The sequence below is a fragment of the Heptranchias perlo genome, chromosome 25, assembly GCF_035084215.1.
Source record: "Heptranchias perlo isolate sHepPer1 chromosome 25, sHepPer1.hap1, whole genome shotgun sequence".
Lineage (NCBI taxonomy): Eukaryota > Metazoa > Chordata > Chondrichthyes > Hexanchiformes > Hexanchidae > Heptranchias > Heptranchias perlo.
Window position 1 is genome coordinate 25,318,553 of NC_090349.1, and position 107,676 is coordinate 25,426,228.

The window sequence follows — 107,676 nt, forward strand, 5'->3', positions numbered from 1 at the left end:
CCTGCAACTGCCCGTTGCCAAGGCAATCACCGTGTTCAGACAGAGAGGTGTTACCTGCAGAACCTCCGAATACACATTCAATAAAAAAACAAACAGGGAAAAAAAACAGAGAAAAAAAACACAGAGAGAGGCAGAAACATCCGGAAGGCAGAGAGAGCCAGCAAATGACCCATTATATTAAAAACAGATAACATTTGTTCGCTGGTGGGGTAACGTGTAGCGTGACATGAACCCAAGATCCCGGTTGAGGCCGTCCTCATGGGTGCGGAACTTGGCTATCAATTTCTGCTCGACGATTTTGCGTTGTCGTGTGTCTCGAAGGCCGCCTTGGAGTACGCTTACCCGAAGGTCGGTGGATGAATGTCCATGACTGCTGAAGTGTTCCCCGACTGGGAGGGAACCCTCCTGTTTGGCGATTGTTGCGCGGTGTCCGTTCATCCGTTGTCGCAGCGTCTGCATGGTCTCGCCAATGTACCATGCTCTGGGGCATCCTTTCCTGCAACGTATGAGGTAGACAACGTTGGCTGAGTCACAGGAGTATGAACCATGCACCTGGTGGGTGGTGTCATCTCGTGTGATGGTGGTAATTTAATATAATGGGTCATTTGCTGGCTCTCTCTGCCTTCCGGATGTTTCTGCCTCTCTCTGTGTTTTTTTTCTCTGTTTTTTTTCCCTGTTTGTTTTTTTATTGAATGTGTATTCGGAGGTTCTGCAGGTAACACCTCTCTGTCTGAACACGGTGATTGCCTTGGCAACGGGCAGTTGCAGGGGCAGTCTGTAAACACCATTTATTATTGTTCAATATGTATAAATGCGTAGGCTTCAAGGAGATCTTGAAACATTTGCCTGAGGAAGGAGAAAATCTCCGAAAGCTTGTGAATTTAAAATAAAATTGCTGGACTATAACTTGGTGTTGTAAAATTGTTTACAATTGTCAACCCCAGTCCATCACCGGCATCTCCACATCATGTCAAAACGTGCAAGTGATCACAGAAATTACTGGAACAATGCATCTAGACTATTTCTTAGCAAGATGGTAGGAAGATCCCCACTGCAGCAAGGTTTATAGAGCGTGGGTGTCAACACACAAGGAATCATTAGATTTTATCATCTTCTGTATGTGCAGAGAGAAAGCCCTAAAAGTGTTTGTGGGGAAACCCAATCTGATGCATGTTTTTCAGTTATTGCAAAAGTATAAAACCACACATCCATCCCATCTAAAAATAAGTATGTGTTACCTTGAAACTAAACTGGCAGTAAAGAAATCTCCATTTTATATTAAATGCATTAATATTAAAAACTGATAATTGAAGTCTCAACTAACCAATTACTCAAGTTTTTGCAGTTATTGACATATTAGATGCCTCCACATCATTCCTCATTCACAAATATACCATGAACTTGTCACCAGGGGGATTATTTAGTGGAGAAAATGACTATGTCCCAATATCATTAGCACTGATGTGCAGAAAGAACTCTGCATTGTTTCTGTAAACCTTTTAAGAAATTTAATACCCAAACAGGACAACTGTCAAAGCTCCAATACACAACCAAAACTCATTAAGAAGTGACAGCCGGCAAACAAAGCAGTATCCATTACCATCAGTGCCAATACCTACATAGTCCCCAGAGATGTCCTTAATCCAACCACTCAGTGAAACTCACCTATTATTTATCAGGCATTTCATACCAATACGGTCTAATCCAGGTCAATGTGCTGTAACCACAAACAACTGTAATAATGTTTTTAAAATATACTTTTCCTCCCTCAACTACTCAATAGAAGGACAAGAATGTTGTGGAGGGGAGAAGAAATAGGATGGAGAAATACTTTCAACCGAAAATCCCTCCCTGTGGGGTGGAGGGGGAGAAAATTAGGGGAAAGAGGGAAAGGTTGCATTTTTCTCTCGTAGTAAAATAGCAACTTACTGGAGGTATATTGACTCAGATTAAAAGATCTTTAGGTTTATGCATTTCAACCTTCGAACATCTCTACTTACCTAAATAGCCAGAAAACAAACATATTCTTTCTTTGAGCCTCATCCTCATGTCAGAGGTTTAGGCAGCCATATGTAGGATCCTGGATCATTGTTAACCAAAACTCTTCCTCTTGATCTTTTTTGGCCTTGCATTTCTTCCATCATGATTATCTTTCCAGGGTGGTTTCTTTCCCCTCTACCTGTATGTCCAAAATGTTATGATTCCTTTTCTTCATCTTGGTGAGCATTATTTTCACAATTCTCAGCCTTTCAAACGCCCATTCGCAATTTCATTTTGTCATCAGTTTCTTTTCCTCTGTAGGTCTACAAGGCTTGAAGTATTTTCTGTATTTATCACTGACATTAGCAAGCCTGTCTCGCAGCTTTGTTTTTAACAAATTCTCTCCTGACCTTTGCTCAAGATGCTAAGAGATGTTAGTGTACAGTTAGAGTGGTAGCAGCAAGAGCCCTCTAGTACCTCAATCAAGTGTCAGCTCTTCACACATGAGCATCATCACAATCCTGTACTCATCAGATGCCAATACATAATAGGTGGAACTTTCATCTTCGTTGGGAGCATCAGCTTCACTGGAGGGGAAAATCGTACAGGGTTTATAATGGATGGTCGATCTGCTACCCTCGGTTTTATGCCCCCCCGAATTTGAAAGTTCTGCCCTTACACTTATAGGGTTCACTGGATAACAATCAGAAAAACCCCTAGCTAATTTTTCCCCTCGCAGCTAAGGCTTTATTTCTGCACTAGATAAAACCAGTTAACTTAGGATCAAACCAGAAACCTTCCCAATCTGTATGGTCTGTGGTACATCAAAGTGTATGTATCCACTTAGTCATCAGGGCACACCCTGCCAATTTGTGCAATCTGACTTGCCTTAAGATTTGGTTTAGAATCAAGGCATACTCCAATCTGGTTCAAGTATTACTCAGTAGTGACCTGTATATTATGTTCATTTACTTTTGCATCAAGTCTATATAGAACTTCTCATTTTTGGAGTCATGTTACAACACAAAATCATTTTTGAAAATATTGAAATTATATAAAAGTCAAAACAAATATTTGATATGAATAAGTTAAGATGGTTTCAAATATTACTATCAAGAGCCTGGACATTTAAAGATCCAAAGCTGCATTTGAAACTGTTTAAAAAAGGACACTTTTCACAGATTGTGTACAATAAAAGTGGGGAAAGAGGCACACTAGATAGACAGCATTAGCATTAAAGTTCTAAGCACTTCAACTTTAGGCAAATAAAGTACAAATAAAATAGTTACAACAGGGAATGACATCTGAATTATAATTCACAAGACCAAAAGTCATAACTCAATAGTGAATTAAAATTATACCAGTATAAGATTTCTAACATCATGTGACTAATACAACAAATAAAAGTCACTGCCTTCAGAGTCTATTTGGGAGGGATGTCTGAAGGAACTCAACTTGGGCAGAAGCAGCTATGCAGATGGTATGTTCATAAATGATGTAAGTAACTCTTCCATTTACACTTTCACAACATTTATAATCTAAACTCAGCAAGCTACCCATTTGGGCACCTCACACACTAGTGGATACCACGATGCAAAGAAAGTTATTAAGTATCCTTTAAAATATTCATTTTTTAAAAATACATTCAATGACTGGTAATGATAAACTTGTTGCATAGTAGGTTGCAATTGAGAGCAGCAGTTTGAAGGATTCACCTTGCATTCCCTTCTGTCAGTCAAGTTCCTACTGCAAAGATTTGAGGGTGCCAATTATTGCTTAATTTAGTCATAACTGAGTGAACCGAAAACCACATATTCAAAAGTATTTAATTTGGTTCATTCAGTATGGTAAAAGATCATGGGATATTCAAATTGCCATCTACTTAAAAAAAAATGTACAATTATGGAGAAATAGCAGTCAAGATTTATATAAAACAAACACAAACATTCTACACATGGATTTTACACCATATCATTTCATTATCCCACCATGATGTGTCAGTTTCAGTTATTACGACGACTTTTCAACTACAGAATAATGGGTTTGATTCCGAGGACCAACGTTCACTATGATCTGCCTACTGCAAGTCGGACTAAATTCCTCTCCCCACCCAAGTTCTCTGTTGCGCCACCAGAAATGCCTTGCAGTTCCTGGAAAATAGAGAAACATTTGATTTAATTCAATCAGCAAGCACCGTGGCTGGCTAATCCCCAGAAGGCACTGGCAGTTGTCCTGGAAAAGTCCGCAGCATGGTTTGCAACTAGGGGGTACACAACCATGTTTGCTTTATTGTTTTTCCTTTTGGGGGGGGGGGGGGGGGGGGAAAGAGGCGGGGGGTGGAGAAATGAAAAATGGCGCACGAGCCATCAACCTATTACATTTCATGGAAATCCATCCAGGAAAACAAAAACTTCTAAATTTACAACTGAGGTAGTAAATTTCCGATTACTGTATTTAAAACTAACCACAACAACAGAAGAAACAATTTGAATATGAATGTGAAATTCACACCATGAATACTAACTTCAATTTTTAAAAGTATTGTACAGAAGCAGAACAGAAGACAAGTACTATAAAACCAAGAGGACACCGAATAAATCACCAATGAACAATAGGTATTCTTTCAACTGTCGATCGACAGTTCCGACGGGCCACAGAGAAAAATCGCATAGACCTCCTCAGAAGACAAACACGGGACACAACCAACAGAGTACCCTTCGTCGTCCAGTACTTCCCCGGAGCGGAGAAACTACGCCATGTTCTTCGCAGCCTTCAACATGTCATCGATGACGACGAACACCTCGCTAAGGCCATCCCCACGCCTCCACTACTCGCCTTCAAGCAGCCACCTAACCTCAAACAGACCATCGTTCGCATCAAATTACCCAGCTTTCAGGAGAACAGCGTCCACGACACCACACAACCCTGCCACGGCAACCTCTGCAAGACATGCCAGATCATCGACACAGATCACACGAGAGGACACCACCCACCAGGTACATGGCTCATACTCCTGTGACTCGGCCAACGTCGTCTACCTCATACGTTGCAGGAAAGGATGCCCCAGAGCATGGTACATCGGCGAGACCATGCAGACACTGCGACAACGGATGAACGGACACCGCACAACAATCGCCAGACAGGAGGGTTCCCTCCCAGTCGGGGAACACTTCAGCAGTCAAGGACATTCAGCCTCCGATCTTCGGGTAAGCGTTCTCCAAGGCGGCCTTCGAGACACACGACAACGCAAAATCGTCGAGCAGAAATTGATAGCCAAGTTCCGCACCCATGAGGACGGCCTCAACCGGGATCTTGGGTTCATGTCACGCTACATATAACCCCACCAGCGAAAAAAAGTTATCTGTTTTTAATACAACTGGTCATTCTCTCTCTCTCTCTCTCTCTCTCTCCCTCTGTCTTTGTTATCTGACGCCTTGTGTATTCAGTATTCTTGGAAGAAATGTGTCCCTGACTAACCTGTCTGAACACCATCCTCTGTGATTATCTCTCTGCCGAGGTGTGATAACGGGCAGTTGGAAAGATTATCCGTAATCACCAGGCATTGTTCTCGGACTATATATGCGGTGCCTTTATGGAACCCTTCACTCACCTGATGAAGGAGCAAAGCTCCGAAAGCTTGTGATTTCAAATAAAGCTGTTGGACTATAACCTGGTATGGTACGACTCCGTACATTTGTCCACCCCAGTCCATCATCAGCATCTCCACATCGTTGCATGTGAGATTTAGGACAGTTTTTCACATACATATGAGAATGGCTGGAATTCACCATAAACAGCAAGACATTCTATTTATCTCAAGGGCACTAACTGCCTCATGGAATTTTAATTAATATTAAAATTACTTTTATAAGTCACATTAGAAATTTCACTTGTGAACACTTTTTTTTAAAACTTGTTTCAACTAAACCTCTGGACAGAAACAAATGCTTGTGCCTTTGAAGGGTCAGTATCAATTTAAGGATTTAGCCACTGGCTGGTCAGCTGAATGTGCAGACCAGTGTGAATTTCCTAAATGCTGTCATTTCATGTATGCTTCTTCCACTGATCAAAGCTTTTAAAATTTTTATGCATCATTCCCCAGTTCATGAGCTAGCACGATACATCATTTCATGGCCAAATTTAATATTCCCCCATCTCCCCTGAAGGTACTAGGTTATGCTGGGGTACAATTCCATGGGTGCTGTTAATCCTTTGGCACCTCCAAATGGCAATTCATGTATGAGCCTAGGCACCGAGTACTGGCAGACTATTGCACCATTGTGCCATCAGAACCAAGCATGACCCTGATCCTCACTCAATATTCATACTTTACAGGAGTAGGCACTGGAAAGTGATCAGGGACAGGAACTTTGGGTCAATTTCCTGTCCCTAACCTATGAGCATTAAAGCCCACAGCAGCAATCGTACTAATGCCTTGGCTGAGATCAGCCAACTCAGCAACACCAAGGACCTTCTTAGTGCAATCTGATGGCTTGTGGGTAAACGCATCTTTTGTGGTACTGAGTCTACAGACTGAGAAACTTTTTAAAAGCATGAAGTTTGTATGAAAAACCCACTGTCCACTGTAAATTTATGTAGACTTGATCAGGTGACCACCAAAATGAAAAGGTCAAAAGTAATAGAGTTGGCTTCTATTTTATTTAATAAAATATAAATGAAGCTTTAATACATCATGGTTCTAAATAGAAAGAAGTGTAGATAGGACTGGAACCCTAAAACAATTATGTACACCAATCAGGTCTCAGATTTTGCACAAATTGCATACAGAATCTAGTTTGAACATGTGACCATCATTTGGTTTTCCATTGCCTAATACAACCACAACACAATTATGTTTTCTGCCACATCATTACAAAACATAATTTATTATTCTTCAAAAGGAAGATTTTTTTTTTAGGCAACATTTGAAATGATCTAATAAATGTACTTTGCTTTTCCCTTCCAATGAACACAAGGAAGGTAAATCCATGCATTGATCTGTGACAAATGAGCACCTTTTTTCTAGAAACACATTATCAGTTTAACATTATTCATACCTGTTCACTGGTGAAATAGAATAGAGGCAAGATGCAAAAACACCTGCCTTTGCATCAGTTAAGTATTTTCTTTGGTTCTTACACACAGTCTGCACTTTTTTCAGAAAGCTTACTAGGAGAAAAAAAAAATCAAATGGGTAGTATTGAGGCATTGGAGTTTCAAAAAAAAGGTGTTAAACAAATATTGTTGCAAGTATCCAAAAAAATATTTCCCTTGAGTTGACTTCCCTTAAATACATTTACACTTTGATTTTAATAGTAATTTTCAAAAACCTACACCAACCATTTGTATAACTGAGGCTTTCATAAGCCACAGACAACAAAGTTTTATTGCTGTCCATAGGACTTGCAGCTTATGTGTACCTGAGCTTAACTTTCTTCTTGATCATCAGAGCAATGCACTGAAAAGGGATGTTGAATTACTAAGGGATAAACCTTCTGATTTTTTTTTTGGAGAATGGGTCCCTATACACAAGTTATTAAAAAAAACAGGTGAAATCAACTGTGAGGAAATGTATTTTTTTGGGGTTGAAAATAAAACTAAATATTTGTAATCAAAACTTTGGATGCCATCAAAAATGTTGGAACCAATAAAATACCATGAGTAAATAATAAATGCTTATGCTTAAACAATCTTCACAAATAATAATGCTAAAAGGAGTTGGCATACATCATTAGCAACATCCTCAGCACTATCTCCCCTCTCTCTTCCCTTCCCCCTGGGCTACAGATGACAGACTGAAGTTGTGCACTACAGTGATGCTGCCTGTTAGAGCAGAAAAAAAAAAGACATATTGCTTGAGCCAAATGGCAAAAGGAGCTGCATGCGTCACATCAGAAATATAGCATGCAGACATTGACATTTCCAGGTACGATTGGGTTTCCCTCATTTTGGAATTTATCTTTTGGGGTTAATTTTTGGGTTTAACTTTAAAATCAGAAGGCTTATTGAAGAACATTTAAGACCCAGCAGTTCACTTTAGGTTGCCCAACTATGCAGGTCACAGCTTTCAAGATTGTTTAAAGTGCAAAAGTCACAGAGAGGAAGAGAGGGAAAAAAGCATACACATGCTTTTCCACCAAAAGGGCTATCTCCAACCATGAGACTCTCACATTTCACAGGAAATGCCGCTGCCACAGAAGTTGACGCTATGACTCCCCACGGCTCTTACTGATTCGGTTTACAGCTTGCGTGGCTTGTTCGGGCATCAGTGATGGATCAGACAAAATGGACGTGGTAGTACTAAGTTGACGAAGTGGGTTCAGTACCACTGAAACAAACAAAAGAAAATTTAAATAAGATTTTTGATTTATCAAGCCTGTAACAATCATTCAGATGGATATGAAAACATTGATTCAATTCAAGATTTCCTATGCAGTATGAAGAGAGATTATAGATTGCCCAAAAACAAAAAATTTAGACAGGGATGAAAAGTGGAGAAAGAGAAGACCGCTCATTTTCTGACAACATTCCCCATTAGATGAACTGCTGCATCACTTCAGAGGTGTACGACCTACGGGGGCAGCTGACAATAGTCATGTTTGTGCTAACACTAATGTGTGTTTTACCGGAAAAGCAAAACATGCTAAATTTAACACACAAGCTCCTATAGCAAAGCGTGCCATCTTGTTGGAAATTTAAGTTCTAAATTTGTCATTACGGTTTTGTGATTGATGTGGGTTGTGTGTCAGTGCTTCCCACAACTGCTCATATACCACCAATACTACAGAGGTGACTCAGATAAGATGGCAGCTCTCAGGTTATTTTTTCGCCTTTGAATCCTACTTATGTTTCAAAAGAAACAAACCAAAAAGTCTCAATTTCTCACCTGGCAAACTTGGATATACAACGCTCTATTCCTTCATCCAAGTCATTGATACACATGGTGAAAAGCTGAGGTCCCACTACAGATCCCTGAGGAAATCACTTGTCATATCCCGCCAATCAGAGTACATTCCCTTTTTCCCTACGCTCTATCTTCTACCTCCCAATCAATAATCCACGTCACAAGGTTACCTCCAATTCTGTGCGCTCACATTTGTGCTAACAATGGCCTGGAATTTCTTCCGTGGGTGCAACCTGGAAATTAGATCTGAACATGCACCCATTCTGCTGATGTCAAGTTATGCTCAAATTTCCTGCAAACCTCATTAGAATAAGTCCAAATGTAAAATGGACGTAAATCAGGATAAACAATCGCAGCCACAAGGAAAGTGCCAAACTCACCATATATTTCACTTCAAGTATGAAAATTAAAGTTTCAACTCATTCAACCATCATGCACAGCATCTTTAAGAGCCTGCAGTCAGGGCAGTGTTTCCATTTTTAATGTGACTTATACTTATGCTATAAAAATGCATTCAAACAACCAGAAAATATAGTGCAGGTCTCGGAAGATAAATTTTTATTAAAATTGCAATAAAATAGCAGAGATTGCAGGAAACTCGAATATGAAGCTCTGTAACTTGGGGACTGTTCCAGTTTTATGGATGGAAATGCGTTCGGGTGGAGGGATCGATAGACAGCCGTAAAAAATTGAGGATATTTGGGCACATTGTACTTACGCCGAAAATTCCATGCTCTTATGCTGAACCTTATCAAACGCCTTCGGGGAGTCCATATAGACAACATCCATCTCCACCATGTTAGTGACCTCCTCAAAAAGTTCAACTAGATTATCAGACATGATCTACCCTTCACAAATCCATAATGACATAAGAACATAAGAAATAGGAGCAGGAGTAGGCCAATCGGCCCCTCAAGCCTGCTCCGCCATTCAATAAGATCATGGCTGATCTGATCCTAACCTCAAATCTAAATTCATGTCCAATTTCCTGCCCGCTCCCCGTAACCCCGTAACCCCTAATTCCCTTTACTTCTAGAAAACTGTCTATTTCTGTTTTAAATTTATTTAATGATGTAGCTTCCACAGCTTCCTGGGGCAGCAAATTCCACAGACCTACTACCCTCTGAGTGAAGAAGTTTCTACTCATCTCAGTTTTGAAAGAGCAGCCCCTTATTCTAAGATTATGCCCCCTAGTTCTAGTTTCACCCATCCTTGGGAACATCCTCACCACATCCACCCGATCAAGCTCCTTAACAATCTTATATGTTTCAATAAGATCGCCTCTCATTCTTCTGAACTCCAATGAGTAGAGTCCCAATCAACTCAACCTCTCCTCATCCCCAACCAACCTGTCCACCCCCTCATCCCCGGGATTAACCGAGTGAACCTTCTTTGTACTGCCTCGAGAGCAAGTATGTCTTTTCTTAAGTATGGACACCAAAACTGTGTGCACTATTCCAGGTGCGGTCTCACCAATACCTTATATAACTGCAGCAATACCTCCCTGTTTTTATATTCTATCCCCCAAGTAATAAAAGCCAACATTCCATTGGCCTTCTTGATCACCTGCTGCACCTGCATACTAACTTTTTGATTTTCTTGCACTGTGACCCCCAGATCCCTTTGGACTGCAGTACTTTCCAGTTTCTCGCCATTAAGATAATAACTTGCTCTCTGATTTTTCCTGCCAAAGTGCATAAACTCACATTTTCCAATATTGTATTGCATCTGCCAAATCTCCGCCCACTCACCCAGCCTGTCTATATCCCCTTGTAGGTTTTTTATGTCCTCCTCACTCTCTACTTTCCCTCCCATCTTTGTATCATCTGCAAACTTTGATATGTTACACTCGGTCCCCTCCTCCAAATCTTTAATATAGATTGTAAAGAGTTGGGGACCAAGCACCGACCCCTGTGGAACACCACTGGCTACTGGTTGCCAGTCCGAGAATTAACCATTTATCCCAACTCTCTGCTTCCTGTTAGATAACCAATCCTCCACCCATGCCAGAATATTACCCCCAATCCAGTGATTCTTTATCTTGAGCAATAATCTTTTATGTGGCACCTTGTCGAATGCCTTCTGGAAGTCTAAATACACTACGTCCACTGGTTCCCCTTTATCCACCCTGTACGTTATGTCCTCAAAGAACTCAAGCAAATTTGTCAGACATGACTTCCCCTTCATAAAGCCATGCTGACTTTGTCCTATTAAATTATGTTTATCCAAATGTTCCGCTACTGTCTCCTTAATAATAGACTCCAAAATTTTACCCACCACAGATGTTAGGCTAACTGGTCTATAATTTCCAGCCTTCTGCCTACTACCCTTTTTAAATAGGGGTGTTACATTAGCAGTTTTCCAATCTGCCGGGACCTTTGCTGAGTCCAGAGAATTTTGGAAAATTATTACCGAAGCATCCACAATCCCTACTGCCACTTCCCTCAAGACCCTAGGATGTAAGCCATCAGGTCCAGGGGATTTATCTGCCTCGAGTCCCATTAATTTACTGAGTAGCAATTCCTCAGTGATTTTAATCGTATTTAGCTCCTCACCCCCACCCCCAGAGCCCCCTGTTTGTCCAGTGTTGGGATATTCTTAGTGTCCTCTACCGTAAAGACTGAAACAAAATATTTGTTCAGCATTTTTGCCATCTCCATGTTTCCCACCATTAATTTCCCGGTCTCATCTTCTAAGGGACCTATGTTTGCCTTAGCCACCCTTTTTCTTTTTATATAACTGTAGAAACTCTTGCTATCTGTTTTTATATTTTTTGCTAATTTATTTTCATAATCCATCTTCCCTTTCTTAATCAATCCTTTTGTTACTTTTTGCTGTCTTTTGAAGACGTCCCAATCCTCTATCCTCCCACTAAGTTTGGCTACTTTATATGTCCTTGTTTTTAGTCGGATCCTATCCTTAATTTCTTTACTTAGCCACGGATGGCTGTCATTTCTTTTACACCCTTTTTTCCTCAGTGGAATATATATTTTTTGAAAGTTGTAAAATAACTCCTTAAATGAACACCACTGCTCATGTACCGTCTTACCCTTTAATCTATTTTCCCAGTCCACTTTAATCAATTCCGCTCTCATACCATCATAGTCTCCTTTATTCAAGCTCAGTACGCTTGTTTGAGAACCAAACTTCTCACCCTCTAATTGGATATGGAATGTAACCATGTTATGGTCACTCATTCCAAGGGGATCCTTAACTAGGACATTATTAATTAATCCTGGCTCATTACACAGGACCAGGTCCAAGGTTGCTTGCCCCCTTGTTGGTTCAGTTACATACTGCTCAAGAAATCCATCCCTAATACACTCAATAAACTCTTCCTCAAGGCTGCCCTGCCCAATTTGATTTGTCCAGTTAATATGATAGTTAAAATCCCCCATAATTATAGCTGTTCCCTTATTACATGCCCCGACTATTTCCTGATTAGTACTTCCAGCAGAGTTGCAACTATTAGGAGGCCTATATACTACACCCACTAGTGTTTTTTTCCCCTTATTATTCCTTATCTCTACCCAAACTGTTTCATTATCCTGATCCTTTGTCCCAATATCATTTCTCTGTATTGGTGATTCCTTCCTTTATTAATATAGCCACGCCACCTCCCCTTCCTTCCTGCCTGTCCTTCCTGATTGTTAAATACCTTGGCATATTTAATTCCCAGTCGTTGTCACCCTGCAGCCGTGTTTCTGTAATGGCCACAAGATCATACCCATACGTAGTTGTTATTTGTGCCGTTAACTCGTCCATTTTGTTACGAATGCTACATGCATTCAAATAAAGAACTTTCAAATATGTTTTGTGACACTTAGTTCCTGCTTTTTCCTTTTTTAACACTTTACCTTTTACTCCATACCTTCTGTCCCTTCCTGACACGCTTTCCTCTGTCTCCCTGCTCAGGTTCCCAACCCCCTGCCACAGCTTTGATGCTGGGTTAATCGCCTTACGCCTTCTAGTTTTTAGTTTATCTGTTGTGCCTAAAGTACACTTTCTTTCCGCTGCTCTACGCTTTTCCCTTTCACTTGTTCTTGAACAACTGTTCGTACTATTTGTATTGTAGATTTCCCCTGGATCTTCCCCTCTCTTGCTGCTCTCAACTTTATTCCCTTCTGACTCCCCGCTCAGGTTCCCATCCCCCTGCCACTCTAGTTTAAACCTTCCCCAACAGCTCTAGCAAACACCCCCGCGAGGACATTGGTCCTGGTCCTGCTCGGGTGTAACCTGTCACGCTTGTACAGGTCCCACCTTCCCTAGAACCGGTCCCAATGTCCCAGGAATCTAAATCCCTCCCTCCTACACCATTCCCTGCAGCCACGCATTCATCCTGTCTATTCTCCTGTTCCTATACTCACTAGCACGTGGCACCGGTAGTAATCCTGAGATCACTACCTTTAAAGTCCTGCTTTTTAATTTATCTCCTAACTCCTTAAATTCACCTTGCAGGACCTCATCCCTTTTTTTAAACCTATGTCGTTGGTACCAATATGGACCACAACTACTGGCTGTTCACCCTCCCCCTCCAGAATGCCCTGCAGCTGCTCAGTGACATCCTTGACCCTAGCACCAGGGAGGCAACATACCATCCTGGAGTCACGTTTGCGGCCGCAGAAACGCCTATCTGTTCCCCTTACAATTGAATCCCCTATCACTATAGCCCTGCCACTCCTCTTCCTCCCCTCCTGTGCAGCAGAGCCACCCGTGGTGCCACGAACCTGGCTCTTGCTGCTTTCCCCTGATAAGCCATCTCCCCCAACAGTATCTAAAGCAGAATATCTGTTTGAGAGGGAGATGGCCCCAGGGGACTCCTGCTCCACCTGCCTAGTCCTTTTACTCTGCCTGGCGGTCACCCATTTCCTTTCTGCCTGCGTAATCTTTACCTGCGGTATGACCACCTCACTGAACGTGCTATCCAGGATAGTCTCAGCATCACGGATGCTCCACAGTGAATCCACCCGCAGCTCCAGCTCCGGAAGACGGTTAGCGAGTAGCTGCAGCTGGACACACTTCCTGCACACATGATCGCCAGGGACACTGGTAGTGTCCATGACTTCTCACATAGTGCAGGAGGAGCATATCAAGGGTGCGAGCTGTGCTGCCATGACTTGCCTTAGACTCTCAGACTCTCCTCCCGCTCTAGGTCTATCCTTATATACTGTCTTTGATCTCTCTTTGATCAGCTCATACTTGTTCAACTGCTCAGTCGCTCTGTCCCTGATGATAGATTCCAGTAACTTCTCCACAACAGACATTAAACTGACAGATCTGTAGTTACCTGATTTCTCCCTCCCTCCTATCTCAAATTATGGAGTGGCATTTGCAATATTCCAATTCAAAGGCACAATTCCCAAATCTAGGGAGCTTTTAAAAATTATGACTAACACATATGCAATTTCCCCACCTGTGGGTGGAAATACCCATGGGTAGAAACCATCAAGTCCTGGAGATTTGTCTATCTTAAGTCCCATTATTTTCTCAATTTTCTTCCCTTACTGTAAAGAAGGATTCAAAGTATTCATTTAATAAGTTTGCCATTTCTCAATGAAACATATAAAATTCTGACAGCGCTAGTCAGATTGGATGCAGGGAGGATGTTTCCCCTGGCTGTTTCGAGAACGAGGGGTCACAGTCTCAGGATACGGGGTAGGACATTTAGGACTGAGAGGAGGAGAAATTTCTTCACTCAGAGGGTGGTGAACCTGTGGAATTCTCTACCACAGAAGGCTGTGGAGGCCAAGTCACTGAATATATTTAAGAAGGAGATTTCTCGACACAATAGGCATCAAGGGGTATGGGAAGAGAGCGGGAATATGGTATTGAGATAGAGGATCAGCTATGATCATACTGAATGGCCTACTTCTGCTCCTATTTTCTATGTTTCTTTATTATCTATTATAGTATCACCTGCATCTGTATTTAATGGGCCCACATTCCCCTCACCACTCTTTCTCAATCTATTGATAAAAACTTTTACTGTTAGCTTTCATATCTCTTGCAAGTCTTTGCTCATACTCCCTTTTTGCACAGCTTATTACTTTCTTTGTATCCCTTTGTTGTTTTTTTTTTAAAATGGATCTCCCAGTCAGCTGGATTTCCACTTTTTCTCACATTTGTTCAAGCCTTTTCTGTTAGCTTAACACTGTCTTTTATAAGAACATAAAATAGGAACAATGGTAGGCCATACAACCCCCCGAACCTGCTCCGCCATTCAATAAGATCATGGCTGATGATCTACCTCAATTCTACTTTCCCGCCCTAACCCCTTTTACCTTGTCTGTTGACCATGGTTGCACAAGTGGAGAGTTTGCCTTTTGGGGGTATGTACTGCTTTTGTATTGTACCAAAAACTTCCTTGAAAACTTCCCACAGTTTGTTTGTAGATTTATCCATCAACAGCTCAGTCCAGTTTACTGTGGTCAATTTATTTCTCTTCCCTTCGACGTTTGCCTTACTTAAATTTAAATTCTGAGTTTGTGAATCTTGTTTCTCCTGCTCAAACCTGGTATCAAGTTCAATCATATTATGGTCACTATTCACAAGATGTTTCCTTGCAGTCAGATTGTTAACTAATTCTGGTTCGTTACTCATCACTAAATCTACTATGGCCTTTTCCCTTGTCAGTTCCGAAATATATTGTTCCAGGAAACTGTCTCGAATATATTCTAGAAATTCATTGCCTTTTCTACTATTCTACTTCTCCCAGTCTATGTGAAAATTAAAATCTCCCATAATAATCACGTGGTTTCTGCTACATGCTTCCTTAACTTCCTTATTTATACAACCCTCATCTAGATCACTACTGTCAGGAGGTTTGTCGACAACTCCAACTAGTCTTCCATCCTTTACTGTCCCTTGGTTCTACCCATACTGTTTCCACTGCCTGTTCGCCCTTACTGATGTCCTTTCTTTCCACTGCTGTGATTATGTCTTTTATCAATATCGATATGACTACTCCTCCTCCTTACCCAATTTCCTTGTCCTTTGAGATCCTTTAGCCTGGAATATTTAGCTCGCAATCATGCCCAGCTTGTAGCCAGGTCTCTGTGATGGCTACTACATCATATCCTTTAAGCTGAATTTGTGCTTCTAACTCATTTGTTTTGTTTCTTATGCTACGTGCTTTCGTGTACAAAATTCTTATTTGGGTAACTGTCCCCACCCTGCCTATATGCCCTGATGGTGTATTTCCTACTTTTTTTTTGACCTATCACACTTTTGGTTGTTGATGCTCTGTACATTGCTATACAGACAATATAAGTTTTTATTTTTCATCATTCCTGCTTTAATTTTAACAGGTATTTTATTGTTACTTCCAATAACCTTTTCTGTTCCCAAAGTACTAATATTACCTTTATCTTCTTTTGTACTCTGACCAGGAAGAATTAAAACTGTCTGAAATTAAGAGATGGTTTACTTCAACTCAATTCATCTCTCTCACTTTACTTACTTGGTCGAAGAACTGGTAGAGAACAATGTTGATCCAACCAGGACAGTGTTGACTTGCATAAATCATCTAGACTTGTGGTCGTAACCATGGCATTGAAAGATTCAAACAACGGTTTTATGATTACGCTAAACTGATGATCGAATCAAGGATCACAACATATTTAAACAAATTAAAGTATTTTGTTATAAAAACAGTGAAAACTTTAAGCTCATTCAAGAATAGAAAAGCAGTATATTATTTAAATGGAGAGAGATTGCACAACCCTGAGGTACAGAGGGATCCGGGTGTCCTATTACATGAATCACAAAAAGTTAGTATGCAGGTACAGCAAGTGATTAGGAAAGCAAATTGAATCTGGTCATTTATTGCAAGGGGAATGGAATATAAAAGTAGAGATGTTTTGCTACAGTTGTACAGGGCATTGGTGAGACCACATCTAGAATACTGTGTGCAGTTTTGGTCTCCTTATTTAAGAAAGGACATAATTGCTTTGGAGGCGTTTCAGAGAAGGTTCACTTGACTGATTCCTGGGATGAGGGGGTTATCTTATGAGAAAAGGTTGGACAAGTTGGGCCTGTATACACTGGAGTTCAGAAAAATGAGAGGTGACCTTATTGAAACATATAAGATCCTGAGGGGACTAGAAGGGGTAGATGCTGAGAGGATGTTTCCCCTCGTGGGAGACTAGAACTAGGAGCCACAGTTTAAAAATAAGGGGTCTCCCATTAAAGACGGAGATGAGGAGAGTTTTTTTCTCTCAGAGGGTTGTGAGTCTGTGGAACTCCCTTCCCCAGAGAGCGGTGGAGGCAGGTTCATTGAATATTTTTAAGGCTGAGTTAGATAAATTCCTGAATAACAAAGGAGTCAAAGGTTACGGAGGTAGACGGGAAAGTAGGGTTGAGGTCACAATCAGATCAGCCATGATCTTATCAAATGGCAGAGCAGGCTCGAGGGGCCGAATGGCCTACTCCTGCTCTTAATTCATATGTTCGTACGTATGTAAATTCAATATGACTATAGTATTATTCTGCAGATTCTTGCATTTGGCCATACATAATAGCAAATTAGTAATACACTACATTTAAAACCAACGGGATACAATTTTTAAAAAAACTTTTATCATTTTGAGTGTTTAACATAGTTACAACCATCATTTGCCCTTCTTAAAAAGAAAATGATTGTTCGAACGCTGAATGCTGATTAACATCAGGGTGGTGGAAACTGAGTTAGATATCTTACTGTGCCTAAGAGCATGAGAAGACTGAAATATCATTGTTTTTAAACCTAGGATGATCGCGATTTTGTTCTTTCAGCTCTCTACATGCTCAAGTGAGGAGAAGCCAAATTAATTCATCTAGGCCCTCCCCAACATCATTATGGGAAAAATGTAGGCTATGACCTCCAACACACAAAAATTGTGGCATCATAAACACCCTGTGTAGCAGCTCGCTGAAAGTCCAAATATGGATTGAATAAGCAATAACTGCTCAGTTGCTTATTTCCTGTTCAAACCCATCTAGCTATTCAGTAAATGCTCATTAAAGATAAAGCAAACTTCCACATTGTATGATAAATACCGTTATCAGATGGTTAGGAAAGTACTTTTCAGATGAACGTAATGCTTAAAGATAATCTTCAATGTTGTGCAAAAGAATACCCTATCAGATTGTTAAAGAATTTAGTGCACTAACAGTGCTAAAGGTAGCACAAGTGTAAATTCAATGTAACATTCATTTTCCACTAAAGTAAATATTATTTCTAAGTTAACTTGTTTTTTTAAAATAAGCTCCTCAATGGCTAATGAGTAAATACACTAGCGATCAGCCAGAGTTTTCACTCCTGATCACTATTCACAGGAAATGTTGACAGGTTAGTTGACTATCAATGCTCACATGAAGAATGTTCATTTGAGTGAGAAGTCTGGGGAACCACACCCTGGTTACCACCTTCAGAAGAGAAAGGGAGAAAACATGAGAAATTGGGAAGAAAAAAAATCAAAATTACATATGGAACCTAACATTTTCCAGCTTTGCTGCATTAAAAAGGATACAATCCAGAACTTCCAGTTCTGAAGTGTTCTCGATTTGACATACTCATCGAACATTTCCCGCATATGATCAAATCGTTGCCGTGTTATCGGGACACCAGTGGCAGGAAGCTGCTGTTGGCAGGTACTGAAATTAAGAAGCAAAATGTTACAAATTCCTATCAACTATTAGGTCAAATAATTTGATGAGCACAACCAACTTCTAGGACAAAACAAAGTATAAAACAATTAAACTACCCAATGACTCAGTAAGTTTATCCAGTGAATAGTTGAGGCACACAAACCAGGGAAGTCCCAGGCTCAAACTCCAGTCTGTGCAAAGTTGGCTGACCTCAGCCAGGACAGGGATAGGGGTCAGATAGTAGTTCTTCACCCCTGGGTTATGAATCGACAAAATTAGCCTGGGTTCAGCTTCCTACTTGTTATCCAATGGCTCCTTCTAGAAGTGCACCTGTACACCTCAGTTGAGGACCAGGCTTGACTGCTGAGAGTCTCGAGTGAGTTACCAGTGGAGTCAACACATTCAGAAGAGGACAGGGCAGAAACTGACATCTGCCAGTACATAGAACTGAAGGGATTCGCAAAATTTCACATGTTTCCCCCCCCGAAGATTTATTGGAGTTATTAAAGAAACCCTGGTGTGACTGTGTTTTAAAAAATCCAGGGTCTTTCAAAATGGCTGCGGTCAGACACATGGCAGGCTTCGTGTTTCAGACAGGTTTCTTTAAACAATGCAGTTGCAGTCAAGCCCTGAGGCAAGCCATCAACATAGCCGGCCTACACATCAAAATTCGAGCAGGAGAAATCCCAGGACAAAAGGTGAACCATCAAGGTACATTCGGAACAATGGAAAACAGTTATGGAACAGATCAGTACAGGAACCGGCCATTATGTAAATGGGCCAGAGATTGAGGTCCTTTGTCTTAAAGCAGTTATGGAACTCATCAATACAGGAACCGGCCATCATGTAAATGGGCCAGAGATGGGGTCCTTTGTCTTACGTTTTCGTGCTTAAATCGAACAATGAAGCAAGCTGATGAGGTACGAAAAACAAACCTGTTACCAGGAGGGTATAACTGGGAGCTTCCCAGTATCTCTCTCTTTCTCTTCGCCTCCTGGCTCGGGGTCCTGCTGCCTGCTAGCAGCTAAGAAGGAAGGCCATCCAGTAAACCTCGCAAACACCTGTCGACGGCAGCAGCAGGGCATCAGAGGCCAGGCCTTTTCATCGGTTTCACCGGTGAGCATTAATTTTCTGGCCGCCACAAGACAACCTAGCATAGGCGTAAGGGTGGGGGTTAAAGGGGATTGCTAAACTTGTGATTTTAGAATTTTCCCTCGATGTGTCCGTTTCTTCCACCCCGTTAAGTGTAAGACTGTATTGTATCTATAGCGATTTCTTTATCTTCTGTATAATACTGTTTACCTTGTAGTTTTTAGTTTTCTTATTAATAAACATTGGTTTTCCTTGTACCAATCCACTGGTCTGTTCGTCTGTCTTTGTTACTGCCCGATAAGTCCTCAGCTCAGAATCAGGAAGGGGAAAGCGATTCGCAACCGCACTGCGGGCAGGGCAGCTCAGGAAAAACAATACTGGCTGACCTATAATAAGCCCGAGAAACAGAAAAAAAACCCTTACAGAAATGGCGAGCCAGGTAGGAACTGAGGCGAAAGTGTGTAACAAGGCAGACAGTGGTGCGAAGGAGGAATCCGCAATGGAGGAAAGGTTGTCTGCCTATGTGTGCGGCAAGGTAAATATCGCGAAAAAGTGGGTGGGCGATATGTTAAAGGCCGAGCGACCCATAGATGCAGCCATCCAGTGGACAGCAAGTAAACAGTATAAGAAAGGTATTGAGAAGGCGGTCTGGCTCGTGTTTTAAAAAGCAGGTCTTAGTACTAGACTGTGCTGTAGCAGCACGAGCAGCCAAGATTAAGCAGTTGACCCGAGAGCTGCAGGAAAAGACAGCAGCCGAAGAGAAAGGGGTAGCGGCGCTCCAGGCAATAAGCCAAGAAAGGGCGCAAATGGCAAGGGACCACCAGGCAAAGGTAGAGCGCCTGGAATACCAGATCGCTGAGCTCAAAAGTAGCACTAGAGGTAGAATGGAACACCTGGAATACCAGGTCAGAGAGGCGAGAGGCAGTGAGGTTATGTTAACGGATAAGATCCACAGCCTCACGCAAAAATTAAAAGAGCAGGAGGAGAAAGTAGGCGAGGTAAAGGCAGCATATAACTGGCCTGCGCCCAGGGGTTTGAAGACGCAGATCATGGCCCCTGCAGGCAAGAAATAGAACGTTTGGGCATGGCCTTAGCGAGGGCGAAGGGCATGGTATGCCTCCTTAGCCCGAAGGCGGGCCAGTCGGATTTTACCGGCAACCCAAGCAGGGAAGTCCCACAGGCAGCTCCCAGAACAACACTGGTTAGGGAACCAGAGGCTCCATGGCCACCACCCATAGCCCCGAGTTTTCAGGAGGTCTGGCAGCAAGGGGGGGTGGAGGATGAAGCATTAGGGGAGACCCAGCAAGCCCTGGTAGATAGACCAGGACCAGGACCAGTGTACCCCCTCCGACAACGGAGGTACGGCCCGCCCGCCGATGGCGAGGACCTAGGGGCCATCCAGAACCAGTTTGTAGTGCCGCATGGCACCCCACAGCTCAGGGCCATGGTTAGCCATATCCCTAAGCCTACAGTGAGGGGAGACCCCTCTCTACACTTCCGTGAGATAGAGCAGGCAGCGTGCGTTAATGACTGCGATGAAGCAGAACAAGCAAAAATGCTGCTGTTTTCTCTGGGTGGTGACCTCCTCCAAACCTTATCAGATGAGTGCAAAAGGGGGCAGAAAGATTACAAGGAGTTAAGGGATGAGATATTGGAGGCCATGGGACTAAATGATGGGAGTCCGTTCGCCCGGGTGGAGAAAACGGTACAGCTTCCCGGGGAGTCCCCACAGGCTTTCGCAGACAGGCTGTGGCCAGTCTACCGGAGCACATGCCCGGGAATGCCAGGGCGGGCATTCCTGGACAGAGATCAATCGGCCCACTGGCTCCACTGTCTCATGGCAAACTGCCTGCCCCAAATTTGAACTCGAGCTGCTGCCTGGTTTGACCCCCGTAGCCCCCAGACCACCGAGGAAACGGTGATCTGCCAGCTCACGATAGCATTTAAAAATATCAGGGGTATCGAGACGCCCCAACCCAAGGGGAAAGTCCACGACGTTAAACCAGGGGCCCAGCATAAAAGGGAATGGCACCAGGAAGGGAATCGTCCCGCCCAGGCTAAGTTAAACTGCTATGGGTGCGGGAAGGATGGCCACTGGCGCAAAGATTGTAAAAACCCCTGGAAGGATACCAAGGGAAAGAATCCCACCGCACCAGCGCAAAAGGCAGCGACGGGGGAGGCAGAGACAGGAATTGCCCCCGCTGCCATGGAGTCATTTTTTTGAGGCCATGCGATCTTTTATGGCCAGCCAGGGAAAAATAGCAGCCACTACCGGTGTGGTAGCTCCCTCAGCCCCCTCTGACGATGCCCCGCTATGACTAGAGCCCGCACAGCCTGTCTACCTGTGTGCTCTCAGGTATGATGGATGGAAGAGACCGCTCGTGCAGATGGAGGTAGAGAAGGTTAAAGGGACTTATCTGCTGGATACGGGGGCATCATGTACAGTGATCAACGCAGCTAATCCCACCACCTCACCTCTGTCTAGCGGAGTTCCATACGTTCTATCGGGGTTCACCGGCAAGGAACAGGCGGGAGCCTTCTCCAAGCCGCTCTCAGTCCGCCTGGGCCCACTCCAAACCAAGTGGACGTGTATCCTGGCGAGGTGGGAAGCGGAGGGAGGAAAGGGGATCCTAGGGGCCGACTTCATCGTGGGCCACGGGATCCTCGTGGATCTCCGCAACCATTGCCTTTGGGGAGCCAACACGGGTGAGGAGAATGGCATGGTAGTTATCCCAGGAAAAGAAGGGAAGGGAACCCTGTGTACTGTGAAGCCGAAAGGAGGTTATGACCTCGGGCTCATGGTGGAGGGTGTCCCGGAGGAATTTAAAGCAGTCGTGCAGGCTCGCATGGCTGCGTTCGCCACGCACAAACACGACTGTGGGAGGGTCACCGGGTTTGAGGTCAGGGTAGACGGAGACCCCATGGCCCGGCCCCAGAAGCAGTATAACTTTCCTAGAGAAGCAGAGCCAGATATGGAAATGGCCATATCTTCGTTGGTGCAGCAGGGAGTGCTGAAGCCCATAGCCACCCATGTTAACTCTCTGCTTTGGCCGGTCAAGAAACCGGACAATTCATGGAGAGCCACGGTGGACTATCGGGTGCTCAACAGCAATATCCCCGCGAGTGCCCCCACAGTGGCAGCAGTTGCCGACCTCATCGGAAGCATTCCAGCATCCGCGACTACGTTCACGGTGCTGGATATTTCGAATGGGTTTTGGTCGATCCCCTTAAGGAGGGAAGACCAGTATAAGTTCGCTTTTACTTTTAAAGGGCAACAGTATACTTGGAACTGTTTGCCGCAAGGTTTTCATAACAGCCCCAGCATCTTTCACCAGTGCATGGCGAGTAGTTTAAAGGAATTTAGCCAGCCCAGGCAATTGGTGCAGTATGTAGACGACCTGCTCTTGTTTACCGACTCAGTGGGGGAGCATGGCCCGCTACTGGCTGAATTGCTGGAGCTGCTGCACAGTAAAGGTTTTAAAGTGAACCCAGAGAAAGCGCAGATCGGTCAGCAGGAGGTTAAATTCCTGAGCCTGACCGTCCGCGCAGAGGAACGAGCCATAGACAAGACTAGGAGGGAAGCGGTCCAACAGCTACCGGTCCCCAGTACTGTGGAGGCGAAAAAGCAGGCAGCTGGGATCCAACCCGAGGTTAGAAATCCCCAGCTCCCAGCAGGTCCCAGCTCACAGCTCACAGGCAGCACATGCAGGCGCAGTCACGTGCATCAGGGGAGGAGTCACCCAGACCCCTATCAATACCACTCCCCCTCTCTTCTGGGACTTAGGTGGGGAGGAGGAGCCCGAGGCAGGTAGCCCCGCCCCCGACCCAGGTTTTGAACCTGGAGAGGAAGACTCTCAGCAACAGGCAGCAGGCAGCAAGGGGTTGCCTGTCCCCAGCTCAGACTTGGGAAGGGAGGAGCCACAGGGGAAAAGCCCCCAGCCAGCGAGGACTGCGACCCACAGCAAGGGTCCGCTCGCCAGGGTAGCCCCACCAACTGCACTTCCTAGGAGGTCCCCTCGGACACCCCAGCCTAGGAAGAAATGGTCGCCGGCTCCCCAGTTTAAAAGGGCTACCTCCCGCGTTAAAGTTAAGTCGAAAGACAAAGGTCCTCAGCCAGCAGTCGCGGGCTGTGAGGGACCGGAAGTAAAGGTCAGTACAGCCACGCCGCAGGGAGCAGCCTGCAGCAGTCCTGACAGAATTTGAGCTGGCCGCTCGGAGACGGGCGGCGGATGTACATAACTTTAGCAGTTAAGTTTGTAGTTTTAAGTTAAGATGTATAGGTTTATTATAAGGTGTGGAACCGTAATGTAATTTTAAGATGGAACCGTTCCAGTATTGTCTACGTGAGCCGAGGTCGAGGGACCCGCTCACACTTCACCCGAGCCAGGCAGCCTATATGGGGCCCGGCCAGATGTTAAATTTTATCAGTTTGATTTTTCAGACGGTGACAGAACCAGACTATACACCCACGAGTTTTTGGACAGGATTGGGAGACAAAGAAGGGGTGTTTTTAACGATGTCTTAACTGGTTTTAACACAGGGTCTTCTTTCATCAACAGCTTAGATGACATCGAGCTGCAGACCCAGATTAATGGTTTAAAAACGCAATTAAAGACAGGGTGGAGAACATTGGTGTCATTCAGGGGGGTGCATACGTTCGTTTCACAGCGGTCCCGCCCTACGTCAAAGTGGGAGCACGCTATGACAGGTACTGACCTCTCTGGGTGCCAGAGCCGGGGATCACACATAATCCTGTGTCCCCAGCACTTGAACACCTATTCAAAACCGCAGTGCGGGTTCAGAGCTGCTGACGCGAAGCCTATAAACTGCTCCATGGAAGCCATGGCACAAGGCCATGTTCCCCCACAGGTGGCGTATATAGGTGGGACATATTGCATCACCACAGCAGCGTCTCACTACCAACATGGTCAACACAGCTGGTGCGCGGTGAGTGACAGCAGTTTCTGCTTTAAACCAGAGGCAGAAGTTCAAGTGGCACAGATACGAATTGTCCCCATCCCTGAACCATCCACTATTCACCTCACTGTGAAAGAGAATTTCACCAACCTCCAAAAGTATGTAGCCCACTTCGGCTACCAGAACCCCCCTCTCCCAGAACACCTCGTTAAATTATTAAAAGCAGTAGGGGTGTCCCAAAAACACTTTTACACGCTGGAACAGAAGACTGTCCAGATAGGGGCCGATATTCTGAGTATTACGACCCCACCCTGGTGGGACATCTTTGAGAATATAGAGGTCCCCTCCTGGATTCGTCTGGCATCACACGTGCTAGTAATCTGTCAGCTCGGGATCGTCCTCTACCTGGTTTGCGTCCAGTGTAGGAATAGGGGTCTCGAGGTAGTAGTTACAACACAAAGGGTATGGAAGGACCAGTATGCTCGGATAGACGAAACACCCGCGTGAGTTCGGGGACGCATCCCTTGCGAGTGATGGCAGCCTGTTTCATTATTTTAATAAAGATGGTCCCTTCCGTTTGTTGTTTTCAATAAAGTAAGTTTTCGTTTTGATGTTGTTTTGAATAAAGATTGTTCATCGTTGTGTTGTATAGTATGCGAAATACTGTTTCATCCCAAGTGGTGCAGGGGTATTTGGATCCCTCCGTGCTGGGATTGTTGTAATTTAACCTTGTTTTCTATCCGAATGCCTGCCATACAATGGGGTTCTCTCCAAGTAAGGAATTGTATATGTCGAGGGATTAGGGATAGGTAAATAAAGGGGAGGGTTGTTTGCGACGGTCAGAAATTTTGCTCACCTTGCATGGACACTTCAAGCAAGTTTAAGTATCCACAGGGGGGAGTGAAGGGATTCGCAAAATTTCACATGTTCCCCCCCCCGAAGATTTATTGGAGTTATTAAAGAAACCCTGGTGTGACTGTGTTTTAAAAAATCCAGGGTCTTTCAAAATGGCTGCGGTCAGACACATGGCAGGTTTCGTGTTTCAGACAGGTTTCTTTAAACAATGCAGTTGCAGTCAAGCCCTGAGGCAAGCCATCAACATGGCCGGCCTACACATCAAAATTCGAGCAGGAGAAATCCCAGGACAAAAGGTGAACCATCAAGGTACATTCGGAACAATGGAAAACAGTTATGGAACAGATCAGTACAGGAACCGGCCATTATGTAAATGGGCCAGAGATTGAGGTCCTTTGTCTTAAAGCAGTTATGGAACTCATCAATACAGGAACCGGCCATCATGTAAATGGGCCAGAGCCTTTGTCTTACGTTTTCGTGCTTAAATCGAACAATGAAGCAAGCTGATGAGGTACGAAAAACAAACCTGTTACCAGGAGGGTATAACTGGGAGCTTCCCAGTATCTCTCTCTCTCTCTTCGCCTCCTGGCTCGGGGTCCTGCTGCCTGCTAGCAGCTAAGAAGGAAGGCCATCCAGTAAACCTCGCAAACACCTGTCGACGGCAGCAGCAGGGCATCAGAGGCCAGGCCTTTTCATCGGTTTTACCGGTGAGCATTAATTTTCTGGCCACCACAAGACAACCTAGCATAGGCGTAAGGGTGGGGGTTAAAGGGGATTGCTAAACTTGTGATTTTAGAATTTTCCCTCGATGTGTCCGTTTCTTCCACCCCGTTAAGTGTAAGACTGTATTGTATCTATAGCGATTTCTTTATCTTCTGTATAATACTGTTTACCTTGTAGTTTTTAGTTTTCTTATTAATAAACATTGGTTTTCCTTGTACCAATCCACTGGTCTGTTCGTCTGTCTTTTGTTACCGCCCGATAAGTCCTCAGCTCAGAATCAGGAAGGGGAAAGCGATTCGCAACCGCACTGCGGGCAGGGCAGCTCAGGAAAAACATAACTGGCTGACCTATAATAAGCCCGAGAAACAGTAAAAAAAAACCCTTACAGAACATGCACCAGTGAGGTTAGGCTAGCTGTACACAATGGGCGCTGCAGCTTCCTCCAAACCACTGTACAAGAACACATGTGCAGCAGTGCTTATAGTTTCAAAGGAAGCTAGAGCACCTAGGGTTCGGAGACAATAATGTATCTCAGGAGGTCAGCCTTGCATCAGCTCAAGTTTAACAACAAACTGAAGACAAAAAAGAAAATTGATACTGCAAGCTTTTTCTAGTGCTGAGGTCAACAGCACACCATATAAATACTATCCTAAAGACTTATAAAACACACTAGACACACCATGTTGTAAGGGGCAATTGCAATTAGAGGAATCCTGCACTCCATCATCTAAACTACATTTTAACCTGATGCTTGAAATAAAGCAGTTGGGGAAAAGGCACAAAGCTCTTGTCGTATTTTAACCACTTTCGGTGTGTTAATGCTTGCAAAGAAAAATTATATTGTACTCAGCCATGATACAGAATTGCACTAGAACAATGTTGGAAATTTTTTTTTAAAAAAAACATCCAGCAAAACATGTTTACCCACTTGATTAATGCATTAAGTTCCTCAATTTCTTCCCTGAGACGTTTTGCTTCATCCTGCATCTGTGTCCTCTCCTGCTGTAGTTTTGCTATGTATTCCACAGTTTTCTGCAGTGTGGCTGCATTGCTAATCTACAAAACGGATTCAAAAGCATCTGGTTAAAGTACAAGCTGGATTAATACCAGTCCTGAGAACTGTGTAATTATAATTTTTTTTATCCAATCAGAATCTCTTTTTCCTTCAGTCTTCCCCTCCTTCCAGTTTCATTTTCTCCGTTTAACACATTTTCCTAATTTTTGCCCCCTTGCTTGCACTTCCTTTGTTTCAATATCAATGCTCTTTATCTTCATCCTGATATCAACTGTTTTGCTCATTCCCATAATCTCTTGGTGCCTAATCACTTTCCAGTTATATTTCCATAACTCTGTACGGTGAAAGACATTGCCTTTGGACCAAATCCAGCCTGCAGTTACTTTCTTCTGTTTGCATACAGAGCTGATCAAATGCCCAGACTTTATGGGTTAGAAAAGCCAAGTCATGATTTGTGCAGTTGGACCAATGAGGGATCGGCACTTTTGCACTAATCATGAAGCAGTTTCCAGGCCTGAAGTTTAAATAGGCTGAAAGAGCTTCCACTTTTACAACTGTGGGTAAACAAAAAAGCAGCAAGGAGCAGATGTTTACAGACCAGACCAGGAAGAGCAAAGCAGTAAGTGGGATACAGAGACTTGGGATGAGTGGGTAGACCTTTACTGCACAGTTGGGCTTGGATTTTCTTTTGTCATACAGCCAGTTGGATTCCTAGCATCGAAGGGGAAGGAGCTGGGATTTCTAGTGTGGTAAGGAGGGAAGGGGTGGGGGGTGGCGGTTCAGCACCTGCGATTCCTATGTGGGGACTCATTGGTTGTGCCATGTGGCTCTGGCTTCCTGCTCCAAAAACAATTGGACACCTCTGCCATAATCCACAAACTTGATCAACTGGCAAAAAAATTCAGATTCTCTGGGATTGTAATAGTTACAATCTGAACATTCTATTGTATCTACTGCAAGTTCTAATCATTGAAAATAAAGTTAGTACAATGTTCAAATTTACAAAATTTATAAATTTACTAAATGTCAGTCAGAAGCATATGGGCCAAAAATTGCCATATAATTTCAATAAAGGCATCTGACAGGATAAATAAAATGTCTTGAAAAATTGAGTATTTAATTGCTGTATTGAATGAATTAACCAACTGCAATGGTTCACAAAATTGCTGCTTGCAGTACAATATAATCTTTTTGGATCAGTTAGCAGAATACTTGCCTCTGAATCAGAAGGTTACGGATTTAAGCCGTACTTCATGATTTGAGCACACAATCTAGGCTCTAGTGCAGTACTGAGGGACTTTCTGCCTGTTCCTGTGATTCAGGTAAGTTTTAAAGATCTTAAGCCACTATTCAAAAAGCAGAGAGCACTCAGTGCCCTGGCCAACATTTTTGTCAACCGACAACAAAAACATTTCTAGCATACAACAGCTGACTTTATAGATAAGTTTAGTATCCTCCCCAGCAATATAAATTTTTTGATGTTCTTGTTGTCTTGCAAAGTTTTTATACATATATAGATGGGTTAGAAACAAAAATGGCAGCAGGAACCATTTCAGAAAGCAAATGCAGCAACGTGATTGGTTGAAACTGCCTTTTGGGTACATTTCTGTGGGATCACTGCCGATCTATATTTCATCAAATTAGTATGCTTAAGTTGCTTATTTGACCCAATGAAAATATTTTCACTCTACCCGTCCGGCTCTTAAGTTTTAAATTCCAATGATCCAGATTTGATCAGTTACTGAAATATTTACCATACACAAACTCTGGCTTTCAAACAATCATGTCTTATCTACAAACAAGCACCTGAAGAGAGATATGAAATTAGTCAACCAACCTACCGGTTTTGCATTAGACTGGGATTTTAAAGTGGTCACCAGACTGTGAAGAGTGTCAAAACCCATTTTGATGTTAAATCGCCTCTTCTGTTCTGCTGAAATATGGGTCATTCTCCGACTCTGTTGTAAAATATTAATAAAAAGATTATTTACTACAACTATATTATAACATATTCTCAGTCATTAGACAAAAAAAAAGCCATGGTCCACACTCCAGATCACTGGACCTACTGGAACTGCACACATATGGACATCACAGGACAGGATCGGGCTCACCTGTGATGTGCTAACTTTGCAAGAAAAGAGAAGAAAGCCTCCAGTGACAGAATACGTTAATTTGTGAACACGTGGCTATGGAATAGTAGGATTGAGAGTCTTGCCTGGAACGCATCAGGCACTGAAAAATGTACAGATGAAGGAGGTCATTTAGTCTATTAGCTTATCCATTCAGATTCTAGCTTTCGTGAATAATTCCAAAATTTTTGCCCTCACTACTCAAAAGCCCATCTAGGTAAGGATCGCTTTTTGTATGAAGCGTTTCTGGACATCGGTCCTGAATTTCTCTCTTATAAGTTTATATGCATGTCTCCTTGCTCTACCATCACAATGTAATTTTGTAACCTGGATTTTCCGACAAATATTCAGGCAGGTGCAGAAAACAAGCAATCCCGCTCTGCTAGAACTCTGCCCCATTTTCTGATACGAAGGACCATTCATTTGGGAGATTTAGTCTTGTACACCATGTTCAGGCATGCAAGACATCCAATGTAAAGTACACCCTTGAGAAATGGGCATCCATGGTTACTAGATGGCAGTAAGTATACGGCAGGTCACAGCAATATTAAAAGTAAGTAGATTTCGGCCATTTCTTAACTTTCTTCTTTTTTGTTTCATTTATCTGCTGGTACTTAAGACTGTCATGAGCCATTGTGCCAATTATTTATTTTTTGCCCCTACCACCAAACCCACACCAATGAGTTTCCCAATGCAAATTCCCCAACCTGATTTGTTTAGAAGAGGACCTGCAGCGGGATGCCAAGCAGGTCAGGATGTCACAAGAGATGCTCTGCACCCACCCACCAACACCAGCAGAGGTGAACAAATCATACTTTGCTAAATGATTATTGCAACTAGAGATCCTTCTTCCCAAAGGATGTTGCGACAACAGACCCGATAGCATAGTAAGACACGTTAAGGCCGGTCAGGGTCTGAGTCCGCAGAGAGACAAATGCAGAGCTGCGTCATCTACCACAAGGTCACTTGAAACCACCATGCAGCATATGGCTAAACACTACCAGTGACAGTAACGGCCCGCTGTGGCTAAAACATGGCTCCATTTCCATCTAGGCACAAAACTGGCCTATAGGGTTGGTGCCATGGAGCTGCACAGAGGACCACAGTGTATTTTAGTGCCTCATGTAGCACTACCTCCATTTTAGCAGCCAAGCAGGAGATCAGGTGCTGTAACTTGCCTACAGATGCACGTCTTCACCTTGGATTCTTTTCCCTTCATTTTTGCCTTTATCATCTTAGTTCCCTGTCTCTTCAATCTTGGCAAAGGCTGACAATGGGTTAAGAGGCCTTTTAAAGCTTTGAGAATTTCTGTTTCCCGATTGCAACACTCTCCCTTAATTGTATCCATCCCTTTAAATGTCACTTACACATAATTTTCAGCTGCAATCACCCGTCGGAATAGACACCAAGTTATGCTAATGAGCTGACCTAGGAAAATTAGGGACAAATAGCAGACGTCCATGTGTGTGCGTGGAGAAAGAAAAAAAAATCAAAAATTTGTTGTATTTTTAAAAAGTTACTTCTAGCAGTGCACCAATATGATAGAAAGAAGTTCCTATAAACCCTTCCTTCAGTGCAAACAACTTCATTTCAGTTAAGTAAGAAGGTGGACTAGTAGTGCCACATATTAAAATTCCAATGCAAGCTTGCAGGTGATTTCCCAAACATGGGTTTTCCAAAACAGGACTGCAGTTGTGAAGAGACACTAAGCAGAGGCCACGCATATTCATACAGGGAGAGGGATAAAGCAGCAGTTATCCTACATCTTTCATGCACCTCCTAGTAACCCATTTACAGAGCAGCTTCATAGAGGTCTGGAGGCAGCTCTGCAGCCTATCCCCCAAACTGAGGTACATGTAAGTTAAGGAGGGGAGACTTTTGGCTGAGAGGTACAAGAACAAAAGCTACTTCAAAAATTAGGGCAACAAGATTCAGAAAATCTGTTGTTACCTTAAATGCCATGACTGGTTGGTCTGATTTAGATTTTGTAGAGCTGTTTACGGGAGACTGTGGGCTTGGGATTCTCTCTGAAGCTGCTGGCGATCCTTGACCTGAATTCTGTCGCTCCCGGCCTGAAGAAAAATAGGTTAAAGCTAATTGTATATAAATTCCCTTAATTTATTTTGACAAATTACACAGAAATGTTAACATATTAAGCACTATGCCTTTAAAACTATTGTCCACTATTCATCAGTTAATGAGAACATTCAATAGTAACAATTGCTCAGCCATCAATACATGCTAAAGTCTAGGATAAAAAAAATTCAAGAGAACATTTTACAGAGGCTCGATCATATTAGCTTATGGCCAAATGTAGCCAATAAGAAGTGAAACATTTTACAAAAGGTGTTTGTATGACACAGGACATCTCTAACTGGAAGTACATGTTTAGATTTATTTGCTGCAGCTTCTTGAAAACTGCAGAACTCCTCGAAAGGAAGGAGAGAACTTGCATTAATATCATGCCTTTCATGACTTCAGGATGCCCCAAAGCGTTTTATAGGCAAAGTATTTTTTGAAGTGTAGTCACTGTGGAAAGTAGGGATGCTTAGCAGCCAATTTGCACACAGCAAGCTCCCACAAACAGCAATGAGACAAATAACCTGATAATCTCTTTTATTGATGTTGATCGAGGGATAAATATTGGACAGGGCACCGGGAGAACTCCCCTGCTCGTCTTTGAATGGTGCCATGGCATCTTTTATGCCCACCTGAGGGGGCCGATGGGGCCTCAGTTTAACTTCTCATCCAAGATGTTGGCTCCTCCAACAGTGCAGAACTCCTTCAGTGCTGGACTGAAGTGTCACGCTAGACCATTTGCTCGAGCCTCTAGCGTGGGACTTGAATCCATGACCATCCGACTCAGATGAGAATGTGCTATCACTAAGTCAAGGTTAACACGAGAACAAAAATCCCTTAAGCACACTAGCAATAGTTACAATATGTGGGTAATCACCTCTTTAAAAGTCTCAGCAACCATATTAAAAATATCATATAATTATCATATTATTCTCCCCCCGCCCAAACCAGGGAGCAATTCATATTGCAGTATGGCTCAGTGGAAATTAGCACCCCTTACATACATTGTATGTATAAGCTTCCATGCATAAGTCTAAACAGCGTCAGGATGCTACTCCACCATAGGGATGGGAAAGTGAGGATGGATTGCAGCCATTCCTGATCTTATCTTCAGCCAAAATTCACAAATGTGCCTCTTGTTGCGGATGTCCAAGTTTAGTAATCTGGAACAGGAATACTGGCAATATTCCAGGTGAGGGATTGCTTCCCACCACCACCACCCCCCCCCCCCCCGCCCCCTAGGACATTGAGACTAATTGTAGCACCCCCACTGGGATCTGCTGACTCAATCTGGCCAGGGTTCAAACTTGGGAATGTCTTGGTCTATAATGTTTATTGTCACACTGGGCAATGAATTTAGTCAGTGAGTCAGGGTGCTCACTGTTAGCTTGGTTTAATATAGATCATAAATGAATATAGGAATGTACAAGACTGGAAAAAACCACTGCAGTTGATCTGCTCATCCCAAATGGACACCAAATGGTCTTCTCTACTCCTGAAAATTGTATAGGGAAAAGTACCCAGATCATTAGAAAAAAATACATGGATATTACATAATTCTGTTGGAGTAAACATGTTCAATGCATAAATGCGGAATGAAATATTCCCTAAAATTTCACTGACTGACCAACAGTTTCTGAAAATGCCTGAACTCTCTCCAAAATAAATCACAAAAATAACTGAAAAAAATTCAAAACACAATTTTGGGTTCTGACTGCTTACTTGTAGGTGTGGGTGAAGGTGCCTGCTTGTTTGAGGTCAGAGGTGTGATTTGTTCAGCTTTGGACTGTAACCGGACTGCACTCTGGACTGTATTTGAAGCAAACAACTGCGATATGGCTGACTTAGCAGGTTGTGAGGTCTGCTGTGACGTACTCATCACTCCTGGTTGTTGCGCTGGGCCAACTAAAATACTGCCATGGAAATCTGTCACACCTGTGGCCTACAAGAAGACAAGACATTAAAATATGCTAAACTTTAAACATGTATATTGGTGAAGATCAATAATATTCTCTGAAAATCTGAAAACTTGAAACAGGCCAAGTTATAGCCAAATGTCCTATAAAGCAGATGTCTGCTCTGTATCCCTAAAGACCAGGCAGGCTAGGGCTAAAACAAGCCTCTGGCCAAGAGTTAAAAATATCCTATTCCAATACTTAAATTGTTCACAAATATTTACAAGATACACACATGATCCAAATACTACTACAACCTCTACCTAATTGATAGTTCTTCTGGATTAAATGATTAGCATCCATCAGTAAATCCTGCACTACATTATGTGCAAGGGCTTCTTTCTGTTTTGATGTTTACATACAGAGATTGACATGGTCCCATATCAATTATCACTTCTCTGCCTTTTGATTGGAGCCTATTTTTAAAACAAAGAAGAAAATCTTCTCAAAAGGTGCTTGTGCCCTCATTAGGTGTGGGACAGAAACAGGAGAAAAGCAGGTAAGTAAAGGGCCTTCACGTCAATCAACATCTGGAGAGGGAACTGATGAGTTAGTATGTCTGGTGTAGACCCTTCATCAGAACTAGCCTGACAAAAGGTCTATACTTGAAACTTCAACTCATCTGTTCATTCCACAGATGCTGAGTGACTCAAGTATGTCTGGCATTTGTGTTCTAGATTTTCAGCATCTGCAGTTTTTTGCTTTTTGTTTAAAGGGCTTTGAGTTTTCTTAAAACTGAGAAATAAAGTATAGATAAAATAGATTAGGTGGAAATTTTTAAAAAATAAAAGTGGGAGAAAGATTGGTAGTAGAGGGGGAGAAAAAGGAAAATGGGAACAACAGAATTGGTGTTCAAACAATTTTATTCAAAAAAAAATTAAATGTTTATTTTTGAAATTTAGAGTTAATATTCTGCTAATAAAGCTAGTTCTGGCATTTCAGTAGTTTTATTACAGTAATATTAGTGTCTATTTTAGCATCATGGCATGTGAGCTGACAACTTACAAAACTGTCCAGCCCAGAAGGATAGTTATTTCCCTTGCACTATAACAGTTCCATTTTAAAATAAATGCAAAAGATACATGAGAATTCTTGTTGTCCATAGAGATGCAGGCAGGGTGAAACCTTGGCTTAGCAGGCAAGAGGAAGCAGCAGAGGAACTGAGAAGTAGGCCATTCAGCCCCTCAAGTCTGTTCTGCCATTCAATCAGATCATAGCTGATCTGTATCTCGACTTAATTTTCCCACTCTTGATCCATATCCCTTGAATGGATAGTCTCAATCTTAGCAAGAAAGAAGTTCATGAGTTCCTCATACTTGTTGTTAGAGGTGAGGGTGGGGGGCAGCAGGGGAGAGGGATTTAGAAGAATGAGTGGGGGTCTCGTTGAAACATACAAGATTTTGAGAGGGCTCGACAGGGTAGATGCGGAGAGGCTGGTTCCCCTGGCTGGAGAGTCTAGAACTAGGGGGCATAATTTCAGGATAAGGGGTCGGCCATTTAGGATTGAGATGAGGAGGCATTTCTTCACTCAGAGTTGTGAATCTTTGGAATTCTCTACCCAAGGGCTGTGGATGCTCAGTCGTTGCGTCGTTCAAGGCGGAGATCGATAGATTTTTGGATTCTATGCAATCAAGGGACATGGGGATCAGGTGGGAAAGTTGAGGTAGAAGTTCAGCCATGATCTTATCGAATGGTGGAGCAGGCTTGAGGGGCTGTATAGCCTACTCCTGCTCCTATTTCCTATGTTCTTATGTTAAGGAGATGGTTGTTAGTGGAGAAAAGAAGCTTTGCTCTCCAGGACGATCCTAGTGTAGCGGGCAATTTTGGCAAAGAGTGAGTCACAATAGTGCTTAATGTAGTCCTGCCAGATTAGTGCTAAGTGGCTAAACAAGTTGTGCTCCAGATACATTCAAGCCCATTGGACTTGAGGGAACAAAAACAGATGCCAAACCAGGAGGGAAGGACCACAATGAGAGATAGAAGAAGTTTTGCTGCAGACAAGGACATCAAAAGGTGGAGGTGAGGAAATGGATGAGCAAAAGGATGGCTGCTGAAGTATTGTGAGGAATGGAAGGCCAAAGGCTAGACATTAAGGAGTGAAAAGTGTAGCTGTAAGTGGCTGGGAAACAGTTTTCTTCCCGCAGGGGTGAATTCATAAGGAAGTGGGGTTGCAAGGGAATAGAGGTGTGTGGAAGTGATCAGAGATAGCTGTGTCTGTGATACAGACCATGGAAAGAGAGGCTACAGGAGATGGTAAAGTTGAGGGGGTGACTGTAACCATTTGTAGGAAAATTTACATGGAGGGAGAACTTTAGGGAGGACAGTGAATTCTGAGGAAAGAGGGCAAGAGAAGCTGAGATTGAGATTGAAATCACTGGGGATGAGTCGTCGCTCAGTGCAGAGACTTAGGGAGGATATCTTGGGGAGAAACTCAGGGTGGGGCTAGGGGATGGTAGACGATGAGGATTTTAAAGGATTACAATTGCAATAAAGTGGAATATTTTTCTTTAGCTTTTAACATTTTTCTGGTCAGCAGCTTTCCTTCAAATAATATTCAAAAACAAGAACACACTTTCAAATGCTTTATTACAGAAAGGCTATATGTGTGTGTTTACACACTTCTTGTAGTTATGTCTTTTAGAAACTAGAATGTATATTAAGCTGGGAGGAGGGAGAAAAGACATTCAAAAACAAGAGAGAGAGAGAGAGAGAGAGAGAGAAATATGAAGATAGCAGAGGCAGATAAGAGAGAAACCATATTCTTCAGCTTACCATGTGCAACACCATGGGAACTCGACTAATATTAAATCATATCTGCATGCACTTCCATTCTAACACCTTGTAATTCTTTCTTGCTTCAGTGGTGGTACTATAATCTCTCAGCCTATTACAACAAACATAGCTAAAAGTCATATAATTTTCTCCAATTAACTGTGAACAAGCCCACAGGAGATGCACTAGCAATATATTAAAATTCTTGACTTTGTAATGCTGCAACACCCCCACTGATTTGAAATTAATGGGCAATTGTTGCAATTCAAGTCTAGTATAGATACCTTTTCAGGTTCAGTGGCATTAGTCGCTCAAAACATCTTACTTTTATAAAAAATTACTCACACTGTCCTATATCTACTTGCACAATAGCATAGCTTGGAGATGTGACAATATCATCCTTGTGATCTAGACAGGATACTCGATCTTTCATATTTACATTTTTTCCAATCGCCCCAATGGAGGACTGAGTTGGCCACAAGGTAAGATGAGGCTTGACACAAATCAGTCAGCTGCTTTATTCCACAAATGCAAGGAATCTTACAACACCAGGTTATAGTCCATCAATTTTATTTTAAAATCACAAGCTTTCGGAGATTATCCCCTTCGTCAGGTGAATGAGTGAAAGATTCTCAAATCGCATATCTTATATTAGGCTGGGACACCATCACACCAATCAAAAGGTGTCGTTGTTGTTCAAACGGGCCAGCCACAGAGAACAGTACGTCCCAGTACACTGAATATACATTGTGTCAGATTACACAGACAGAGAGAAAGAGACCCAAATGGCAGAGAGAGAGAGAGAGAGAGAGAGAATATTAAAAACCGATAATTTTTTTTCCTTGCTGGTGGGGTTACGTGTAGCGTGACGTGAACCCAAGATCCCAGTTGAGGCCGTCCTCATGGGTGCGGAACTTGGCTATCAACTTCTGCTCGACAATTTTGCGTTGTCGTGTGTCTCGAAGGCCGCCTTGGAGAACGCTTACCCGAAGATCGGTGGCTGAATGTCCTTGACTGCTAAAGTGTTCCCCGACTGGGAGGGAACCCTCCTGTCTGGCGATTGTTGCGTGGTGTCCGTTCATCCGTTGTCGCAGTGTCTGCATGGTCTCGCCAATGTACCATGCTCCGGGGCATCCTTTCCTGCAACGTATGAGGTAGACAACGTTGGCCGAGTCACAGGAGTATGAACCATGTACCTGGTGGGTGGTGTCCTCTCGTGTGATGGTGGTATCCGTGTCGATGATCTGGCATGTCTTGCAGAGGTTGCCGTGGCAGGGTTGTGTGGTGTCGTGGACGCTGTTCTCCTGAAAACTGGGTAATTTGCTGCGAACGATGGTCTGTTTGAGGTTGGGTGGCTGTTTGAAGGCGAGTAGTGGAGGCGTGGGGATGGCCTTAGCTAGGTATTCGTCGTCATCGATGACATGTTGAAGGCTGCGGAGAACATGGCGTAGTTTCTCCGCTCCGGGGACGTACTGGACGACGAAGGGCACTCTGTTAGTTGCGTCCCGCGTTTGTCTTCTGAGGAGGTCCATGCGATTCTTCGCTGTGGCCCATCGGAACTGTCGATCGACAAGTCGAGCGTCATATCCCGTTCTTACGAGGGCGTCTTTAAGCGTCTGTAGGTGTCCATCGCGTTCCTCCTCGTCTAAGCAGATCCTGTGTATTCATAGGGCCTGTCCATAGGGGATGGCCTCTTTGACGTGGTTGGGGTGGAAGCTGGAAAAGTGGAGCATCGTGAGGTTGTCCGTGGGCTTGCGGTAGAGTGAGGTGCTGAGGTGCCCGTCTTTGATGGAGATTTGTGTGTCCAAGAAAGAAACTGATTCTGAGGAGTAGTCCATGGTGAGTTTGATGGTGGGATGGAACTTGATGATGTTATTGTGTAGTCTCTTCAGTGATTCTTCGCCGTGGGTCCATAGGAAGAAAATGTTGTCGATGTATCTGGTGTATAGCGTTGGTTGGAGGTCCTGTGCAGTGAAGAAGTCGTGCTCGAACACAGTAAGGTGAACATACAAAAGTTGTAAGTTTCACTTACTTCCATCAGCACAACTTCCATGTATTAATATAATAATTACAAACATGCTATACTTCAGTAGGTTGTCTTGCCTGACTTTGAGCTAATTTTCTAACTGCTCCCTTGCCTGATTCATCCTTCTCACAGCACTATGTGGTGTGACTAACCCCAGTTTTCACAGCATGCTTTTTTTAGAAGCCTGATTCCACTGTCAGTTTTTTTAGTGAAAGTGACGACCCTTCTCCCCCAGAACAGAATCCACCAGCCTAATTTGACAATGACACCTGTTGAATTCAAACGAGTTGCGTTGTTGCAGGAACAACGAGTGTCAAGTGATCTTTCATTGTTTCCAGGACAGTGGTCCAGATGCCCATCTGAAATATAATCTACATCAACCAGCCAGCCTGACTGTCCTGTGAACTTAACCCTTCAAGAACTAAATTAAGCTTAACAGCATTTTTAGCATTTTCCCCTGTGCTGGTATATTAGGAAACATGACAGTAACTGCTAAGGATATTAACACCACCAATAATCCTACTTGTGGCAGAGGTGGTGCTGTAGCCTCTCAGCCTATTATGACAGTTTTCAGATGCTGTGAACACATCTAAAAGACAAACTATTTCCTCTGAGCAAGGCCAAGGGACAGTCATTAGTATATATTTTTTTTAAAATCATGTGGTAAATTTGGTTTCATTAGAAACTGAAAGTCTGCAAATTCCCCCACCTACGTGTAACACTGAGACAACCTATACTACGGGGTCAGTTTTTACGGTATTTTAGCCTTGGATTTCAGGGAAAATATAACTTTTATAACCTCAAGGTGTTTTGGGAAATCCAAAATCTTGTCCTTTCAAACATAATGAAACCACATGCTTCAAAGTACATAAAATTACCAACTGTTACACAATCACTTTTGTTTGACGTGCATACGTAGCTGCAATGATCCCACCTATGTGGCAAGAAATCAGCTAATGTGGTAAAACTGTTAGCAAGGTTCATTTTAAGGTAACCATATTTTAGTCCAGGAAACAGACAATAAATGTTAGTTTTGTTAGTAACAGATTTGAATAGATTTGAAACATTTATTACTTCTATCTCAGAGGCAGATACTTATTAAAAAAAAATCACTAATCTTTCACCAACTAAAAAAATTCTTTATAACACTTTAACGTCTGGATTAGTTTTAGAATTAAAAAAAATATTTTCCCAACAAGTATATCTATAGTATTCAAAATAGTTTTAACATAACCAAGCATCGAAATCCTAGTGAACAATGATGCAATAGAACTCATCAATCCATCCTGTCATAGTGCATTAATGTCCTATTATAAATTTCACCAAGAATGTGAGGGGTCAGCAAAACAAGAGACAACAGTCCACCACAAACAAAATCATGTTAAAAAATAAGGACGTAAGGAAGCATGTTCAAACTCTAATCAGTCGAGATGACTGTTCAAAGCCGCAAGTATGTTTTTTTTAAAGTGAACATCCAAATCTATGGTCATCTCACTCCAGGTATCCATTTTCTTTATAAGGCATAATGAACATGGATTGTCCCTCTAACTACTTCAAAATTATCAAATGAACCTACAGTAATGTCAAAGTACTATCCTCATGAATGTATGAGTTGATCAAAGATATAGGAACTTTCATGAACAGTTAAAACTATTGTGTTCAAAGTGCAGACACACACACACACAAACAAACAAAGGAAAAGAAATGCAGGGAGGAACAGAAGAGAGAGACATATACAGATAGAGGTATAAAGAGAGAGATAAAGAGCGAGAAATAGACAGGCAGAGAAAGGCCAGACAGAGAGGCAGGAGGTACAGATGAAGATTGGGGGGGGGGGGGGGGGGGGGGGGGGAGGAGAGAGAGAGAGAGAGAAAAAAGAAAAACAAACAAGAAAGAGACAGAGAGAACGTGAGACAGAGAAATAACCAGATTCTGTACCCAGCTAACACCCATGTACAAGGACTTTCAGACACTTTAGGTACATAGGAACACCATCATCTCCAAGTTCCCCTCCAAATCACACACCATCCTGCCTTGGACATATATCACTATTCCTTCATTATTGCTAGATCAAAATCCTGGAACTCCCCACCTAACAACATTGTGGGAACACCTTCACCATATGGACTACAACAGTTCAAGGCAGCCCACCACCACCTTCTCAGGGCAACTAGAGATGGGCATTAAATACCAGCCTTGCCAGCGACGTCTACATCCTGAGAATGAATAAAAAACTCCTTGTAATACACGTTAATACTTATGTAAAGAATTTTTAAAATTTCCATTTTTACGAATTTTGTGGAAGTTTTAGATTCTCCGAGGCACGTTGATATATCACAGTGAGCACCTTTATCGAAAAATAATTCACTGTAGTACAGAAAAATTCCATACACAGTATCTATTATGTAAGCATTTTCTCCTTTCGCAATATTGTCAGTACAGACTCAATTAGATCAATACTAAAAGCAACTATCAACACTCTCGTCAATAAACTTCTGCTTGGACAACTTTGATGTGAGGCACGAGGTAATGTAGCGGGCTTGACATTAGCTTTTCACCTCTGGGATCTTGGTTCAAATCATGTCAAGACAAGATGAAAGTCTCCTCTCTTGGTTCTATGTGGATTTTTCTTAATCATTTTCAACCTAGTACAAAAAATACTTCACCTAATGTGCCAATAGTGATAATCTCACATAACTGCCTCAAGATTGTTAGTATGGGAACTGGTGTAGTTGGGCTGCTCTTGAGATTTAATTCACTGGAGGCAGCTTTACTGTGCATCCAGCCACACATCTAGTATGGGTTGATACAGAGTGAAGCTCCCTCTACTGACCTGCAATTGCTTGATGGGCAACATGGAATCCATTCCACTATTCACCTTCATAGACACATTTTTTTTGAAAGATAATTTATTAAAACTGCTTTAACTAAAGTAAATTATGCCTATGGTAAGATCAATTTATAGAATCAGGTCACCAATTATTTTCCTATATATATTCAACAGCTCCAATGCAACTTTTTCAAAGCTGTTCATCTCAGAGGATGCAACAAATCTTGCCCTAAGCAAAAAAGACAGCTTACCGTCGCAATGGCAGCTGGTGTGATAACAACACTGGGCTGGGTAACTGCACAAGCCAGTACTCCTTCAGCTTTTAAAGGGGTAGAGGTTACAAGAACAGCACTGGAGCCTGCAAAAGAAAGCAACATTTAGCATTATGCCTATTTTATGCAACATTAAGAAAAACTTCAGTTCAACTCTGAACACTACTATTTTTGCAACATTATTATATAAAAAAATTGAAATATAGGAGGACTGCTTGTAAATCCAGGTAACAAACACATCCTACCTAAGGTGATATTTTCATTGTGTTGCTCCTCAGTCAAATGCTAAAACATTGCCATAGGACTGTTAGAACTTTATAAAAAAGAAAGTAAATACCAGAAAATACAACAAAGTACTCAAAATGTGATGTTAGTACTTAAGTTAATAGAAAACTGCAAAAAAGGTAAAAATATATTATAATACCCCACATAAATTTTGCAATGTATTGTGTGTCAGGATGAAGTGAGTTTTATAGTAAGCAAAGCAGAAAATGGATTAGAGAGGTTAAGAATCACAAACAACTGTAGCTTGCAATGAGTTTGCATATACCACTATCTATACTAAAGGCTGCATTCTTTATGTAGGGTCCTCAAACAGGCTGAATAACTTTTACAGAAATTTTTGGCTCCATTTTCCCAGAATCTACTGAATATTTAAAATGAAAGCAATTTTTCCATGTCCATGCACTGTGGAAAATTGCACATAGAAGTGTGTTCATTTAGGTGCATAACCAATGGAGAGACTAAAGACTACAATCTAAATAAACCTTTTTTAAAAATGACCTCTTAATTACTGTCTGGAATTTATACAAAGAAAAAGAATACAACTCATGCATCAACTTTCTTTGATAAATTTCCAAAATGTCATATCCACTATTGTGCATCACATTACACGTGCCAGGGAATTTCATTAAGATAGCAGTTTGTGAACAGGATAAATGCTCATCTACTTCATTCCTCCCCTTTTCTGGTCTCTCCAAGCATGAACTGTGGCAAATCAATGAATACTAGTGAACTGCTTCCGGGACTCTGTCATCACCACACTTGAGCTGTCTGCGAGGAGATGATCACAAACAACCTTGTGACAACTCTCAAATTCCTCCCCTTGTGGTGCTAGGTGCGACTAAAAAACCAACAGCTCATTTAAAATTTGTTTGCATAACACTGGAGGAAAGAAATGCCTGATTGGTTGGATGGCATACTGAAGGCTTACAGAACCAATTTAATTGGTTAAGATAGCCTCCACTCCTGCCCTCCAACTGATCGGATTGGTTGACGTTGCCAATTTCCAATCCTAGTGAAACAAAGGTGATTTTTCTTGTGAAACACCAACATAGGTTCAAACTTTGATGTTTAGCGTGAAACGTTGCTAGTTAACGTGTATGTGTTGAAGTGATCTGAAAATGAACAACTATGCTTTCTGTGACACGTTCCTTGGTCATATAGTTGTACAAATTTAGATGGAGTAAAACTAGTCATATTTATTTTCTTTACCTAAATTATAAACTGAGGTAGGGTCTGTCTTGTGCCTAGATTACTTGCAAATAACCAACAGGTGCCAGCCCATCTGTACTGCTGTAAATGTTCTTTGTTCTTTATTCTCAGACTGGTTAGAGGAGGAATGTGGGAATGAAGGGGGCTGGGGGGAGGAGAGTGTGCCAGTGATCGTTGTTGGGACCATGTTGTATCTAATTTACATAATGACGTGGACTGAGAAACCCAATGCAAATTGATCAGATTTGGAGAGGATACCAAACTGGAGAGTGAGCAATGCAATCAGAGAAGCCAGCTCAGAAATTACAGAACGAGTTGGACAAAATACAAAAGCGGGAAGAATAATGGCAGATGAAATTTAATACTGAGAAATGTAGTGTGCTGCACGTCGGAAGGACAAACAGGCAACATATTCTCCATGAACGGTGTTGCAATAGCTAAGGGTGAAGTTGAAAAAGACAAAGGAGTCTCAGACACAATGCTCAACATGTCCAAACCAATCAATAAAGCCAACAGAATGCAGTCAGAATACAAGTCAGAGGAAGTCACGAACCAACTATATAGTGCTCAGGTTAGATCACACCCAGACTACTGTGTCTAATTCTAGGTCACCAAGACACAAGAGAGATGTTCAAGTGTTGGAGGCAGTGTAGAGAAAAGCTATACGGCTGATCCCTAATATCAAAGGTCTGAATTGTGAGGTAGGACCGGAAAAGCCTGGGCTTTCTAGCCTGTAAAGGAGGCATTGGTGAGGTGCTCACAAGACTGCAAGCAGTGTTGAAAAGTTAAATTCAGAGAATTATTTTAAATTCATTGCAAGAGTAAGACAAAGGACTATAGGCTCAAACTTGATCGTGTCAAATTTAGGACACACATCAGGAAATAATTCTCCAAAAATGGAATGATCTCCCAGATACAATACTGAAGGCAAAGACCCTGGAATAATTTAAAAACCAAGTGGATGTTGCAATGAAATAGACTTTAAGGTTATACTGGATGGATGAACTAAGATGGGCCAAAAAGGTCTTCCTCAATAGTAATTATCTTGTGATCACCTTAAAACCTAAACACCCTCATACTTAAAGCATAAGGAATGCGTAATATGTTACATCACAGATAGCAACTTATTAGATTTAGCTTTCAAGAGAAAGCTATTAAAGCACTCACTGCTGCAACACCTGCAAATCATGGGTCCATCACACTTAGGAAACAAACCTAATTGTGGACCATTATTAGTTCAACAGATTTACATTCAATAGTTGCTGAAAAAGAAAAGTATTATTCAAGCAAGGAAATTATGCTAAACCTTTATAAATCACTGGTTAGGCCTCAGCGAGACTATTGTGTCCAATTCTGGGCACCACACTTTAGGACGACGTCAAGGCCTTGGAGATGGTGCAGAGGAGATTTACTAGAATGGTGCCAGGGATGAGGGACTTCAGTTATGTGGAGAGACTGGAGAAGCTGGGATTGTTCTCTTTAGAGCAGAGAAGGTTATGGGGAGATTTAATAGGTGTTCAAAATGATATGGGGTTTTAATAGAGTAAATAGGAAGAAACCATTTCCACTGGCAAGAGGATCGGTAACCAGAGGACACAGATTTAATGTAATTGGCAAAAGAACCAGACGGGAAATGAGGAGAATTTTTTTTTTTTTTTAAACGCAGCGAGTTGTTACGATCTAGAATGTACTGCCTGAATGGGTGGTGGAAGCAGATTCGATAGTAACTTTCAAAGAGGAATTAGATATATACTTGAAAAGGAAAAATTTGCAGGGCTGTAGGGAAGAGCAGGGGAGTGGGACTAATTGGATAGCTCTTTCATAGTCAGCACAGGCATGATGGGCCAAATGGCCTCCTTCTGTGCTGATTCTATTTCACTTATTACTTTGTCAGTACATCCAAAGTCTGTTGGTCCAAATAACACAATAGTATAGTGAAACCCAGGCCATATAAGATGAAAACTGTTACTAATAAATTCAATAGAAAGTATTTCAACCACCAAAAAAAAATATTTTTTGGAATTAGCATACAATTAGCAGAGCACCTTTGCTTTACTTGGGCACAGAATCTATTAAAAATTTCCACGGGTAAAAGTCCTGACATTCACTGCCTTGACGAACAAACTGAGGAATCCACTATCTTACATAAAGTACAAATTGTAGAATTACAAAGGAGACATCAAATCCAAGGTCAAAGTTTCCTTACCTGTTGCCAAAAATTGTGCTAAGAAGGCATTTGGTGAAGGAGCAGGTACTATTGGAACTAGGTCTGACTTTAATGCAGGCACAAATTTCTGCAGCTGTTTAGGGGGCCTACTTCCAAGCCCTGTAGGAGGGCCAGCTTTTGGTACAGCAAAAGGTGTAGGAATTTTTGGTGGCTGCATAGTAATATTACAAGGCACTCCTTGTTGTTTTGTGGCAAGATGGAGATTCTGGTTTTGGGTGAATGTAGTAGCAGCAGGAATTTGTGTAAACGTAGATGAGGCAGTATGAGTAATCGCTGGTGGTGGTGAAGCAGAAAAAGCAAACTTCTGATTCCCTGGTCTTACAAACGACGGGGCATTTAAAGACATCCTGGGAGGCACTTCAGACTTGACTGTTCGTTGCTGCTGGGCTTGGGGAGTCTGAGATGATGGCACACCAGATGAAAAGAGTGGTAAAAATGTCTGCTGGTTGCTAAGTGCTGTCTGTGGACGAAATTCTTGATTCTGAGCAAAAGCTGTGAATTTTGAATTACTATTGTCATTGCTGGTATCAACACGGTCTATCACTGAAGGAGGACCAGGAGATGGAATTAATTCCTCTTCAATGTTAACTGATGAGATCGTATCAGTTAGATTGCTAGCCGGCAGGATGGTTTCCTTAAAAAAAACAATTATACAATAAATGACAAACATCTTGATCTAGAGTAGGTACTCAGCTGGATATGAATTGGATTATTTCAACTATGTAATCCAATTTAGACTGACATTCTTCCACTTCAAAAATTGGCAGAAGTAAAGTTGAAGAATATGGTCATTTCTACCCTTATAAGAACTATCAGCAATGTTATATGAACGTTTAACGTGCTCGCATTCATCTCGAGACTGAAAGTTGTGGGTTCAAGCCCTATTCCTTAACTTAAATTTTGTATGCCACTAACTGGTCAATTCAAATAAGTTCAGTTTCAGCCAGATGTGTAATTGAGACGGGGGGGGGGGGGGGGGGGGGGGGGGAGAAAGAGGAGAGGGAGGGAAAATACTAAACCTGGATGGTTGGTGAAAAAAAACTCAAAATTCTTGATTTGTCCAACTTCCTTTAGTGGAAATTCTGTCTGCCTAAAAATAAAATATCAGAATAATTTTTCTTCTCTCCTTCCACTAAAATGCACCCTTTGCAAGTTGGCTTGCTAATGGGTTACAAAGAGGGAACCTTACAGGGAAACTTAAAAATAGCCAGCAGAGGTCAAAATAAAATCCACCAGTCCAAGGTCCATTACTCCAAGATCAGGATCATACTTTTCTTGTAAACTGTACAGCTTTCCTTCTATTTGTGCTTTAAATCTTCAATAATGTTCCTGAGTATTTTCCAGTATACACACACACACACACACACACACATCATATTAATCCAGTGACTAAGCTATTTTGCTAAATTAATACAGAATTACAATTCTTTGTGGAAAAATGGTCAAATATACTAAAATATGATAACCAACCTTTGGGAAAGGAAGGAGGAAAATGGAGAACAAAAGTGTTTTAAATCTGAAGTATTTCTTCTATTAACAGCTTTTTTTATATAATTAATTTCTACTTCTCCTATCCAATTTTTGGGAGATGTAAAGACCCATCAGGTAAGCTCTCCTGGATGGAAAGAGCCTATTCAGATAATATCTGCGGTGCATCCATATTCATTCAGTTCTCATTGCATAGAACGGCAATTGGTATCTCTCCCAGATCTGGATGCAAATCAAAGCAATCTCAAATGCAACTTTAAAAATGTTTGGCATCAGCTGGTGAAGGAAGTCTAACAAGGTATGCATCTTTATGATAAAAGGAAAATAAAAACAGTGCTAAAGAACAAGGGGAGGCAAGAAAAGTGGAAAGAGTAATTTCAAAAAAGTATGGAGAGGAATAAAACAAAAATGTCAAGTGTAAAGCTCTACATATATTACAAATGTTAAGACTTAAATCCAACTTCTTGTTCTTAATAAATACACATCCATTACATTGCTGTTTTTACAATAAAGGCTTTATTGCCCTCTCAAAATGTATTAACCCCTTCAAAAATCATCATCGTGCTCTCCGATAGGAATTTACCTTTTTTATAGCCCACATTATACAGTCAAAGCTGCCTTTCTGAATTTATTTACCAACAAAATGATGCATAGAAGCAAAACTTGGGCAACATACCACAGCCTACTTCAATTTGAATTATCTGTTACTTGGAATTTCCACCCCACCTCCCAAGCAAGAATCAACTTTGAAATAACAGGTGTAGACTGTACAAACAACAATTTGCAGTGTACAAAAACTGGGCTGACTGTTTAAAACTAAATTAAACCAAGCTCCTTCAGTTTCTTCTAGCAAGCTGCATATTAAAAATGCCATTGTGCATCTCTGGAACAACTTCATGAAATTGCCTTCATTAGAAGTTATGTATGGATACCTGCAACATTAGTCGAGTCACTGTTAGGTTAATTCAATTAATACAAGTTATTTAATGTGGAGTTCAACTTATTGTATTATTGTTGGTTACTTCATATCCATGTCTGGCAGGACTATTTTATGTCAATTCAATTGGAATTTAAAATATCATTTCTAACTGTTTGTCAGATGTTAAAAAAAACAGTAAAGTTAAAATGTGCCAACGCCACCAAGAAAAGAGATAATTCCCAAATCACCTGCTCAGAATCTGTTTGCTAAAACAATCTTCAAAGAGATTGTATCCCTTTGACGTTGAAGCAATGTATAAATGTCAGGCCTTACAGCTATTCATTGCAATTTTATGGACAAGTCTAGATAGAGTCCGTAAGCAGCACGTACCTATATATCATCGGAAATTGTTGAGACTATTTTTTGAGCAGTTAACCTAATTTGTATGTGCTGTAAACTGTTGATGGTGCTATATAACAGCTTGCCCAAGTTTTTAACCTATGTATCATTCTGTTAGTAAATAAATCCAGAACTGTGGTTTTATCTGTACAAAATAGTCTAATGCTGTAATATTTTCTGCTGTCCACACTGTTGAGACATAAAGGGCATCCTACGTATTCTCCAATAAATAATTTACCATAATAAATGTGAATTGTTACATTAGGGCTATGGCAACAGTGCGGCAGAGAGTAAAAGATGCAGATTTTAATTTCTAAAAAATGGAGCCTGCTTGTGAAAACGATCAACCCGCTTGCGTGGGAAGAGGTGCTAAAGAAAGCCTAAGCTGCAGCATGCAACTTTGAACAGTCTGTGTAGCATACAAAGTTAGAGATTTACCACCTATTACGCAAACCCATTTTTCCCTCCCAAGATTTCCTTTTACTAGCCTAAAAAAATTACATTGAAAATGCAGCTCCGTACCTCCAACTGATTATAAAATGCGCTTTACTACTTTCATTTTGAAATGCTGCTCTGGTAGTTTGCAGAAGTACATGGGGGAGTAGGAAAGACGAAGAAGGAGCTTCAATATTTCACCTCTGAAAAGATCAAACATAAATCTTACCTGTGGTGGTGAGCTGCTGGCGCCTAGGGAAGTGACAGAAGGGACAGAAGGAGCGGGAGATGAGAAGAGGCTGCCAGCCAAAGACTGGAAGCGGGCTGTCGGAAACAAATCTGAAATTAAACAGTTAATTTTTAGTATCATTCATTGCCTGCAATGTCCCATGCTTGAAAGATTAAACTGCAGATATTTTATCCGTACAAATAATTTAGGTGCAATATGGCTATAGACAACAGTTATACAAATCTTGTGCTAGGCTGGGAAAAACCTGCAGCCATGAAAACCTCATACTCTCCAATTAGGCATTGTATATCTTCATTGAGAGGGAAGGAGAGAAGAAACTTGAAAATCAGATTCTTCAACAACAGCTTGTAATTAGATAACCAGCACTTTCATCTAAAGAGAATTGTTGAAAGCAAATAAAAGGAAATAAAATTGGTAAAAATATAACTCCAACGGAAGCAACAATAGACAAAAAGCCATAGATTATCAGCCGGGCAGGATTGTGTATTAGTTCTAAAGTATCTGGACAGTTTGTATCTCCCTTTCTGAAGCTAAGACAGTAAGGCAAAGGCAAAGCCAAATCTGATTTTCAAACTGGGAAAAATGTACAGGTTACAAAATTGAAATATCAACAAATAGTATCGCAACAAGAAGCCAATGTACTTCCGAGCTCTGGTATATAAAAGTGTGAAAGTGATGAACAAGACACAATGCAAGTTGCGAGGTTTCTCCATTAACACCATTTTTTCTATCATGAATATATTCAGCACAAGCTCCACTAAAATACCATCAAATAAGTGAATTTCCACTTACTTAACTCAGTACAAAAAGCTACCACTATTTAAATTCAAAATACTTGTGCAAATGTTACCTTGGAAAGGTTCAAAGGTGTCCATGAAGTCCAGATTGGGCTGTAGAGGGATCAATCCAGGCTGAATCATATCTGCATTTCCTGCATGTGCTGTTGGACGCATTAAAAATGTTTCAAATATATGGTGCTTTGATCAGGCCTTTTGCTAATTGACACTCTTTCCATTTTCAATATTTTGCATTAAGGATTTGTTATCACAATATTCTTAAATTTGTACAACTTGGGTGAGGATGTACCACAAAGGCAATTACTCACTATACACAAAGTCTGTGTGTGTCTCCTTCAACATACTTTGATGAAGTAACAGAGAAGGTTGATGAGGGCAGTGTGCTTGATGTTGTGTACATGGACTTTCAAAAGGTTTTTGATAAAGTACTATACAATAGACTTGTTAGCAAAATCAAAGCCCATGGGATTAAAGGGATAGCAGCAGCATGGAAACAAAATTGGCTAGGGGACAGAAAGCAGAGTTGTGATGAACGGTTGTTTTCCAGACTGGGAGGAACTATGCAGTGGTGTCCTCCAAGGGTCGATTTTGGGACCACTTCTCTTTTTGATATGTATTAATTACCTGGACTTGGGCATACAGGGCATAATTTCAAACTCTGCAGATGAAACGAAACTCAGAAGTGTAGTAGATAGTGAGAAGATAGTATAAAACACTGGTTAGGCCACAGCTGGAGTACTGTGTGCAGTTCTGGTCGCCACACTACAGGAAGGATGTGATCGCTTTGGAGAGGGTGCAGAGGAGATTCACCAGGATGTTACCAGGGCTGGAGCGCTTCAGCTATGATGAGAGACTGGGAAGATTGAGTTTGTTTTCCTTGGAGCAGAGGAGGCTGAGGGGGGACATGATTGAGGTGTACAAAATTATGAGGGGCACAGATAGGATGGATACTAAGGAGCTTTTTCCCTTCGTTGAGGGTTCTATAACAAGGGGGCATAGATTCAAGGTAAAAGGCGGGAGGTTTAGAGGGGATTTGAGAAAGAACTTTTTCACCCAGAGGGTGGTTGGAGTCTGGAACTCACTGCCTGAAAGGGTTGTGGAGGCAGCAACCCTCACAACATTCAAGAAGCATTTGGATGAGCACTTGAAATGCCATAGCATACAAGGCTACGGACCAAATGCTGGAATATGGGATTAGATTAGACAGGGCTTGATGGCCGGCGCGGACACGATGGGCCGAAGGGCCTCTATCCGTGCTGTATAACTCTATGACTCCAAGCATAGTAACAGACTCCAGGAGGACAGACAGACTGGTGAAATGGGCAGACACATGGCAGATGAAATTAACACAGAGAAGTGTGAAGTGATTCATTTTGGTAGGAAGAACGAGGAGAGGCAATATAAATAGAGGTATAGGGGTCAATTTTCGGATGGCCAAGTGGGTGCGTTCGTGGCAGGGGGACTGCTAAAATTGGGGATTCCCAGGGCAGGTCCGGAGCCCGGCTCCAACCCGCCCACTTCCGGGTTCCCCAAAGATGCACACGCAGCCCCCGCATGCGGCAATTAAAGCCAGCGGGATCCCACTTAAACCAATTAATTACATAGTTCAGGTCATTTGCAGACCTGACTGGGAGGATATTTTAGGAGGGGTGGGATTTTCACGTCAACAGAGCGTGTTTCCTGTGCTGGGGAAACACTCCCAGTTGAAACAGACGCGTTGCAGCCACCAGCCAGTGGGAGCTGCAACGGTCCATTTGACGGGGGTGGGGGGAAGAGAAGAGACCCTCACTCATTGCAGGAGGCCACTCTGTCACTTTGGACAAAGTTTGGCCTGTACCAACCTCCTCCTAACACTAAAATTCACAAACTTGGAACCTCAACTCCGGTGTGCAGACACATTTACCTACCTTGCAGACCCCCTCAAACGTACATCTTCCGGATGGGGGCTGCCATAGCTGCGGTCATGACCTCATCAGAGGACGAACAGCATCACCAGCCTCGCCGGCCATGCTGTCCATCTCTGACACATGGAGCTCCACAACACAGTGCTGTGACACATCCACTTGCACAGCAGGAGGGATGGCAACCACAGAGAGAGATGCGTCGCAGAAGGCACTACCCTCACCATTGGTCTACAGACTGAGGCTCAGCTGCCTCGACCTCTCTGAGGAGCAGTGCACATGGAGGCGCAGAGTCACCCGTCATGTAGTCGTGGACATCTGCAGCCTCCTTGATGCCGAGCTGCTCCCGGCTGGCCCGAGCACCACCTTCTTACCTGTCGCTGTCAAAGTCACCACTGCCCTCAACTTCTCCTCTGGATCCTTCCAGGGTGCCACCGAGGACATCGCCGGCATCTCTCAGTCGTCTGCACAAAACAGCCCTGCAAATACACCTTCACCCACTCTGCAGTGACCCAATGGGTGGCATCAGGTGCGGGTCTGCATAGTGATCCTCAAGAAAGGAAATTATTGCACAAACCAGACAAGATTTGCAAAGACGTGGCAGTAGTGGTGATAACAAAATTTAATGTGGTTGGCTAAACAAACAAATCTAAATGAAAAACATGACATTCCATCATACACCCTTGTGCATCCCCTTTGTGCTCACAAAACCGTAGCCTTATGTTTACTGGCTCCAGCAGAGGTAGTGGCAGGTTGCTCTTGTCCATGTCCTGACCGATGAGATGCTTTGCACGGACACCCTCCGGGTTTCGGTGCCCATGAGGGCCCCTCCAAAGACTGCTCCACCTGCATCTGTGAAGGCGCAGACTCAGCCACCTGGACAGGAGGCAGCATTGCGGGTATTGGTTGAGAGGGGGAAACAGGTGAGACATGGGAGCGCTTTGAATGGCGTCCCCACTTCCATGTCCTCTTTCATCATCATCCCTCTCCTGGCCCAGGCCCACATCACTCCTTCCACCCTGCTGGACGAAAGTTTGGAGGACTTGTGTGAAAACCTTGGAAGGGCAGTTGTAACGTATCGGTCAGCCTGTTTAAGGCGGCAGAATGTTGCTCACCCTGAATCCAAACGGCCGTTGTCAGGGCCTGAATGGACTCATTGTTGAGCCTTCCCTCCATCACAGACATTCCTGCACCTACCCGCGACACTATCTCAGAGATGTCTTCATGTCCCTGTGACAGTATTCCACTCATGCAGGAGTTCGACTCCTTCATCCTCTGCGCGATTGTGGAGAGTGCGCGTGGCAACGGTTCCAGCACTTCGGCAATGTGCTGCTGCCCCTCGATGACTCTCCTTTTCATGGCTGGTCCCCAGGGTTCAGCATCTGGGTCCAGCTGAGCAGAGCCTGGAGAATAGTGCTCCCACTGACGAGGACTCTGCACAGCTGCCCCTGCCACCAGGGTCTGCTCGTGCTCACATGTGCGTGGTGACTCACCGTGTGCAACCACAACTAACTGAGGACGGGGACCCATCGAGGTGTTTGTATCTGCACTGGTGGATGGCTGGCTCAGAAGTGACGATGCCCCCTCAGAGGCCGGCAGATCCTCTGAGGAATCACCCTCCGCAGTCGAGGCAGTCGCAGATGGCCCTGCAAGAGAACAGAAAGCAACATTAAGATGTTGAGGTGCTGCAGATGCCAAGTGATGTTAAGATCATTCGCTATCATGAATGCTGAGTGTTAGATTTCCGTCACCAGCCACTTGTGCACTCCCAGTCTCGGCGTCCGCCACGGACAGGCACTCCAGCGTGCGGCTTATTTCTATTGCCTGCTGCTCCGCGTCCGTTAGGACCACTTGGGGCGGCAGGCCCCCTCCGGTCCTTGCCCTTTCCCAGGCATCTCTTCTCCTATCAAGGCAAAACACAGAGAGGCGTGATTGAGTGATGGTTGCATAGTGACCCGCTGCATGCATTGGTGTGGGTGGGGGTGACCGTGAGGGAGATGCATGGGAGGGTGCATGTGAGACATAGCCATGAGATTATATGAGGATTGGGTTGCATGGCAGTGTTCGAAATGGAACTGGGGCGGTGAGTATGTGCAGGCAAGGTGAGGAGGATGGTCGAGTGGATGTGAGGAATGATGTGAGAGCGTTGTGGTGGCAGTGCAGAAGGATTTGTGTGGTGGTGGAGGTGATATGAAAGACGGAGTGTGGGAGAACGCGCAAGTATACTCACTTTGGCTGACCTGGTTAGGTCATTAAAGCGCTTCCCTGCACTGGACCCAGGTTCGGGCGACGTTGCTGCTGCTGCTGACCTCCTCTGCCACCTCGAGCCAGGCCTTCTTGGTGGCAGAGGCAGGCCACTTCCTCCCGTCTGATGGGAAAAACGTTTCCCTCCTCCTCCTGACCCCATTGAGCAGCACCTGGAGTGAGGAGTCAGAAAACCTTGGAGCAGCCTTGCCTCTGGCCTGCTCCATGCTGCCAATATGGTTCTTTGCTGCAGGAGGAGCATTGGAGGACTGCCCCTTTAAATAGGGCTCCTCCTGCTGACAGCCTGTGATGCGGGTGCGCAGTGCGCCTACTGTGCAGGTCTGCAACGGGAAACCTGGAAGCACGTGCAAGTACCTTCAATTAGGCTGCGATCGCGTGCGAAGAACACCGATTTCACTGGGCGCGTTACCCAGCTAGGCCCCAGCTGATGTATTGTGACCAATTCTGGGCACCCCACTTTAGGAAGGATGTCAAGGCCTTAGAGATGGTGCAGAGGAGGTTTATTAGAATGGTACCAGGGATAAAAGATTTCAGTTATGTGGAGAGACTAGAAAAACTGGGGTTGTTCTCCTTAGAGCAGAGAAGGTTATGGGGAGATTTGATAGAAGTGTTCAAAATCATGAACGGTTTTGATACAGTAAATAGGGAGCAATGGTTTCCAGTGGCAGAGAGTCAGTAACCAGAGGCACAGATTTAAGGTAATTGGCAAAAGGACCAGAGGCAACATGAGGGAAAAAAAATTACACAGCAAATTGTTATGATCTGGAATGCATTGCCTGAAAGGGTGGTGGAAACAGATTCAATAATAAGTTTCAAAAGGGAATTGGATAAATACTTGAAAGGTGGGAACGTGCAGAGCTATAGGAAAGAGCAGGGGAGTGGGGCTAATTGGATCGCTCTATTTAAAAGTTGGCACAGGCATAATGGGCCAAATGGCCTCCTTCTGTATTGTATCATTCTATGATTCTACGATTCATCATCATACTAACATGCAAGATGTTGACGCTGGGAGATGATATCCCCCAACTCCCTTTTCTCTCTCTTCCCTCCACCCTGCCCCCAAACACTGGATGAGTAGAAGTCTGCTACTTGGTCTATTATCATCCGTGTTCTGACATTGGTGAAAAGTACTGATAAAGAGTCTGATCTTGCAATTTAATTTTATTTCAGCTTGTGCTTACTCTGTCCAGGTGTGCCAAAAACCAAGGCACATGTCCCAAAGTACACTCCCAGTACTTGTGAAACTTGTCACCATGCACATGAACGCAAGAGCAAGACATATAGCCTGACCTGGAGCAGGTAGGGCATCACCATCTCCATCAATATGTGACACAATTGCCAGTTTCTTTTAGTGAAAGTTTGATAATGATCAAAGACAATTTTGATTAATCTAAAACACATAAAACTTCCCACAGATTGCAAACAAATACAGATGCATTTTACACAATTATTATTAGGACTTTTTTTTTTAAAAGTTGAACTGATACATCAAGCCTTTTATAAAATAACACTTTTGAAAAAGTTTGCTATGTAACAAAACATGCCTTGCAATTGTCACTAACCAATCTCTCTAGGGTTGGGCCAGGCAACTGGATGGTGCGAGGACAAAGTTGAAAAAAGCGTGTCAGAGAATTCAGACATTAACATGTCCATATCCAAGAGCTGGTCCTCCTCCATAGGAACTGGTGTATCACTTCCTTTTCTCTTTGTGCGCCATACTGCCAAATCATCATCTTGAAATGAAATACAGCAGGCTTCGGGACAGCCATCATCAAACCCAGAAAGCTGTACACCAATGTGATAGAAAGAATAATTAGTGTGGCAAAAATACAAGCAACTTTTATCAAATGCTTAATGATTTATGAGACCATTCTTCCAACCAGGATACTGTTGATCAAATGCTTTTAGTCAACAAATGCTAAATATCCCGTGTGGAATGAACTGGTGAAATTCACACTTTCTTTTTGTTGTTAAGAAACCAACAGCATTCCCAGTGGTAACTTACAAATTCTAAACTTGATATTTTTTCAAAAGGTCCCCCCCACAAAACACCCTTCAGCTGACAAGAGAAAGAAAAGCTCAGCTGAGATTTTCAGACAGCACTAAGACTATCCTTAGTTAGCCTACTAAGAAGCATGCATGACCAATGTGAGAAACGTCCCCTTTGACCATCTGTCCAAAATCAGAAAACATGCTTTCCATGGGAAGCTAAAAAATGTCAAAACCAGAACACTATTTACAAATGAATTAAGCAGTTTGCATTCTTCTGTATATTTTCTAATATTAAAGGTATAATAATCAGAAATACATTTATGCAGCTATTACATTATCTAATGTATTTTAAAAACTGCAAAAGTTCTCAAGCACAAACCAAGTCTCCCAAGATAATCACAGGTTCAAATCCTAATTAATCATCATTCAAGCTCATCTCCATTTGCTGGAATCGAACTTCATTAGTTTTTGACTGGCCTAAGAGCTGAAGCATCATGCTAGAACACTTCAATAACTAAGCAGCAGGGCAAGATGCCAGTGGTCCAGAGCATCGAGCACAGGGTTTAGTGGCTTCTGCAGGATGATGTGGGGGATGAAAAATAAAAAGTTATTTTCTATTAATCTTGAAGTTTGTGGCTTTGCAGTTCAGTTTGAAAGTGATCTTAAAAATACTAAAACTGATTTAATTACTTGTAAAATGCATCACAAAATAATCCAATTTTAGAACAGGGGTGGGGTGGGATGGGTTATATCCCATAGCTACGACAGAAGAAACAGAAGTATTATTTCAATGAGGTACATCGGAGACAAACAGGTGGACGAAGGGAACTGATCAGATGCATTAGAGAACTGGAGAGAAAACTAATACCATCATTTTTTCCACAAAAAATTAAATCCTAAGATTCAATGCTTCCTCCCATTACTGTACCCCTGAGACAGCAAGGGGCACTGATAACACAATTCATAAATGACACTGTATAGGATACATCAGAATGCTGGAACTTAAAAATAAATGGCTGTTTCCAAAGGACACACACTCAAAAGGTGTTTTTTTTTTAAAATGAGACACTCCAAATTAAGTTTAGAAAGTAATTCAATTTCACATCCAGCAGATGGCAGTGTTCATCTTTTGCTGTCCATTATCACAGCCAGCTTTTAAGAAGTAGCTTAAACAGTTTGCTTAACACCTTTAATGAAGTAAAACTTCTTAACAGGGTTTGGGGGGGTGGCAGGGGGTAAAGAGAGAGATAGGATTCAGACACTAGGATTCAGCAGGAAGTGCAAGAGCATTAAGTGAACAAAGAGGCAAATCTTAGGGAACCTTTTGAAGGCAAGGAGGATTCTAGCAAGGCTTAAGGATTCAGAAAGAAAGAATTCTAAACAACAACAGGGCCACAATGGCTAAAGGCTCTGCAAACAAAGGTAGAACAGGGACTAGTGGGGGAGATAAACACACAACGGTCCAGGTTCAGAATAGCAATGAGTGTGAGCTGGAATGTAGAAGGTTAGTAGGGTGCAAGGTGGCCATAGATAGAGGGACTTGTGGATGAGGACTATGAAATCAATGAGTTGGCAGGATGAGAAGCTAGAAATGATCAGCAAGGAGGTGGGCAATTTAGCTCTATCGGCAAGGAAGCAATGCTTGTCATTACAGCTCAGCCAAGTTCAAGAACTCGCTGAGTAAGGAGTGATACGTGTTAAATGTATCCAAAGGATTTATATCAATTAGTGTTAATTGTATTCAGGTGGTGCGTATCAACTGGGGACTCTTGTATCCATTTATATGAGAGCTTATCCAGGGTGTGGAGTAGGTGTAATGTGGAGCTCTGTGAATAAGGGCTTGGAAGTAACTAAGACCAGGCTCTAGTATTCTATCCTTCACCACCTGGCTATCCAAGTTGTAACAATAGGCCTCCAAGCAATCCATGTACGGTACATGGGAACAGAATATTAGCTCACAAGATTGTGCTAATATACAAATTGCAATGCATGAACAAGCATATCTGACAGTTGCTTTTACAGGACTTGTTAAAAGTATATATGGAAGAATCTATGGTGAACATTGACAATAATCACACTCAATGCAAACGTGAAAGTAATCAAAATCACTCACCTGTTAACCTACGTCCAAATGCAATCATTATAGTTACCTTCAACTATAGGACAAAATGATACTAGTAGCTTAAGTTAAATAATGCATATGTAACCCAAGAGCGACATTCAGAAACATCGTATACTTCCAACTGAACATACGGTGATCCAATGCAATCATCCCTTTTGAACAAAATCCAAGCTTGGTATCAGATCAGACTGTTGGCATTACAAGCACAAACAGGTGCAATATTTAAAAAGAGCTCATCTTCAGTGAATGAGCTTGTTTTTCATTTTAAACTTACTTTAATTAAACTTGAAAGGTCTTCATCTTTGTGCTTTTGCAACTGGAAGAGAGAAAAAATAAAACATTGAAGGAAGAACACTGTGAAATGTTCATTGCAGAAAGCTCCAAGAAATGCTCCATTCATTCTATTAGTTAATTGACTTCTCAACTCCCTTAAAATGTAGCAGAAGAACTCAAACATATTTTCAGGGCACAAAATGCTAAGTAACTTAGAAACAGCAGAATCATCTAATATTAAACACCAGAAATTAAGCAACATACCCTTTTTTTGAAATATGTGCGCCATTTGTGATACTCTCTTATTACAATCTCGATTCTTCTTTTCCAGAATTTTCCTTCTGTTACAGCTGCCTAGGAAAAGAACAGGACTCATTCAAAATCTCACAACTCTATACAGCATTTAATAGCTTGTACAATGAACCCAAAATGATCAAGTTACAAAAACGTACAAATAATACAAATGTACATCCTGCTCACTAGAAATTGCAAGCTTGGAAATTTAAGACATTTTTCTTCTCAATTACAGGGGTAAGTGGAAACCCTGCTGATGCAGATAACTGAAGAAATCAAACTGAAAAGTTATGCCAGGAAGCACAAAAAAGGAGGAAAAAAATCATATGCAAGAACTGGAATATTGAGTATTTTAAAGTGCTCTGAAAGAGAAGAATCTTCCTACAAAAGTAATCACCCATGTTATATGGGAGTTTCACATCGACTTACTTCAGGTCTTCGAGGCTCATCAAACTCAATAGTTCCATCTAGTGGAGTAACGAAATGACAGACGGGGTTGTCGCGTTTTTCTACATCTAAAAAAAAACAAAATCTTGTTACATAACCAAATAAGAATAACATTTTACAACATCAACCATTCAAAAAAAAAATCAAGTCTTGCATTAGCCGCCAAAGTTAGCTGGGCAGGGATGGGGAAGAGAGAAAAACAGCCAGAGTTTCTGCTCCCAAACACTATCTGGCAACCTCTGCTGGAAGTGCACATGTGGGTTTCAGTGAGGAAAGTATCAGGTTAAATATCATAAGAACATAAGAAACAGGAGCAGGAGTAGGCCATCCAGCCCCTCGAGCCTGCTCCGCCATTCAACAAGATCATGACTGATCTTCTACCTCAACGCCATTTTCCTGCACTATCCCCATATCTCTTGATGCCTTTAATATCTAGAAATCTATCGATCTCTGTTTTGAATGTAATCAATGACTGAGCCTTCACAGCCCTCTGGGGGAGAGAATTCCAAAGATTCACCACCCTCTGAGTGAACACATTTCTCCCCATCTCAGTCCTAAATGGCCTACCCCTTATTCTGAGACTGTGACCCCTGGTTCTGGACTCCCCAGCGAGGGCAAACATCCTCCCTGCATCTGCCCTGCCAAGCCCTGTAAGAATTTTGTACGTTTCAATGAGATCACCTCTCATTCTTCTAAACTCTAGAGAATACAGGCCCAATATATTCAATCTCTCCTCATACGACAATCCCGCCATCCCAGGAATCAGTCTGGTGAACCTTTGTTGCACTCCCTCTGTGGCAAGTATATCCTTTCTTAGGTAAGGAGAACAAAATTGTACACAATATTCCAGGTGCAGTCACACCAAGGCCCTATATAATTGCAGTAAGACATCTTTACTCCTGTACTCAAATCCTCTTGTAACAAAGGCCAACATACCATTTGCCTTCCTAATTGCTTGCTGCACCTGCATGTTAACTTTCAGTGACTCATGTACAAGGACACCGAGGTCCCTTTGAACATCAACATTTCCCAATCTCTCACCATTTAAAAAATACTCTGCATTTCTGTTTTTCCTACCAAAGTGGATAACTTCACATTTTTCCACGTTATATTCCATCTGTCATGTTCTTGCCCACTCACTCAGCCTGTCTGTATCCCCTTGAAGCCTCTTTGCATCCTCCTCACAACTCACATTCCCATCCATAGAGTCATAGAGTCATACAGCACGGATAGAGGCCCTTCGGCCCATCGTGTCCGCGCCGGCCATCAGCCCTGTCTAATCTAATCCCATATTCCAGCATTTGGTCCGTAGCCTTGTATGCTATGGCATTTCAAGTGCTCATCCAAATGCTTCTTGAATGTTGTGAGGGTTCCTGCCTCCACAACCCTTTCAGGCAGTGAGTTCCAGACTCCAACCACCCTCTGGGTGAAAAAGTTCTTTCTCAAATCCCCTCTAAACCTCCCGCCTTTTACCTTGAATCTATGTCCCCTTGTTATAGAACCCTCAACGAAGGGAAAAAGCTCCTTAGTATCCATCCTATCTGTGCCCCTCATAATTTTGTACACCTCAATCATGTCCCCCCTCAGCCTCCTCTGCTCCAAGGAAAACAAACCCAATCTTCCCAGTCTCTCTTCATAGCTGAAGCGCTCCAGCCCTGGTAACATCCTGGTGAATCTCCTCTGCACCCTCTCCAAAGCGATCACATCATTCCTGTAGTGTGGCGACCAGAACTGCACACAGTACTCCAGCTGTGGCCTAACCAGTGTTTTATACAGCTCCATCATAACCTCCTTGCTCTTATATTCTATGCCTCGGCTAATAAAGGCAAGTATCCCATATGCCTTCTTTACCACCTTATCTACCTGTTCCGCCGCCTTCAGGGATCTGTGAACTTGCACACCAAGATCCCTCTGACCCTCTGTCTTGCCTAGGGTCCTCCCATTCATTGTGTATTCCCTTGCCTTGTTAGTCCCTCCAAAGTGCATCACCTCGCACATTTCCGGGTTAAATTCCATTTGCCACTGTTCCGTCCATCTGACCAACCCATCTATATCGTCCTGCAGACTGAGGCTATCCTCCTCACTATTTACCACCCTACCAATCTTTGTATCATCAGCGAACTTACTGATCATACCTTTTACATTCATATCCAAGTCATTAATGTAGACCACAAACAGCAAGGGACCCAGCACCGATCCCTGTGGTACCCCACTGGCCACAGGCTTCCAGTCACAAAAACAACCTTCGACCATCACCCTCTGCCTTCTGCCACTAAGCCAGTTTTGTATCCAAAGTGCCAAGGCACCCTGGATTCCATGGGCTCGTACCTTCTTGACCAGTCTCCTGTGGGGGACTTTATCGAAGGCCTTACTGAAATCCATGTATACCACATCCACTGCGTTACCCTCATCCACACGCCTAGTCACCCCCTCAAAAAATTCAATCAAATTAGTCAGACATGATCTTCCCTTGACAAAGCCATGTTGACTATCCCTGATTAATCCTTGCTTCTCCAAGTGGAGACTAATTTTGTCCTTCAGAATTTTTTCCAATAATTTTCCTACCACTGATGTTAGGCTCACTGGCCTGTAGTTCCCCGGTTTTTCCCTACTCCCCTTCTTGAATAATGGTATTACATTAGCGGTTCTCCAGTCCTCTGGCACATCCCCTGTGGCCAGAGAGGTTCTGAATATATGTGTCAGAGCCCCCGCAATCTCCTCCTTTGCCTCACACAGTAGCCTGGGATACATTTCGTCTGGGCCTGGGGATTTATCCATTTTTAGGCCTGCTAAAACCGCCAATACCTCCTCCCGCTCGATGTTAATATGTTCGAGTATATCACAGTCCCCCTGCCGTATTTCTATGTCTACATCGTCCTTCTCCATAGTGAAAACAGATGCAAAAAATTCATTTAGAACCCCTCCTACATCTGCCGGCTCCACACACAGATTGCCATTTTTGTCCCTAATGGGCCCTATTTTTTCCCTAGTCATCCTCTTACCCTTAATATACTTATAAAACATCTTAGGATTTTCCTTTATTTTGCTCGCCAGTGTTATTTCATGGCCCCTCCTTGATCTCCTAATTTCTTTTTTAAGTATCCCCCTGCACTTTTTGTACTCCTCTAGGGCTTCCTCCGTCTTTAGCCTTTTGTATCTGCCAAAAGCCCTCCTTTTTTTCCTAATCCATTCTCGTATATCCCCTGACATCCAAGGTTCCCTGGAGTTCTTGGAACCACCCTTGACTTTTACGGGAACATGTTGCCATTGTATGGTCTCAATCTCCCTTCTGAAAGACTCCCATTGCTCCGATGCGGATTTTCCTACAAGCAGCTGATCCCAGTCCATTTTGGCCAGATCCTGCCTTATCCTATTAAAATCGGCCTTCCCCCAATTTAGAACCTTTATTTCCGGCCCCTCCCTGTCCTTTTCCATGACCACCTTAAATCTCACCGAATTATGGTCACTGTCACCAAAGTGCTCACCTACTAGCACTTCTTCCACTTGGCCGGCCACATTCCCTAGAATTAGGTCCAGTACCGCCCCCTCTCTTGTAGGACTTTCTACATGCTGGCTCAAAAAGCTCTCCTGGATGCACGTTAAGAATTTTGTACCCTCTAAGCCTTTTACACTCTGGTATCCCAGTTAATATTGGGGAAGTTGAAATCCCCCACTATTATTACCCTATTATTTGCACAATTTTCTGAGATTTGCCTACATATCTGTTCCTCTATCTCCCCCTGACTGTTTGGGGGCCTATAGTACACTCCCATCAAAGTGCTTGCCCCCTTTTTGTTTTTAAGCTCCACCCATATGGCCTCATTAGAGGAACCTGCTAATATATCATCCCTCCTTATGGCAGTAATTGATTCTTTAATTAATATTGCGACTCCCCCTCTGTCTCGCCTGAAGATTCTGTACCCCGGAATATTGAGCTGCCAGTCTTGCCCCTCCCTCAACCATGTCTCTGTGACAGCAACAATATCATACTCCCATGTGTTTATCAACACCTTCAGTTCATCCTCCTTATTCGCAAGACTCCTTGCATTAAAATAGATGCCATCCAGCCTTGCCCTTACATATTTGCCCTGTCTTCCAAGCTGACTTGTTTTTTTTCTCTATATTTGGCTGCACATCACCCCCTATTGTAGCTCCACTCTGTATCCCATCCCCCTGCCAAGTTAGTTTAAACCCCCCCCAACAGTGCTAGCAAACCTCCCCGCAAGGATATTTGTCCCGCTCTGGTTCAGGTGCAACCCGTCCGACTTGTACAAGTCCCACCTTCCCCAGAAGCAGGCCCAGTGATCCAGGAAACTGAAACCCTCCCTCCTGCACCAACTCTTTAGCCACGCATTCATCTGTTCTATCCTCCTATTTCTATACTCACTAGCCCGTGGCACTGGGAGTAATCCAGAGATTACAACCTTTGAGGTCCTGCTCTTTAATCTGCTACCTAGCTCCCTAAATTCTTGATGCAGGACCTCATCTCCCTTCCTACCTATGTCGTTGGTCCCAATGTGGACCACGACCTCTGCCTGCTCACCCTCCCCCTTGAGAATGCCCTGTAGCCGCTCAGTGACATCCATGACCCTGGCACCAGGGAGGCAACAAACCATCCTGGAGTCACGTTTACGGCCACAGAAACGCCTGTCTGTTCCCCTTACGATAGAATCCCCTACCACTATAGCTCTTCCACTCTTTTTCCTCCCAGCCTGTGCAGCAGAGCTACCCCTGGTGCCAGGAAGTTGGCTGCTGCTGCCTTCCCCTGATAAGTCATCCCCCTCAACAATATCCAAAGCGGTATATTTGTTTGAGAGGGGGACGTCCAGTTTTGTAACATCAGCAAACTTGGTAATATTACATTTGGTCCCCTCATCCAAATCATTGATATAGATTGTGAATAGCTGGGGCCCAAACACCGATCTCTGCAGTACCCCACTAGTCAGTCTGCCAACCTGAAAAAGACCCGTTTATTCCTACTCTTTGTTTTCTGTCTGTTAACCAATTCTCAATCCACACCAGTATATTACCCCCAATTCCATGTGCTCTAACTTTGTTCACCAACCTCCTGTGTGAGACCTTATTGAAAGCTTTCTGAAAATCCAAACACACCATATCCACTGGTTCCCCCTTATCTATTCTACTAGTTCCATCCTCAAAGAACTCCAATAGGCTTGTCAAACATGATTTCCCTTTCATAAATCCATGTTGACTCTACCAAATCCTATTATTATTTTCTAAGTATCCTGTTATCACACCCTTTATAATAGATTCTAGGATTTTCAAGGGGATGTCAGGCTAACAGGTCTGTAGTTCCCTGTTTTCTCTTTCCCTCCTTTCTTAAATAGTGGGGTTACATTTGCTACCCTCCAATCTGCAGGAACCATTCCAGAATCTGTAGAATTTTGGCCGTCACAGTCAAATAGCCTACTTACACTGTCAAAAGATGAATAACTATTTGGGTACAAGTATCACCAAGGAGTCAATGCTTTCAATGGGAAAAGTGGGAGGGCGAGAGTGGACCACACAAATAATTAGAGATGGACAGGAATACATTGTGTAGACTAAATTATGTTGGGGATAAGAGAGTTTAGAAGATATCTGAAAGCAACCTGCACAGAACTTCATGTGAAAAGGCTATGTGTATTGTGATTTTAGTTAAAATTTTTGTGAACTTTTACCTCAGTCGGTAGTTTTCTGATGGTATCTCCATACAACTTACTACTCCCCCAAGGATTTGGGGATCCTAGTTTGAAAACAAATGATCTAGGCTCAAGAAAAGAATGGCCTCATAGGTGAAATATCAGAGAGCTGCTAGTGCTTGTGGAACTGTATTTCCAAATTAAGTCAGTCAGTCTTCAGAGAAGAGCAAACAGGTAAGTAAATTGAAGAGAAAGCAGCTGTGGAAAATCAGGATTAGAAACTATACACTCTACTGGATGGTATAGGTAGATGTATGATTAAGCCATGCCATCTGACAGGGATAATACCAGGCACTTTGCATCAAGTGAATAGTAGTCAACTTAAGCCATTTTTGTACAGCAATAGCAGAGGCATGAGAGCAAGTAATTTCCCTGTCTTCTTGATTGAAATGTTGCATCCACTTATAGTACATGCACTTGTGCTGGGAAGTGGAGTTGATGGGGGGGTTGGGGCGGTGATGAGGAAACAATTTGGAAAATAATTTAATAACCCTGTATTTTTCTTATGTGCTAATTTTAAAGTAGACATAAGCAAAGAGTGGCAACAGAGCCCTGTCAGGATGTGACATGGTGACAGCAAGAAGCTGTGGATATCTATTTCTCCCTAAAGGATTCTCTATATACATGCACTAGAAATAATTCTATGTACACATTGATGAAAAAAATTCAAAAATCAGATTGTTTCTAGTAAGAACTGTTTCCCAAAAACACTACACTTAGTAACTAATAACTTCTCGTTCTTTTTTCTGATGTTGGGTTTAGGAGTCAGCAAAATAGCAAACGTACTTGAGAAGCACCAGTCATTTTAAAAATGCTTTTTTGGAGGCTCTTACTGCAAAAAAAACAACCCTGTAAGGATCACAATATTCCAATTTTCAAAAGTTTAAATTAATCTGTTGTTTGTTATGGCCAATGTTGAAAAACCTGCTCAGACACAAGAATATTTAATGGCTGCCAACTTGGTGGATAATAAAGATAAGTTTGACCTCCAATTCCTAGTCAGGTGAGCACTCTGCAAGAAACTGACCTGAGGGGACTCCTGACGACTTTGTATTCAAGGAGGTTGGAGAAGTGAGGAGGGGTACACTTGATAAGATAGCACAACATCATGTGATGAAATGAACTGAAACAGGTAACATCTAAATCACAGTGTAGTTCATCAAAAACTGCAAAACCTAAATATTGGGTGAGAAAAAGAAGTAAAGACATTTCACTTACACTGCATGTACCATGCCCTCCAGATAGCATTGTTCAGTCGAATCTTGTCTCTCCATAGAAGTTTTAATCCTTTAAAATTTTTCCATTTAGGGGAAACCAATTTTCCGCTAGAAACAAATGTATTGAATATCAATATATTACTGTTTCAACAGATTAAATAGGTCTAGGTTAGCAATATTTGAAGTGCATTAACTACAATAATTCTTGTGTAAAACAGCAAATTATCTGACTACAAACAAGAGTGCTTGATTTCAGATCTACCCCTTAAACCTCTGTTAATTTGGGCTCAAGTTAGACTTGCCTATCTTTGACATTTTAAAAAAGTTACAGATTCCACCAAGCAACACATAAATCAAAGAATCTGTTCAAAAGCAATAACCAGGCTAAGCATGGAGTGCAGATGGACATGAACAAGTGTGGTGGAGGAGAGTACAGCATTAAAGGCATACATGAAGGTCAGGTTAAAGGCAATATTGGAGGGGAGTGCAATATTGACAGCGCACACGAGGTTAGGAGTGAGGTATATTGTGGGTCCATGGATGCTGGGGGGTCAGGTCGAAGGGGAATCTGGTATGGAATGCGTATGTGGTCACAGAGTTGAAGGAAGATAACGCAATGTTCATGCTTTACTTTCTAGAGATGCAAAATTCAACATGCTGTCGCTAGTATATTTTATAAGCACGTAGCTGTATACCATAGGGGAAAAATAAAATCACACATAAACCAAGAAACTATTTACGTGATGCTCTTAACTGATTTCATAGTCTCTCCAGACTGAAACAAATTTGGAAGCATGAAATCTGCATTTTAACCTGTACTGCCAACTGTTTCACTGTTCAAACGAACACAACCCAAGAACTTTTCTTGCCTTCACTAAATCCTAGTGACAATACTGCTCTGAGGTAACCTGAGTGCCCAGGGGACTGCAACGTGCTGCTGTTTCATCAGATCAATACAAATTGCACCCAGCAGTGGGGTTGGTGTGTGCACTCCTCCATTCACACTCTTGGTGTAATGTTCTGAAGGCAGTTTTACATTGAAGGAGTGACCCATTATAATCCTGCAGTATTGACAGCACTTTAATATAAGACTCCCAATCTCCTGAGACCCAGAAGCGCTGAGAACCCAATTTTCATGGGTTTTATGAGTTGACTAAGTTTCCACACATCCAAGCAGGCACAGTGCAAATACAGAGGGATTAATGTTGATATAAAAAGAGCACAGTGAGGCTCTGCGTATCCTGAAGCAGACTGACTGCATTTGTCACAGGGAAGCTCTGTGTATTTTGATGCAGGGCGGATGTACAAGTCCTTTGGGTACTTTGTGTATCTTTACATGGGGCAGTTCTGCATAGCACAGTGGAGGAGCGTGGGGATAGCCAACACGTGGAAACTCGGGGTGACTAAGTGATCATAATACTGGAGATGGATTCAATCCAGTCAGAAGTGGAACTTAAAGAATTCATTGAAAATTAGCTATTAGGACTGCAAATTGGTTTAGCAGTGAGAAGCAGACGGTGATGATAAATAGAAGAGTGTGTTTGTGGGGCAGTGACAGGTGCAGTTTTACGGAGGTCTATTTGAGCCATTGCTATTCACACAACTCAAATGATTTGCAGGAGAGCATTTATTGGAATATTAAATTTGCTGATGACACCAAGCTATGTGATCAGGGCATAAATATAAAAGGTAGATAAACATTCAGAGTGATAAGGACCACTTAAGCAGATGGACTAGAACGTTACCAAGGGATGACAAGTTATAGTTATGAAGACATTTTTTTTCACTATAGCTCAGTGCTGTCCAATATATTAGCCACTAGCCACATATGGCTAATTAGGAATCTAGATGTGGATAATTGCATTTTTGACTAGTAAATAAAAAATTATTAACATAGTCGTTGGGCCCGTGATCCCAAAACTCCTATCACACAGCATATGCACTTTAACCTTTTTGTGCATTTGTTGGTAAAATGGTAAGATGAAAAGCAGAGTGTGCAAGTGTTTTTTGATTGTTGTGTGTGCTTTACTTCTTTAGTTATTGTTTATTGGATAGTGCAGTGATCATGTTACTGGACTAGTAATCCAGAGAACGAGCTAATCCCCCAATCGCTCTCCCTGATCATCTCTCCAAATATCAGTCCATACCAGGTTTTTCACCAAGCCCTCTGACCTTCCCCTTTTTGATCTTGAACAATTTGTTCTCACCAAAGGCCTTAATTGCAAATCCCTATGCACCCACCTCAAGAAAATTTCAAGTGCAACAGAATGATGAGCTCTCCTTCCATTGCCCTCTTAGCTCTTTGGCCGTGAGGTCCCCCCTCCCTTGAATCTGACCCCTTCTCCTGTTCTCAGCCTTCTTGATCCTCCTGAAATCTTCTCTCTGACCTCTTATCTTCTCAGTTTTTACACCAAGAACCACCACTGTGACACTGGCCAGCTAAGTTTCTCTTCTTCCATTACCCATTCTAATCGATCTCCCCCTGAACTTGCAGCTCTCTTCTCTTATCTTGACATTTTTAAACTTGTTGACAAAGGTATTACCATAGGACAACAGGACCTCGGCCTGCTTTAGGCTAAGCTCCCACTATCTGGCTGCTCCTATCTCCCTCTGGGCTATGACTACACTACTGAACATCAACTCACCACTTTTTTTTTCCATTTATTCTTGGGGTGTGGACGACGCTAGCAAGGCAGCATTTATTGCCCATCTCTAGCTGCTCCACTTTGTAGTCTTGTACACATGGGCAATTTGCCATTTTTCTGCACAGTTTCGATTTTAATGATAACAGAATTATATTTTAGTTTACAATGGTCTCATATTGTGAACATTCTTAAAAATATTTTGCATGTCAGAGTGAAAAATTTCAATTGGCCTGACTTAATCTTAGATTTTATTTCTGCTTCAAAAGCTAAAAAGATATATAGCCTAGTAAAATCACTTAAATTGGGGATTAATAAATTACTGCTTACAAATATAAAAAATGTCTTTTGTTCCAGGATTTTTGCATTGTTAAACAAGATTTTCTATGTTTAGTATCAAATTACTAAATGTTCCATATCTTCACATACAATAAGACAACCATGGCTAGGTTTTGGGACTGTTACAGGCCAACACATTAACCCTTACAATGGTGCAGATGAGTGTACTTATCTGGGCACACTCTTGTTCAATGGACAAGGTTACTAATTCCATCATCAACCATCCTAATTTTGTTTTAAATGACCCATTAACTGGGTTATGGCATGACCAAGAGAGTGGGAGTCAAGAGAGAAAAAACAAGTAAAAGTTTTTTTTAAAACCAAAAACACATGAATAGAAGGCAGATTAGGTTAGACTAGGCATGGAAAAAATGAAATTATAGGCCAGAAAAAGAATGGGAAAGGAGGGGAAGAAAAGGATAAGCAGAATTCAAGTCTTTAACATCTGTCTTGACTTTTAAAACAAAATTTAGTTCTATAGGGTTACTTCAAATACTTAAGTGGCTCTGTTACTGTAACTCACATTAGTTTCAATTTAACAATCTACAAGCCCATAAACCTACACAATTGGTTATCCTAGGGAGACTGCAATTTTTCTAGTCCTGTCAACAGCCCTGGGGTCAAAACACATTTAAATGTCAAGTTGATTGCTGTACACATACATTTGGAAACTGAGTGGAAGAAACATTTTCAATGAAGGACTTCCAAAAGAAAGAAGACTTCATCTCCACACTTTGGTTCAGCATCTGCTATTTAATATCAGTCAAAAATATCGAGTATAAACTAGACAATGAAAAGTGTTGCCAAACAAACATTGTTTTTATATATTATATAGAATATAAGTCATTAAATAACAACCAAATACTGTAAATTTACCTGCAAGAATGTGCCTTCCCGACACTGATACTCTATTACATTATTTAAGAGGTGTATAGGAATCCCATTTACAAGGAAACAGTAAGTTTATTGAGCACACAAGACACACAACACATAGCTAGGGGCATATTAGAAGGCTGCAGCATAATCTCTTCAGATAACAATAAACAACACCCAAATAGTTTGATATATCATCACTTCAAACTGTGTTACAGCTATTGATACACTGCATATAATGGTTTTGCAGATGGTGTTTACTAAAAACAGCCAACATTGCTTAGTCTCGTTCTTTCACGGCCCTCTCCACTCAAAAAAGGATAATATTCAGTATGAACTGTATGTCTGGCAGTCCTACTACCAGTATCAGTTGTTTTGCACTCCCTATGGGAAGCAACAGGAAATTCTAAACTACATAGCTAGGCTCAATTTAGACTATACCAGCATCAACACATAAACAGAGGACTTGTAGACCAAAACAGAAGAGAAATTAAACGGAAACAGAAAAAAGCCAGAAATAATACTAGTTTACATTGTACATTAAGTGGTTATTATGAACATTTATTATGGGCATCTCGAGACAAAAAAATACAATTTGAAACATACTTAACTAGTGCCAGTTTACATAGGCTTTTCCTATGGGTCCTATTTAAACTCACTCAGTTCTCTTCTCTCTTGCGCTCCAAACTGTTCAAATTATCTGTTCTTTGTTTTACTGTCTCATTTTCACTTTTGTTTAAAAATATCCTTTCTATATCTCAAATCATTCGTTCTAGCTTGCATATATAACTTCTATAAACTACTGGATGAACCTGGCATTTTTCCTGAAGAATGTCTTAATTTTCCACTATTTTCATAGTTTCTTTTTCATTGGCATTTACTTTTCTACCCTTCATTTGTTTCCCCCATTTTCTTCCTGTTCAATCTTTTGTTATTTGTTTCTCAGACTCTGTTTTGCCTTTCCTATTTTGCTTTTGTACCCTTTTCTATCTCGACATTTGTTTCTCATGAAAATAAGTGAATTTATGCTGCAGCCGTTATTACCACAAACAATGCAGCTGCTTCCACTCTTATTACAGTGATGGCTGCAAGGGTGAATTTTGTTTGTAAGAAAGTTTAATCTTTCCCATCTGTTGGTTGTTATTTCTTACTGGCTCAATGAATGTATTGGTTGAAAATTAAGAACTAAGGCTTAATCTATATCAAACATTTAAAAGAAAAACATGTTTTTAAGCAGTGAAGGTTTTGCTTGACATACTGGGAAATATTTTCAATAGTTTCCAACAGCAAGATTCAGGATCCTGGTTTCTATCTGCCTGGAGCTGATTATGTGTAAATAAAAGTATTCCAGCAGCAAATACACCCATGTTCACACAATTCATGCTTGCCTCCTGTTTCCCTACACTTATCTCCAAGGGATACAAGTAAACTGCTTGTGAAGCAGTAAATACTCAGAAATTTCCTTTTAGTTTTAGCATCTTCAGCGTAAATTTATACTTCAGAGCAATGTTTTCAATTTTTTGGATGAAGACCACCTACAAATACTGACACACTCCTGTCTACTTTAATACCCTCCATCCCAATTTCCAGAAGACAGTTTCAGCTACCCAAAGGAAAACAGTGTTGTTATCCTTGCAGAAAACATTGACTGAAACCTTTATACGTATCTTTGTCATCTCCACACTTGAATACTCCAATGTTTTCCTAGTCCACTTCCCTCCTTTGCACTCCATAAACACAGCTCTTTCAAATACCCAAATCCTGCTCATCCATCATCTCATCCTCGCTGACCTTTATTGGCGTTGGTTACCCAATGCTTCAAATTTAAAATTCTTATCCTTATGTTTAAATCGCTCCAACCCTACTGGCACCACAACCCCCACCTTCATCCCATCAACAATAACTGTGCTTCAGTTACATAGGCCTGGCACTCTGGAATTTCCTTTCTAAACCGCTCTGCCTATCCACCTCCTTCAAAACCCCCCTTAAAAACCCACTTCTTTGACTATGCTTTTGGTGACCCCTCCCAATCTTTCCTATGACTCAGCATTCGTTTACCTCTCGTCTGTGAAGTGCTGTGGGAAGTTTTTCTACATTAAAACCGCTATATAAATTCAAGTTGTTATTGTTTTAGTATTCAATAACAGAAACAACTAGTGAATCAACAAATACAGAAATCTAATGACCTTGTGGACTCCCTGGAATCCCCTAGTTGACTCCTTAGGCCTAGGGATCTCAGTTTGAAAACCTTAGATAGACAATTATTGCAGGGACAAAATATAAAAGTGGTAAAAAAAATACAGAGAATGGATTGTTTTCCAATTCATCAAATTCTTCCAGCTTCAAATGGAATTTAATCTTTACACCGTATCAAGTTTAAAATTACCAGAAATGCAAATACTACTGATTTTGATATTACAGGGAAAATTTTCTTCATTAAAAAATCTGAACCTATTAGTGTGATTATAAATTGATGGACAGCTTACAGTGGGGATGTATTTAATCCTCAGTAAAAATAGCTATCTCATTTTCATATTTTCTGGAACAGCTTAGATATGGCAAGTTGCCTAGCGCCCAGTTTCTGAGTGAAGGGGAAAGCAGTTAGATTTGCCTCTACATTGTTTATTTTTGAATGGAAGCAGAACAAACCTCCATGAAGAAGTTTGGGTGTATACTATAGGCCAACAAATAGTGGGAAAGAGATAGAGAAGTGAATTTGCAGGCAAATTGCAAAAAGATGCAATAGAGTAGAAAAGGGAGGGATTTCAATTATCCCAATATAGACTGAGATAGTAACAGTGTAATGGGTGAAGAAGGGGAAAGAAGTCCTGAAATGTATACAAGAGAACTTTCTTGATCAGTGTGTTTCAAGCCCAGTGAGGAACAAAGCAGTGCTGGATATAGTTCTGGGAAATCAAGTGGAGCATGTTTCAATGGGGGAGCATTTGGGGGCTAGTGATCATATCATTAGATTTAGGATAGTTATGGAAAAGGACATGGAACAATCAAAGGTAAAAATACTTCACAGGAGGAGGGCTAATTTCAATGAGCTAAAAAGGGATCTTGTCCTGGTGGACTGGAATGAAAAATTGGTAGGCGAAACAGTAATTGAACAATGGGAGGTTTGCAAGGAGGAGATGGTTCGGGTACAGAGTAGACACATTCCCATGAGGGGGAAAGGAAGAACATCCAAAGCTAGAGCTCCCTGGAGGACTAAAGATATACAGATTCAAATGAAACAGAAAAAGGAGAATTATGACAAATGTATGGTTCATAAGACAGTACAGAACCAAGCTGAATACAGAAAGTACAGAGGAGATCTAAAAAAAGGGAATAAGTGGGGCAAGAGAGTATGAGAATAGAAGTTTACAACATGGAAACAGGCCCTTCGGCCCAACATGTCCATGTCGCCCAGAGAACTTTCTTGATCAGTGTGTTTCGAGCCCAGTGAGGAACAAAGCAGTGCTGGATATAGTTCTGGGAAATCAAGTGGAGCATGTTTCAATGGGGGAGCATTTGGGGACTAGTGATTAGCAGCTAACATAAAGGTTAGATTAGCAGCTAACATAAAAGGGAACCCAAAAGTCTTTTATAAACATATAAATAAGTAAAAGGGTAGTCAAAGGAAGGGTGGGGCAGATTAGGGACTAAAAAAGGAGATCTTCTCGTGGAGGCAGAGAGTATGGCTGAGGTACTAAGTGAATACTTCATATCGGTCTTCTCCAGTGAAGAGGATGCTGCCAATGTAGCAGTAAAGGAGGTGGTCATAGTAATATTGGATAAGATAAAAATAGATAAAGAGGAGGTACTTAAATGGTTGGCAGTACGCAAAGTAGAAAAGTCACCCGGTCCAGGTGGGATGCATCCTAGGTTACTGAAGAGTAAGAGTAGAAATTGCAGAGGCTCTGGGCAAAATCTTCAAATCTTCCTTCGATATGGGAGCAGTGCCAGAGGATTGGTGGATTGCAAACATTACACCCCTATTCAAAAAAGGGGAGAGGGATAAATTTGGTAATTACAGGCCAGTCAGCCTAACGTCAGTGGTGGGGGAACTTTTAGAGACAATAATCCAGGACAAAATTAATTGACATTTGAAAAAGTACGGGCAAATAAATGAAAGTCAGCACAAATTTGTAAAAGGCAAATTGTGTTTGACTAACTTGATTGAGTTCTTTGATGAGGGTTTGATTAGTGCGGTTGATGTGTATATGGACTTTCAAAAGGCATCTGATGAAGTATCACATAATAGACTTGTTAGCAAAATTAAAGCCCATGGGATTAAAGGGACAGTGGCAGCATGGATACAAAATTGGCTAAGGGGCAGAATGCAGAGAATAGTGATGAACGGTTGTTTTTCAGACTGGAGGGAAGTATACAGTGGTGTTCCCCAGGGGTTGGTATTAGGACCATTGCTGTTTTGATATATATTAATGACTTGGGCTTGGGTTTACAGGGTATAATTTCAAAGTTTGCAGATGAAACAAAACTCGGGAATGTAGTAAACAATGCGGAGGGATAGTAAAAGACTTCAGGAGGACGTAGACAGACTAGTGAAATGGGCAGACACAACAGATGAAATTTAATGCAGAGAAGTGTGAATATAAACTAAAATGGTACAATTTTAAATGGGGATACAGGAACAGAGAAACTGGGGATGTATGCAAGTAAATCTTTGAAGGTGGCAAGACAAATTGAGGAGGCTGTTAAAAAAGCATTTGAGACCTGGGCTTTATTAATAGAAGCACAGACTACAAAAACAAGAAAGTGATGCTAAACTTTTATAAAACACTCGTTAGGCCTCAGCTGAAGTATTATGTTCAATTCTGGGCACCACACTTTAGAAAGGATGTCAAGGCCTTAGAGAGGATGCCAAAGAGATTTACTAGAATGGTAGCAGGGATGAGGGACTTCAGTTATGTGGAGAGAATGGAGAAGCTGGGATTTTCCTCCTTGGAACAGAGACGGTTATGGGGAGATTTGATAGAGGTGTTCAAAATCATGAACGGTTTTGATAGAGTAAATAAGGAGAAACTGTTGCCAGTGGCTGAAGGGTCGGTAACCAGAGGACACAAATTTAAGGTGATTGGCAAAAGAACCAGAGGCAACATGAGGCAACATTTTTTTAAGCAGAGTTATTATGATCTGGAATGCACTGCCTGAAAGGGTGGTGGAAGCAGATTCAATAATAACTTTCAAAAAGGAATTGGATAAATATGAAGGGAAAAAATTTACAGGGCTATAGGGAAAGAGCAGAGGAGTGGGACTAATTGGATAGCTCTTTCAAAGAGTCGTCATAGGCACGATGGGCCCAATGGTCTCCTTCAGTGCTGTAACGTACTGTAACCAAGTAATACAGACCCCAGCACTTAAAACATCCATGTTTAAAACGGGAAATCACATATCGGGCAAAAAGCAAAATCCATTTGTGTTAATGTCAATTTCAAAGTTGCAGGTTATGGTGTCTTAAATACTCTGTTTATTTTGGGCAGAATTTACTAGTTCACTCCTCGTTAAGGCGGACTGAGTACAAGAACAAACATAAATCTAAATAAGTAAATAACAATGTTCAATTACCTTTTGTGTACTTAATCCCTTCTAATCCCCTCCAAATTGGTGTGGAGTTACAGTTCGTACCAAGCACTTACTGTAGTTTAAATAAAACCGCAGGTCAGTGTGGATCTGGAAATAACTGGGCAAAAGGCCACAACACAGAAGGAACACTTGTTATGCAGTAATAATGCTACCACGTTATACCGGTCATCCCGAATAGCAGGCAAATCGCGTTCGCACGAAGGCGCCCGCCATAAGCGGTGGGAACCGTAATACTCCTAATCGCAAATTGGCTTCCGCATTTCCTACATTACAATAGTGACTACACTTCAAAAAGTACTTAATTGGCTGTGAAGTGCTTTGGGATGGCCTGAGGTTGTGAAAGTCGCTATAAAAATGCAATTTTTTTTCTTTAGTCTGCATTAGAATTGTCAAGAAAACTACATTTTGTGTATGGAAGGAAACTTATTTTGATAATGACTGAGTTTTTGAAAAGAAGTGGAGATAAACTTTAGCATATGTGAAGAGTAGATTCTAAACGGTGAAGACAAAAAAATATTGGGCCTGAATTTGCTGGAACGGCGAGTTTGGCGACGCACATCGTTATTTAGTCTTTTCTGCTCCCTGTTCATATCGATCTATATTTACGCCATAATTTGCTGGAATGTCGAGGTCAATGACAAATCAGGGAAGTCATGGACGGCACAGCCATTGACTTACCCTGCAGACCAACCACATGGCACTATAAATAGCTGGGAACCGATGCCAGGGGCATGATTTTAGCTCAGAGCCAGGAACCCAGCGCATGCATCGATATTCGTGTGGGGAACCTGGAAGTCAAGTGAGTGCATTCTGTGATTGCAACTCAATTGTAAGTAAGTATTTGTGCTTCCGGGTTTCCCATGCGCCAGGCAGCCAGATTGACAGTCTGGCTGCCTGTCAGTAGGGAAAGGAGCCACAAATCAGAGGGGGAAAGAGATTGGGAAAGAAACCAGGGGACGTGGACAACATTGGGTAGGCCTTGGAGAACACTGGGGAAGGGAGGGGGGTCCACCATCGGGGTTGGGGTTCGGCCGTTAATGGGGGACCGATCATGGTGAGTTTGTTGGGCCTGGATGGTGCACTCCTGCTCCTCCAGGCCCACAAGCAGTGCAATAAAAGGCACTCACCTCATGGATCCAATTAGTCTCGCCTGCTTACACCTGACCTGAATCAGAAGCGATGGGAAACCCGAACGGGTACGGTTAAATTCATTTTAACATTTTTAAATACACAAAAAATTAAGTGCCTTAACTATTGCAATGAAGTGCAATGCCATTTAAATATCAGCCCACCCGGCTTTAAATGGGGACGGGACTTCCGGGTTTGTGTTGCATGCGCAACCAGGGTTAAACCTGGAATGGAGCTGGGATGCATTTTTTACTGCCCACCCATTCTTAGGGGTTAAAATTACCCCCCATAAGTCAAACTGAGGTACGGCATTGAGAGATAAGTGAGCTGCAACTTCTGAAATCAACCTAAATCAACTTTAATAAGTTAATTAGTTTTTAAAAAAGCTGTAAAAAGTAATCTCTGGTGTCTGCATATTGTGAGTGCTTCCCTGATGCTCACATGCAGAATCAATCCTCAATTGGGCATCGCAGACAATTAGCATATGCAGCGAGTGATAACTCTTCCGACTCATAAAAATGACAGGTTCCTCAAGTGGAGCCTTCAGCAGCACTTGGGTCCCATTGATAGTCTCCTGCACCCTGGGGAAGTCAGCAATCCTGTGGAAGCTGATGAACCTGTCTCTTTGCTGCGGAGTACGTGTAGCATTTAATGATGTTGGATGCCACGCAGAAGTTAGCATCTGCCACCTGTTGAATGCAGCTCCTTGGTTGATGTCAGAGGTCTCCAGTGCCTAACTGGAAAGAACCGGCGCCGCAGAAATTGAGGACCTTCATTGCCACTGACAAAGCCCTGCTGGAGATGGACTGCAGATTTTGGCTTTCATGGAGCATCGCGCAGAGGTAGCCAATTGGTTCCTTGCTGAAGCACAGATGCCTCAAATCTGACATTTGAGGCAACTGACAAAAATGATTTGTCAGATGCCTCAAATGTCAGATTTGAGGCATCTGACAGTGCCTCAAATCCATTCCCTGTACACCCTGTGGGGGAGTAGTGGCAAAATTGGTACAGTCTTTGGCTAAGGCGCCTTAAGCGATGCGCCTCCTCCAGATTGTGCATAATAATCAGGATTAGAGGAATGCCCAGTGGATAGGCCGTTACAATGCTTTCACCTTCCTTACAAGTAGAAATAGGTGGGGGTCGTGAAAGTAATTGCTTTCAAACACTAACAGCGTTCTGAATATCAAAGCTGGCAAGAATAAACTGCCAAAAATGAGAGCTATAGGAAAGAAATGCATTTCCAGACTGCTGGGGTGAGGCTCCACAGCTCTAATGGTTCCTTTGTTGGCCTCCCAAGCTGAAAGTTACATGTTGGCTATAAATCACATTATTGCCAGGTCACCCACGCTATTATTTTTCAGTCTAGCTGGCTGCGGTGCAAATAATGGTGTAGCTGTTCCAGTACAGCTACAACACTGGCATCTACCCGACAATGTGGAAAATTGCCCAGGTATGTCCTGTCCACAAAAAGCAGGACAAATCCAATCCGGCCAATTATCGCCCCATCAGTCTACTCTCAATCATCAGCAAAGTGATGGAAGGTGTCATCGACAGTGCTATCAAGTGGCACTTACTCACCAATAACCTGCGCGCCGATGCTCGGTTTGGGTTCCGCCAGGACCACTCGGCTCCAGACCTCATTACAGCCTTGATCCAAACATGGACAAAAGAGCTGAATTCCAGAGGTGAGGTGAGAGTGACTGCCCTTGACATCAAGGCAGCATTTGACCGAGTGTGGCATTAAGGAGCCCTAGTAAAATTGAAGTCAATGGGAATCAGGGGGAAAACTCTCCAGTGGCTGGAGTCATACCTAGCACACAGGAAGATGGTAGTGGTTGTTGGAGGCCAATCATCTCAGCCCCAGGACATTGCTGCAGGAGTTCCTCAGGGCAGTGTCCTTGGCCCAACCATCTTCAGCTGCTTCATCAATGACCTTCCCTCCATCATAAGGTCAGAAATGGGGATGTTCGCTGATGATTGCACAGTGTTCAGTTCCATTCGCAACCCCTCAAATAATGAAGCAGTACGGAACCCGCATGCAGCAAGACCTGGACAACATCCAGGCTTGGGCTCATAAGTGGCAAGTAACATTCGCGCCAGATAAGTGCCAGGCAATGACCATCTCCAACAAGAGAGAGTCTAACCACCTCCCTTTGACATTCAACGGCATTACCATCGGCGAATACCCCACCATCAACATCCTGGGGGTCACCATTGACCAGAAACTTAACTGGACCAGCCATATAAATACTGTGGCTACGAGAGCAGGTCAGAGGCTGGGTATGCTGCGGCGAGTGACTCACCTCCTGACTCCCCAAAGCCTTTCCACCATCTACAAGGCACAAGTCAGGAGTGTGATGGAATACTCTCCACTTGCCTGGATGAGTGCAGCTCCAACAACACTCAAGAAGCTCGACACCATCCAGAACAAAGCAGCCCGCTTGATTGGCACCTCATCCACCACCGTAAACATTCACTCCCTTCACCACTGGCTGCAGTGTGTACCATCCACAGGATGCACTGCAGCAACTCGCCAAGGCTTCTTCGACAGCACCTCCCAAACCCGCGACCTCTACCACCTAGAAGGACAAGAGCAGCAGCTGCACATCCCCCGTCCAAGTCACACACCATCCCGACTTGGAAATATATCGCCATTCCTTCATCGTCGCTGGGTCAAAATCCTGGAACTCCCTTCCTAACAGCACTGTGGGAGAACAGTCACCACACGGACTGCAGCGGTTCAAGAAGGCGGCTCACCACCACCTTCTCAAGGGCAATTAGGGATGGGCAATAAATGCCAGCCTCGCCAGCGACACCCACATCCCATGAACGAATAAAAAAAAATCCAGAAAATCGGCAACCACCATTGACTGCAATGGAGGGCTGGGTGGCGAGAGCGGAAGTTCAGCAATGTTGGCGAGGCTAACAGCGGAATGGCGCAAATGTGCCAGCAAACTATGGCGCAGCGCAATTCATGGCATAACTTGCGTACTCCATTATTTCCTGGAACTTTTACGTATCAACAATGGCGTACACAGTTAATACATCATTACTATGGAGCAAGTTTGCAGCAAATTCAGGCCTGTTATTTACGTTTTAAGTACATAACTTTGAAAGTGAACGTTCCACATATTTTGTATGTGCTGGCATTTTCTTCATGCAAATTTCAAGGTTTACAGGAGTAGATTTATTCTACATCAGCGTTGTCCAAATTTCTTGTCTTAATGTGGCATGCATGGAGCACCATGGAACCCCAAAGGCCACATAAAAAACACCAAATTTAAAGAATCTTTTACAATATAAAACCTTAAATTATTAGAAAATTAATTTTAAAAAATTATAAACATTTTACATTAATCACAATTCATTTTCTTCATTCTACTAGAAATTCTAAAAAATTTAATTTCTTTTTCCATGTATTAAATAGTTAAGAAGTTATTCATTTCATAAGCTATTTCCATCTAAACTAGCCATCTTATTTTCAGTAAATCCTATTTTTAAATATAGTACGTATGCCCATTTATCATCACATGTGTTTATGTGGCCTCAGTTTAATGCCTCATCTGAAAGGCGGCACCTCCAACAGTGCAGTGCCCCCTCAGTACTGTACGAGCGTCAGCGAGTGTGCTCAAAACTCAGTAATGGGGCATGAACCCACAACTTTCTGACTCAGAGGTGAGAGTGCTTCAACTGCACCAAGATGGACACATATAAAGTTAAGACTAGAAGGCAGGTCTTTAAAATGTGGACTGAATTACACCTCTGTCCCCGGTACAATTATCCCCCGCTCTATTATCTTGTTTCACCTGAAGACTGCACTTGGTCTTGACTTACCCTGTGCAACACCACAGGAGATTGACCAGTATAAAGAGGAAAATAAGTTAATATTTCAGGTGTGAATAAGAGTACTGGCCTTAGTCGTATTAATAAAATAGTCACACAGGAAAGATTAGAGGCTGAAGATGAGAAAGAATCACCTAGGCTATATATAAATGCAATGCTTATAATACCTAAATATTTGCTGCATTTCAGCATAATTGAGAAACTCCATTGTACCTTTTGCTGGGAATATTACAATAAATATTTTCACCGTTTACTACAACTTCATACTAGTTTCACATTGTGGCCAACACCTCAGGTATTATTTGTGGTGGAAAACATTTACCAATTGTTGTTGCTATTTTTTTTTCCAGTGCATCTAAAATATTGAACAATGGTCTCGTGCTGAAACAAATTAAAGTTGAAAGCAATACTGCAAGCATGATGTATTGAAATTTCAACAGAGTTCCTCCATTTAATAGCCAAAGATTTATGTCGCTATGTTAACTATTTGTCTACCTAATCAGTTTTGCAAAGCAAAGCCACATTTAATCGCTTACAGAAAAACAGATCATTGTTCCTTGTGTTATGCAACCAATTACAGAGCAACTACAAATTTTGTTGAACATCAAGTTTTATTAGATAAAATCAATAGCTACACCAACAAAGGGCTCAAAATTAAACGGGGGTCCAACAGTTAATAATTCCCGTTTCCTCTCAATACATTCAGCCACTGGAGAAAGCATTAAGTGAACCTCCCAGCAGCCGATTATGGCAGTCTAGGTAAATGTATAGGAAAATAATGTTCTTACAGTCTTCACGATTTATGCAGATTCTCCACTTCAAAATGTTCCCATAACATATTAGAACATGAAATAAAGTATCCTGCAAGTGCACTCAGGTACTCACTATACATCCTAATAACCAGCTCACAAACATTATTGACAGAGGATTGGCCACAAGCAGCCGTCCAATTTTTAATTTGGAGAATGCTGTGTCCCACAAGACCAGAAGGAAGGAGGGAGGTTGGAAAAAGATATTCCTACTTCTCATCTACGTGCTGCTCTCAGCAACATTATTTATTAGCATGGGGTCAATTTCCACATGTATACTAAGGGCAACCAGGTTTAGCTTAACTGTCAATATTTTCCAGCTGCCTGCCTGACATTGATTTGTGCAGAAGCCAGAAGTTTCTCCAGCTCAACACTATTGAGACCAAAGCCACACCGTTCAGCTCTCACCATCAACTCCATACCTTCACACAGAAGCCAATGGTACACAGCCTCTGTAACCTGTTCAACCCTAAGCTGAGCTTCAAACACCATAACCAGTCCACAGTGATGACTACCTATTGCTACCTTTGAAATATCACACACCTCCATTGGAATGCTCATTCACCTCCAGGTTTGACTTCAACAAATTCCATGCTGTAGTCCCCAGTACCATCCGACACAAACTGTAACTTACCTAGCACTCCACTGCCCACATCTTTTCCTGTACTAAGTCTTGCTCACCTACCATTTGTCTCGCTCTCCCCTAGTGTATGGAATTAAAAATCTTGCTCTTTGTTTACAAGTCCCTCCGCTACCTGGCATCCCTGCAACCTTCAACGTTACATCATCCCAGCTGGCAACTTTCCAACTCTGGTCAACTATATCTGTCTTCCCCACCATAAGTTTGGCACCCTCAGCCACGATGTCCAGGTAATCTGGAATTCCTTTCCTAAGCTCTTTCAACTTGCAATATTTTGCCCCATATTCAAAAGCCTTTTCTTACCTCTACTATCTCTAATATAAACGATTTGGGACGTCCCACGGTCCTGAAAGGCACTATATAAATGCAAGTAAAAACCGCTCTAAAGTAAAAGTACTCAATTGGCAGAGGGCCAATTTTAGTGGGATGGGAACAGATCTGGCCCGGGTAAATTGGAATCAAAGATTGGCAGTCAAAACTGCAATTGAACAGTGGGCGGCCTTTAAGGAGGATATGGTTCGGGTACAGTCTAGGAACATTCCCACAGAGCAACTAAAGCCAGAGCTCCCTGGGTGATAAAAAAAGATAGAGAATAAGATGAAGTGGAAAAATGGGATGTATGACAGATGTCAGATTGATAACACACATGAGAACCAAGCAGAATATAGAAAGTTCAGAGGGGAAGTGGAAAAGGAAATAAGAGGGGCAAAGAAAGAGTAGGAGAATAAACTGCCGGCCAACATAAAAGGGAATTCACAAGTCTTCTACAGACACGTAAACAGTAAACAGGTAGTAAGAAGAGGAGTGGGGCCGATTAGGGACCATAAAGGAGATCTACTCATGGAGGTAGAGGGCATGGTCAAGGTATTAAATGAGTACTTTGCATCTGTCTTTATCAAGGAAGATGATGCTGCCGCAGTCTCAGTAAAGGAAGATATAGTTGAGGTATTGGATGAGCTAAAAACTGATAGAGGTACTAGAAAGGCTGGTTGTACTTAAAGTAGATAAGTCACCCGGTCCGGATGGGATGCATCCTAGGTTGCTGAGGGAAGTAAGGGTGGAAGTTGTGGAAGTACTGGCCATAATCTTCTAAGCTTCCTTCTATAAGGGGGTGGTGCCAGAGGACTGGAGAATTGCAAATGATGCAGGGCTACAGGCATAGGGCGAGGGAGTGGGACGAGCTGGATTGCTCTTGCATAGAGCCGGCGCAGACTCGATGGGCCAAATGGCCTTCTTCTGTGCTGTAACCTTTCTATGATTCTACATTCTTTCTTCCTTTATGCCAGCAAAAGTTTTCCTCTTGATTTAACACTGGAAATCTCAGGTTTTAAGAATTTGAGCTGATCTGTAAAATTATTTATTGTTTTAAGATATTTTATTTGGAAGATTACTTCCAAGTATGCAAAGAAATTAGGAGCAGAGGACATAAATGGAAATTAGTGAAAAGTAAATTTAGAATAGACCATTTGCATCCCAGGCTTGTCTACTAGGGGCCAGAGTAACCCCACATTCATCCAGATCACATAAATGACTCCCAGACCATCCAAATCAATAAAAAGCTGTACCAACCAAAACACAATTTACAAATAAAAAAGGCAAAAATCTGAAAGAGGCTGGACAGAACTTCAATCATTTGGGAGGAGCGGAAGTGAGGTAAACATTATGGACATGTTTCTTTTTTGGAACGGAGGTAGTGACTATATTCTTTTACATAGAACTTTAAAGGCTTGGCTTTGGTTTCCTGTGGGAGTAATTGCCACCAGTTGTTACAACACCAGCTCTAGATAAGCAGTACAACCAAATATGATGGCACAGATATATCTATTTAAATATGTTTTTTTCCCCTGTTTTGGGTGCCATGGCAGATGCAAACAAATAATCAGCACGCTCAAGTTTCAGAATATGTCCCCAAAAAATGAACAACTGAGATGCAACCATTGCAATTTTTTACACTGATAATCCACTGTGAATTAACAGGATTTTAAAACATCAGTTGATACCAAAGCTGTGCAAGCTTCAGCTACTGAGCAAGTACTGCCCTACACAGCTTGTCTGAGCATACTGCCATTCATTAGAAATCAGCTAAACAAAATATCAGATGTTACACCATTGATGAAAACAGCTTTGTAAAAGCCCAGAACTTATGATTTGAACTCCAATTGTTCACTCTTCACACCTTTTTTTGCAACTGTTTGTCTTCAGCCTTTTTCACAAACACCACAAAGTACCATCCTCACACATGCAAGTCAACCTTTTCATGTGTTCCTAATGAATTTCAAATCTTATGCAAATCAAAAATGTTTCAATAGCAGGACACTATTTTAGCACTCAGCTGTGCCCTGTGCCAAAACAATTCTTGGTAATGGAAAACCCTGATGAACTATTCCTGCTGAAACAGAACCCAAGGAAACAGAGATTCAGTTCCACCACAGCTTTATTATTAAACAGAACACCACATCTAACTATGTAAGTGAACACGGAAGATCTCATGATGTTACTGAACGAAGAGAATCGATGTTGTCCCTGTGTCCTGGTTAACATTTATCCTTCAACCAACACCACCACAACAGATCAACTGATCATTTACCTCATTGCTGTTTGTGGGACTTTGCCAATACAAGCTGGTTGTCACATTTGCCTGCATAACAACATGGATTATACTTCAAAATTAATTCACTAGCTGTGAAGTTTCTTGGGATATCCTGAGGATTTGAACGACACTATGCAAGTACGTTCTTTCTTTTATACGCTCCCTATTAACAAACCTGCAGTAATCAGTATACTTACACTCCAGTAGATCATCTCTAGTTGGATATGGAGCACGTTCCAATTTTCTATTGGTCCTTGCAGTAATATGGGCTACAATTTCCATAGCCCTATAACTCAATTCACTCTACAGCAGCCTCAATTCACTGGTGATAGTGACTGCACCTTTTAAAAAAGTAATTCATTGTATGGAAAAAGCTTTGGGGTGTCCTGTAAAAATGTAAAATAAAGTTTCTTCATAAAAAAAAATCCACAAATGTAAGCATAATGTAGTTTGAAATAACATGAAGGCTTAATGTCATTTTTAAATAACATGGTGGCTCCCAACTAAAAGCATAATAAACAGTTGAAAAAACAAGTTATGGGTAGCCAATTTTTTCCCCTAAAAGCTGATGAAAACATAAATGCAAATATGAATTTCTAGTATCAGTCTTCAAAGTTATTTGCTTTGTGCAGCAGCACTTTGCTCCAAACATTTTTGCAGCTAAGTTTGTAAATAAGTTGGTGCCAAGGTACACATTGAATCTCATAGGTAAATCTAAATCACAAGGAGCCTGGGGCAACTGGGTGAAACTCAGCACACATCAGCAAAACATTTAGGCATGCACTCTATCAAGACAATAAGTAAACTGGGGCCAGTAACATTAGATTTCAGCACACAGCTAAACAACTTTCAATTTTTGTCTGATGTCTTAAAAAAAAACATTTTCCAATACTGCTTTGTTTAAATGTTTCTTTCCTACTTTATAACTTAATTTGCCCTCCCCATTGAAGTCTCCTCTCATGTAATTTCCCTAGCCAACAAAGAGGCTTAGAAGCCCCACCCCACACCCACCAAGCCAACCCCAATGCCACCACGGGACTGGCCAATAGGAAATGTGCAAGAATGACTTTGGGTGACTCACCCTTCAATTTTTATACACTATGGGGACTGTGACCAGTGTCCAATCAGCAGAGTTGAGGTCAAAAACTCATTTTGTGGGGAAAAGAAATTACAGACAAGAAGCCATGTTCCATCATCCCATAGCACAGTACATCAGAGCTTCAATATGCTACATCATCTGTCTTTAATTTCAATTTTTTCTATTACTCTGGTTCTCCATTTCTGTTTTCTCATCTGTCTACACAAGATTTTTTTGCTATTTCCATAAGTTTATGTAACAATGTTTTACTGTACAACAGAACCTGAAAGCACTATATTTACAAAAAGTTATGAAACTTTTCCTCCCGACCCAAATCGCAAGCTAAGAATTCAAACCACAATCCAAAATCATAATTCGCCAACAAAGAAATACAGCTCACAAAAATACACCTACTAAATTGACAGAAAAAGGAAGCAGCCCTGTTAGTTAAAGTAAACAGCAGCCAGTATTCTGGTTTTGATGGTTATTTTCACTTCCCAACACTGACTTTTAACAAACAACTTAATCCAAAAGCAACGTAGCCCAAGATGAAATAGGGGCAGAAGAAAATGTAGGCAAGCCCATTCAAAATGAGCTGAACCAAGAGGGATTAACTAAAACTTAGGGTAAGGAGTGGACACACAAGAGAAAACAGAGTAATCAAGAATTCAATCTCAGATAGAAATCTAGTTTAGTTTGATAAAAGTTAATGGCACTACTTTTTAATTAAACCCCCCAGTATCTCAATTGTGAAGAGCCAACATACAGCTATACCATACAGCTCAAACGGCCCCAGATTCGATTTCATGTGTACTGATTTAACTGATGTCAGTTAGGGTGATATTTGGGGTTCTAAAATTGGCCTCAGAGTCTCTGGGCTAGGGAATTTCAGCTAATGTCCCCGTTTCTGATCTCTATTCAGTGACTCTTGCGTGTCTAGATGTCAGGAGAGGGCAAGATCCAGCTCAGCTGTAATGTCCCACCCCCTCATTCATTTCTTCCAATATTCACTATCTAGGCTGCCAAGAATAATAGCCACTCGGTAAGGTACTACAGTTGTCATCTATGGAATCATACCCTAACAAATGTCCTGCGGGAAAGGAGGAGAGAAAATAGAAAAATGTAATCAATTACTAATTTAAACCCATAGTGAAGATATTCATCTGGGTACCTCGAAACCTCATCAAATCGAGCAAGACTTCTGCACTGGACTTTCCAGTTCTTTCCACTATAAAGCATTTTTTGTAAAATGCACAAATAATTTTGATTGCAAAACTACTGCAGTTTTCACATGATGGATAATCCTCCCTCCCCCTTATATATGTGTACACTGGGTTTCAGGCCTAGTTTCTTTCTTACATTGCACATTGTAAACAAACTGAGATCTGTTCTTGTAATAATATTTGCTGGCAAAAATCCCAAACCTGTGCATGTTATTCTTGTTAAATATTTACAGTTTTATTTTTAAATGTATAATTTACATATATACATTGACCCACAGTACAAACTTGAACCACTGCATGAACAAAAGGGATATATATATATATATATATATATATATATATATATTACACACCAGTTATATATACTGAGTTATTGATATCAATGGCAGTACAGTTAAAGATAACTACACAACCAACAAGGTCACTCACCCTGGATAACCAACAAGGAGAGCAGCGGGGTGGGTTTGTTGGGTGAGGAAGGGCATTGGATCAGTTGCTATCATAACTGAAAGTACTCCTTAGGTAGTCTTTCTAGAATTCGCTATCATAGCCATCACTCTTCCTTTCCCAGGTTTGACTTATTTTATTAAGATACCCAGGTGGAGGCCTAACTCCCATAATACAGGACACCATCAAGCATGAAAAAAGAAAGAGAAAATAAGTAATCATGAAGCACTGATAAAGTAATGCCAAGCTTAGGTTTTAAAATCCTAAAGGTTGTAAGGAGGAAGGAAAGCTAAACTCAAAACAGAACCAATAGGATGGATCTGATCTTATTTTCTAAACGATATATGATGGGTATCAAAAGTAAATATCATTTTTATTAATTTAGATTCCACATTTTAAATATTTTGCATTAACCAGAAATTACCTTTTGTCACAGCCCTAACTTTAACAAATTTACACGAGTCCAATACTAAGCACTCCCACTTACGCATGTATCCATTAAAATGTACAATTTATCCTATCCACAGGTCAAGTGTGTTTGGCCTTAGTTGTCCTAGTCTAAACATTTGCTTTCATAGCCTAATCCCAATATTGTAATGATTTGTTTCATTGAGCTGTGTGACAAAAGGTCATCTTAAACTCTTCTTCGCATAGAAACTTCACATCTTTGATTACAAGCAAGTGTAATTTCTCATCAACCTACAATGAACCAATTAACATGCAGAGCTGTTCAGCAATTTTTATTCCTGGGGTACTGAATATATTCCACTACTGGTACCAACCTTCCCTTACAGAATGCTCTTTCATCCTACTAGAAATTGATTTTAGAAATTCTATGAAACAAAGTATTGGATTGCCTTACATCGTTAAATATACAGGCACTATAGCATTCATTAGTAAAGTAAGTCACAGTATCAGCCTGTAGAATCTTACAGCACAATGTGACTTTGTCACTGTTCATCTCACACCCACAGGTGAAAAAAAAAATCTGTACTCTGCAGAACCTCAGCTGAAGTTACTCAAGTTTGGCTGAAATTTGAACTTAGGCTGTATAAAAGGGAATTCAATTTTCTGTTGCTGTCACCACATTAAAATGCTTGTAGTTTTTTCCTCACTTAAGGTGGCAAAACTCCTTCAAGTGTCCTTGCAATATTCCATAGGCAACAGAATAGTTGGTGTTTGTTCCAACGTAGTAATATCTCTCTCTCATGTAACTTTTCTTGTCTATCTTAGTGATACTATTGTGGTTAGTAGTCCCAGGAGCTCAAAGCTGTGGAATTCCTTACCTCCCCCATTTCCCCCTCCTACAATCTTCAGGCTTTTAAACGCCATGCTTTGTTATAATTGAATCACCACTTTGCATCACCTCTTTTACTCTTCAATCTTGGAAATGCCCTGCACTTTGGGCTTTGGCCCTTATCTTTGACTTCTCAATTAAAAAGGTCAAAATTGGAGGACATCAATAACTCTAGCTTCACTCTTACGATTTCTAAGATCATCTCAACCGATCAATGCATACTGCATCTTAACACTTGATGACTGCATGTTGTCTGATATAATTAAATTTATAACTTGTATTGTTAACTTTAACAGTAAAATTCCCAGAAGACTTAGTTGAAAGGAAATCAAGTAAGATCTTTCGACAGTGATTGAGAAATCCGAGGAGAATTTACATCCAAATGTCCAGTTCCAAATTCCTAGTCTTAGCACTTCCCTGCGGTGAGTTTTTTTTTAAAATGGTAGGAAGGCAAATCTTGTGGATTACTGAGCAGCTGCCTCAGCAGTGGCACACCAGAAATCTAGGAGCAATTTGTCCACCTGCCGAACTACCCTGTTGGCTGTGGAACATTGCAAGGACATTTGAAGGAGTTTTTTCCTTCTTAAGTGGGGCAAAAACTACAAGTATCTTGATGTGGTGAGAGCAACAGAAAATTGGATTCCATTTTATAGAGCCCAAGTACAAATTTCAGCCTCAACTGATATTCAAACTCAAATAACTTCATCAGCTGAGCAAGATCTCGGGCTGTTAAATGGAGACCTTTATAATGGCAAAGCATTCCAGCTCAAACAAAAAAAAGACTGCGATGGGCCCCATAAAGGGAAACATTCAAGCTCTAGATGCAGTTCAGAGAAGTCACAAGACTAATGCCTTGCGTCAGAGGACTGAGTTAGGAAAAGAAACTGAAGTAACTTGGGCTTTTCAGTTGAAAACTAAGATGTGACCTTTTGATGTTAGAATAAACAGTATAGAAAAGGTAAATCCAGAACACTACTTCAAACAAAAATTGAGACAGTAGGGTGGGGGGCAAGCTCAAACTAGTAAAAGGCAAATATAGGACAGAATCAGGAAGTTCTTCACACAACAAAGCCGCACATGTGCAGTAGATTTTCACAGGAGGCAAAAGCCTGAAATAATTTTCCTGAGGCAGTTGGACGGTATGATGGAGTGGACTGTAGGGTTGTTTTAGACAGGACAGCCAAATGGCCTCTCTCATATGTACCTTCTGGCCAAACATTAAAGCAGATTTTAACTGCGTGGACAAGCACACAGTAAATATTGATTCTCCTACTAAAGACCCAGATAATATATCCAAACGGCTGAAACAACATGATGACAGGAGTATAAATCATGGACAAAAAGAAAATGGCAGCATTATTTGATTATAAGCAGTTCCAATTGCTCACAAAGTTAAAGACCATGGTATACATACTAAGAACATAGGAACAGGAGTAGGCCATTTAGCCCCTTGAGCCTATTCCACCATTCTATTTGATTGTGGCTGATCTGTACCTCAATTCCATTTACCTGCCTTTGCTCCATATGCCCCAATATCCTTACCAAACAGAAATCTATCGATCTGTCTTGAAAATTTCAACTGACATAACATGCAAGGCACAATACACAAAGCATATTACTAAAACATATTTGCAATCCAAGAATCTTTACATCTTCACAATGGATGACGCTAGGAAGATCACTTTCAATTATCTGCTTAGCTTCTATCTTTTGAACAGTATCTCTCACATGCACTTTATATTAATCTGTTTCTAATATAATCAATGAAATAGCCTCACTCCTTCAATTTTCAAAATAACTGCTTAGACATGCTAAAGTCAATAATTAAACAAAAATGTAATCCAATCGACGATAACTTTCTGACCCAGGATGCTAGATCATTTTTTTCAAAGAAAAGTATAGAAATTCATCAAATGTTTTTAAAATTGAAATGCACTAAAAACTGTATACAGAAGGCAAACTTTGCATGGTAATTTTAAGGGACAGAATACTGTCAGTGCATTATTTATACTTCAGAGTAATGTTTTAAACGTAAGGGCAATAAAGTCACGAGCAGAACAGTAATTTCGCTATCCCTTCTGCTTCAACTAACACAGGAGAGTTCTTGTGATGTCTTAGAAAAAAACAGCTTCAGAATTACAAGTTCAGCCACATTAAAACTATGATTGCGTTTATATAATATCCCTCCTCCCCACTCATCAACTTGAAATAAACTGGATTCAAAATCTCCAGTAAGGTCAGAGAGAGATTGGGCCATGAAAAGCCACCCTGCGGAAGCGCAGATTTTATTGTCTTAATTCAGCTTGATCGGGCCTAGGAAAAGAAACGGGATCTTTCCAACGCGTCTAAAAATAGCTTATGACGCCAAAACCTCCGTGGGTGTTGAAAGAAAAACAAAGACGGGCATCGAGTTTCTTGCACCCGCTCCCCTCCCTCACAAACCACTCAGAAAACAAAAGGCTCTAAAATTACAGGCGACACTTCGTTCATTGCGGCCTCTTCTCACCTGTAAGCCAGAGTCATGCACTCGAACAGCTTGGTCAGGGATGCGTCGATGGAGAGATGGGACGTACTGTACGGTCCGAAACAGTAGGTCTGACATGTCTGCTTGTTGACGGTGTCGAAATCGTATCCTTTCTTGGGAGGGTGCTCGCGGTGCGGAGACGACACCATGAAATGCCCGCTGTGGATGATCTGAAGCTCCTCCGACTTCTTCAAATTGGGCTCGTCGGCGTCCGAATCGTCGTCGGGCTCCTGCTTAATAATTACCGGAGCCCTGGCCGAGCGTAACAGGAACACGTCTTTAGCCATCTTAACAACCTAATTGATATCCTTGCTGTAAAATGAGCTGAGCAAACGGCGACTTTCTCTCCACAACCACATTCCCCCCGCCTTTCATTCGCCAGCTCGCTTCTGACTAAAGAGGCAGCGACGTCACAGCCGGGGGAGGAGTGGGGGGGGGGGGGGGAAAGAGGGAGAGGGGAAGGCAGGGGGAGCACGACCCAATCAGCGTCCGGAGTTTCTTAAAGGCGCATGGCAACTGGCAAGCAGCCGCTCGGAATTGGTCGGATCAAAGCCAACGCCCACTCGAGGCTACTGCAACAACAGCGAAGATTGTGGTAGGCGTAACACTGTGTACAATTTACCATTGTGAGAAAATCCTTTTATTTAGATCGTTGGAAAGATAGCAAAAAAAAAATCTATGTGTGTACATTTATACGATAAATGAGATTTGACACTTTTTAGTACTTATAAATGTTAAAACTTTTGAGTTATTTAGTTAATCCGCAATGAACAAAGTTAGAGAAAGAGCAGGGATAGATTTTTGCTAGGAATTAAAAATACTTATCATCAACAGTCAGCTGATCGTAGAGAATCAACAATAGTAAAACGTTAAGAGTCTGTTTAAATACGCACTGATCAGATAAGCTGCGTTGCTTTGGATCTTGTGTTTTAGATCATGCAGCAGGATGTCCAAATCTATTTTAAAAAGGCACATAAGAAATATGTGTTGCCTGCCGTCATTCATTGTCTAGGTTCACATTTGAAGGGTGGCCACTTGGTCAAGATACAGGAAGGCAACTGTGGAAGAATACACCAGCTCAAGTCAACGGCTTCAGTAAAAGAAGGGAGAAAGTAGAAAAACAAGTGTACATATACAAATGCGAGAAATAAACTCCCATATGCACAGTTCTTTTCATAAGAAAAAGTATACCAACCCCACTGTACAATTTAAATGCAACTAGCTGATATATGTTTACTTTTATGCGGTGTTAAATGTAAAAGTGCTGATATGTTTTAGAAAGGTACTTAGATTTATTAAAATCTTGAGTTACATTTCTGAGTAAAAGGACTTCCCAGCCAATATTAAGATGGTGTGTCATCACGCAATAAACTAAGTCGATTGTGCAATTTTGTGTCTTATAATAAAGCAACTGTTATGTTTACAGAAGCAAATTGTTTTATGGTTGTGTTGTTGAAACAGCTAGACATTGTCCTAATAAGGACACTACAGATCCCATTACAGTTATTATTGCGGAATCTCATAGGTGGAAGGCTGATACATTAACAAATTGGTTGGTAAGCACATTATAAGCAATGTTATGAAATTACACCAATGTATAAAATAGGTTTAAATATTACAATATCACCAAAGAACAGTATTTTTTGTTATAATGTTGCATGAACAGAACAGTTATCAATGATGCAGTAAATATCTCTTGTTAGGCCAAAGTGTGTGTGCTTATAACATAAAGAGAAAGGTTATAATACTCATAGCTGCTTTCTTCAGGTGTCGTAGAAATCAATTCTATTATTTAGAATATAATCATAGAATCTTACAGCATAGGAGGAGGCCATTCAGCCTGTCGTGCCTGTGCCGGCTCTTTGAAAGAGCTGTCCAATTTAGTTCCACACCCCAGCTTTTTCCCCATAACCCTGTAAATTAATCCGCTTCAAGTACACATCCAATTGCCTTTTGAAAGTTTCTATGGGATCTGATTCCACCAACCTTTCAGGTAGTGGGAGGCCTTCAAGGAGGAGATGGGTCGGATACAGAGTAGACAGTCCTATGAGGGGGAAAGGAAGGACTCCCAAATCCCTGAATGACTAAAGATATAGAAATTAAAATGAAACAGAAAAAGGAGGCTTATGACAAATGTAATGTTCATAATACTGTTGAGAACTAAACTGAATGCAGGAAGTACAGAGATCTAAAAAAAGGAAATAAGAGGGGCAAAGAGAGTGTATGAGAATAGGTTAGTGGCTAACATAAAAAGGAACCCAAAAGACTTTTATAAACATATAAATAGTAAAAGGGTAGTCAAGGGAAGGGTAGGGCTGATTAGGGACAAAAAAGTAGATGATCTTATGGAGGCAGAGGGTATGGCTAAGGTACTAAATGAATACTTCGCATCGGTCTTCACTAGAGAAGAGGATATTGCCAATGCAGCAGTAAAGGAGGAGGTAGTAGCGATATGGAGAGGATAAAAATAGATAAAGAGGAGGTACTTAAAAGATTGGCAGTACTCAAAATAGAAAAGTCACCCGGTCCAGATGGGATGCATCCTAAGATACTGAGGGAAGTAAGGGTAGAAATTGCGGAGGCTCTGGCCACAAGCTTCCAATCCTCCTTAGATATGGGAGCAGTGCCAGAGGACTGGAGGATTGCAAATGTTGCAGCCCTGTTTAAAGAAGGGGAGAGGGATAAATGCGGCAATTACAGGCCAGTCAGCCTGGTCAGATGGGGAAACTGTTAGAAACAATAATCTGGGACAAAATTAATTGGCACTTGGACAAGTATGGGCTAATAAATGAAAGTCAGCATGGATTTGTTAAAGGAAAATCATGTTTGACTAACTTAATTGAGTTTTTTGATGAAATAACGGAGAGGGTTGATGAGGGTAGTGCAATTGATGTTGTGTATATGGACGTTCAAAAGGCATTTGATAAAGTACCACATAATAGACTTGTTAGCAAAATTAAAGCCCATGGGATTAAAGGGACAGTGGCAGCGTGGATACAAAATTGGCTAAGGGGCAGAAAGCAGACAGTAGTGGTGAACGGTTGTTTTTCAGACTGGAAGAAAGTACATAGTGGTGTTCCCCAGCGGTCGGTGTTGAAACAACTGCACTTTTTTATATATATTAACGACCTGGGCTTAGGTATACAGGGCATAATTTCAAAGTTTGCAGATGACATGAAACTCGGAAATGTAGTGAACAGTGAGGAGGATAGTAGCAGTCTTCAGAAGGATATAGACAGACTGGTGAAAGAGATAGACACTTGGCAGATGAAATTTAACGTGGAGAAGTATGAAGTGATACATTTTGGTAGGAAGCATGAGGAGAGGCAATATAAACTAAATGATACAATTTTAAAGGGAATGCAAGAACAGAGAGACCAGGGGTGTATATACACAAATCTTTGAAGCTGGCAGGACACATTGAGAAGGCTGTTAAAAAAGCATATGGGATCCTGAGCTTTATTAATAGAGACATAGAGTACAAAAGCAAGGAAGTTATGCTAAACTTTTATAAAGCACTGGTGAGGCCTCAGCTGGAGTATTGTGTTCAATTCTAGGAACCACACTTTAGGAAGGATGTCAAGGCCTTAAAGAGGGTGCCAAAGAGATTTACTATAATGGTACCGGGATGAAGAACTTCAGTTACGTGAATAGACTGGAGAAGCTGCGGTTGTTCTTCTTAGAGCAGAGAAAGTTAAGAGGAGTTTTGATGGAGGTGTTCAAAATGATGAACAGTTCTGATAGAGTAAATGAGGAGAAACTGTTTCCAGTGGCAGAAGGGTCCATAACCAAAGGACACAGATTTGAGTTAATTGGCAAAAGAACCAGAGGCGACATAAGAAAACATTTTTTTACGCAGTGAGTTGTAATGATCGGGAATGCACTACCTGAAAGGGTGTTGGAAGCAGATTCAATAGTAACTTTCAAAAGGTAATTGGATAAATAACTGAAGGGAAAAAAATTACAGGGCTATGGGGAAAGAGCAGGGGAGTGGGATTAATTGGATAGCTCTTTCGAGGTGCTGGCACAGGCACAATGGGCCAAATGGCCTTCTTCTGTGCTGTACCATACTATGATACAGCAAAGGCTATGGGCCCCGACAACATCCCAGCTGTAGTGCTGAAGACTTGTGCTCCAGAACTAGCTGCGCCTCTAGCCAAGCTGTTCCAGTACAGCTACAACACTGGCATCCACCCGACAATGTGGAAAATTGCCCAGGTATGTCCTGTCCACAAAAAGCAGGACAAATCCAATCCGGCCAATTACCGCCCCATCAGTCTACTCTCAATCATCAGCAAAGTGATGGAAGGTGTCGTCGACAGTGCTATCAAGCGGCACTTACTCACCAATAACCTGCTCAACAATGCTCAGTTTGGGTTCCGCCAGGACCACTCGGCTCCAGACCTCATTACAGCCTTGGTCCAAACATGGACAAAAGAGCTGAATTCCAGAGGTGAGGTGAGAGTGACTGCCCTTGACATCAAGGCAGCATTTGACCGAGTGTGGCACCAAGGAGCCCTAGTAAAATTGAAGTCAATGGGAATCAGGGGGAAAACTCTCCAGTGGCTGGAGTCATACCTAGCACAAAGGAAGATGATAGTGGTTGTTGGAGGCCAATCATCTCAGCCCCAGGACATTGCTGCAGGAGTTCCTCAGGGCAGTGTCCTAGGCCCAACCATCTTCAGCTGCTTCATCAATGACCTTCCCTCCATCATAAGGTCAGAAATGGGGATGTTCGCTGATGACTGCACAGTGTTCAGTTCCATTCGCAACCCCTCAGATAATGAAGCAGTCCGAGCCCGCATGCAGCAAGACCTGGACAACATCCAGGCTTGGGCTGATAAGTGGCAAGTAACATTCGCGCCAGATAAGTGCCAGGCAATGACCATCTCCAACAAGAGAGAGTCTAACCACCTCCCCTTGACATTCAACGGCATTACCATCGCCGAATCCCCCACCATCAACATCCTGGGGGTCACCATTGACCAAAAACTTAACTGGACCAGCCATATAAATACTGTGGCTATGAGAGCAGGTCAGAGGCTGGGTATTCTGCGGCGAGTGACTCACCTCCTGACTCCCCAAAGCCTTTCCACCATCTACAAGGCACAAGTCAGGAGTGTGATGGAATACTCTCCACTTGCCTGGATGAGTGCAGCTCCAACAACACTCAAGAAGCTCGACACCATCCAAGATAAAGCAGCCCGCTTGATTGGCACCCCATCCACCACCCTAAACATTCACTCCCTTCACCACCGGCGCACTGTGGCTGCAGTGTGCACCATCCACAGGATGCACTGCAGCAACTCGCCATGGCTTCTTTGACAGCACCTCCCAAACCCACGACCTCTACCACCTAGAAGGACAAGGGCAGCAGGCGCATGGGAACAACACCACCTGCACGTTCCCCTCCAAGTCACACACCATCCAGACTTGGAAATATATCGCCGTTCCTTCATTGTCGCTGGGTCAAAATCCTGGAACTCCCTTCCTAACAGCACTGTGGGAGAACCGTCACCACACGGACTGCAGCGGTTCAAGAAGGCGGCTCACCACCACCTTCTCAAGGGCAATTAGGGATGGGCAATAAATGCCGGCCTTGCCAGCGACGCCCACATCCCGTGAACGAATAAAAAAAAATAAAAAAATGATACGATGATGCTAGTGCATTCGAGATCAACACTGTGTGAAAAATTGCTCCTCATTTCCCTTCTAGTACTTTTGCCAATTATTTTAAATCTATGACCTATGGTTACTGACCCACTTGCCAGTGGAAACAGTTTCTCCCTTCTGCCCTCAAAACTCTTCATAATTTTGAATATCTCTATTGGGTCTCCCTTTAACCTTCTCTGCCCTAAGGAGAACAATCCCAGCTTCTCCAATCTCTCCATATATTTGACGTCCCTCATCCCTGGTATCATCCTGGTAAACCTCCTCTATACCCTCTCCAAGGCTTAGAGTCATAGAGTCATAGAGTCATACAGCACGGAGAGAGGCCCTTCGGCCCATCGTGTCCGCGCCGGCCATCAGCCCTGTCTACTCTAATCCCATATTCCAGCATTTGGTCCGTAGCCTTGTATGCTATGGCATTTCAAGTGCTCATCCAAATGCTTCTTGAATGTTGTGAGGGTTCCTGCCTCCACAACCCTTTCAGGCAGTGAGTTCCAGACTCCAACCACCCTCTGGGTGAAAAAGTTCTTTCTCAAATCCCCTCTAAACCTCCCGCCTTTTACCTTGAATCTATGTCCCCTTGTTATAGAACCCTCAACGAAGGGAAAAAGTTCCTTCGTATCCATCCTATCTGTGCCCCTCATAATTTTGTACACCTCAATCATGTCCCCCCTCAGCCTCCTCTGCTCCAAGGAAAACAAACCCAATCTTCCCAGTCTCTCTTCATAGCTGAAGCGCTCCAGCCCTGGTAACATCCTGGTGAATCTCCTCTGCACCCTCTCCAAAGCGATCACATCCTTCCTGTAGTGTGGCGACCAGAACTGCACACAGTACTCCAGCTGTGGCCTAACCAGTGTTTTATACAGCTCCATCATAACCTCCTTGCTCTTATATTCTATGCCTCGGCTAATAAAGGCAAGTATCCCATATGCCTTCTTTACCACCTTATCTACCTGTTCCGCCGCCTTCAGGGATCTGTGAACTTGCACACCAAGATCCCTCTGACCCTCTGTCTTGCCTAGGGTCCTCCCATTCATTGTGTATTCCCTTGCCTTGTTAGTCCCTCCAAAGTGCATCACCTCGCACATTTCCGGGTTAAATTCCATTTGCCACTGTTCCGTCCATCTGACCAACCCATCTATATCATCCTGCAGACTGAGGCTATCCTCCTCACTATTTACCACCCTACCAATCTTTGTATCATCAGCGAACTTACTGATCATACCTTTTACATTCATATCCAAGTCATTAATGTAGACCACAAACAGCAAGGGACCCAGCACCGATCCCTGTGGTACCCCACTGGCCACAGGCTTCCAGTCACAAAAACAACCTTCGACCATCACCCTCTGCCTTCTGCCACTAAGCCAGTTTTGTATCCAAAGTGCCAAGGCACCCTGGATTCCATGGGCTCGTACCTTCTTGACCAGTCTCCTGTGGGGGACTTTATCGAAGGCCTTACTGAAATCCATGTATACCACATCCACTGCGTTACCCTCATCCACACGCCTAGTCACCCCCTCAAAAAATTCAATCAAATTAGTCAGACATGATCTTCCCTTGACAAAGCCATGTTGACTATCCCTGATTAATCCTTGCTTCTCCAAGTGGAGACTAATTTTGTCCTTCAGAATTTTTTCCAATAATTTTCCTACCACTGATGTTAGGCTCACTGGCCTGTAGTTCCCCGGTTTTTCCCTACTCCCCTTCTTGAATAATGGTATTACATTAGCGGTTCTCCAGTCCTCTGGCACATCCCCTGTGGCCAGAGAGGTTCTGAATATATGTGTCAGAGCCCCCGCAATCTCCTCCTTTGCCTCACACAGTAGCCTGGGATACATTTCGTCCGGGCCTGGGGATTTATCCATTTTTAGGCCTGCTAAAACCGCCAATACCTCCTCCCATTCGATGTTAATATGTTCGAGTATATCACAGACACCCTTCCTAAAGTATAGTACCCAGAGTTGTACACAATACTCCAACTAAGGCCTAACCAGTGATTTGTAAAGGTTTAGCATGACTTCCTTGTTTTTATATTCAGTGCCCCTATTTACAAAGCCAGGTATCCCATACACCTTATCAACTTGTCCTGCCACCTTCAAAGATTTGTGAATATGCACCCCCAGGTCCCTCTGCTCTTGCACCCCCTCAAAATAGTACCATTTAGATATACTGCCTCTCCATGTTGTTCCTTCCAAAGCACATCACTTCACACTTACCTGCATTAAATTGCATCTGCCATATATCTGCCCATTTCACCAGTCTGTCTATGTCCTAAAAACTCTAATTAAGTAAATAAATAAAACAAGATTAGATAGAGATGGCAGTGCAGGTGGTGTGCTGTAACTTCAGGACGTGGGAGTTGGTGGAGACCAGAGAGATCCCGAGCAACCTCATCCGCAGTAAGTGTCTGCGGCTCGAAGAACTTCGGCTCAGAGTTGTTGAGTTGGAGTCCAAGCTGCAGATATTGCGATGCATCAGAGAGAGGGAGAGTTATCTGGACACTTTGATCCAGGATGCAGTCACACCCCTTAGGTTAGGTAATAGTTTAGATTTGGTCAATGGTCAGGGACAGGAGGATGTGACTGCGAATCAGGCAGGTATGGGGACCCAGGATGCAGTGGTGGAGGAACCTCAGCCTTTGCTCTTGTCCAACAGGTACGAGGTACTTGCTACCTGTATGGATGGGATCAAAGACTGCAGGGAGAATGGGCAAATTGACCATGGCATCATGGTACAGGAGGCCATTCAAGTTTGGGGAGTGAAAAGGAATGTGGCAGTGGTAGGGGATAGTATAGTCAGGGGGATAGATACTATTCTCTGCAGTCGCGATTGGGAGTCCCGAAGGCTGTGTTGCCTGCTTGGTGCCATTGTTACGGATATCTCCACATGGCTGGAAAAGAACTTGGATCATGAGGGGGAGGATCTAGCTGTCATGGTCCACATAGGAACCAATGACATAGGTAGAACTAGGAATGAGGTTCTGCTGAGGGAGTTTGAGAAGCTAGGGACCAAATTAAAAAGCAAATTAAAATCTTTGGATTACTACTTGAGCCACAGACAAATTGGCATAGGGGCAAACAGATTAGATGGTTAAAAGCGTGGCTGAAAGAGTGGTCTGAGAGACAGAGGTTTCAATTCATGGGGCTCTGGCAGCAGTACTGGGGAAAGAGGGAGCTGTTCCCAGCCCAGTTTAAGTGGGATGGGCTTCACTTAAACCGTGTTGGGACCAGTGTCCTGGCAAATTGAATAACTAGGGTGGTAGATAGGGCTTTAAACTAATAAGAGGCGGAGAGGATTCTAAAAAGAAAAGTCAAGGCTGTGGAGCAGAGTAGGGATTTGGGTAAAAACAAGCAAAGTGTGTCAGGAAGGGACAGAGAGTTTAACAAAGGTGATAGGGCATTAGTGACTATGGTCACATCAGGGAAAAATAGTGGGTTTGATCTAGTAGCCATTATTGAGTCGTGGTTGCAGGGTGACCAAGGTTGGAAACTAAATATTCCAGGGTACTTGACTTTTAGAAAAGATAGGCAAAATGGAAAAGGAGGGGGGGAGGGTGGTAATAGCCCTGATAATAACGGATGAGATAAAGACAGTAGTGAGAAAGGATCTTAGCTTAGAAAATCAGGATGTAGAATCAGTACGGGTGGAGCTAAGAAATCACAAGGGGCAGAAAACACTGATGGGAGTACTTTACAGGCCTACTAACAGTGGTTATAGTGTTGGACCGAGTATAAATCAGGAAATTAGAGGAGCATCTAACAAGGATGATGCAATAATCATTGGGGACGTTAATCTTCATACAGACTGGGCAAACCAAATTGGCAGAAGTGGTTTGGAGGACGAGTTCATGGAATGCATCCAAAACAGTTTTCTAGAACAATATGTTAAGGAACCAACTAGGGAACAGGTTATTTTAGATCTAGTATTGTGTAATGAGACAGGGTTAATTAGTAATCTTATAGTTAAGGATCCTCTGGGGCAGAGTGATCATAATATGATAGATTTTCATAGTGTTTGAGAGTAATGTAAAGTCCAATACTAGGGTCTTAAATTTAAACAAGGCCAACTATGTAGGTATGAGGGGCGAGTTGGCTAAGGTAGATCAGGAAATTAGATTAATAGATATGATGGTAGATAAGCAATGGTGAACATTTAAAGAAATAATTCATAATGCCCAATGAATATACATATACTTGAGGAATAAAAACTTCACAGGAAAAGTGATCCAACCGTAGCTAACTAAGTTAAGAATAGTATTCTATTGAAAGAAGAGGCTTTCAATGTTGCCAAAATGAGTGGTAAGCATGAGGATTGGAATGGTTTCAGAAATCAGCAAAGGATAACCAAGAATTTGATAAAGAGGGAGAAAATTGAATATGAGAGTAAACTAGCAAGAAATATAAAAATAGATTTTACATAATTGTAGAAGCTGTTACAAAGGAAGAATTTAGCGAAAGTAAATGTCGGTCCCTTAGAGGCAGACACAGGAGAAATTATAATGGGGAATAAGGAAATGACAGAAACAAAAATTTTATATCTGTCTTCACAGTAGAAGACGCAAAAAAATACCGGAAATAGTGGGGAACCAAGGGTCTAATGAGAGGGAGGAACTTAAAGTAATTAGGATTAGTAAAGAAAAAGTTCTAGAAAAACCAATGGGACTAAAAGCCAGCAAATCCCCTGGACCTGATGGCCTACATCCTAGGGTTTTAAAAGAGGTGACTGCAGAAATAGTGGATGCATTGGTTTTGATCTCCAAGAAGTCCCTAGATTCTAGAACGGTCCCCATGGATGAGAAGGTAGCAAATGTAACCCCGCTATTCAAGAAAGGAGGGAGAGAGAAAACAGGGAACTACAGACCAGTTATCCTGACAGCAGTAGTAGGGAAAATGCTAGAATCTATTATTAAGGACAAAGTAACAAGGCACTTAGAAAATCATAATATGATAAAGCAGAGTCAGCATGGTTTTATGAAAGAAAAATCATGTTTGACAAATCTATTAGAGTTTTTTGAGGTTGTGACAAGTAGGGTAGATAAGGGGGAACCAATGGATGTAGTATATTTTGATTTTCAAAAGGCATTTGATAAGGTGCCACATAAGAGGTTGTTACACAAGATTAGAGCTCATAGGATTGGAGGATTGGTTAATGGACAGAAAACAAAGTAGGAATAAAAGTGTCATTTTCGGGTTGGCAGGTTGTAGTTAGTGGAGTGCCGCAAGGATCAGTGCTTGGACTCAGCTATTTATAATCTATGACTTAGATGAAGGGACCAAGTGTAATGAATCCAAGTTTGCTGACGATACAAAGCTAGGTGGGAAAGTAAGCTGTGAGTAGGACGCAAAGAGTCTGCAAGGGGATATCGACAGGTTAAGTGAGTGGGCAAGAAGGTGGCAGATGGAATATAATGTGGGGAAATGTGAGGTTATTCACTTCGGTAGGAAAAACGGAAAAACGGGATTTTTTTAAATGGTGAGAAACTATTAAATGCTGGTGTTCAGAGGGATTTAGGTGTCCTTGTACACGAAACTTAGAAAGTTAACATGCAGGCACAGCAAGCAATTAGGAAGGCAAATGGTATGTTGGGCTTTATTGCAATGGGGTTGGAATACAAGAGCAAGGAAGTCTTGCTGCAATTGTACATGGCTTTGGTGAGACTACACCTGGAGTACTGTGTGCAGTTTTGGTCTCCTTACCTAAGGAAGGATATACTTGCCTTAGAGGTAGTGCAACGAAGGTTCACTAGATTGATTCCTGGGATGAGAGGGTTGTCCTACGAGGAAAGATTGTGTAGATCGGGCCTATACTGTCTGGCATTTAGTAGAATGAGAGGCGATCTCATTGAAACATATAAGATTCTAAGAGGGCTTGACAGGGTAGATGCTGAGAGGTTGTTTCCCCTGGCTGGAGAGTCTAGAACTAGGGGACATAGTCTCAGGAAAAGGGGTCGGACATTTAGAACTGAGATGAGGAGGTATCTCTTCACTCAGAGGGTCATGAATATTTGGAATTCTCTACCCCAGAGGACCGTGGATGCTCATTCGTTGAGTATAATCATGACTAAGATTGATAGATTTTTGGACTGTAAGGGAATCAAGGGATATGGGGCTCAGGCGGGAAAGTAGAGTTGAGGTTGAAGATCAGCCATGATGGCGATGGCAGAGCAGGGGCCGTATGGCCTACTTCCGCTCCTATTTCTTATGTTTTTATGCCCTCCTGAAGTCTGTTACTATCCTGCTCACTATTTACTACATTGCCAAGTTTTGTATCATCCGCAAACTTCAAAATTGTGTTCCCTATACCCAAGTCCAGGTCATTTATATATAACAAGAAAATCAATGGTCCTAATACATCTTTCCAGTCAGAAATACATCCATTCATCAATATTTTCTGCCTCCTATCCCTTAGCCAATTACATACTCAAGTTACCACCATCCCTTTAACACCATGTGCTTCTATTTTCCGAATAAGTCTGTTATGTGGTACTTTATCAAATGCCTTTTGAAAGTCCATATATACATCTACTGCACTACTGTTACCCTCCCTGTTACTTCATCAAAGAACCCAATCAGATTAGTCAGACACAATTTGCCTTTAACAAATCTATGCTGGCTGTCCCTTATTAACCTATGCTTCCCCAAGTGAGAATTAATTCTGTCCTTGACAATGGTCTCAGGTAGTTTTCCCACCACTGATATTTGATTGATTGGCATGTAGTTACCAGGTTTATCCCTCGTCTCTTTTTTGAACAAGGGTGTAACATTTGCAATCCTCCAGTCCTCTGGCACCACACCCATATCTATGGACAATTGAAAGATTGTGGTCAGAGCTTCTGGACCGGGTGACTTGTTAACTTTGAGTGATACTAACCTATTTTGCACCTCCTTTCTATCTATTTTATCCTATATCTCTACTCCCCTCTCCTCTACTGTGACATTAACTTCATCTTCTTTTGTGAAGACAGATGCAAAGTATTCATACAGAATCTGTCTTGCCAGTTGCCTCCACAAGATTTCCTTTTTTGTCCCTAATAGACCCCACCATTCTGTTAACTATTCTTTTACTTTTTATATGTTTGTAAAAGATTTTTGGGTTCCCTTTTATGTTACCCACTAATCTTTTTTCATACTTCCTCTTTGCCCTTATATCCTTTTCCAATTTTCCCCAGCACTCTCTGTATTCTGCTTGGTTTTCAACTGTATTCTGTACCTGACATTTGTCATAAAACTCCTGTTTCTGTTTTATTTTTACCTTTATTATCCAGGGAGCTCTAGCTGTGGATGCCCCAACTTTCTTCCTTTGGGAACATGCTTGGTTTGTACCTGAACTATCTCTGCCCTGAAGGCCTGCCATTGCTCATTTACTGTTTTCCTGGCCAATCTTTGTTTCCAGCCCACCAGTGCTAGATCCCGTCTCAAAACACTGAAATCGGTTCTCTTCCAATTGGGTATTTTCACCTTTAATTTTTCTTTGTCTCTTTCCATAACTACTTTACACCTATATATTATGATCATTATGACCCAGATGTTCTCCCACTGAAACACACCCCACTTGCCCTACTTCATTCCCCAGAACTAGATCCAGCACTGCTTCCTTCCTCTTTGGGCTAGAAACATACTATAAGACCATAAGAGATAGGAGCAGGAGTAGGCCATTCGGCCCCTCGAGCCTGCTCCACCATTCAATGCGATCATGGCTGATCTGATTTTTACCTCAACTCCACTTTCCCGCCTTTTCCCCATATCCTTTGACTCCCTTGCTGATCAAAAATTTGTCTAACTCAGCCTTGAATGTATTCAATGACTCAGCCTCCACAGCTTTTTGGGGTAAAGAATTCCAAAGATTCACGACCCTCTGGGAGAAGAAATTCTTCCTCATTTCCATCTTAAACCAGCGACCCCTTATTCTGAGACTATGCCCCCTAGTTTTAGATTCCCCCATGAGCATCTACCCTATCGAGTCCCCTCTGAATCTTGTATGTTTCAATAAGGTCTCCTCTCATTCTTCTAAACTCCAATGAGTTTAGACCCAACCTGTTCAATCTTTCCTCATAAGACAACCCTTCCAGACCCGGAATCAACCTAGTGATCCTTCTCTGAACTGCCTCCAATGCAAGTATGTCCTTCCTTAAACAAGGGCACCAGAACTATACACAGTACTCCAGGTGTGGTCTCACCAGCACCCTGTACAGTTGTAGCATGATTTCCCTGCTTTTATACTCCACTCCCCTTGAAATAAAGGCCAATATTCCATTTGCCTTCCGGATTACCTGCTGCACCTGAATGTTGACTTTTTGTGTTTCATGTACGAGGACACCCAGATCCCTCTGTACCGCAGCATTTTGTAGTATTTCTCCATTCAAATAATTTTGCTTTTTTATTTTTCCTCCCAAAGTGGATGACTTCACATTTTCCCACATTATATTCCATTAGCCAAATTTTTGCCCATTCACTTAACCTGTCAATATCCCTTTGCAGACACTTTGTGTCCTCATTGCAACTTGCTTTCCCACCTATCTTTGTATCATCAGCAAATATGGCCACAAGACACTCTGTTCCTTCATCCAAATCATTGATATATATTGTAAATAGTTGAGGCCCCAGCACTGAGCCCTGCGGCACCCCAATAGTTACAGATTGCCATTTTGAAAATGACCCTTTTATTCCGACTCTTTGTTTTCCGTTAGTTAGCCAATCCTCTATCCATGCCAGTATATTACTCCCAACACCATGAGCTCTTATCTTGTGCAGTAATCTTTTATGTGGCACCCTATCGAATGCCTTTTGGAAATTAAGAATTATTGATTAAGAAAGTTCTCCTATACACATTTTCGGAATTCTTCACCTTCCTTGTCCTTTACTGTTTTCCCCCTAGTCTCTATTAGGGTAATTGAAATTCCCTACTGTTTCTGCTCTATTATTTTTACATTTTTCTGAAATTTGCCTACAAATTTTCTCCTCTATCTCCTTCTCACTACTTGCATATCTATAGTAAACACCCAGCAAGGTTACAGTTCCTTTTCTGTTCTTTAACTCCAACCAAATACATTCAGTCTTTGAACCCTCGAGTAGAACTGTAATATTGTCCTTGATCAATACCGCAAACCACCACCCCCCCAACCCCACTTACATTTTTTCTTCCCTATCCCTCCCGAATACATTCTATCCAGAAATGTTTAGTTCCCATTCCTGTCCACGTTTAAGCCAGGTCTCCATTATAGCACAGGTCAAAGACAACTTTATATTTTATGAGATATCTGAACAATGTTTTAAATGTTGCATAAATGAATATATACACCCAACACATTAAGAAATTTATAAGGAAAAACACGTACCTATACGTACCAAAATAAACCTGTAGCAAATATACTGATTTAGAAGTAACATTACAAACTATGTCTCATAATGGAAAGCATCCATATCGGTCAAATCGGAGACCTTTTCAAACGGATGAGGACGACAATATGGAGAATTGTTGATCAACTTATTCTGGGAGGAATGTGAATCTGGTCAAGACATTACGTGTCGCATATCCTCCCTGCTTCTTCCACAGAAGTTGATTAACTCATTTGTAGATTCTATTGTACATTTTTTTGCATCAATAAACTTGAGGCTGATTTTTGTATTGTCTTTCATTAAGCAGAAGTCACCTTCTTTGGCGGCAGTGACATTTGTTCGCCTTCCCATAGTTTCGGTGCTGTTCTTGAAGATCTACCACCGTATCTCTTATATTGAAATCACCATTTTTAACACCAGCTGTATGAGAATGCTTGATACTTCAGCATTTTTTGAACTATATTACGGATACTTTATCGCAAATATGAATTGGTTCGGAGTTCATGCAAGTCTTGGCTTGGAATATAAAATAGTTGGGGTGAAGTATAGACCTAGCAATTTGGTGGTAATTTAACTACTATATATCTTACTTTACCAGTCAGTATATTTACCATTCTTATGCTCTTAAAATTTGTAGGTTCCTAGTTGATGTTTGGTCAGTTAAGCTTCAAAAAAATTGTTTTCGTCATTTCGGTATGGTATTTAGAGCTGTTGCTGTATTTGGGTAATACGGGCTTGAACCCTATCACGCCCTCTCCAATAAAATTCGGTCTTAGGTCTTCCGCCTCGTCGCCCAGTTTGTAAATACACAATGGAGAATGCAGATCATCGAGGTTCTATATTTGATCTCTGGTCTATAGTGAGTTATTTAGTACTATTAAGTAAGCCTTGCAGGAAAGTTTGTTTATGTAGATACCAGCTCAGAAGAGGATACTGCACGAGTCAAATATCCTACTGGTAATCTCAGCGTACAGAACTATACTACAGCATGAGTCAAAGATGGAACCAAGTTGGAGGAGGAGCGGGAAATAGTATACCACCTCAAATTCAGTGAGAGATGATTAGACGTAGATTTAACAGCTTTACCATTACCGATTATCCAACAATACATGGAATTTGGGTACAATAATTGTAAGGTAAACAGCAATCCTAGCTAATATCATCCAGCTATTTAATCTCAATTGGGTTTGTGCATTTTAAGACACCTGTTCACTATTTATATAAACGATTTGGACTTAGGAATGGGAAGTACAATTTCAAAATTTGCGTAGGACACCAAATTGGGGCTTATACTTAACACAGGAAGACATTAATAAACTTGCAAAATGGGCTCGTGATTGGCAAATGAATTTCAATATAGGTGTGAGGTGGTACATTTTTTTTTTAGGAAGAACAAGGAGGCCACATACTGCGTGGAAAATAAGAGTCTGAATGGGGTAGAGGAGATGTGATGTGGAGATGCTGGTGATGGACTGGGGTTGACAAATGTAAGGAATCTTACAACACCAGGTTATAGTCCAGCTCACCTAACGAAGGAGAAAGCCTCCGAAAGCTTGTGATTTTCAAATAAAACAGTTGGACTATAACCTGGTGTTGTAAGATTCCTTACAGGGGTAGAGGAGCAGAGGGATCTGTGGATACAGATATACAAATCACAAAGTAATAACATAGGTTAATAAGGTCATAGAAAAGCAAACTAAGCACTGGGGTTTCATTGCTGGAGGGATAGAATTGAAAAGTAGAGAAGTTATGTTAAATCTGTATAGAATCTTCATTAGACCACACTTGCAGTATTGTGAACAGTTCTGGTCTCCATATTATAAAAAGGATATAGAGACACTGGTGAAGGTTCAAAAAAGATTTATTAGGATAATACTAGAACAGGCCGTTGCTCTTTTCTCTAGAAAAAAAGACTAGGGGGTGACTTGATGGAGGTCTTTAAGATTATGAAAGGGTTTAATAGGGTAGACGTAGAGATGTTTCCACTCGTGGGGCAGTCCAGAACTAGGGGCCATAAATAGAAGATAGTCAATAATAAATCCAATAGGGAATTCAGGAGAAACAACTTTACCCAGAGAGTGGTTAGAATGTGGAACTTGCTACTACAAGTAGTTGAGGTAACTAGCATAAGGGGAAGCTAGATAAACTCAAGGAGAAAGGAATAGAAGGATATGCTAATAGGGTTAGATGAAGTTGGAAGGAGGAGGCTCATGTGGAGCATAAACACAGAGACAGACCTGTT

General features: G+C 42.0%; 1 protein-coding gene across 1 annotated transcript; it reads right to left on the reverse strand.

The window, feature by feature from the left end:
* Positions 1 to 6,620: 6,620 nt before the first annotated feature.
* On the reverse strand, positions 6,621 to 90,825 carry mlxip (MLX interacting protein). The gene is made up of 18 exons (XM_068005790.1): positions 90,409 to 90,825; positions 65,403 to 65,509; positions 58,465 to 58,550; positions 58,006 to 58,095; positions 57,743 to 57,784; positions 54,917 to 55,139; positions 49,242 to 49,331; positions 48,371 to 48,480; positions 44,880 to 45,534; positions 41,159 to 41,265; positions 33,047 to 33,266; positions 31,196 to 31,317; positions 28,955 to 29,071; positions 27,027 to 27,154; positions 18,394 to 18,517; positions 16,344 to 16,473; positions 8,151 to 8,308; positions 6,621 to 7,149 (listed from the first exon to the last, which is right to left on the reverse strand). Exons 1-17 carry the CDS (start codon positions 90,711 to 90,713, stop codon positions 8,187 to 8,189), a joined length of 2,778 nt encoding a protein of 925 aa, XP_067861891.1. The 5' UTR covers positions 90,714 to 90,825; the 3' UTR covers positions 6,621 to 7,149; positions 8,151 to 8,186.
* Between the last annotated feature and the right edge of the window lie 16,851 nt (positions 90,826 to 107,676).

Coding starts and splice junctions, on each gene's coding strand:
- mlxip (XM_068005790.1), bottom strand. CDS start 90,713: ATGGCTAAAGACGTGTTCCTGTTACGCTCGGCCAGGGCTCCGGTAATT. Junction 55,140..57,742: donor ACCTTTCAAGTTTAATTAAA/GTAAGTTTAAAA, acceptor ATTGGTGTACAG/CTTTCTGGGTTTGATGATGG. Junction 29,072..31,195: donor AACCAGTCATGGCATTTAAG/GTAACAACAGAT, acceptor ATTTTACAACAG/AGTCGGAGAATGACCCATAT.